This window comes from Sarcophilus harrisii, chromosome 5 (genome assembly GCF_902635505.1).
Source record: "Sarcophilus harrisii chromosome 5, mSarHar1.11, whole genome shotgun sequence".
In the NCBI taxonomy this organism is placed as follows: domain Eukaryota; kingdom Metazoa; phylum Chordata; class Mammalia; order Dasyuromorphia; family Dasyuridae; genus Sarcophilus; species Sarcophilus harrisii.
Window position 1 is genome coordinate 283,398,546 of NC_045430.1, and position 142,467 is coordinate 283,541,012.

At 48.7% G+C, this 142,467-nt stretch overlaps 2 protein-coding genes and 1 long non-coding RNA gene across 3 annotated transcripts; 2 read left to right on the forward strand and 1 right to left on the reverse strand.

Moving 5' to 3' along the window:
- Nucleotides 1–4,747: 4,747 nt before the first annotated feature.
- Nucleotides 4,748–41,651, forward strand: VWDE (von Willebrand factor D and EGF domains). The gene is given in 35 exon segments (XM_031940284.1): nucleotides 4,748–4,813; nucleotides 4,920–5,165; nucleotides 6,291–6,581; nucleotides 9,590–9,853; nucleotides 11,060–11,149; nucleotides 11,488–11,623; nucleotides 13,515–13,732; nucleotides 14,781–14,854; nucleotides 16,437–16,707; nucleotides 18,286–18,494; nucleotides 18,718–19,652; nucleotides 20,164–20,300; nucleotides 22,780–22,935; nucleotides 24,033–24,131; nucleotides 24,296–24,761; nucleotides 24,909–25,159; nucleotides 25,285–25,473; nucleotides 26,092–26,223; nucleotides 26,727–26,865; nucleotides 26,952–27,134; nucleotides 28,023–28,124; nucleotides 28,844–29,232; nucleotides 29,894–30,563; nucleotides 31,583–32,035; nucleotides 32,689–32,784; nucleotides 32,882–32,936; nucleotides 32,938–32,963; nucleotides 33,066–33,078; nucleotides 33,160–33,245; nucleotides 33,741–33,836; nucleotides 35,542–35,637; nucleotides 36,614–36,709; nucleotides 36,825–37,157; nucleotides 37,208–37,452; nucleotides 37,966–41,651. Coding segments are annotated over 35 exon segments (7,677 nt in total). The 3' UTR covers nucleotides 38,335–41,651.
- Nucleotides 41,652–55,721: 14,070 nt separating this feature from the next.
- Nucleotides 55,722–77,660, reverse strand: TMEM106B (transmembrane protein 106B). The gene is made up of 8 exons (XM_031940725.1): nucleotides 77,402–77,660; nucleotides 74,607–74,835; nucleotides 65,143–65,206; nucleotides 62,476–62,635; nucleotides 60,662–60,802; nucleotides 60,309–60,358; nucleotides 59,687–59,740; nucleotides 55,722–57,227 (listed from the first exon to the last, which is right to left on the reverse strand). The coding sequence occupies exons 2-8, from the start codon at nucleotides 74,824–74,826 to the stop codon at nucleotides 57,092–57,094; spliced, it is 825 nt and encodes a 274-aa protein (XP_031796585.1). The 5' UTR covers nucleotides 74,827–74,835; nucleotides 77,402–77,660; the 3' UTR covers nucleotides 55,722–57,091.
- Nucleotides 77,661–134,723: 57,063 nt separating this feature from the next.
- Nucleotides 134,724–138,373, forward strand: LOC116419638. The gene is made up of 3 exons (XR_004229899.1): nucleotides 134,724–135,079; nucleotides 135,462–135,625; nucleotides 136,681–138,373. It is a non-coding gene; the product is annotated as an uncharacterized LOC116419638 (long non-coding RNA).
- The last annotated feature ends 4,094 nt before the right edge of the window (nucleotides 138,374–142,467 follow it).

The following is a 142,467-nucleotide window of genomic DNA, read 5'->3' on the forward strand; positions in this document are numbered from 1 at the left end:
ATGACTTCTTCAGCACAATGGGGGCGATGCTCTCAACCCTGAACGACAACCTCACAAGGGTTGCCATAAGAGAAGGGTTTTGTCCCTTGGCAGGAGGCTGTCCCGGTGGGAGGAAGTCATCCCTTCCCACCCTCTGCACTCTTTGCTCCTCCCAGTCCCAGGACCCTGCAGGGGGACAGTGCTCCCATGTTTAGGGGAAAGCCTATTATATATATAGAAGCAGGTCAGGCCTGATCCACCCCCAGGCCTGGTGGTTCTTGTTCCCTGCATCCCCCAGCCCAGGGGACAACAGGGGAGGGGACAGAAAAGGGGAGGGGGAGAAGTAGGAGGGGAGGGGTTATGAAGCCAGACATCCTGACCCAGGGGGCTGAACCCAGGAGGCTGCTCCCCGGGAGAGAGGAGGAGGGGGAAGTGGTGGGAGGAGAAAAGAGAGAGACACGGGCTGGGACCCGAGCATCTCGAGGCCTCAGCAAACCCCAGCTCAGCTCAGCAGGACCACTGGCCTGGTGGGAAGGCAGGAGAGCAGCTGGGAGCCAGTCCCCCCTGGGGCGCCCGACAGCTTCTCCTCCCCTAGTTTGGCTCCCCAACAACTGCGGGCTTCTGGGTGGTCGCAATGGGTCTGAGGGTCCGAGCTGGAGGCTCCAGGGTGCTCTGGGTGACTGTGATCTGCTTGTGGATGATGGAGCCAGGAGCTATGGGGACAGAGATAGGGAGTCAAGGTAAGAGCGGGTCCGTGGCCTGGAGTCCTGGGGAGTTGAGCGGAGAGGAGGGGTCCAGCCTGGGAAGGTCAGGGTACGAGTTCTCTGGGTGGCTCCGGCGTCCATGGGAGAGGAGGGAAGGGGTCCAGCCAGAGCATCTGTTACGCCGTGTCTTGACATCCCGCCAGTTGTGGCTGGGGGCGGGGTCGTGGCTGTGTGCCCTGGCTTGTGCTTGCCTAGAGCCTGTGCTTTCAGCTCCCGGTTAGGCCAGCCCCGCTCTCCGTGGGGTCCTCTGCAGCAGTCCCAGAAGCACCAGAGGCTCCCAGGCTGTCCCTTCAGTGTGAGCACTTCCACCCGAGATTCACAAGCTTTACAAACCCCACAGTGTATCCTGCTGTTGTCTCTCTAGACTTACTTTGTTAACGATGTGGCTAAAAGTCCCCCGTCATTCTTTGACCTTTTTCTTTCTGGAGATTCTGATCATTAGACCTCATGAGCACAGTCTCTGTTTCTCCATATGCTTGTGCTCAGCAGGAGGGCCTGGGAACATAGACTCTACCAGCTTGGTGACTGTAGGCTAATAACTAGCACGTATATGGGGTTTTAAGGTTTGCCAAGTGCGTTGCATCATTATCCCATTTGACTCTCAGGAGCCCCATTGTCCCCTCGCTGCCAGAGGAGTCCATTCCTTTAAAACAATAAGCAGCTTTGAGCTGGCCTCAGTGTCCCGAGCAGGAAGGACATCTAGTTCTGGGCTCCCTGGCTCCATCTCTGAAGGAAAGACTGCTGAACCAGATCCCCAGGGCGATCAGGAGGGAAGGGTGCCCCCAGATACTCTAAGTGGCTGGGGGACTCTGGTGGGCACTGGGCGGGCCTGCCTTTTGGGCTTTCTTACTGGGTGGGATAGTCTGTTGATACTTGATAGTCTGAAGTTTGGGGGAATCTCCCTATTTTGCAGCTGCTTTGACTTAGAAGAGTCAAAAGAAAAGGAGAAACAGCTGCAATGTGAGTCACTAACTTGAGTCTCACAACAAATTGGTGCATTTTACAGTTGAGGAAACTGAGGGCATATAACAAGCTGCTCCCTCTCTGGGAGGGCAGGTTTCAGGCTCCTTTCACTAACACACCGACCAGGACTTGCTTGTGTTTTCCACCTTCTCAACACCTCAAGGCCTCGAGGGAGAGCTTATGGAGGCGAGCAGTGAGGAGGAGGGAGCCTTTGCTCTCACCTTGCCTCTAACTTTGCCTTTGTCAGCTGGGACACGAGAAAGATGAACTTACTTGTAAGGCACTTAGGGGCTTAGATACTCCTATTTCACATATAAGCACAGGACTGAAATAATTCAGTCTCACCCTGAACTCTTTTCTTAACTGAGGGCTGAAGAAAAGCAATTTTGATGAAAACTTAGTTAATATTGTGATGATGATATTTACCATTTCACAAAAGACCTGTGACCTATCTGTTGGTTCGCAGATAAAGTCACCATGTATGTACTGTATCTCTGTCTGTCTCTGTCTGTGTCTGTCTCTCTCTCTGTCTCTCTCTCTCTCTCTCTCTCTCTCTCTCTCTCTCTCCATCTATCCATGTACTTTCAGTTTTTCCTGAAATTCCAGATTTGGAATTCTTCTGGAAACAAATCCAGAATTCCAAATCTCTCTTTAAGCCTTTTGTCAAAACTTGAGGAACCCTCCTGTGGAGGAGAAAGGAGGTCACCCTAGTAAAAACCTAGTGAGAAGCTCTGAGATAGCTCTAGAATCCCAGAAGGGAAGCTCTGGGGAGGAGACGGGCTGGAGAAGGAAGGCGCTGTCTAGTTCATTTCCTCCTTGTTCTATTTTGTTCCTTGAATCCATTTAGGGAATGGGTGCTGGAAAATCTCCAAGAATGAAGCAGCCAGCCAGTTGGGTCAGGTTAACTTCTGTTAAGTCTACAGCTATTTGTCTTCTTTTAGACACGATTTTGCAGTTGTCGGCTTTTGTAACCACCCTCTTATTGCTTTCAGAATTGCTCTTTTATAGTACCTATGAATTGAGTTTATGCCTTGGGAAGACTGGTGATTAAAGCGGCAATCACAGGCTGCTTTTAATTTCCATTTGTGATGTTCTTTGCATTTCAGTAAACACCTAACTCTTCAGGATCCACTCCTGTCTTGTCCTTGAGAGAATCCAATCTCCAGGAAGGCAAGGACCATGTCTTCCTCTTAATGGTTTTTGTATTTGCACAGTGATATCTGCACGGGGGGCTGAAGGCAATTTTGATTCAAATTTAGTTAATATTTGTAAGGCTGACATTTGCCATCTCTCAGAAGACCGTGACTCCCTTTCTGGTGGTGTCAGATAAAGTCAGGCCGTGTATCTCTTCACATTGCTCGCTATTATTCAATCAGCCCCGGAAAGTTAAGGCGGCACCTTTCCTATCCAGATGTTTGCTCTGTGGAAGAAAATGGCTGAACAATTAAGATATTGTCTCATCTTCGATTCATTTTTATCAACTTAGAATTACAGATTTTTCTTTCTCCAATATCAAATATATTCAAGAAGTGAAGTTCTAAGGGATGCAGATGAATTATTGTCTTCATTTCTTTGGGCGTAACTGAAGAGAAGTCACCAACTCACTGTCTGACGAGTGACTAATGACCAAGTCATGAGTATTTTTCCTACTCAGGAGTTCTTCACTTTTTGTGTGTTCTTATCCTCTTTCTGCCAACCCTTTCAGTCCCTCTTTTAATTTAATTTTTTAAGAATTCATAAAATCTGGAAATTATTTTTTACTCTATAAAATTTGTAATTTTAATTTATAAAGTACATAGGATTAAAAAACAGTCAATTATATTGAAACACGGTTATAAAGATAAAAAGAAAACTGACCAGTAGACCCCAAGTTAAGAATTCCTATTCTATAGCCCAGCTTCTTAAATTGGGGGTTGCAACCCCAGATAAGGTCTTGTAACTAAATGCAGGCATCATGAAATGATGATTTATTATTGGTAAATGTTGGATTTTTATAACTATTTTATCTTCCTGTATAATAGGGGTAACACAAAAACTTTGTGGGTGAAAAGGGATTATGAGTGGAAAAAGTGTAAGAAGCCCTACACTAGAGAGTCCCTAAGGGACATTAATGCCCCGACTACATTTACAATGGAAATGATTTGCTCAAGATTTATTTACAGAAACATTCTTAAATGTCTAGTATATAAAGTCAGCCCCATCTCTGCAATAATCCCAGGGCAGCAGCAGAGAAAGGGGACCCAAGAACAGTTGCTGTCATGCCCAGAAAGATTCTTAGTTAAATTTATCACCTGGCTTGAGGGAAGCAGGACGCTCCCCCCCCCCATAAAAGCTGGCCTTTCCGGAAGTCCATCATGTTTAGATGGGATGAAAGCACTGAGTTTGGAAAGGAAAGATGAGGGGCCACAGTCTCGGGTTTGAGTTGCTTTTACTGGGAGCACATTGAGTAGAGCACTTGGCCTAGAGTCAGGAGATAGTTGCTATTTGTATGACTCTAGGCAAGTCCCCCCCTCCTCCCCCCAGCCCTGTTTATCTCAGTTTCCTCATTTGTTAAATGAGAGTGATAAGAGCACCTGCTTCTGGGGGATCAAATCAGCAACAAAAGCTCAGTGCTCTGCAAGCCTAAGAGCACTCTGAAAATGTTAGTTACTACTCGGATGGATTGTGACCCCCTGTGTCCCATCCCCCCACCCCCAGTCGGGCCATTCCCACCTTCTCTGTCCGTGTCTTTGTTCTCAGGGCTGTCCCAGGCTCCTTCCCCTGCTCTCCTGGTGCTGTGTGACCAACACAGTCCAGCCCACACTCAGCGCCGTGCACACCTCGCACCTCTCTCCGACAGCCTCCTTTCATCTGCTTCTGTCCAATTCTTCCTTGGTGAGACGCTGTAGTGACTCCAAGCTGCCATGTACCTCCTATGGCCCTTTGGGTAGCCCTCATCCTCACTGTTCAGGGCCATGGTTCTCTAGTGCCAAAAGCCACACAGTGCGACAGGCACATTACCAATGATAGAAAAGGGGGCCTTTATTTCAGGGAGAAGCCTGATGTCCGGACTGACCGGCGACTGGCGGGCAGTCCATGAAGCTGGTCCCTCAGTCCCTGTGCCCTGGGTAGTGCCTGAGGATGGGCCGAGAGCTGGAGGAGGGCAGTGGGCTGGCAGACCTTTGGGAAATGGCCCCACACCGTTAATGACCCTGAAGCTTCCCCTGAAACCAGGGCTCCTTCGCCATGTGTCCGGAGGCACACAACAGACTGCGTTTTAAGGGTTCCCCTATATCCCTAGCTCAGGAGTGCTCTCCCGGAGGCCACCAGATCCTGCAGAACCCTCGGAGGAACGTGGCTTTTGATGTCTCGGGAGCGCAGCCGCCCACAGAGCTGATTTGTGACCGCTCCCTCCGCCCAGGGTGGTACCGCTTCCAGCTCTCGGGCAGCCCTGCAGAGATGCCCACCGCCTGTGTGAAGGTACTAGCTCCCTTTCTCTCAGTGGCACAGAAGGGCTCCTGAGGGTTCTTGGGGCCCAGTGAAGCCCTTGGATTTCTTGGGCACAAAGATGGGGCAGGAGGGAAGGGATGAGATGCTGCATGCTAAGCAGGATGGCCAGGAGATTTTTACAGTGGGAGGAGACCATAAACCCAACCCAAGAGTCTCCGCTCTCCTGGGAAATGCCTTCTACTGGGCAAGCGTCCACCGGGGCAATGACGATGGTGGGCTGCTGTTGAACTGTTTCCATCAAGTCTTGGTGACCCCATTTTGGATTTTCTCAGGAAAGATACTGGACTGTGTGTGTGTGTGTGTGTGTGTGTGTGTGTGTGTGTGTTCATTTCCTTCTCCAGCTCATTTGACAGGTGAGGAAACTGAGGTAAACAGGGTGAAGTGACTTGCCAGAGTCACACGGCTAGGAAGTGTCTGAGGCTGGATTTGAACTCGGGAAGGCGAGTCTCCCTGAGCCAGGCCCAGCTCTCTGTCCACTGGGTCACCCAGCTGCCTGTTGCTGAAGCCCAATAATCTGTGACTCGGAAGCCATCAAATCCCATCTCCACATTTCACAGATAGGCAAACTGAGGCACAGAGAATCACATTTTATTGAAGCCCAGAGTGGGATTCTGAGGGAGATCTTTATAGAAGCGACCACATTTCGCCCCATTCCTTTCTTCTCCCTCCCCATCCCCTTCTGCACGAGGTCTCCATTCAGAGAATCAGGGCCATCCCACTGGAGACCTGGAGACCTTAAATTGTGCCTGCAGCTGATTTGGAAGGAACCCCCCTCCCGACTTGGAAGGACTCTCATCCGCAGGTGCACCTGGCTTGGGCCGGCGGGGCCTGGAAGGACACATTAAATGTGCCATTAAGTACAGGATATGCTGCAGTACTTGGGGCGTTTGCTGCCCCCGGCTCCAGGACCCCCAAAGCTGGGGACCCCAGGGGGGCAGTCCTTCCCTCCCCAGCCCCCCCCACCGTGGGGTGCCCCGGCCAGCTCTGCTCCTGCGCCGGGCACCGTGGGAAGGGCAGACCCACTCCGCGACCCCCTTGGGACAATGACCGGAGCGCTTCCCCCCCCTTCACGCCTGGGCCTTTGCTCCTGGACAGGCGGGCCGCTGCGGCACCCAGGTCCCTCTCTGGCTGTCCCTGCGAGGAGGGGAGGCCCCGCCGCTGCCCGGGGAGACCACGCCGCTGACCGCCTGTGCCTCCTGGGACTTCCTGGGGGCCGCCCAGGACTGCTGCCTGTTCCGTGTTCCCGTGACCGTGAGGAACTGCGGCCCCTTCCTAATCTACTTCCTGCAGCCCACCCAGGGCTGCATGGGCTACTGCGCAGAAGGTGAGGGCCCCCAGGCCTGCGGTCAGGGCCGGGAAACGGCCGCAGATGGCCAAGGGGAGCGGGTCCGGCCCTGGGGGGTCCCGGGACCACCATGGGAGCATGGCCGGGGGCCGCGACCCCAAATCCAGCCCGCCCCCCTCACTGATGGGAGAAGGAGCAAGATGTGCGCCCGGGTGCGCACGTGGTGCAAGAGCCCGGGGTCAGATCCGGAGCCCCCAGGGCCGGCAGATGCAGGGGAGGGTTCCCGAGTCCCGGGTGGGGACCGTGCCAGAGAGCCGATCATATGCCGGTGACCTGGGCTCTGACAGGGTCCCCGGCTGGGGTCTGCGACGTCTGTGGCTGGGGTCTGCAGGGTCCCCGGCTGGGCTCTGACAGGGTCCCTGGCTGGGGTCTGAGACCTCTGAGGCACGTTGCCACGTCTCGGATTTCCTTCCTCTGATTTTCCACTGGAGGGATGAATGAGAGGGGGGGGAGTAGGTGGATGGATGGATGGTGGGGGAATGAGGGGATGGATGAAGAGAAAAAAAATCCCCAAATGGTTTTTGATGATGACCTTAATCCAAGACTCTATTTTGCATTCTGAACTGCTCTAATGAAAGTCTGAGCTACTCAAGGTGGACTTTCTTTTGCTAAATTGTCCAGTGCAAAAAGGTTTGTTTTGTAGATTCCAGATTCTGAGGGGTAGGACCCGGCGTTCGATGCCTGGCGGGTTCTGTCCGCAGTCTCCGTGCCCGGGGAGCCGACTGGTTCTGTTTCTATTGCTTGGTTTGGGGGATGGAAAGAATAATTATACAGTAATTTAGAAAATCACTGAAACGCTGCAGAAATGCTCCCTGCGTTTTGCCTTGTCTTATTCCCCGAATTTTCCCAGAGCACATCGTTTGGTCGTCTAACGGGAGCCATCTTGCTACTGGAACATGCTTCCATTTGGTGGCAAATGACTGTGTGGAAAGGAAAGCACTGAGCTGAAAAACCGAAAGCGGCTCCTGTTGAAATGTATTTAAGGGATGTGATTACATTAGAAAGGGAGAATCTTTGAGGTCCTCTCTTATTTTCCTTCTTTTCTGGAATTTTGGACATGTACATTTCTGCATTTCCTGCATTTTTTTTTCTTATGGTCAGGCTTGTAATGTGTGAAAGCACAGAAATCCTTGTATCCCCCTCCAACACTGTGCACCAGCTCAGCTTGCTTTTCTTTTCTTTTTTAAAACTACTTCTTACTTTTTATTTTGAATTCAGATACCAGAATGCAAATGCCCTTTCTTACATACAGGACAACAGAAAAGAGGATGGTTCACATGAAAATACAAGTACATAAAGCTCACTTGTCCTTTTCAAATATAAAGTTCAACCTGTTAACTTTCAATCTGTTCTGCTTGTTCTTCACCTTCTTTCTGGTCATTTCTCTCCATTTTCAAGAGGATGTCTCAGTGACTGATTTTCATTCCCTCCCTCCCTCTCTCCTTTCCTCCCTCCCTCTCCTTCTTTCCCTCTCTCCTTTCCCTTTCTCCTTTCCCTCTCTCCTTCTTTCCCTCTCTCCTCTTCTCTTTCCTCTCCTTCCTTCTCCCTTCCCTTTCTTCTCCTCCCCTCCCCTCTCCTCTCCCTCTCCCCCATTCTCTTTTATCCTCCCTCCTTACTCCATTGGAGGTAACATACACACAGGCACAGACTGAGATGTGATGCATCTGACCCAGGACAGAGAGTTCCCTGTCTGGAATCACCTGGACTCCCTGGAGTTTCCTCCCTCTGGATTGACTTTATCACAGTCTGGGCACATGGTGGGTGTTTAACAAACACTTATTGACCAACAGGGGATGAGCTGAGGGAGCCTTAAGGGACTCTTGTTTCACGTTCTCAAAGCTCCTTTAGTAGACTGAATGAAAACGTCCTTTCAGCTGCTTCCGCCCCACGTGGCCAGCCGGGGCCGAGGAAGCAGAAGTCGGCCGTGTCTGTGAAGGTGTGGACGGCAGCCCGAGCTTGCTCTTGGGCTCGGCCACCTTGACCCTTGGCAGTTGATTTGCCGGACGGTCTGAGGCTTGGGCTCGGTACCCCGAGCCTGGCCCAGAATGCCCGTACTTAGGGATGGCTCAGATCTCCCAGAAGCATGTTTCTTTGGAGCCCATAGGCACGAATCGGTTTTTCCCAATGTTTCACAAATCCGTATGTTTACAACCACCTCTCAATAAGGCCCCTGTTCCTTTTCTTAAATAAAACAAAACGTGAGGCTCCTAGAAACCTCCCAACTCTGGATTCGCTTCTAAATTTGAAACTGTAAAATCCTGCTTCAGTTTCCCGGAGGTAATGAGAGTGCACGCTCCTGTGACCCTGCCACAAAAGACAAGGCCCCACTGTTTCTTAGCATTTCATTAAAAAACTGGCCCCGCTCTTCAAAAGAACAGTTCTTGTAACCCAGCATCCTGGTGAAATAGTGCATCGTGGGCTTGTTCATTAGGAGACTGTTCCCTTGGCGAGCTGTGGAACTGTCATGGTTCACAACTGGGGAGGTTTTATGACTCTGGGCCATCCTTCGGAACAATATCATTGCTCCAGAAGACAGAAGTCACTTTAATGCTCAGTCACTGAACTTCTCATGAATGGAAACAATCAACATGCATTGCCGGTAGTTAACCGTGCTACCGTGGTGCATTGCTATTGCATTGGCATTTGAGAGGAAATCCGTCAAAAAAGAACATTTTCCATCTTGTTGAGGACTAGAAAATGATTTTTGAATTTTCTGAAGGTCTTCTATGGCAATGAATTAGGCTGGCACTTGTTTCCTAGGACCCTCGAGATGTAGGACAATGTTTTCTATTCCCATGTTTTAATTGCATGGAGATAATGTTATTCAGAAAAAGTCCTGTAATTGAGTTAGATCTTGCAGCAGAGTTCCCCCCCCCTATTTCTTTTTCTTTTCTTGTTTTTGTTTATTTGTTTGGCTTTTGTTTGTTTTATTTGTTTTTGTTTTTTGTTTGTTTTTTTGCTGAGGAGTTGGGGTTAAGAGGCTTGCCCAGGGTCACACAGCTGGGAAGTGCTGGTCCTAATTTTTTGAAAGAACCTAAGAAATAATGAGATGTTTCTCCTACTAGGTCCTCCTGCTGTCCCATCACTGCCCTCCCCTCCAGGAGCCCTAAAGGTTGAGCTCAAGTGGATTGCAACCAAGATCTTTCTCCAGTGCACCTTTGAGGGGTCCCCCACAAACGGCTCCCTGGGATTTGTCATTACCTGGTCCAGACTTTCATCAGAAGGATTCAGAGAGGAGCTGAAGAAGGAGATCACAGTCGAAGAGTCTTCTCTCTTAGAACTTGATGGCATAAACCTTAGACTTGGAGACAGGGTAGGTTCGAAGACTGGACTTGTTCCAAATGTAATTTCTTATGTTATTCAAAAGATGGGTCCTTGTCCCCAGCACAGAGAGCGTCTGTAGAGGATGTCATCATTTTGGCATCCACAGCATTTCTAGTCATAAATCTCTTTGAATATGTACAATGGTCAGTATCCACAAAATCCACCTAAAGGTCTTTGTGAATCCTTTTATCTTATGTATTTCAAACATACACACATACATGGTATCACTTCTAATTTTCACACCTTTATTTGAGATGCATTTTATCATGCATTTGCTGACATCTTCTTTTGTTATTCAGTTGGGAAACACTCATGTACTTGGTCAGAAAAGGTTTGATTGGAGGGAAACAATAACTCTCAAATATTGGCTTCTAAGGAACCAGTGGGTTGGATGAGCATTAAAACAATTAAGTATGGTTGTTCATTTTAAGAAAACAAACCTCATTGTTATTTCTTGACCACAAAAGTCAAGATTTTTAAGGGGAAATCCAAGAATGTTCATGACCCCTTTCTTCTCTCAAATAGAGAAATTCTAAATCCGGGAAGTATAGATCATCTCATTCCTGAAGGACCTTTATATTCATGAGAGCTTAAAAAGTAATCTTATGTGTTACCAAAAACACATTTTATTTTTGAAGTTTTACTTAATCTGGGAAATTTTCTTTCTCCCTTCCTTCCTTCCTTCCTTCCTTCCTTCCTTCCTTCCTTCCTTCCTTCCTTCCTTCCTTCCTTTCTGTGGCAATTGGGGTTAAGTGACTTGCCCACAGTCACAAAGCTAGGAAGTGTTAAGTGTCTGAGACCGGATTTGAACTCCGGTCCTCCTGACTTCAGGGCTGGGGCTCTGGGCTGACTGTGCTATCTAGTTGCCCCAATAATGAAGTATTTCTGAAAGTTTCCCTTATGAAATCCATATTATGTTGTTCTTTTAATCCTTTTGTGCTTTTCCTGGAAACTTCCTTGGATTTCCATGAGCAAAGGATTCCTGTCCCTCGATGGCTGTCAGAATCCACTCACAATGTACAAGTGGACTATGAGCTCTTATTTTTAATCTTGTTTTCCCATCTCTTTTCTTGGAATACACCCAAAGATAAATTTGGTCCTGGGACAGTCCTGTGATCATTCTAGAAAGCCAGTGTCCTGGTAGATGAAAAAGTCCTCCAGGATTTTGTTGCCAAGACAATAATTTTTCCTGTAGATTTTCTGTGGCGTGTCTGCCTTTTTCCGGGAGAACCCCGACATACAAAGTGCAGTCATCCAGAGTAAAGAGTTCTTTGCCGGCATTAAGGTACGTGGAGGGTAGAAATCTGAGAGTTGTCAGGAGTGAATGAGGAGGGCTGAGTGAGGAAGGAAAGGGAGAGTGGGAAGTTGGAAGCTTCTGTGAGCTTCTCCTAAGGATGCTGCCTTGGGCGTCGGGAAACCGGAGTTCAAGTTCTGGCATTTGGGTCACCGAACCTTTAGCTCACCTGCTTCACAGTTTCCTCCTCTGTTAATGGAGTAAATAGGAAAAATATTTGGGGCTCCTGCGGGGAAAGAATCGATCACAAGGTAGTAAACGAGCAATGGCTCTGCAGCAGGCACCCTACAGCTTATATTTTCATCATTCCCATTTTCTTCCCACCCCAGCTCCAGCCAGAGGTGAGCACTGTCTCGGAGGACGGGCAGGAGCACCAGCTGAGGTTAGAGAGCACAGTTCCCATTCTTTGTCCTGAACCTGGCCAAGGATGCAAAATCTCCCTGACGTTGAAAACCATTGACCAGGGTAAGAACATTTCATTGGTGGTTGGGTCACAACGTCCCACTTGTGATGTGTTTCCAACAGCCAGAAGTGGACAGTGGTCACTGGGGCAAAACTAAGTGAACTCAAAGGGCTCCTCGCCCCAAATGATGGGGTTCCATGGTGTGACCTCTGGGTACTCCGGGGCAATACCAACATGGCTCTACGCCCTTTAGGGCAGCTCAGTTTCTGTATTGCAGAAATTTGGACTTTTCTGTACCAGGTGATTTTGAAACCCTTGGTAAAAAGGGCACTGGGGGTTCAATCCGGGGATTATATGCCAAGGGCTGGAAGCTGTTTTCTCAGAAGACCCATTTAGGTGATTTTTTTTGTTAAACAATTTTAAGGACTTTTATAATCCAATAGAGACTTAAGTGATCAGAATCAAATGAACAAAATTTGTAATAATACTTTAAACATAAACAACATTTAGAACCATAAGATATAAAAATACAATGGTTTAGGTGATGATTCTTGTAGACTGATAGATTCCAACTCCATGGGTCTTTCTGTAAAGTTAGAGCCTCCTGTTCTACCCACTCCCACGGGGGCTGGCAGGCTGAGAGCACTTCCTGAAGCTCCCTGTGCTCCCCCACACTGCAGCCATTGGAAGGTCAAGGCCCCCCCCAACACTGCTCAAAGTGCTCTCTGTTCGCTTTGACTCTAAAACCTGAAAATGTATTTTTTTTGATAGAAAAGGAATTTTATCCAGAAGAAAGCACGTCTGCGGTTTTAGACGTTCACCTCTGGACTTGGCACAAGGGGGTTGGCAGTGAGCCCTTGCCTGGCATCTCAAGGCTGGGGGGAAGCGGCTGGGGAGAAGCAAAAATGCCCACCAGCCATGAGTGCAAAGTCCTAGTCACAGGTTGGACAATTCCCATGTACCGAGCAGTTCTGGCCCGATGTGAATGCAGAGCACCTCACCCTTGTAGACACTTAGGTGGTACAGTGGATAAAATGGTGGACGTGGGGTCGACAAGTCCCAGGTTCAAAACCTGTCTCAGGTGTTTTCCTGGCTGTGTGAAACTGGAAAAAAAATCACTTAATCTTTGTCAGCCTTGGTTTCCTCATCTGTAAAATGGGAATAATGATAGCATGTACCTCACAGGGTCCTGAGGATCAAAGATCAAAGTACGTTAAGCAAATGTTCAAGTGTTCTAAAAACGTTAGGTGTAGACATAGGCAATGGTGAAAGTGGGCAGGGGAGGTACCTTACCTCTCTCTTCCTTTCATTTTCTCTTAGTCCCTACTTCCAGACATGGGCTTAGCCAGTGAATTTGTCTTCACCTCCAGCACACGATTACAAGCAGATTGTAACTGAATGGACAATGGATGAACTTCCCAAGTCATTCTGATATTGTCTCAGAGCGGATGAGACTTGGGGCTTTTCTGAATGTTCTTTTGTTGCCAGAATCTCCAGAAAGGTTGAGAAAATAAAGAGTCTTGCTGAATATTTTTTATTCCCCACTATAGAATTTTACCCAGGTGTATGGAGAGCTGGAATACATTAGATCATGACTTAGACAGAAAAAGCCTGTTAAAAATGGAGCTGAAGATAAATTCTGAAACAATTTGGAGGTATCAGTTTGTCCACCCATTTTCCTTCATGATATACTCGGTGGGGAAGTTGAGGAAGGTCTGCCGACAATAACCATGAGCAGTCAAGACAAGGAGGCCATTTCTTTAGATGGATCAATTCCAAGGGAACTCCTTGAACAAGCTTTGTGGAGTAAGGTGACCCTCTGGAAAGAACAGAGATGCTTTTCTGCCCCAGATCTGGCCGCTGGTCGGGGGCGCTGACCAAGGTGTTGATCACAGAATTCTTTGCCATGTGCGCATTCCCTTTTTCTCTCCTTTTCCCTCCCCGCTATGACAGGTAATGGACAACAAGGTTTCAATTTGGCTCTTTCTCGTTGTCAAGTGGAACTTCCTGAGACGACATCCTGTGAGAACGGAACTTGTAGCCGGGCGGTCATTTATTTCACAGCCATAATAGACTTTTCACGAGATGGGGACAGAATTTCTGAGATTGCGGTGGAACCCATCGTCAGTGAGAACTTCCTGTGGAGCAGCTACATCCCCGAAAGCATACAGGTGGACATGCAGCCAAGACATCTCTAGAGAGACACTTGTTCTTCTCATAAAACAAACACACATACACAAGGGGAGAAGGGGGGACAGGGAAAAACCAGCACCCATTAGGCAGACCTCGCACCCGCCACTTATACAGGACATGTGGGTCCCTAGTCTGAGCCTGCCTGTTATTCCACAGAGAAGTCTGGGTCCCAGAGAAGGACCACTACCAACATAAGGTGACACTCAGGGTCTCTTAGGATCCAGAGGAAAACACTTCCCCAAGCCATGGCTCCAGATTTCAATATATTTGCATACAGTGACTCACAATATCTCCTTTGAGTTCCTAAATATAGCCATTACTTAACAATATGGGGAAAGAAATAATTGATGATAAAATCACAGATACTCATATATTGAAGCAAACTGCCCTTGTTTTAATATATTTACAATTAGTTGTCAAATTCTCATTTTTGGTCTATAACTAGGTAACTTTGATCCCAAATCATAAAACCATCTTAGTTGCCATATCTGTAGTATATGATAATAACAATGATTTCAATTACTCATATACTGTTAATATATTAAATAGTATGTATTACACATAATCATAATTTAATAATATAGCTAATATCTAAGATTTCTGAAGCACTTTATATAGGTCATATGCATATAGATACATGTCTTAGGGACATGACATAACCTGTCACAGTCAGAAGGGACAGAACTTGCTTGTCCCATAATTCTTAATCAGATTTGACCCTGAAACATTTTTTCAATCATAAAAGTTTCTTTTAAAACCCTGAGCAGGGCTGATTCAGCTACAAATTGGAAGAGATAGCACATTACAGATGCATAAATGTGTATGAATTTAATATGGTTTGTGATTTCCGGTTGAAAAAAGCTGCTTTATTTTCAAATCATTTTCTGTGGTATTTTAGAAGGGATGTGAACAATAAGAATAATAATTCAAACAGAAAATCAATTTTGTGGAGGGTTTTGGATGATTTAGTTTCTCATAAGACAATGAGCAATGACACAATTTGCTTAAAATGTTTTTGCTTTCCAGATCAGAGTAAAGGATCTTCCCACAGCCAGTTGCTATTCGTTTACTGATCCTCACATAATTACACTGGATGGAAGGTAACCTTTTATTTATTTGTTTATTTTTGGCGGATGTGGTGGAGCAGACTGAGTTGTGAAGCTGAGGGGGCCAGCAGAATTGTGTAGTGATTTCATGTGTAGATCCCCTCCCCATCTTTATAAATCACAAAAAACTCAACAGTCAGCGGGGACATATTTAAGGCCACACTAATTTCTTATAGTAGTTGTATCCTTTTAGTTTTCATTTTTTTCCTCTAAAATCTTTATTTGCATTGTCATGAAGCAATGATGAGGTCTGTTTCCCCCGAATGAGAATTCCCACATAAAATTTCACTTACCAGAAAACAATTCTCACTGTGCTGTTGGCCTCCTGCCAGCAGGCCACAAGGAACCAAATGAATGTAATCTCCTGTGCTTTGTACCAGAGGAACGCTATCTACTAGATGTCTTCGGGTTATTGGAATTTTATGCAAGGGTGGGTGATGGGATTGCTTAATGTTCAGAGAACAAAATAGGAAACTCAGCTTCTTCGGTGTTTAAGCAGAACTTTAGAAATCACAGTGCTGACCGTGGTTGGATTTCTTCATAAAAAAGAGTAGTTATTTGCCTTTACAAAGTGAGAGTGAAACTCCATGGGAAGGAAAATGGTCCTAGATTTGAAGTCTCAAGGGCTGGGCACGAACCCAGCCCTGTGGCATCTTGGGCAGGTTCCTTTCATCTCACCAGGGAATGAGGAGACTGCCCTAGATCATCCCAGGGACCTTTGTATTTCTACACTCCATCTTTGCTTGAAATTTCTCAGCTCTCACTTGTCCCAGAGAATGGCTGGGATCCTCAGCCAGGGCTGGGATGCCACAGCAGGCAGGGCACGAGTGCCAGGGATACCACGCTTAGCCCACTCTACAGTTGGCAGCTATAACATGGCCAAATTTCATTGACTGTTAAAGATTCAAAGTGACTAAAATGATCATGTCTGGGTACCTGGATGCGGGACAACTCCAGAAATAGGGATACTCCAAACATTCAAAAGCGCAAAACATGTCTAGAAATGGCACCATACATAAGGACGCTGTTTAATTACCAAAAGCCATTTTTTTTCCTTATCATGATAGTTGTGTGCGTGGATGCTCTCTGTATATGTGTCTGTGCAGGGGAAAACTCTAACAATGCAATGATGTTTTCAGATAAATTTATACAGGGTAGGGTGACTGATTATTTGATATTTATAATCTAGTTTGTGTGTGTGTCTGTGCAGGGAAAATTCTAAATGCAATTACATTTTCAGATAAATTTATACAGCGCAGAGTGACTGATTATTTGCTACTTATAAGTCAACAAGCATTTATTAAGCACCGAGGATATGCCATTTGATGGGGATACAAAGAAAAGCAAAAGACGGTTCTTTCCCTCAACAGGCTTACATTTTAATGGCTATATTACTGATACAAGAATTTGAGCAGAAAGTAGAGATCATGACAACTTCCTAATGTTTTAGAAAGAAATACTAAGACCCAGGGAGGTTAAATAATAATTGAGATTTTCCTCAATCTGAGTAATATCTCCATTAATACTTGAAGATACAACTGTCTTCAGCCTAAACCTTTCTCTTCTTTCATGAAAGACATTACGAGCACTTCAAGACTGGAACTTTTGTGCTCTACAAGAGCGTGTCCCGAGACTTTGAGGTCCACGTTCGCCAGTGGGATTGTGGAAGCCTTCACTACCCAGTGGCTTGTAACTGTGGCTTTGTGGCCAAAGAAGGCGGTGATGTGGTTGCGCTGGACATGTGCAGCGGCCAGCTCCATGAGTCACAGCCCTATCTATCTGTGAAGAGCAGAGACCCCGCCAGCAATGTCAAGATTAAGGAGTCTTACTTAGGAAGAAAAGTCACGGTATGTAGCAGAGGGATTTATTGTGAGGATCTTCTCAAACGACATCCTCATTTTTTGGTATAATCGGTGATTTCATACCCAAAGTCTTTTCTGACTTTAAGATAACATACATCAAAAAATTGTTCTATTGGTCTTCAGTCCAATATCAAGGGCAAAATTAATTCTGCTCTTCAGAAGCATTACTTCGATTTCCTACAGATATTTGTATGCTGGTAAAACTTGAATCAGAAAAAATCAACAACTGCTGTGTTTGAAGTAAAAGAAAGGGCTTCTTGCTAGTGAGGATAGAAAAATGTTGAAATTAGAATCTCATAACTACTATGTAACAGATCAGAATGATATGAGCAGAAGGTTAATTTGGTAAATATTCTTCGATTAGCATTCATAAATATTTTAATTATGGTATAATATTGACACAATATCAGAGGCTTTGATGGGACCATAGTTCCTTCAAAGAAATTCAACTCATTATTTACCTATTAGTTCCTACAATGTGTGAGGCCCTAAAAATTATACAAAGGAAAAGTAGAAATTATTCTTGCCTGCAAAGAGCTTCCAATCTACAGAGACTGACATTCATTATGTTCCTTTTATCCTTTCATTTTGCATGATTCTTTCCCATGTTATTCCATCAATCTAGCAAAAACATACTAGAAGCCTTTCTCTGGCTTTTAAAACCTATTTCCTAGAAGTCATGCCTTCCTGTGTATGAGGCCCTTTCTGATCCCTCTGGCTGTGTCTCCCTGTCCCCAGATTTGTTTTGGACATATATCTTTACCTGTTTGATATTTCCTTCTATAAAATGAAAATTCCTTATGGGCAGAGACTGACTGATTTTGGCTTTTTATCTCTTTAGTCAGCTCAGTGCCTGACACACAATAGGTGTCTAATAAATGCTTGTTGGTCGGTACCAGTGCAATTCTGGGGCTGGCCATCTCTTCCCATTCACCCTTTCAACAGGACCGATGGTCTCCTCCTTCAGTCTTGCATGTGCAGGCAGAGTCTTTTCTTCCCCTTCTTGGGCACAAATCATTGCTAATATACAGCAGCCATCTTACATGCTTCCCATGCAGCTTCTCTCCCTTGCCCGCTGTTCACTTACAATTGTGAGTCATTCTATCTCTTGATTCACAATATTATCCAATATTATCAGGAGATTATTAGTGTGAAATGTGCTTTCACAGCCAGATAGGGAGAGTTATCTTACAGAACGCCGTCATTTTAATGAGGATCAATACTTAAGGAGGCAACTGGGGATCAGTGGAAAGAGGGACCGGGTTTGAGATCAGAGCTCGAGTTTGAGTCTTGACTCGGCCATTGAAACACCAGGTCTTCTTCTTGGCTCCGTCCTCCAGGAGGAAAACAAGAGGCTTGGACTAGATGGCCTTCTGCCTCTAAGCCTGGGATCTGTGCGCTTTCCTTTTAAATGACCCAAAACATGAAAGTGCCTCGTGGCTAAATACGGAGGCAAAAGCAAACCGGACTCCCAAGGGTCACCCTTTATCCATCCCGTGGGCTCCCGTTGATTTTTTCTCTTGCACTTCTCTTACTTGTCTGCTTCCGCTCCTTTGGGTCCAGGTCTTCTTTTCTTCCGGAGCCTTTGTTCGCGCCGATCTCAGTGAATGGGGCATGAGCCTGACGGTCCAGTCTCCCGGCTCGGACTACGGGAGTACCCGGGGGCTCTGTGGCACCTTTGATGGAGACCCGGAGAATGACTTCCATGACCAACGGGGCTCCCCCCTCAAGGAGCGCCCCGATCCCTACCTTGCTTTTATCAGTGAGTGGAGGTAAGGCCAGTTTCTCCCCCATTGAGATGTGTCAGTGAGAATTTGAATAGCGCCAAGCTTTGCACCTCGCGAATGCTCAACCAACGCTTCCTTCTTAGCCTTTAAAGCTCCGGCATACTCTGTGTCGCCCGTCTCTGCACCCCCTGTTGTTCTGCAGGGGACCCATCAATAAACAAAGAGTTTTCATTTTATCCTGTTATCTTGCATTTCTATCCTCCGAAAGGCTCTCCCCGGGAAGGAGTATGTTCGATGAACTCCCGCGTCCTCTGAAATCTCCTGGAAAAATCTCCTACTGCAGCTGTGCGGGAGCCGAGGCCGGCTCGCCGTGGGTCAGTGCTCCGGGCAGTCCCTCCCCGTCGGGGGCCGCTTCGGGCTGCAGGGACGCCGAGCGCGTCAGACGTCCTTCCTTGATACCAGAACTGGACGTTGCGATGGACGCCGACGGGCCGAGCAGAAGCTTCAGGAGGCGTTCGTTGAAAGAAGAAAAACATCCAGGTCCCTTTTTTCCAAGCCAAGAAAAATATGCTCATCTCACAAGAGGGGAGTCGGAAGGGGCCATTGGCCAGAGGAACGGCAGAGGGAAGCCGGCCCCTTTGGAAGCGGGGGACCCCCCTCCCCGAGAAAGGCCGTCGGCCCGCAGCAGGCAGAAGAGAGAGCATCTGCGGGGACATCTCCCTGCCTTTTCTGTCCCCGATCTCGGCCCCGCCGACCTGGAAGGCCTAAGCTACTTTTTCCCCGAGGACCACGCTGCGGACGCCCAGCCAGAGCCTGCGCCCTCGTGGCCCACGCCGTCGGGGCTGACGGAGGCGCGGGTGGGCGAGGTCTGCCGGCAGAGGCTGGCCAACTCCAGCATCGGGAGGGCCTGCGCGGGCTTTCTGGGCGAGAGGCTGGACAGCGCGCTGGCCATGTGCGTGAAGGACGTGCTCCTGAAAGACAACCTGGGCTGGGCGGACGCGGGGCTGGCGCTCCTGGAGAACGAGTGTGAGAGGAGGGTCCTGCAGGAGGGAGCGCACAGCCCTGAAGGCGACGGCCGGGCCCCTGAGGACGTGCTCCTGGCGCTGAGGTGTCCCGGTTTGTGCAGCGGCCGCGGACAGTGCATGGAGTGGGGCTGTGCTTGCTCCCAAGGCTTTAGTTCTTTCGACTGCAGCGTCTGGTCTGGTAAGTGAAGGAGCGGGGGAATCTGCGGCTTTTGTCCTTTGGCATCTTGAGGCCATGTGTATGTGTGCACTTACATGTATGTGTTACATGTGCCAACGCATCTGGCACCGTGGCTGGCATTGGTCAGGATGTGGCCGATGGTCACTCAGGCTGACCGATAGCCCAGCACCCGCCCTCCCTACGGCGTCCCCGGGGGTCGTTGTTTTCCCTCAGCCTCTTGGCTCTGGGCTCTCTCTGCCTGGGAAGGAAGAACATGAAGAGGAGGCTTCTCAGCAGCCACAAAGAACAAAGACGTACCCAGGGAGAACGCCGCCCTGGCGGTGCCCTGGGAGCCCCCTCCAAGTACGATTCTCACCATTTAGCAGATTTTAGGAACCTAAAATGACAAGATCGGCCCCTGTTTTCAATAAAGAATCCACATTGTTTCAGTCAAGCCCCTCAAAGTGTGTTTCTCCCCAGAGTACAGATTTTTAACCTTTCCACCGATGCTTAACATACTTCTTCCCCCAAGACCAGGCCCCGGAAATCACCGAGCTGGAGAACGCTGGCTTGTGTGACATCCAGCTCAGCGGCTGCACCGCGGTGAGAGTTTTTGGCCACGGATTCAGGGAGTCCCGAACCCCTAAATGTGAAGTGACCCCGCAGCAGGTAGGCCGATGACCTCTGGTACAGAGAGCTGAAGAAGTGGCGGGAGGTCTCCTCTTCCCAACTCGCTCTTTCTTCCCCGGGCTGCTAGTGTCCTCCCTCCCCTAGTACATCCGGCGTCTCCCAGTCAAATGTCGGACTGTGTCCTTGGCACTTAACCCAGCGCTGGATAAATGCTGATTGACTGGAAGAGGCGACTCTGGGCTCTCAACAAGACACGTCCAATAACTTCTGAGGTTTCCCCATCTTCCCCGGCTCACCTGATTCCTTGCTCACATCCCATTCCTTTTATAAATTTAAATCTGAGAGGCTGTTGTTTCCAAGGGTGACTTGATCGTTAAGATATTAATGGCTTAACATTGCTCTTACTTATCCATTGAATATATATTCATTGAAGCATGGACAGTTAGGGTTAGAGTTTAATAGAGAAGAGTTAGGTTGGAGTTTTGACCTACACAGCCTTAGAGAACTAAGCCAGCAGTGTTTGGTAAAAGTCCCAAAGTGGTAAAATTTGGTCTACTGCCAGGGAAAAAGAATCCTAAAAAAGCCCGAGCTCTGTCCAAAAATGGGAGGTAGGAAATCTCCAAGTAAGGGCTGGCCGGCCATTTTGGGGGCTGGTCCATTGGTTCCTTTTAAACTGTCTCTGGCTTGGACTAGCTGGTCTGTGAGCTCCATTCTGACATTCTGAAATCATTTTCTCTCTCTCTCTCTCTCTCTCTCTCTCTCTCTCTTTTTTTTTTTTGATTTTTAATTGAATTTATTAAATTCCTTCTGTATTCTTTTTTTTAAATTATTTTATTATTTTTTTATTCAATAACCTTTTATTTACAGGTTTTATGTATGGGTAACTTTACAGCACTGACAACTGCCAAACCTCTTGTTCCAATTTTTCCCCTCTTTCCTCCCACCCCCTCTCCCAGATGGCAGGATGACCAGTAGATGTTAAATATATTAAAATATAAATTAGATACACAATAAGTATACATGACCAAAATGTTATTTTGCTGTACAAAAAGAACCGGACTCTGAAATATTGTACAATTAGCCTGTGAAGGAAATCCAATATGCAGGTGGGCATAAATATACAGATTGGGAATTCAATGTAATGGTTCTTAGTCATCTCCCAGAGTTCTTTCTCTGGGCAGAGCTGGTTCAGTTCATTACTGCTCCATTGGAACTGATTTGGTTGATCTCGTTGCTGAGGATAGCCAGGGCCATCAGAACTGGTCATCATCTAGTATTGTTGTTGAGGTATATAATGATCTCCTGGCACTGCTTGTTTCACTCAGCATCAGTTTGTGTAAGTCTCTCCAGGCCTTTCTGAAATCATCCTGTTGGTCATTTCTGAAATCATTCTCAATGAATCAAGCCAACCCACTGTGTTCCCCATAATAACAATATACAGCAAGAAAGGCTGTTTTTGCACAAAAACAAATAGGTAAATAAATAAGTAAATAAGAACAATAATATTTAGAGACTGTGCCCTTACAGCCTGTGTGAATAAACCCTGAATTTGTTAATTTATGACCATTAGAAGATGGTGATGGAAAGACAGTCGTGTTCACAATGTTAATTTGAGGCAGTGTCCCTCCGGAGAGTGCACATGTCTTAATCTTGGCAGGACCCTCCAAGTGACGGCAGGCGCCATATTAGTGCCTTGTTAAGCCTGAGCCCAGTGGATTGATGCCCTCTGGGAAGGTACGCGAGCACTGATACTTTCTGGCCTCAGATCACTGTCACTGCCTTCCTTCCAGGGAGATTTCTTCCTCTTTTAAGTCCAAGGGAAGTGGAACAAAGAGTGGACATTGGTGTAAGACTGGGATCCCCCAGTCTTGGCTGCAGGACTGCAGCCCAATCCCATGTGCACTGAAAAGGCACGAGGTCTCACCCAGGGTGGTGAAAGGGATTCACTGTCTGCTGCGTTCGTTGTCCAGTCCCATTTCACATGGCTTCAATAATCTGGCGCTTCCACTGTGGCTGTGGTCAACTTTGTGCTAGCTGGATTTTCCTAGTCTTGGGGCGGGGGGAGAAGCTCCAGTGGGACTCAGGTACCCAGCTGTTACTCAGCTGTTCATGGGGGTTTCATCCCTGTGTGTTAACAAAGCTGTTGCCCTAACTCAGTCTTTCGAGATGACTCTGCCCTATGCCTTCATCATCATCAAAGTGCTTCGATAAAAAGTGACCACAAATTACATCAAATCTTGTCAAACTAGAGCAGTCCTTTCCACCGATTAAAGGAGAAAATTGCCACCTCAGCAGTTTTAGAAAGCATCAGATTCCCTGATGTATCAAAATGATTGATTTTTATTTCTTGATATAGATTGGAAAATAAGGTTTTAAATGAATATATATTTCTGGACATAACGTGCCATAACCAATGTAAAATCTTTTCAATTTAACAATTTCATGAAGTAAGAATTGATTCTTGTTGGAATTTTTCCATGACTGAAAAGGAGAAATGCTGTGCTTTCTATTTCTTTAGTATAACGGTAGCCAAGGGATCCCTGGAGCACCCGTATACACAGATGTCGTCTTTCAAAACAGCACAACCGTCACTTGTCGGCTGCCTGCCCATGTCCAGAAGTTACCCACAATGGACCAGTGGGGAGATGGGCCAATTGTAAAATGGCAAGTCAAGGTAAAAAGACAACCACAAGCAAAAAACCAGATTTCTCTTAAGTGAATCTCTGGTAAAACAGAATCCTTGACAAAAAGCTAATCCACATCCATCTTTTTAAAATAAATTTTTTTCCCCAATTACATGTAAAGACAATTGTTAACATTTGCTAAAAAAATTAAGAGTTCTGGGGCAGCTAGGTGGCACAGTGAATAGAGCACTAGTCCTGAAGTCAGGAAGACCTGACTTTTCCTAGCTGTGTGATCCTGGGCAAGTCACTTAACCCCAATTGCCTCAGGGGAAAAAATTAGTTTCAAATTTTATTCTCCCCTCCCACACCCCCCTCCCTGAGACAGTGAGCACTTTGATAAAGGTCCTATGTGTGCAGTCATATAAAACATATCCATATTAGAGATGTTGTGAAAGAAGGCACAGACCCAGAGGGAAAATACCACAGAAAAACTACAGAAACTGAAAACAGCAGCTTCTGTCTGGATCAGTTTTCTCTTTAGAGGCAGAGAAAATGATGGGAGTCCTTGGGGAGGGGCTTGGATCTCGTTTTGGGAAGAATAGCCAAGTCATTCGGAGTTGCTCATCTCACAAGGTTCTGCTCCTGTGTATGCTGATCTCCTGGTTCTGTGCATTTCCCCCTTGCATCAGCTTTTCCTGAGAATATCGTGCTGGCCATTCCGTATCACGTGCTGTTCTCTTACAATCTGTTCTCCTACCACAACTGTTCCAGCCATTCATATTCCCCATTTGGTGGATACACACAAAAAGATGCTGTGAATATTCTTTGGCACAAATAAGGTTTTTTGAAAAGCCCAACGCATTTCTCTGTAAAACAAACCGTGTGTGGTGTTTATTACTGGGTCAGGGGGTATACAAGTTCCGCTGCTTGTGGGGCACAGTCCCCCTGCTCTCCAGGTCAGAGTCCCAGCCCCGCCAAGTGTCAGGGCCTCAGTTTCCCCACACCCCTCCTTTGTTTATCATATTCCTTTCCTGTCATCCTGGCCAGTCTGGCCGGTGGGAGGTGCTACCTCAGAGCTGTTCTCTTGCGCTTCTCTAATCAGTTGTGACTCAGGGCATCGCTTGAGACACAACCGTTCCCCCTCCAGGTTTCTAACGACGGCCTTCGCTTCAGTAACCCCCAGATCCTGACGCTGTATGACGGGGCTTGCCAGACGTGTGACCCCCGGGGGCGCTGCACGTTAAAGGTATTCCCTTCTGTTTGAGCTAATGTTTCTATCCCAGCGGGAAACGTTCGGGCTCCTGTGCCGGGGTCTCCGCTTCCGATCTTGGAATAATGACCCTACAAGGAAAGCCTCGCAAGCTCACAGAGGGGCAGCTTGGTCCATGGTGCTGCTTCCTTCCCCTTCAGGAAAAGCTCTGCCTCGTGGACGGCCGCTGCTACCGGGATGGGGCGCCCAGCCCGACGGGCCCGTGCCGGCTCTGCAGGAGTGACCTCTCCAGATGGACGTGGTCGGTGTCCCCAGGTACGCGCTCCCCACTGCGGGCCTGGCAGCCCAAGCCCAGAGGCCGGGGAGTGGGGACCGGCGACAAGGCCCCGACGTTTAGGGGGCGGCTTCCTGCCTCCGCCGCATCCTGTCCCCTTTTACCTGATGAAAGCAGGACCAGAGGCCCCAGCCCGCGGCTCGTGGCCGGCCGGGGATTTTCCAAGCTGATTTTCCGGGTCGCTAAGCCAGTGCAGGCTAATGGCCGGGCGGGCTCCCTGCGGGGCAAAGCGCCCCTTCCCACCCCCGACCTGGAAGCCAGGGAGCGGGGGTGGGACAGGGCCCGGGCTCCCGCTGCAGCTGGGAGGGCCCGACGCCCTTGGGTGAGGGTGGGTACGCCAAGCTGCCGGACTCCTCTCCTTCCTGCTTCCCAGGGGGGCTGGGGACCCAGGAATAGGGGGACGGCGGGGGGAGAACGGCCGGGGCCCGGGGCAGAGCGGGGAGATTTCCAGCAGTGAGGGGGTGTCCGCTCGGCCGCAGATAACCGGCCCCCCGTGTTCCACGAAGCCCCGCAAAGACTCTGGACGTTTTATGGCGCCAACTTCACGCAGCAGCTGCGGGCCACGGACCCCGAAGGCTCCCCCGTCTCGTACACGCTGCGCGCGGGGCCCCGGGCCGCCGGCGTCTCTCCCGGGGGCGTCCTGCTGTGGAAAGCCCTGTCCTGGGGCGCGCACACGTTCACGGTCGGCGCCGCCGATGACTGCCGCGCCGAGGCCACGGTGACCGTCGAGGTAGGGGGGCCCACTTGGGGGGAGTTTAACAAGAATAGCCCCTCGTGGCCGTGGGTCAGAGCGGCCCCCGCACAACCAGCAGGCCCAGGCCTGAGGGCTGAGCGGCCGTTTCCTTGCTTCCACAGGTGTCCGTGAAGCCCTGCGACTGCCTGAACGGCGGCCGGTGTGTGCCCCGAGGCGGCGGCCCCCGAGGGCGCGGGCCCGGGTTTGAAGGCCCCGCTTGTGAGGCGGCCGGGTGCGAGCCCCGCCCCTGCGGGCCGGGCCCATGCGGAGAAGCCCCCGGCCAGCACGCCTGTGAATGCCCGGCGGGGTGGGCGGGTCAGTGCGGCCCGGCCTGTCTCCAGGAGGGTGGGGGCGCTCAGGGAGCCTACACGGGGAGCCCCAGCTTTGGAAACCTAAGAAGGCTGGAGCGGTGCCGGCCACTGCCCGAACTCCCGCGGGAACCGGGCTCGGGCTCGGGGGGGGGGCCGGGGGGGATGCATAAGGAGGGGTGCGGGGGGAGGGTGCAGTGGGTGGCGCCCCAGGCCTGGAGTCAGCAAGACCTGAGTTCAAATACAGCCTCAGACACTCACGATCGGGCAAATCGCCCGTCTGCTAAATGGGGAAACTCTGAAGAAGGAAACGTGTAGAGGGCGGGACTCTGGGGAAGCCTATTTGAAACAAGGTGCTAATCAGAGGAACTGATGAGACGATGGTTATCTGGCTCAGCAAGGTGAGGAAGAGTTCTCCAGCTCGCTGGGATTGATGTAATCCTACAACAAGGTGCTAACTCGTGGAACTGAGACAACCATTCTCTAGCTTACATGTTCTTAGTACTTAGTGCAGTTCTCCAAGTTGGCACCGGGGATGATGTTCTTATAGAAGAGCCAACAAGGACTGGAGGAGGGACATTCCGTCTCCCACCAGCCTGGTGGCTCTCCCAGGAGACCTAGACCCTTCGGGAGAGCCTCCGGAAAGCCAGCCCCGCCCAGGCGAAGGAGACAAAGATAAAGACCCTTGGCTGGCTGTCTCGTCTCCTTCATTTCTCCACCGAGACCAAGAGCCATTCTGGGGGCCTCCCCATGGTGGGAGATGCAATGTCTCCCCCAGTCCTTGTTGGTCCTTACACACCCTGTCACAGTTACATCACTACAGCGCCCTGAGCATGTGGGAACTAGAGAACCGTGACATCACCACGCTAAGCACTAAGTACTTGTAAACTAGAGAACCATCATCTCAATTCCTCGGAGTCAACACCTTGTTTCAAAGACACTTCCCCAGAGTTCTGGCCCATTACAGAAATGACACCCTGTCCCCCCGCCCCCCAACTCCCCCAGGATCTTTGGCAGGATACAGTATCAGACAGGACTGAGCCACAGCAGACTCCAGGGGGGAGAGTTCTCCCCAGGACCAGGCCAGGAGACTGGCTCCTGCTGAGAAGTATTTCATGCACGCATGAAGAAGCATTATTAAGCACTTACTGTATATAAAGCACTGAGGACACAGGAGAGCAGGCTGGCCCTTGCCAGCAGGCAGAAGCTGTTTCCCCAGATCAATTAGTGCCTCTCACACCTGACCTCTGTGCCAGCCTCTGGACCAGGCTGGAGTTTCCCCAGTCATTCAGCAGGCCCTAACTCATGCCCTGTGCCAGCCTCTGGGCCAGGCTGGAGATTCAAGGGCAGAAGAAGAGGGTCCTTGTGACCCGGCTGTCCATAAATGTAACACAGGTGGAGTGGGATTGGCTGGAAAGGTGGAGGGGGGAGAACCGTCCACTTATTGGCGCTCCCCCTCACCTTTCTCTGTTTCCACCCAGGCTCAAATTGCCAGGAAGACGTGGACGAATGCAGGTCCGGCCCCTGCCTCCCCGGAGGACGCTGCGTCAATGTTTTGGGTTCCTATCGCTGCGACCCGTGCCCTGGAGCCGTCCACGGCGCCGGGCAAGCATGCCAGAGTAAGGAGCTGCCTCCGGATGCCGCTCTGCCCCACGGATGGCTGGGTGCCATTCAGTGATGGTGGGGGCCGGGTGTCTCAGTGGCCAGTGCACTGGGCTGGGATCGGAAGCCCCAACACTGGTTCTGCGAGCGCTTCTCAGCTTGTTACCTTGTCTTAAAGTGAGAAGGACCCAGGAGCGTTGCTTGGAAGTGCACAGAGGTCCTGAGGGTTTTCCTGTTAGGTCCCTGATGTGTCGGGGGTTGAAGGGCCGGAAGCCAGCCCATCCTCCTCCCGCACTGTCCATCCCACAGGCGGATCTCAGCGGAGGGGACGAGACGGCTCCCCTCAGACTTGTCTCGAGACCCCATTTTTCTCACAATGAGCAGCTGGTCTCCGAGCCACCCATCACCTGCAGGTTAAGGCCACGGCTCCTTAGAATGACATTGCAGGCCTCCTGTAATTCTGCCCCAACTCCTGCGCCCATTCTTCTCTCACGGCCCCACGAGGCCTGTGGCTCCGGCCAGCCCGGCACTCTGCTCTCCTTCAGTGCCCCTTTTAATGGTAGAGCAGCAGCCCTCAAGGGGGTGGGCAGAGGCAGGCGGGCGAAAACCTGCCCGGCTGCAGTGCCCCTTCCCTGGGTACTATTACCTGCCTATTACGTGCATCGGGCTTTTCCAGCCCACTGTGTCCTGGGATAAAATCAAGGAGCATTAAAGCCAGCAATGTTCCATTACAAAGTGGGCTGTCCTGTAGAACTTTGCCCAGAGGGGCTCGTTTTCCCATCACAGCCTTCCTGGAGGTTAAGTGCCCCGATCCATCTGGGGGTCCCTCCAGCGGGCTGAGGCTCTCTGTGGTCTAACCAGTGCCCTACCCACCACCTGTGAGCCGTGACCTGGGGCGCACTGGGGCCTGTCCCCTGCATTTTGAGCCCTGACCAACATGTCCCTTGCAGGGGAAACCGTGCTTGGGAGCGAGCTGATTTCCCTCCCCGCAGGCCCCCAGGACTCTGAGGAGAAGGAGGCCGAAGGGACAGAAGCTGGCAGAGGTGCTGCTGGTGAGTTTGGGGATCCCTCTGGGCGAGGCCCCCAGGCCACGATCTGGGCTACCCTGGGGCAAGAAGGCAGCCCCAGGCTTTGCTCCTTCTCTTGATTCTGTTGGAGAAGAGCCTTGGGGGAAAAGAAACTAGCATTTATTAAGTGCCCACTAGTGTCAGGCTGCATTAACTCTTTAGAAGGGCATCTCCTTGGACGCTCACAACAGCCCTGGGAGGGAGCTGCCTTTATCCCCATTTCACACCCAAGGAAACTGAGATAGAGCCGAAGTGCCTGGCTCAGGCTCACGCTGCCAGCGAGTATCTGGGGCTGGATTTGACTCGGGTCCTCCTGACTCCGAGCCCTGCCCTCTATGCCCTGTGCTCCTGAGTTCCCTGAGCAAAGAATGGGAAGATTGGGGGTGACTTTAGAGGAATAGAATTAGGAAGTCACCGGATTAGAGAGTGAGCTGCATTGCCCCATTTTACAGACAGGGGAACTGAGGCCCGGAGAGGGAAGTGACGGCCCGTTGTCACAGAAACAAGCACTTATTAGGGGCCTTTGGTGCACCGGGCTCTGCTCCAACCCGGGCCCTCTGGATCCAGTTCTAGCCCACTTTCTGCTTTCTCTTTCCAAAGCTTCCTTTGGTCTGAGAAGATAAGGGAGCATCTCTTTTCTAGAACTGCTGGCGGTTCCCCTTGGGCCCTGGCTGGGGGAGGAGTGTGGCCCGTGCCGGGGCCAGGGTGGGTCACTGCAGAGGGAGGAAGGGGGGGCAGCGAGGCTCAGTTGAAGCCTGTCAAGCACTTTGAGTTTGCTGGTGTCCCCTTGGACCTGTCGTGTGGGGCGGGAGAAAAGACCGAGGAAGACGCCCGGTGCCGGCTGCTTGATGAACGATCATCGGTGGGAGGCCGGCCCGGGTCTTCTCCTGGCCCCTGGCCGGCTCGCTCCAGTCAGGCCTCGGAGGCAGCTAAGGCAGGACGCCAGGCAGGGGCCGCCCGGGTGACCGAGCAGGAGGCTTATTGCTGCTGGTGGAGAACCCCTGAGCGCCAGCACCAGAGCCCCCTCCAGGAGCCTGCCCCAGCTCTCCAGGACAGACCTGCCCACCGAGACAAACCCCCTGTGCCCAGGAGAGTGTGCTGGGGGGGGGGCACGTGAAGGGGAAGGTCCTCCTGGAGCCAGGAGCCCCCAGAAGAATGAGGGGAAGTCAGACTCACTGGGCCACGGTGGGGGGGCGGGGGGGAGAACGTGGCCTGCCCCGCGTGGCCGTGTGGGGCAGCAGGGGGGGCGTGGGGAGCAGATTGGCCAAGCGCCCCCATGCCTCCGGCACCTTCCTGGGGCTTGCCCGCCTGCCCCCGGGGATGGGGCAACGCAGGGTGTTTGGTTTAGCGTCGCCCTCTCCTCCTACCCACCTCCCCATGACATTTAGTCAGTCCCGTCTGGGACATGTTCAGCTCGGCTGGCCAAGTGCCGGGGCCCATTATGGCTTCCCGTTGTTGTCCTCCATCTCCCCTCCTCTGCCTCCCTGAGGGCTTTGGAGTGAATCCCTGAGAGAATTGAAGTGTTGGGGGAGCACAGGGGAGGGAAAGGGTCCTTCCCAGCCCCAGGCGGGGGAAGCGAGTGACATCAGGGACGCAATGGCGGCTAGAGAGCCGGGGGAGCTGGGGAGGAGCCTGGCTCTGCAGGGGGAAGTCCTGGGCAGGGCCCGTGACAGGCGAGCCCCACCCGGGAGGCCTGTGGCCTGGCCGAGACCCCCAGAGGGATGGTTCCATAACCATGGTTACACGGCCCCCAGGTGAAGGGGACGGAGAGACGTGGGCCCCCCCCCAGCCATGGTTCTCCAGGTGAAGGGGACGGAGAGACGTGGGCCCCCCCCAGCCACGGCCCCGGGCGTGGCTTTAAAGCAGACCCGGTTAGGAAGAAAGCTCGCATAGAAACTGTGTCCAGCGGGCGCCGTTCAACTTCTAAACTCCCAAACGCAGACTTGTTCCCTGAACCCCGCTTTCTGCAGCGGCTGCTCCGGGGAAAGACGAGTGTTCCCCAAGGCGCCACGAGAGGGCGGCTTCCCCCGAGAAATCTCGGGCTCCGCCGCGGCTCCGTCCCCCTGTTCCGCGGAGATCTAAGGCGGAAAGCGCGGCCCGCGGGCCGGGAAACTGAGGCTCGGAGGCTTCGGTCCTTGTCCGGGGCCGGGCCGGGAGGGGAAGGCGGGCTGGGGCCCCGGCCATTTCGGGCCTCCTTCCGCGCCTCCCTCCATCCGCCGCGGCTCCGGGGTTGGACGAGGCTCCGCGCACGGAAGGCGCCGGGGCCCGGGGGCTCTGGGGCTGCCCGGGCCCGGGGGGCTGTGGGCAAGCTCCCGGCCTCGTCTGCGGGGCGGCGGCTGCGGCTCCTCCCGCCCACGGGCCCCAGGAGGCGCTCCCGGCCCTCCCCGGGCCCGCGCACGCCGGGTCCCGCATCGCTTGGGGACGGTCAGCTTTCCTTTCCCCGAGGCAGGTCTTTGAGGGGGCTCATCTCCCCCACGGACGGCCCCCCTCCCCCACGGACGGCTCCCCCTCCCCCACGGACGGCTCCCCTCCCCCACGGACGGCCCCCCCCCCCCACGGGCGGCCCCCCTCCCCACGGACGGCCCCCCCCCCACGGGCGGCCCCCTCCCCCACGGACGGCCCCCCTCCCCACGGACGGCTCCCTCCCCACGGACGGCTCCCTCCCCACGGACGGCTCCCTCCCCACGGGCGGCCCCCCTCCCCACGGACGGCTCCCCCCCCCACGGACGGCCCCCCCTCCCCCACGGGCGGCCCCCCCCCCCCACGGACGGCTCCCCTCCCCCACGGGCGGCTCCCCTCCCCACGGACGGCCCCCCTCCCCCACGGACGGCTCCCCTCCCCCACGGGCGGCTCCCCTCCCCCACGGGCGGCCTCTTCGGAGGGTGGGAGGGGGCGCCTGCCCCTCCAGGCTCTGCCGCATGGAGAAGGGGGGTCGCCGTGCGAGGTGGGGACGCTCGGTTGCGGGCGGAGGGACTGTGCGACGCCTGCAGGCTCGGCGCCGGGCCGGGCGCGGGAGGATGGACTCTCAGGCCGCCGCCGCGGGTGGCGACGTTTCTGGCGCTTTCCTGCTGTGGAGGCCTGAGCCCGTTGCTCCCCCCCAGGGCTTCTCCGCGGCTCCCGGCACACAGCAGGGGCCTAATGAATGCTCTCTGGCTCCAGCCTCAGCGCCAAGCCCGCGGGGCGGCCCCCTCTCGGAAAGGCGGGGAGGCCGCGGGGGGGGGGGGGGGGGGGGGGGGGGACAAGGCGCTGCCGCCGCTGCCCCTCAGCTGGCTCCCCGGGACACCCTGGGCAATTGCCCTGGGCTGGGCCCGGGTCCGGCAGGAACTTTGCCCGCGTTCCGGCTAAGCCGGGTTTCCTTGAATGCCAGGGACGCCCGGGGGGCTCCGCCGGGCCCAGTGACGGGCACCGAGGCCTGTGTGTCGGGGGGCTTCCTGTCATTCCAGGCGGAGCATTCGCGCCCCCTGCGCGGCCCCGGGCGCTCGGCCTCCCCCGCCTCCCGCACGGGCCGCCGCCCCCCGAAGAAGACCCCGCGGCCACCAGCCGCGCCCCCGGGACGTCCCGGCCCCCGCCCCCCGTGGCTGTGGAGGCGGCCCCGCCGGCCGGGACCCCAGCTGCGGGCGGCAGCAGCCCGGGCCCGAGGCGGGGGCCGGCCGAGGATGGCGGCCCAGGCCCTGCCCCAGGGGCCTCCGGGACCCAGCGCAGCCTCCGGCACGAGTCGGGAGCCGGTCCCAGCGCAGTCCCCGCGTCCCCGGCATCGCCCGAGAGGCGCCAGCAGCGGCCCGCCTGCGCCCACTCCCCCTGCTTGCCCGGGGTGCCCTGTGCGCCCGCCCCGGACGGAGGCTCCCGCTGTGGCCGCTGCCCCTCCGGTTACTACGGAGATGGGGCCCGGTGCGAAGGTAGGAGGGCCCGGCCGGGGCTCCGTGAGCGGGGTCTGTGCAGGGACAGGCTGGGGGTGGCCGGGTCTGGAGCCGCGTCCCCTTCTGCATGAGGCTGGGCCCTGGTCTCCCCAGGGGCTCCCTCCCAGCCCCCGGGGCGGGCTCTGGGGATTGCGGCCCTTTCCCATAGGGAGGAAGCGCATTTAAAAGCTACTTTGCTCTCCGGGCTGGGGGCATGTGTCGTTTCTTCTGGTTCAGCATCGGAGGCAGTGGGAGCAGAGGAGGGTCATAGAGGGGGCCGGAAGTGGGGCCCATCCCACCCTTAGCCCTTCCTGGCTGGGGGCCAGGAACCAGCTGCAAATGACTGGTCTTGAACTCGGGCCTCTGAGCCCACATCCCGCCTCGTTCTGCTTTAGCAGAAATGACTGACTAATAAACCCAAAGGGACCGTTTTCCCTTGATAGCAGTCACTTGATGCCCTTTCTACTTTCCTCCTGATTAAGTTAACCAGCCGGGTCCGGGGCTCCTGCCTGGCCCCTGAGCCCGTGACCCCGCTTACCGTAGGGAAACTGGGTCTCAGCAGGAGAGAAGTGAGCCAGGCTCCCGCCGGCCCTCCCCTCCGGCCCCCCCCAGCCAGACTTTTTGGGCCACATCCCCTCCCTTCTGCTCCTCAGCCATCTGCAGGCACCCCTGTGGCAGGGGCATGGAGTGCGTGCGGCCCAACGTCTGCAGGTGCAAGGCCGGCTTCTCTGGCCCCAGCTGCCACACAGGTAAGCGTGGTGGGGGGGGAGGCTGACCCAGTGGGGGGCCCTGACCCAATGGGAGGGAGCACAGTCATCTTTAAATGCTCTCCTCCCTATAACACAGCTCTGTGTTGCCCCGGCTGTAAGAACCATGGCAAGTGCATCAAGCCTGGGGTCTGTGGGCCTTGGGGGAATCACCTGTGAAGGTGGGGTCCACAGCGGGGCGGAGGTCCCTCTGCTCTCTTCCCCTCCCCACCTCCTGCTTTTCTTGTCAGCCATGACCCTCGGGCCTGTCACAGGTCTGCCAGAAGGTCACTGTGGGCCTTGCATCCAAAAAGGCTTGGAAATCCCTGTTACTAACGATTCCCAGTAACCGCCCTCTCCGTCCGCAGCCTCCTGCAGCCCACCCTGCCGGCACGGGGGGTCGTGCTTGGCTCATAATTTCTGCTCCTGTCCCTACGGCTTCGTGGGACCAAGGTGTGAAACAGGTAACAGAGCGCTCCTGACCTCCGCAGCCCATCGTTCCCAGGAAATGTGGAGCGCTGAGTGTTTGCTGTCTGAAGTGAGGGATCATGGGGGCACAGGCAGAGGATCCTTTGAAGGGACCGAGATTTTGGTGTCTTCTCGTCCCTCCCCGATCCCCTTGGAGAAAAGCAAGTCTGAATAGGAACCATCCCCTTCTCGTGTTGGGTTCAGGCAGCTGTAATTTAAGCACAGGCTTTTTCTCAGTGACCCCTGATTTCCCCCCAAAGTTAGTCACCTGGCATTGATTAAGCACCTACTGTGTGCCAGGAACTGCACTAAGCACTGAGGACAAAGAAAGGTAGCCGACGGTCCGGAGCACTTGATGAGTGGCCTGGACCTTGTCTAGCGCCCCTGAGTGTCTGACGGCCCGACCTGAAGCAGGAAGGTCACCCAGCCCTGGGATATAACCCAAGCCCCCGAGCCAGGCGGCTCCCCTACCTGTTACCCTCTCCCTCCAGCGGTCTGCACCAAGCACTGCGAACATGGCGGGCAGTGCCTCGCTCCCGATGTCTGCCAGTGTCAGCGGGGATGGTTCGGCCCCACCTGTGCCACAGGTAAAGCCCAAACCAGCCCATTTCCTGGGATCCTGGGCCTGATGGCAAGGGGGATGACCAAGGACTGAGGCTGAGCCTCTGGTTTCAGATCGGAGGCCAGCCTCATGCCCCTACCTGCCTTCTTCCCTTGCCCTTCCGAAATGTCCGACACCCAAAGGAGCCCATTTTAGAGGAAGCAACAGCAGCTGTGGGGACCAAGACAAGAGAGCAAGACCAAAAGACTGTGCGTGCATGTGTGTGCATGTGTGCACACTCAAGTGTGTATTGCATGTGCATGCATGTGTACACTGCAGGCATCAGTATGTGTGCATGTGTACAGGTGTGTGTTTGTGCTCGGGTGTGCACACTCACGGTGTGTGTGTGTACACTCATGTGTATTGCATGGTCATGCCTGTGTACACTGCAGACATTGGTGTGAGTGTGCATGTGTGCTTGTGTGTGCACACTTGGGTGTGTATATGTGTATGCATGTAGTGTATGTGTGTGTGTGTGCGTGTGTGTGTGTATTTGTGAGTGTGTGTGTCCCATTAGAAAATGGAATAGGAAGAAGTATTTGCAAATTGGCAGTCTTGTGAAGGCTGAGACCAAGGCCCCCAGACAAGGCGTCTGGGCCCCAGGACGCGGACTTCCCTTTCCTTGCCACAGGGAGTCACTTCCGCCTTTCCCGCCCTTCGGGGTGCCCTGTCTGCTTTCTTCCTTGGGCCGCTCCACCTGCTCTTATTCAGCCGCGTCGGGGTTTCCTTGGCAGAGACACTGGAGTGTTTGTCCTCGGCCTTCTCCGGCTCATTTTGCAGATGAGAAACAGGGTGAAGTGACTGGCCAGGGTCCCAGTTAGTGTCTGAGGCCGTATTTGAGCTCAGGGAGATGAGTCTTCCTGATTCTGGGCCCTGCCCGCTGGGCCATCTAGCCACCTCTTCATTAGTGGACATGGGGACGCTCCGTCTCTTTCATGCACAACATGCTTGTCTTTAAGGCTGTTCTTTCCTGGACTGTCTACTGGAAAGAACCGATTACCCAAGATTCCTACAATGTGACTTCCTAGGTCTTCCCTATACTTTTCCTACATTTGGGACATTCGCTTTGCTCTCTACATTTCCCTCGCCCTCCCCTAAAATTTCAGGTTTCACAGATGGCTCAGGGCAGAATGAAAGGGAAGCCTGCCCTGGCTCTTCCACGACATGATTCTACCCCTCAGGGTATCATGTTTTCCTCGATGGCTCTGCCATCTTATTGGTTCGTGTTCACTTTAAGGCCCACTGGGGCTCCGTGACATCCATTACCTCCCGCGGGGGCATTTCTCTGGATATTTCGGTTATCTTTGTTAGGCCCTGGTCATCTCCCCGCTGAAGCTCCTCCTCTCGCTTTCTGCTCCTTTCTCCAATTAAACAAGGTCATTTGGAATTCCAATCCCATCCTCCAAGTTCCTAGTGTAGTGTTAGCTATAAAATTAATGAGCAAACTTCCTCCACCATTATCTAGTTATTTTATTCATGGCTTTTTATGTTCAATAAAGCCAAATTAATGATCAGTTATGGGCTTTACTTGCGGTGAAAATCAAGTATTTCATGGCCTACTATGAGCTCCTTCCGTTCAGTTTTCTTTGTCTTTTTATTTTATGAGCTCCTTCCGTTCAGTTTTCTTTGTCTTTTTATTTTATTTTTTTTTTCCGGGATGGAGCGCTGACCGTCTCCTTCTCTGTTCCCAGCTTTGTGTGAGCCGGTCTGCCTCAATGGCGGAGTCTGCCACAAGCCAAACAGCTGCCTCTGCCCCACTGGATTCTTTGGTTCCAGGTGTCAGAACGGTAACCCGAATTCCTAATTTTTTTTTCTTTTTTTAAAGTGTTGGGTTCAAACACAAGAAATCTGGCAAACGTGAAGAGGACCTCACCTAGATAGGTGGGAGGGCCTTTGACGCAGCTGAGGGAGGCCGGGACGAATTTAATTTTCAGGGAAAACGTGACTGATTTAATTTTCCTGGTTCCTAAGCGGCCCCTCGCCACGCTGAGATTCTGGGATTCTCTCGGCAGCTCCCATGCCCTGCTGCGCTGGAATGAATTTGGAATGGGGCTTATGCTAGCAATTTTTTCACTTAACCGGTTTCTGCCGCCCTCCGCCATACTGAAAATCCCCACTTTCATGGTAGGAGAGCCGAACACTGAAAAGGGAGCTCTTAAGTGACTGATGAAATTTAATTAAAAACTGGATTCTTGGTCTCAAGATATCCATGCAGATTGTGCTGAATTGGAATGGAAATGCAGAGTGAATTTCCCAGCATGAGGTGGGACTTGCAGCGGTTCCTCTGTTTCCGTTTCTGGTTTGGCTCGGAATCTGACCCAGACCAGGATTAGAATTCCAATGACTTTATTTTATTGGAGAAATGAGTCAAAATCAGCTGCGTGGAAAGAACCCTCTCGTTCCTCCCTGCACCCTGCTCTCTGAAGGAGTGATAGGGGATCTGTGCGGATGCTGGAGGGGCTGCTCTCGGTGGGCGCCGCCTTTGCCCCGCTGGGTGTAGGACGCTAGTTACCAGCCCGCGTTTCCAGGCTCCGGGCCCTTTGCATCAAGCTCTCGTTGGCGCCTCGTAGGATCCAGGCGCCTGGGAGACCAAAGGGATCCTCGGCCCCTCGCGGGGAGGAGGAAGCCGATGCAGAGACCGTGGGCGGTGGCCCCTGCCCGGTCCCTCTTGGCTGGAGGCAGGACCCCCTCGCCCGCTGCGGGAAGGCGGCTGATGACGCCTTCCCTGCTCACCATCTGCTCCTTTTCCATTGGCTTCTTTAGCGATCTGCAGCCCTCCCTGTAAAAACGGCGGCCAGTGCGTGAGAAACAACGTGTGCTCCTGCCCCGAGGGCTTCACCGGGCAGAGATGCCAGAAAAGTAAGCCGAGGTGGGGGGGCCCCGGAGTGGGGGGGCCCCGGGGGGAGGGGCCCCCGGGGCGAGGGGGCCCAGGCCCTCGGAACCGCCGGCCACCACGAGCCGCTCTTGCCTTCAGGCATCTGTGACCCCGCCTGCGTGAACGGCGGCAGGTGCGTGCGGCCCAATGTCTGCTCCTGCCCGTCTGGCTGGCGAGGGAGGAGATGCGGCTCAGGTAAGAGCCTCACGGAGACGCCCGGGCCAGTGTCCCCGCCATCTAGTCTAGCGGCTGGGCACCAAATCCTTCCGCTTCTTCCGAGGGGGAGCGAAGCCGCCTGCGGCCTTCACTTCCCGGCCCCGTTGCCAGCGAGCCTCGCTTCCTCTCCCAGCAGTAAGCCAGCTTCCAGGGCGGTGGTAAAATGGGGGCCGGCCCTGGGCTGCCCTTCCCCGCTGTCCCCCGGCGGCTCGGAGGGCTGAGAGTGACCAGCAGGCCCCGCTCCGCGCCGGGGTGTCCCCTCCGAGAGATCGCCCGCCTGCCGTACGCGGCCTGGCGCAGCCGGCACTTTCTGTGTCTGGGCTCCCCAAGCTCGGCCCAGAGGCTGCCGCTAAATGCGGAGCTCCTTCGGAACATCCCCTCCCCTTTCTCCCACGGGCCGGGAACCTTCGTACCTGAGGTTGGGCTCGGGCCGGGCCGCCTGCCAGGGCTCAGAATGCCGAGGCCCAGGCGAGGGCTGGGGTCCCCTGGGGCCGAGTCCGATGTCGGACAGGTGAGGCCCCGCTGTGAGAAGTCCCTGATCCATCCCCAGGCCGGAGTCTCTACCGAGTGCTCCAAGGGCTCCCCGGGGGCGTCACTGAGTCAGGGCGGAGGGGGGGGGGTCACTGAGTCAGGGAGGTGACCCTGAGTGCCGAAGGTGCTGGGGATGAGGAGGCTCCAAAGGAGCCCAAGGACAGACAGCTGGGGCTGCTGTCCAGAGACCGGCCTGACTAAATTCTAAGTCACTCAATAAACAAGTCAGAGCCGGAAATCGAGCAGAGGGAAGGGAACAACGGGTGCTGACTGACACAGCAAGCCTGGCAGGGCATCCCCCCTAAGAGCACCCTCTCAGTGCCGCAGGGAGGACTCAGGGAGGACCGCAGGGAGGACTCAGGGAGGACCGCAGGGAGGACTCAGGGAGGACCGCAGGGAGGACTACAGAGAGGAACCCAGCGGAGACCCCAGGGGGGAATGGCAGCTTATTCAGCCATGCGGGTGGAGCAGTGGAAGGGGTGCTGGATTCTAGGTTGGGGGAGGAGCCTGGGTTCAGACCCAGCACTTGCCTCAGTTTCCCATCTGCCCTCAGATGTGGCTTCCAGACCTAGAGCTAGGAACCTTGACTCCCAAAGGGGGTGAGGAGGGATTCTCTATTGGGGCCCCCGGGCTGGGGCGGCCCGATGTTTCTGCTCGGTGTCCGAGGTCCCCGGTGGGAAGAGCAGGAAGCCTCGCTGGGCGCCCCCCTCCCACAGGGATGACGCAAGAGCCCTGTTTTGCAGCCCTTTGTGATCCCGCGTGTCTGCACGGGGGCCGATGCGTCCTCCCCAACGCCTGCGCCTGCCAGCCCGGCTACGCCGGGGCCCTTTGCGAGAAGAGAGGCCCGGCTACGCGCCTGTGAGGCAGCCCGGGAGGTGGCCCGGGAGCGGAGGCTCCGCCTTAAGGCTACCTCGCCGACCCCCAGGATTTACCGCCCCCAGGAGCTCTCATTTGGAAATGGAGGAAACCCAAGCCCAGGGTCCCAAAGCAGCACGGGGCAGAACTGGGGGCCTCCCCCATGCACTGCCCACTGCACCATCTTTGGGCCCGGCTGGGACGCCTGCCTCCTCCTGCCCTGGCTGGTGGGGGCCAGGCTCCCCCTGAACAATCAGGGGCCCGAAAGTGCGCTTGTTGCCCCTGCGCCCCTCGGGGGACGTCCCACCTGGTCAGACAAGGGCGGAAATGGCCGCCCACGTGGTCTACATGGTCGGAGCGATCTTGTCCGACCTTCAAAGCGGAGGCTCCAGAATTGGGGCAGCCCCGTGGCCCGTGGGCATCCGCCAGCTACCGGGGCAGCTGGGTGAGGCGCCAGGTCCGGAGTCACCAGGGCGAGACATTTGGCCGTCTCAGCCTCAGTTTCCTCGTCTGTAAAATGAGCTGGAGGGGGAAATGGCGAAGGCCTCCCGCATCTCTGCCAAGAAAGCCCCCAGCGGGTCAGAGTTGGGCAGGACTGAAATGACTGAAGAACAAGTCATGATCTTGCCGGGGGAACAGCGGGCGCCCCAAGCCACGCCCTGCTCCCCAGCCTGGATTTCCAGGACCTCCCGCTGCCCGTTACCCCCCACTGGCCCCCCAGAGACACCCGGGCTTCCTCCCTTCTTGGAGAACAGGAGCAGGGGTGGAGCCTGTTGGGGGAGAGGGAGGGGGGGAGGGGGAAGATTCACAGCTAAAACCCCTTTATCCGGGAGCCCGCCCCTACCCCGGACACCAAGGAGGAAATCGGTATTTTTTACATCAAGCATTTTTCGGGCAAAAACCTCCTTGAAGGGCTCCTGCAGACCTTTACCCAGACACCCCACTCAGGCGCCCCAGGCCTTTCCTGGCCTCCAGTGGTGTTCCAGTGGGACAACTCCAGGAGTTTCCCAGACAGTGTCCAGACAAAGCTCTCCCCATGCCCCATTAAAGTGCCCCCACGCCTCTCCGGGAATCGCCCGCTGGCATCTTGCCCCAAAGCAGCTCCCAGGTTCGGCATCTGGAAAGCAAGGAGGGAAGTGACCCAAGCAGAGGCAGGGAGTCCCAGGGAGGCGCTAAAGGGGAGGGAAAGTCCCTAAACTTGAGCCTCGGGACCTCCCCCTGACACATTCTACTCAGGCCTCGGTTTTCCCATTAGGCCAATCCGGTGGTTAGACTGGACGCCCTGTAGGTTCTCAATGGCTTCTCGTTCCCTTGGATTGGGATTTAAACCCAGCTCTTCTGAGCCTCCAGTACCACTGGACAGGGTTTCCAAGAAGGGTTTTGATGAATGTACAAGAATTCTAAATGGTTCTAAATTCCTGAAGATTCCAATTGAAGAATAAACATACAATAAAGCGCCGATCCTCATTCTGGAGAAAACAAGAGCCTTGATAAGCGCCCCCAAAGCAACCGCAAAAACCCCTCTAAGAATAAACATTTCCTGTGAATTAAGGTCACGGCTCCTTCTCCGACTTGCATCCCGGTCTTTGCAGCTTTGATTTCGGAAGCTTGCTGTTGCCAAGCCTGCGATCTAGCCAGCTCCCTGGCAGGCTCTGTGTGCAGCTGGCACTTCTTGCAGTTAAAATGGTCAGAACTGCTGAAAGCCGGGGATGTATTTTGGGAGACTCGAGCAACTGGGGCAAACTTTCCATAACCTTTTTGAAGATCCACAGCGACCTCCCGAGGGGGGCTGGAAAGGTGGCACTTGAGTGGAACCACAGTCCAAGTCAGAAGGTAGTTTGTGTCACAGATTCTATGGAACTAAGGGGGAAAAATAAAATAAAAACCCTTAGAAAAACCCGGGGGTGCGCGGGGGATTGGGGACAACTGCAAGGAGTATAATTAGAGGACTGGTTGACTCAGTGATGTCGTTGCTCAGCTTCATCGAACATGAATTACCTTGTTAAAAAGAAATTTGTGAACTGTTTAAAGTGGTGATGGCTCACAGCAAACACTCTGAGAATGCAAAGCATCAGAGTGAGCGTTTTTATGTCAACAGGATGTTAGTGACAATCAACAGAGAAATAAAGGGATGAGGCACGTGGGATCTTTGGAGAAAGAGTCCCCATGATTCTCCGCCATTCAAGAAGTGGAATAGGCTGCTGCTTCCCTGGAGGGGGAGGGTTCCAGTTCCCTGGAGTTAGTTGTTCTCTCTGCTTTCAGGCATTCTGGGGCTCTGGGCTGGTTCTTAAAAGAATTAAGGTCACATGGTTGAAAATTGCTAATTCACCATTGGGCGGATTCTCCATATCTTTCTGAAGCCAGAATAATACTCTCCCAGTGGCCGGAGGGATCTGTTTCTACCCCCTTGAAACTCAGAATGTTGAGTATAAGTTGTATACGAGCCAGAGGACTCTTGGGGGGCTGGACATCATCAGGGAAGCTCTGTCTCCAACACCCAGAACCGAGTTCCCAAATTTAGGCCCGATGGAGAAAGCTCCCTGCTGGCCCACAGCAGCATGTCATGGGAACCCAAGCTGACTCTGGACATAAAAGGGCTCCTCGCCCCTTGGATGGGAGCTGGGATGACTTCAGAGCTTTTCCTCTGAGACTGTAAATCGGGTGCTTTCGCAGTGAGCACAGTTTATCTGATGTTTTCATCTGTTTTAATGCTGTTCATGGTAACATCATCAATCTCCCAAGAGTGTCATGTCATTTTAAAAACCATGGATTTCCAAAATCAAGCTTTGAGGTTTAATCCAATTTTGTATTCTGAATTTCCTCCCTTTTAACCAGTGTGCTGGAGTTGGGGAGGCCCAAGTTCAAATGTGGCTTCGCTGACTAGCTGTGTGCCTCTCGGGTGATCAAGTCTCTTATTCTATGCCTCAGTTTTTTCATTTGTAAAATGGGGATGATAGCAGCACCTCCTTGTGACATGTCATTCCGTGTCATTCCTCTGGCGCTGTGGCTCTGGGTTGCAGGGGGCCTTGGAGGCTTCCTACCATTTTACAGATGAGTCACAGGCACCAGAGTCACGATTCACATCTAGGACCTGTGAGTCCAAATTTAAATCTCTCATCAGCCTACAGAGCAATTCTGAGTCAAGAAAGGTCAGAAGCATCTGCAAGATCTAATCTTAACTGAAAAGAAATGAGAGAGACTGGGCTTTCTGGGAGACAGCTCTGAGATTCACCCCAGTGTTTCCCCCTAAGCCGAGGCTGGTCTGCTATCATGCCTCCAGTTACCGTGGTTATAATAGTATTTTATTCCCCCCCCCCAGATATATGACAATTCTTAGCATTCATTTTTACAAGATTTTGAATTCCAAATTTTTCTTCCTCCCTCCCTCTCCTCTTCTGAAGATGTACAGCATTTGATCTAGTTTATACACATTCTATCATGTAAAACTTACTTCCATATAAATTACACTTGTGAAAGAAATAACAGATCAAAAGAAAAAAATACAAAAAAGAATGAAGTGGAAAAATATGCTTCAATCTACATTAAGAGTCCATCAGTTCGAATGGATGCCCATCAGTTGGAGAATGGCTGAACAAATTGTGGTACATGAATGTTATGGAATATTATTGTTCAGTAAGAAATGACCAGCAGGATGAATACAGAGAGGCTTGGAGAGACTGACAGGAACTGATGCTGAGGGAAATGAGGAGATCATCATACACGGCAACAACAAGACTATACAATGATCATTTCTGAAGGACATGGCTCTCCTCAACAACGAGATGATTCAAACCAGTTCCAATTGTTCAGTGATGAAGAGAGCCACCTGCACTCAGAGAGAGAACTATGGGAAATGAATATGGACCACGACAGCATTTCCATTCTTTCTGTTTGCTTGCATTTTTGTTTTCCCTCTCAGTTTTTTTTTTACCTTCTTTCTAGATCCGATTTTTCTTGTGCAGCAAGATAACTATATAAATATGTATCCATATATTGTATTTAACAAATACTTTAACATGTATGGGGCTACCTGCCATGTAGGGGAGGGGGTGGGGGGAAGGAAGGGAAAAGTTTTCAACAGAAGGTCAATGTTGAAAAACTACTCATGTATATGTTTTGTAAATAACAATCTATATATAAAAAGAGAGTCCATCAGTTCTTAATCTGGATGTGGATAGCATTTTCCTTTGTGAGTCTTTGTACTTGTCTTGGATCATTATGTTGCTGAGAAGAGCTGAGTCAGCCGATCATCACACAGTTTTGCCGATACCGTGTACAGTGTTTTCCTGGTCCTGCTAATTTCACTTTGCATCAGTTCCTACAAATCTTTCCTGGTTATTCTGAAATCTTCTTATTGCACAATAGTATTGCGCTGCATTCATATCCTACAGCTTGTTCAGCCAGTTGATAGGCATCCCCTCCATATCCAATATTTTGCCACCACAAAAAGGGCTGCTATAAGTATTTTTGCACATGTAGGCCCTTTCTCCTCTTTTATGATTCCTTTGGAATAAGACCTACTAGTGCTATTGTCCGGATAGTTAGTTAGTCTGGGTATAGTTCCAGATTGCTCTCCAGAATGGTGGGATCAGTTCACAACTCCACTAACATGCATCAGTTTCTCAAGCCAGGATTTTAGAAAGACTTTAACTCGGATCACCCACATGCTGATCATTTAAGATCAGAAATATGAGCAAGTCACAAGGGACTCCACCTGCCAAGCTCAGGCTTTGGCCTTTCCTATGTGAGGGCAATAGACCATCAACCGTACCCTTTTCCAGAATATAGTGCCCTCTCCAGGGCCCAGCAAATTCTTTGTTTAAAAACAGTTATTGGGTTAGGAGTGGGCATCTGGAGAATCAGGCTTTTATCAACTTTTTACTCTCAGAAAATGTGAATGATTGTCCTCAGATGGCACCTACCCTTAGGCTTTTTCCAGCTAGTGAACCCTTGGGGAAGAAAGCTCATTAGAAATGTACCTAGAGCACTCCATCTCTTTTACAAACAAAACCTAAGTCACAAGGAAAAGGGGGTCCAGAAAGACTCCCTGGAAAGGGAGGTCTGAAAAAGAGTCGCAGTCCACCTGTCCCGGCCATTGTTCCCAAGGGCTGAGATCCCGATGCTTTGGGTGGGAGTTAGGGAAGAGCTCTGGGCTCCTCATGCCCCAAAGCCTCCATTCCAATCCTGGAGCTTGTCTTGGGAACCCTTCTTTGTCTTTGGGGGACTCTGTGCACCAGGGAGACAGCAAGAAAGGCGACTGATCCAGTCCAGTCCCGGAACCAAAGGACGTGGGCAGGGAGGGGTCTAGGAAGGGATTTGGAAAATACCCTAAGACATTAGCATGCCCCAAGCTCCCCCGGGGCACTTTCACAAAGGACATTTGCACCTTCCACCCCCAGGCACTGAGACTGAGAACTAGAGAAGGTGACCTGGAAAATGTGTGGGTGGGGACAGGCTTCATGAGATGAGATTGAATGAGACCAATGTTTGGGGGCCAACAGCTGGATTTTTTAAACATCACTTCACAAGCACAGCTAGAATTTAGTCTAATGTAGCCCAGCCATTTTTATTTAAATAAATTAGCATTTATGAGGATAGCACCTACTGTGTGCCAGGCACTTTGTGATAAGCACTTTACAATTATCTTATTTGATCCTCAAAACACCCTTGGAGGACAGTGCTATGATTATCCCCATTTTATAGTTGAGGAAACTGAGGCAAGCAGGAGTTGTGTCTGGCTCCAAGCCCCCGCTTTTGTGCCACACTGTGTCCTCTGGTTGCCCCAGAGGGCTCTGGCCTCTTTCAGGCTCACAGCAGAGGAAGAGAACCCTGAGAAGTGTGAGTCCAAAGGCCATTGGCTATGGTGACTCTGCAGGTGGTGACAGACCCCAAGGCCCCATCCCATTTCTATCTCTTGGCAGCCTGGGGGGCACATCTCTACCCTAAGAAACAAATATTGTCTGCTGCCCTTTAATCACAAGGCTATCTCGGAAGCAGGCTCCTTAGGGCTGGGATAAGGATGCTAACAGATTGTTCTTCAGAATGGTGGGATCTCTTCACAGTTCCACGAAGAGTTAATACACTCAAATTTTCCCCGCCCCCTCTGACATTTCTCATTTCTTCTCTTTCCTAACATTTTTAGCAAATCCGTTAGGTGTGAGATAGTATCTCATAGTTGTTTTACTTTTAATTTCTCAAATAATGAATTAGAGCATCTTGATCTGACATTATATAAAGTTTTGATTTTGTCTAAAAATTCTCCATTCATGTCCTTTTACCATTTATCAATTGAGAGGATGTCTCGTATTCTCATAAATTTGACTCATTTTTGAGTCATTTACCTGAGAAATTAAAAGTTTTTTTATTTTTTCAGTTTTTCGATTTCCTCCTAATCTTGGCTGCATTGGTTTTATTTGTGTGAAACTTTTTTAATTTAATGTGATCAAAGCTACCCCTTTGTTTAAAGACAGTTTAAAATTAGGCATCAAGTCTGAAAATTAAGAATAGAATTACTCTGTGAAGTCGATGGAAATACGAAACCGAGTCTTCCTGCTTATCCTGTGGCTCATTACAGAGGGAAATGTGTTGTCATCTCCTCCCTGTCCTGTTTAGTAGTCAAGGACTCCGGGATTGAAAGCAGGGACGGGATGTGGAGGGGCCGGTTTCTGTGCTCCCAAGGGTGTAATCAGGGCATTAACATTCATTCCTCAAAGTCGCCCCTATTCAGCCAAACTGGACAGGTAATCAGTCATGGCTAATGTCATTAACTTGTTCCTCATTATCGGATAATAGGCTTTTCATGTTACTGGGAGAAAATCCCACGGCTTGGGGAAATGACCCTGCATCTTGGCCCTTGGCCACATATCCAGAGGTCAGCTCTCCAAAGGGTTGGAAGCGTCCTTCCCACTCCCAAATCTGAATATTTCCCACAGAAAGCTCTTATTGGCCCCCACTCAAGTGCGCTATTACTTGTGTAACCAGATGTGGTGCGTGCCCGCGTCTCTCAGAAGGACTTTGTGGAACGAGCTTTAGGGGACTGAATTAATAGCACCATGCAATGAATTAATGAACCCTTCATCTTGGTGCAAGAGGCAGGCAGGAGGAGGCAAACTTCATTTTACACCTGTGTGCCCCGATGTGGATTCTGAGCGGCGACTTTCAAGGTCACAGAACCAGCAGATGGCACCGCACCCTGCTCTGCCTTGGCAGAATCTGGTCCCCCAAAGCAGGGCTGATGATGGAAAGGGACGAAGTTTATGGGAGCTCAGCAGCTGCAATCACCGAGCTACCAAGACATTTTTCTGCTGTATTTTATTGATCCGTCTATTTTTACTGAGGGTGAATTTAAAGTTCAGAATCATCACGGCCAAGTTGCCGACCTTCTCTTTGGGACCAAGGGAAGTCATAGAGTGAACCCCATGAGACTGGTTCTGTTTTATGTTCCCCGAGTGACCCTTAGCAAGTCCTTTTTCCTCATAAGGTCCCATGTTCTCCTTCATAAAAGGAGGGCCCCTTTCAGATCCAGACCCTATTTCTAGGTTCTGAGGGCACCCCCTTAGAGCAGCTCTGACAAATCGGGGTAGTCATCGTAGACAAATCCCATGAACTCCAGCCCTCGGTGCAATTATCCCAAGCTGACTCAGGACCCCCTGGTCTGTGTGGTTGCCTCCTGACCCCGCTTGACAACCTTGTTACCATATGTTATCATTATGGCCTTGGTCTAAACAAACATGGCTTCTTACCTTTCCTCTAGCCTTCCATGTCATTTTCTCCTGTCTGCAAGCAAAAAGTGGAGCTACTTTGATCTCATTCCTTGTCCTTTACTCCTTTACATTAAGTGTTAGCAGAATCTGAAATCTCTTCTTTCTTAAATGTCTCCAGTCCATCCGCTTCATCCCCTTGACATCTATTCCCATCTTTTTCCTGATCTCAATCAATCAATCAGCCAGCGAGCCGTCGTGTAACACTTACTGCCCAGTGGCAGCTCTACGCGGAGCACTGAGGATGCAAAGACAAGCACAACCCGTCCCTACTGTTTCAGGGGGGGAAACGACGAGTGAATGACCAGGTTGCTACCGGATACAGTCAGGATAGGGCCAAGTCTAGCGGAGAGGGAGGCCCCAGCAGCAGGGAGGGCCGCTCCACACAGTGGGGTTTGAAGGCGAGAGCCAAGGGTGAGGAAAAGGACGAGAAGAGTGGGGCTAGGGATGCTTGTCTGACCCGGATTTTACTCGTGCCTGCTAGAATATCAGCAGCTCTTCTGCTAGAAGCTGACGGCTTCCTCCCTTCACCTGGACCTCCACATCTGTCCCCATTCCTCTGTCTTCCCAGTGTTTGGGAGTGGGAAGGACCATCCCCTACAGATGAGGAGCTCGAGGGTCCGGGAGCCACTTTGTGCAGGATTATGGATTCTTCCCTCCTTTCCAGTCGCATCACCTGATCTTGCCCAAACTGAACAAGAATGTCTTTTACCCAGTGAGCAGCCGCCCAATCTGCCAGATCCGATCCAAACTGGGAGAGGGGAGCGCCCGCCAGGCTGATGGGTTTCCCGATGGATGTGATTTACCAGCGCACGGTTACTGATGGACTCGTCCTGTCCCCTCTGGTGTCCCAATGGGAATGAAATGTCCCCTTGCTGCTGACCCTGCCTCGGGCCGGGACGGGGGAGGTTCAGCTGTAAATGCCCCAGGGAGCCCCAGGAAAGGGTGAGGTGACTGCCTGCAAGGCTCCTGATCATGGGGAGGTTTTTATGGTTGAAATGAAAAACCTGGGGAAGGTGCCCTTTGCCATGACTATTCAAGCACAACCTCTTCCCCCTTTTTGTGACCGAACTACATTGAGGGAAGAGAAGTTACAAGGTGAGTCCCTTAAAAAGAAACTACACTGGCCACAAGCGGCTGCAGAGAGCACAGGACTGGGACACGTTGAGCTCCGATGGACCCAGGCTGGCCAGGGCTCTGGGAAAGGCTCCGAACTCTCCCTCTCCTCTGTCTTTCCTTTTCTGTGTCTCCTTCCCTCTCCTGGTCTCTTCCTTTCCCCATCTCCCTGGTCGTTGTTTGTCCCTGTCCCGGCCTTCTGCTGGGCTCTGGCTCTCATTATTTTGATTCTAGTTGTAAATCGATCATTTGAGATTCCATTTGACATTTTGTGTTTCAGAATTAGACTGCCCTGGATATGCCCGCTCTGAGTTTAAGCGAGGCTGCCTCTGTTCTCTGTCTGCAGCGCTTCCTTCTGATGACTTTGTCTTTTTTGGACGCTCAGTTTCTTTCCTATCAGATCTAACTCATGGGAGGCTGCAGAACCAAGCCTAATATTAGCTCTACGGGGAGACTTGTGCCTCTTAAAAATTGAGAAAGCCTGACAGTCCTGAACCATCGGATTTAGAGCTAACGGGGACCTCTGAGATCATTTTAGTCCAACATAAGATGAAAATCAAAGATTAATTTTCTGAATGGTAATTTTAAGAACTCTTGTCTTTGATATTCTGTACATGAAAATATTGCTTTTTTTTTTGTAAATAGAATTTCCCCTTGGTGAAAGATTATTCTAATTTGCTCTTACTATTTCTGAAAACATCCCCAAATAAGAAAAGCTTTTAGGAGAAGTACTTGTTTAACCTTGCACAAAGTACTTCCGAATCTGCTTTATATAAATTATAAGTAGAAGCTAGCTCCTTTGACAGATTTATTCCTCTGTACACTGAATTTTCCTTGAAATATAGCCTCACTTTATAATAAGGGTGGGAAAGAAGGAATAAAAATAGAAGCGGAAAAAAAGACAGAGACATATACAGGGAGACAGAGGCAGGCAGGCAGACAGATGCATACATACACACACAAGGTAAGAGTGTCTAAGGCTGACAGCCAAAAGAAACGCTTCAAACAAGTATGGAGTGAACTTCAGAGATTAGGAGAGGTGGGTTTTCTAAGAAAATGTCCTTTCTAAAGTCAGTTTTCTCCAGCATGATGTTGACATCTGGTCAGATGTTGCACCTGATAGTTGCATCTTAAACACCCATTAATGACTTGAGGCCCCAAGCCCAGACAGGGTCCTCAAACAATGACCTAGAAAAAGGTGAATGACCTAGAAAATGACAAAAGAGGGACTCAAGGAAAGCACATGGAGAACAGAGAGAATTCCCCCAAGAATGGCTTTTGCTGCAGAATGAAGTCATGCAATTCCTAATGGACCCTAAAGAATCACTCAAAGGAAATCTGCTATCTAGCACCTACTACACGCCTGTCACTGTGCTACGGGTGTTACAAATATTACTCCTTTGATCCTGGTGACCATTATGAGAAGCAGACACTTTTTAATACCCATTTAATACTGAGAGAGACAGAGAGACAGAGACAGAGAGAGAGACAGAGACAGTGACAGAGAGACAGAGAGAGAGAGAGAGAGACAGAGACAGAGAGAGAGAGAGAGAGACAGTGACAGAGAGACAGAGAGAGAGAGACAGAGAGAGAGACAGAGATGAGAGAACCACCAGTAGGTGGAGCAGTCAGAGCATACACAGCTTTAAGCTTATACGGGTGTGCTTTGTGGCACCCAAAACAACTCTAAGAGTAACATCAAAGATCACAAAACAACTACAATATGTAACAAACAGTCACAAAACAACACTAGTAACACCAAAGATCACCAAACAGCAGCAACACCAGAGAGCACTGGTCACAATTGACCAGAACAGACACAATAATAAAAAAGCTTGAACTATTGCCAGAAATACCAGACTGTGTCAGAGACACCCTGTGAGGACACACGTTGGGAAAATGTGCCCAGACCCTTGCTCAATTGGGGGGGGGGGAGAGGCTAAAAATGCAGTCTAACAGCTAGAACAAGTTCTGCTCATGGCTCCTTGGGGAAGAAGAATGAGCCCTGGGGTGTGATTTTGACACACCAAGAGGTTATGAACATTGGGAAATACGGGTACTGTTAACATAGACACATGGATGCAATTTTCCTTTCACAAAGTCAGTGATAACGAGCTGCTGGGACCGCTGAGCAGGGATTACCCAATGAAACAGTGTTGGGAAAGCGTTCATTTTGAGATTAGGACCTGAAGGATTGAAGCGGCCGCAGCGGGGACTTTCCTCAGCAGGAGGAGTTGGAGAAGGGTCCCGGGTTCTGGACAGCTCCAGCTCTAGGCCAGAAGGCTGGTCATCAGACAGATGATTTATTTGGGGCACAACGTGTTACTGAACAGTTGCAAGGGGAAGTGCAAACAGCAGAGGGGGCATGAATTCACAGATCCTTAAAAGGGACGTTGACTAAATAATTCCTCTTTGGTGGTTTGCTTGGTTTTTATTTCTTTCTCATGTTTTTCCCCCCTTTGACCTGATTTTTCTTGCTCAGCATGACAAATATGGAAACATATTTATAAGAATTGCACATGTTTAACCTCTCTCAGATCACTTGCTGATTTGGGGAGGAGGGAGGGAGGGAGAGAAGGAGAAAAATTTGGAAAACAAGGTTTTGCAAAAGTAAATGTTGAAAACTATCTTTGCATGTATTTAAAAAAATAAAAAGATAAAAATAAAAATTAAAAATAAAATACCAGTAAAGAAAAAAATGAGAAAAAAGATATATTGGCTAATAAATCGAGAACTGTTGGAATGGTGAGTCTTGGAACAGTCACGAGAGGATGGATGTTGTATTAGGAGAGACGTCCCATGAAGTGCCCCGTGCTCTGCCCTCTGCGAGGGGCTCTTTGGGATTTTTATCGGTGAAGCGGGCAAGGGCAGAGGAAATGGGTTTATCAGATTTAAAGATGATGAAAAGCTGAGGGGCTGCTACCGTTAGGGAGGAGAGCAAACGTGGTTGATGGCAGTCAGGGTCCAACTTATCTTAGAATACTAGACTGAGTGTAAGATGAAACTAAAGGCAGATTTAGTCTCTTCCAGTCCCCAAAAGACTTTATTAGGAAAAGCAGGGCTTGGGGTAAGTGGTAGTTCCAACGGACTCTTCCTTGGACAGACCAGTTCTCAGTGGGAGAGTCCTAAGATGGAAAATGTGCGGGGAAGGTGATAACGGTGGAAGAAGGCTGGGGAGTCATTCCAAATGAAGGCTGACCGAAAGAAATGGGGTCATTCACAGGAGCAAAAGTAGATAGACACAAGAATCTGAAGGTGTACAAGATGTGTAGATAGGTGCAAGATACAGGGGACCCCCTCTGCTTTGCCCAGAGATCTGGAGGTGTGATGGGCACAAATGACGGGCATGTCAGCATGACACAGGGGAGCCCTTGCCACCACAGCTCACCAGAAGGGGAATGGGCTGGAGGAGACTTTTTCTGTTATGAATTGGACTAAATAACCACTGAGGGCTTTGGAGTTGACAGCTCTAAGTCATGACAGATTTCTGGTTGATTAGACTTTCTAAGACTGGTGCAGCCATCCTCCCTCCCCCTCCCCTCTTCTCCTTTCCCTTCCTCCCAGTTCCCATGCCGGGAACCAACGTGCCTCTTACAGAAATGCTCGATGGTGCCCCTTATTCTGATGCTTTACCTTCTCTCCCCTATTTCCCCTTCAGCTCTCCGAATTCTGTCATCCCCTTACAAGGGAAGGCCCTGACTCAGGGCATTGTGGGGAGCCTGGCTTAGAGCCAGAGAAGACCCAGCGGGATCATCTGGGGCAAGTCCACTGTGGTGGGTAGTTCTCCAGGATGTTATACACATGAGGTAGGGCTAGGTGTTGGGGTACAAAGGCAGCTACTAGACCACCCCTGATTTCTAGGAGCTTGAAGTCCAACAAGGAAGACCTGAGACAAATGCCTCTGGGGCATTGTGGCTCGGAGCCCCTGATTTTGGGGAGCTCTTTTCGTCCACAGCCCCCTTTGATCTCTCCCTTCTTGGCCCTAACTCAGCCCTGTTGACTTCTCCCTCCTTTCTCTTCTTGCTCACGCCTCCTGAGCTGCTAGTTCTTTCCAGCTATTTGGGGGACTATGGGTTAGGGCTGGGGAAGGTGATCCCCTTGTTAGTGCTCCTCCTTCCTCTCCAGGACTCCAGGAACTGATTTGACTTCATTTTCTGGATCAACCACCATAACAAGAGCTGCCAGAGAAGCTAATTTCACCTCCTCTTAAGTGTAACAGGATTTGGAGATGACATAAATTCTCTTAATGGAATACTGGAAAATATAGAAAAACAGTCTGAATACAAAATGTAGATGCATGATGGCAATGAAAGGGATACAGAGAACTCGGAACATGTGGATTCTCTGCTTGGATCCAGGGACTGGCCCTGGGACACCGGGAGATCAAAGGAACCCTTGAACTAGAATCCCACCAGAGAAGGTGGATGGAGAAGGTAACATGTTGGGAAGCAGTATTTCTAATCAAGATGAAGCAGGACAATCACATCACACACGTGGCCTCTGATATCAGCTTTGTAAGGACACACATAACATGAGAGAGAATTCTTAACTGGGTACAGAACAACTAAAATTTATGGATTCTCTTTTTCCTTTTGGTACATCCAAAGTTTTATTTCATAATCACTCTAATCAGTAATAATCTAATAAGTATATAGAGCTATTTGATTGACAGAAGCGATTTTCAAACAATTAAAATTGGTAACGGAAGATTAAAAACACACAGCACAGTAAATTATTAATGAACTTTAAGCAGGTTGTTTATCAACACAGATTGCCTGATACCATAGAATTTTGATCATTTCTATATCCAATAGTGATGACTAATTCTAGGCTGCCAAAGACATATAAAATATATTTTAAGTAAAAATCTGTAGTCTTCCCCAGCAGAATCCAGATATCTTTGAATATTATTATTGTTATTGGTATTATTTATAATTCACTTTAGTGATTGAGGAACCACATAAAAATGTTTTCATATAAAGTCCTGGCTAAGAATTTTAAGGCTGGGAGATCCACACAGCCGTAGGTTATCTGGTTCTAGTGAACTCAAAAGGCATATTCGAACACAGTCTGACAGGAAGAAATTTTATTTTTCATGCTCAGTTAACAAATTTATTACAGATTTTAGTTTGACACACATGGTTACAAGAGCAACGGTTACAACTTTTAATTACAAAAATAGTTATTATACTTTTCTCGTTTTTATTAAGTGCCATCTGCATATTGATTAGATGAATTGCAACAATAGTTAAGCTCACACACAAATGCTCCTCTTGAAAAGCTTAGTGTGCCAATAATATTCTCTATGAATGTTAATAAAGCCAAATGCCCAACCCACACCCAAGTTCTAGAGTCTGTTTTTCACCCGCCATGAAAGACTAGAACCTGACTAGCATTGTTCTCCCCAACTAGAGAAGTTACTGAGCAGATTGAGTCCAGCACAGAGGATGCACTGAAGTTTGTTTGTTAGTTGTGTTAAATAAATAATAATTACTGAATTATTACTAAATAATAATTGTATTAAATAAATAAGAATCTTAAGTCTACCTCTGAAAGGTTGTACATAAGGCATATTCCCTAATTTATAAGATTTTATAATCCAAATGGGTCACAAAAAACCAAATTGCCACATCCAAAAAAAATCCATCATTTAGAATCCACTGTGTTCAACTACTTAAGCAATAACCAAAGTTTGAACTCACCCTAAGGATCTCCCAGTGACAGGAGAGAGACAATATCTCCCAGACTTGGAGGTTCTTCACAGTTCTGGGGAAGAGTTTTGGACTCGGATCATCTACATGGCAGTAAATCGTATCGTCTGGAGGCCATTGGCCCAATTCGCATCCTTTTTTTGTTCTTTTACTAAAATATGCTGGAAATTTAGTTCTTAAACACATTTCAATTAATGTTATACAAAGAAGGTCACAATTTCCCTTCTTAGAAGTTATATTTTACTATGAAAAGCTTACCAGATACTTTCTGCATTCATTTATAACAGTCCTGAAACGAATGAGCTCCATCAAGGTCTCCTAGAGAAAGAGACCGAGTCATTGTCTTGAAGGTTTGCGATAAACAGGAAGCACAGAAGGACAAAGCAGGACGCTGCCCGACAACCTCCACAAGTGTAAACCACTTGGCAAAGGGCCCAGGAAGGGGCTTCTGCCTTTCCTACTAAAAAACTTTATCACTCGGGGAAATGTCATCTAAGAGAGCACTAAAGTTTCAAGAATCAGCCAGGAGGGCGGAGGCTGAAAAAATCTTTGAGCTTTGTGCTCTTGGTGCACACACAAAAGGGGAACCGACTCAGTCTCTGCGGAATGAAATTTGACGAAAAGGAAAACAAGAAACTTATAAAATCTAATGTTCATCCGGGACCCAGAATGTCAATTTTTAAAATTTGCAAATACATTTTAAATGCTAAAAACACGGAAGGGTCTTGAAATAATTTTAAACAATCCTTCCGATAATTTAGAAACATTTTTCTTCAAATCAAACTTGCTTCAAGAATAATAACATTTTAGATTCCGTAACAGTATTTAGGAAAAGGAAATGAAAGTAACAAATTATCTAGTGAGTTTCTCTGGATAAAAGAACTCTAAGCAAAGAACGTGTTGCCTCTGTGAAGCTAAGTACTGCAGTAGTACAAAGAAATAGACGTTAACTTAATAGTCTGGCGATAACCTATTTGCGCACAATCTAAAATCCTAATAGTTGATTCATTTTACATATAAAAGACTAAATATTTTAAAATGTAATAAATATTATAAAGATGAACACTACGAAGATATTTTAAAGTTTTCCTTCCAAAAACACATATTTTAAACTGGAAAAAGGCAAAACAAAAACATTTGACATGGACAGATTTTGAAAATCTTTTTTCTTTAATCAAGTTACAATGTTTTTAAAATATGAAAAGCTCTACCGGTCATGGAACTTCCAAGGAGCTTGGGATGCGCACTGAAAGTACCTCCGACTCCCCCCGGACCTATTATCGGGACTCCGTAAGGACGGACAAGCGCCTCTCAAAGCCAAGCTTCCAGAGCTTGGGGAAGTTTCACGGACGCTCCTCCCCGTGCTCTGGGATCTGAATGTAATTCCACAGACTAAAGGGGCCACTGCTGACCTGAGACGGAATCTCAGGGTGAAATTCATGTTTATTTCCAGAACTAACTTTTCTGAAGAAGAAAAGAACCTGTAACTTTACCCTTTCTCATCAAAATGGCAAAGCCTTTGCCCCGGGGGTCCCGCTGCGCTGAGGTGGGGGGGGGGGGGGTTAGGTGAGAGACCACCCTCCCGGGGGTGTCCCGCGGGCACCGGCCTCGTGACCGGGCTCCCTGAGCTCCCTGCCCGGCCCCCCTCGGGAGGGAGGGGCTGCGCGCTCTGGCCGGCGCCTCTGTCCCCGAAGGACCCTGCCCCGGCCGGAAGGGGCCGCTCGGGGGGCCAGGAGCCTCGCTTGCGGCCGGGGAAGGGCCTAACAGCCATTTTCTGCTGCCATGATGACCAATGCCGGGCCTTCTCTCACGTCACTTCCTCTCCCCCTTCAGGCCCGTTTGGAAGCTCCCCTGACGCTTCCTCGGAGGCGCGGGAAGCCTCACTCAGGAGGGGATGACTGGAGACGCAAACGGTAAATGAGCACAGATGCGCGCCCGACGCCGCGGTCCCGGGGAACCGCAGATCTAGGTCGGTCACAGAGCGGAAACTCCCGCCTTTCCCCAAAGCCTCCGAAAGCCATTGCTAAGCCCGGCCGGGAGTCCGCCGCACCCGCCCCTTGTGAGGAGGAGGAAACCCAGCTTGGGACCGTGGCTAGTTGTGGCCACTAGTGAGTGTGAGACCGGGGGGGGGGGGGGGGGGGGGGGGGGGGGGGGGGGGGGGGGGGAGAGGAAAGGCCGGAGGCCCTGGGCAGGCCCGGGCAGCCGTGGGCTCTGAGGTCACTTCTGACAAAGGGAACCAGCGAGAGAAGGGACCCAGGCACCCTCCCGCTTCCGGTCGTTCCCCGGGAACCTCAAGGGCAAGCCTGGACCTGCCGCGGCCCGGATTCACGTCCTCCTCCCTCCCTCCGAGTCCCGCCTAAGCCCAGTTTCCTCATCCTTCAGAGGGGGCGCAGCGCCCCGGGTGCCATCGCAGGGGTCACCGTGAGGTTCCCCTATGGAAGTAAATGATGCACGGAAGTAAAGAAAGGGCTTTGCAAAAGCAGAGTTATCACACCACCAGTGCCTGTGACTCTCCGTGTGAGGCCGGGAACCTCCCCGAATTCTCTGGGGGCCGAGAATCCTGAAAAATAAGTCACGGAATCAGTCAGTTGCAGAAAGCACGCCAGGGTCTGCTCATGGTCCCACAGCCCGCGGCCGGGCCTGGCAGTCCATGATCCCCGGTGGGTGCCAGGAAGGGTCTCCTTTGGGAGAAGTCTGAAAATGCCGGGATAAGATTCCTATAGATCTGTGTTTGTGGGAGCAAGAGAAGAGGGATCGAGGTGGGCTCAGAGTAGGGAGCAGAAAAGGAAAGAGATCCAACAGCCACATTAGCTCAAACACAATTTGTTTTGTAATTATTTTTAAAACACAAAAGACTGATTCCAATTATTTAATAATACGCAGAATCCCTTAATGTGTCTTGGCCACAGTGAGTTTTTTTCTGTTACACAACAGGTCCCAGGGGCCCTTGAGGTCAACACGTGAGGAGGAGCAAGGGTGTTTCTGAAGCCTTCCCATGAATGGGACTGATGCCCACGGAATAGAGCAGGGCGCCTTTCCTCGCTTTCCCCCCATGTTATCCCCATTTCACAGATGTCCAATGACAGCGTAACAACAGAGGTCTTGGATTTGTATCACAAGTGACGTCAGAATTGGCTGACGCCGTCCTTCACTGAGAATCAAACTGTACTTCCAATAAAACTATAGCTCCATTATTTACAGCCTAGTTCAGGGACCTATTGATTATATCAATGGGTGAAGATCACACAAATCCTGCAAAATCTCAACTAAACATGGGAAAAGACACTGATGAGCTGATTATTCATCCTAGAGACCACAGAGAACTTTAGATTAAGAATTTTGCAAAATTCATTTTGTTTTTTTACAAATCTGTTAGAGCATCAACCAGCTTGACATAATATAATATATGAAAAGCTAAAAAATGAACGTTTTCACACTTCCCAATTCAGGAATGAAAAGAATGCCGGCCCGGAGGCCAGAGAATCTGGGTCCGGCTCCTGCCTAGGTGAGGGGGTCGGGCTAGGTCATGTGCACTGTCCCTTTCTGACCCCCTTCCAGGGTCTCTGGAGTTCCTTCCATGTGAAACAGAGATAAAACCCCCCAGTCCCCTAATAAGAATGTTTTAAATGGCAGGCTCGTGGCTTTACATTGATTTGGGATGAGATGCTTGAATTTAAAATGTTCAGAAACACCAGTCTCCGTGTACCACTCCCAAGCTGCCAGCTTGACTGTCCTAGAGCCAAAGTCTCTCAGACTTTATAACTGAGCCCTTCTGGGGAAGTTTCAGGTAGAGCCAAGCAGGGTCTCAGAGGAGCTTGACCAGAAATCAGCAGGGGCCCAGCCTAAACACCAACTCCCCTCCTTATGGTCACGACTGGGCCAAGGATGTCTCCGAGACTCAGCCGGTTCCTCTGCGAGATGGGGATGAAGACTCCTGCGCAATGACTGTGCGGGGCGGTCGGGACAACCAATGGACACAAACAATATCTATGGGAAGCGCCTGGCAAGCCCTAGAGCACTACGTTAATGTCGGCTATGAATATAAATACAACACCACAATAGAGGAGAAGTTTCAGGAAGAGCGCTCCTACATGTTTTTAACTGTACCCCTAAGACAGGTCTGCCCGTGGCGGGTGACACGGGCTGAGCGCGGCCGCGAGCATCCCTCCTGCCGTGTCTACTGGGGCGGCTGCACGTTCAGGTACTCCGACTGGCCCAGGTGATAGGTAGTGTTTCTTCCACAGTCGACATACTGGTAGCGCTCTTGGGAGATCTGCTCAGAGTGCCCGAAGTAGGTGGTTGTCACAGTCACCCTTTCAAAAGAAAAGCAAGTGTGAGGCAGGAAAGCACATGGCCCGTATCGGGCACTTACCCAGAGAGGAAACTGGGAACCATCCCACTCAAAGCCCTGGGGCTGGTGGCCAACAAGGCGTGCTCTCCACAAAAAGGGATCAACAGAGCAGCCACTGAGCCAACACGGCCCCCTGAACCAACATGGCCCGCTGAGCCAACATGGCCCGCTGAACCAACACGGCCCCCTGATTCAACACGGCCCAATGAGCCAACAGGGTCCGATGAGTCAACACAGCCCCCTGAGCCAACATGGCCCGCTGAACCAACACGGCCTGCTGAGCCAACATGGCCCATAGAACCAACATGGCCTGTTGAACCAACACAGCCTGCTGAACCAACATGGCCCACAGAACCAACATGCCCCACTGAGTCAACACAGCCCAATGAGCTAATATAGCCCCGCTGAGCCAACAAAGCTTGCTGAGCCAACATGGCCCGTTGCACCAACACGGCCTGCAGAACCAATACAACCCGATGAGCCAACACATACCAATGAGCCAACATGGCCCACTGAACCAACACAGCCCCCTGAATCAACATGGCCCAATGAACCAACAGGGTCCGATGAGTCAACACAGCCCCCTGAGCCAACATGGCCCCCTGAACCAGCATGGCCCGCTGAGCCAACATGGCCCCCTGAACCAACATGGCCCACTGAGCCAACAGGGTCCGATGAGCCAACACGGGCCCCTGAGCCAATATGGTTTTAACCTTGCATATTGATGTGGATTTTTGGCAATTCTTCCCAAACCTATTTTTAAATGTATTTAATGACTAATACTTATTTATTTTATAATTCAAGGTTCACTCCAATTTCAAAGACCAAAAGCCTGGGGGAAAAACCAGAAATATCAAATAAAGGTCAACATCCTGAATCCAAAAGGGGTGTCAAGGTCTACTGAGGCGTTCCCCAGCTTACAAGTGGGATATCACAGTAGAAGTGCAGGGTCGAGAGGTGGGAGGGACCCCAGTGGCTTCCAGTACAGCCTTCCTACAGCATCCCCAGCAAGTGGTCAGCAAGCCAAGGAGAGAAATCCTTACATTTTGGGGCAACTCTTAACTACTGGGAAGTTTTTGCCAGAGTCTAATATTAGCAAATTTATGTCACAAATAGATAACAAATTCTATCCACAGTCCCTAGTTCTGCTTTCTGGGGCCAACCAGAATAGGCCCATTTTCCTTCCAAACATATGTCTTCCAACCCTGAGGAATCCCCTCATCTCTGCCCCAAGGCCTCTCCTTCAGGCCAGAGAATCCTGTTGGGGCACAGACTCCACTCGGGGCCTGCCACCATCTTGGCTGCCAAGCTCAACCCTGGGAGGTCAGAACTGGCCATTTATGGCTGTTTAGATCAATTCTCAAGAGAAACACGTGGAGGGAAGGTCCTGAGGTTCAGGCACAGAAAGCTCGCTTAATTACAGAATGTAGTTAGAATGTATCACATTTGCAATTCCCAAACCCCAGAACAAACCATCCTGTTTCTACATTTCCCACATGAAAGGAAGGCAGGTTGTGCTCTCCCTGCCATTTGCTGCCCTGTGACCTTGGCCTACAAAGAACTCTCAGAAATCCCACCCCTCTCTTACTGTTAACAGTTCAGTTATCTGGGACTCTTGCCACCTCTTGGCAATTCCATTTCCTGCTGCTTTAAGACTCGGTAGACAGAGAACTCCACCTCGTGTTTATACTCTCATACAGATTCCCAACACAGAAAATGAAAAGCTTGTTTCTATCAATTCAATTCTTCTCTCACTTAATATTCCGTCTCTTTGAGCTCCTTATCAAAAAAGGAATGGAGACAGTGAATTCAGCTCCCTAAAGCTGGGAGATTACTAACTTGTTTCTTTCCCTGCGCCTTTGGCTGAACACTTATTCTTCTTGTCCTTTTCTATGGTAAAGGCAGGCACCTCAGAGACACAAGAGCCATTCTGGCCACATCCCACATAATGCGATGTGTCCTTATCCCTGTCATCGACCTCTGATGTTCTACTGTCATTTCTCTGATCCCTTCTTTAACTCGATTGGGGCTCAGGAGATTATTTCCCGTTTCCACAGAATACATGTCACCTTCATGAGCCCTCTCTGAGAGATCTGGGTTCCTCCTTGTGGCTTAGGAAGGGTTAATGAGCCAGGATGGCTCCCAAAGCACAAGGCCTTGGGCCGCACAGGGGCCTGCATCGCTCTGTGTTGTGGAAGTCCCACAAAGTGGGGCCCGACCCCCAGGATCGTGGCCTGTCTGAGCCAAGTGAGGCTGAGAGTCATCCTAGCTGCCTCCTGACCACCAGACTGGTCAGGATGCACAGGGAGGGTCCTAAAACCCAAGGAAGACGCAGGGGAGCCATATAGGACTAAAAGGACTAGCCAGTGACAGAGGGAACGGGAAGGATCCGCAAGCCATCACCCAAGCCGGGACACTTACTGCATCATGACCACGATGTTGTGGACCTTGATGGAGGGCAGCGTGCAGAAGTCACTGTGGAAGAAGAATACATGAAGGAAAAGGTATCAGTGAAAGGAGTTCCTGTGGGCCCTCCTCTCCCTCTGGGGCCCTCTCACCCTAGGGGGGTGCACGTGCAGGGGCCGTCACCAAGCTGCCCTCCCGCAGGGGCCTTTGTCATCTGAACGCTTTGATGGGTCAGTCCTCCAAAGAAATTGGATGCACACCGAAATCTCAAACTGCCTCTGGGAACGGCTTTCATCTTTCTTAAAAAAAAAACAGCCGGAGCTGGGATGTCACCATTGGGGGACTTTCTGGTCTGAAAACCCCCACATCCATGGAGATGGGCTCGCCTAGCACGGAGGACTCTGGACTCCAAGCAGGGCCCCCTCTCTGGGGTGGGCTAAACTACTCGGGGCTTTCCCACCACCCTGTGTCACCGAGCAATCTGGTGGGCAGTTAACAAAAAGCAAATTCAAGCTTGTAATGCGACAGATGAGAACTCTAAAATAAAATTCTGAAGACAAAAATATCGTATAGGAATGAGAGCAAGGTTAGTTTAAAGTATGTTCACATTATTAACTTTAAAAAAATCCACACTTACTACATATAGCTCATTTCGTCTACTATAATGGTAGGAACTGTGTAATCAATCTGAAAGATAAAAAAGGAATTTAAAAAAGTATTAAAATGAGGGTAAGTATAAAAAGGATAATTTCCCAAATTCTTAGAGCCAAAACACCCCATCTCTATGTGTTCAATTCCATGATACCCATTCCCCTTCTTTTTAAAATATATATGATACATATTTGTTTGCAATAAAGAATAACTAAAAGAAGCTATTAGAGAAATTTAAAACTAAGTCTTTTAAAGAGTCTGATACACTGTGATATAGTAAAAAAATCAAATTAGGAATTACTTATATTACATATAAATTTAACAAAGTTTCATTCTCACCTGTTTCATATCCAGTGGTCCAATATTGGTAATATTATTCAATCGTGCTTTTCCAATAACAGTTTTTGAAAACTGGACTTGTGCTGTGATGTTTGCAACTTCCACAGAATAATAGTTGTTGTTTGTTATATTTAGTGTGTTCTGCAAAGACAAGGAAGAAAATTTAATCGTCTCAAACTGGCCTCTAAAATTCATTCATTAATGAGAAGAACCAAGAGAACATCGTACACAGTAACAATAAGATTATCTGATGATCAAGTCTGATGGACATAGCTCTTTTCAACAATGAGATGATTCAGGTCAATTCCCATAGACTTGTGATGGAGAGAACCATCTGCACCCAGAGAGAGGACTGTGAGGATTGAGTATGGATCACAACAGAGTATTTTCACCTTTTTGTTGTTGTTTGCTTGCTTGTTTTTTTCTTATTTGTTTTTCCTTTTTGATCTGATTTTTCTTGTGTAGCATGATAAATGTGGAAATATGTATAAAAGGATTGTACGGTGTTTGACATATATCAGATTACTTGCTATCTAAGGGAAGAGTTTGTAAGGATAAATGTTGAAAACTATTTCTGTATATATTTTGAAAATAAAAAGCTATTATTTAAAAACATTAAAAAGTGCCTTTGTAAAATACTCTATTCCAGGGGAGTTCGGGAAAGATCACCCATGGATGCTGCCATCCAGAAGCTGATGATCTAGGTTTCCAGCTACAAGGAAAATGGAGAGCAGGAATCCCCAAGAGGCTAAATAAGGTTATTCGTGATGGCGCCATTTGTATGAAGCAACAAGATATATCTGTAAATGGTGCCCAACAATGTGCTCTGGCTCCATACATAGAGATGAATCCACATAAAAGGTGATCTTCAAGATGGCTGGAAGGCAGCGTGGAGCAGTCACATGAACAAGAGCCCAGGCTCTTCAACTTAATACCTGTGAGAGCTTGGACAACTGGCAGCCTCTCCACAAAAGGGGCTGGTAGTCCTGAATGGCTTTCAACAAGTCTCCTCTGATCCATTTTCCAAACCGCCATCAAACCATCTGATCAGGTCACCCTGCTCCTTATGAAGCTACCCTGGCTCCCTGTTGGTAAGTGCAAAGTTCTGTGAAAGCCTTCACGTGCTGTCTGCAACTTTTCAGACTGATCAATTGATCAGTAATTATTAAGAGCCACCATATATTTATGCAAAGCGCTAAGGATTTAATTAGAGAGAATGTTATATTTAACAGGGCAGACAGCAAGGATAGAAACATAAACAAATTCAAGTGTATACCTATAGATATAAGTAATCAGTCACGCCAGAAACATTTATTAAGCACCTGCTGTGTGCCAGGCACTGCGCTACACACTGAGGTCATGGAAAGAGGCAGAAAACAGTCCCTTCCCTTAAGGAGATCACTATCTAAAGGTGAACTACAAGCAAACAGATATAGAAATACAAGATATACAGTAAGGATAAGTAAAAATTAACTGAGAGAGAAGGTACTAAAGTAAGAGACTAAGAGGCTTCCTGGACAAGGGGAGATATTAGAAAGTCAGGATATCGGTGGTCAGTTGAGGAAGGAGAGCATTCCTGAGGAGGGGGCAGCCAAGGGGAAGGCTGGGAGGGGAGGGACCCCGTGTCTGTCAGGGGCTCTCGGAGGGGGCTGGATAGGAATGGCAGCCTTCCTGACCCGAGCCCTACCTCCCGGGGCCTGAGGCTGCCCTGCCCTAACCCAATGAGACTCCTGGGAAAACTGGTGGGAATACACACCCATCGAAGCAAATGTTTTTTAAGCAAAGTGAGGGATTCAGCGAGGGTCCGCACTCACCGTGATATTCAAGTAGATGACGCGCTTGTTTTCGTCGTAGCTGACGTACGCGGATTTCACCCCGATGTATTTCACATCAATGGATCGGGGAAACAAGAAGAAAACGGCCAGCCCAGAAAGCAGCAGACACAAGAACACAGACGCCATCACGTAGAGCTTTCTGGAATCACAAAGAAAGGGCAATTTAGACCCGAGGCCTGCCACGGACCGGCTGCAAAGCCTGCCCCAAGCACTCATGGACCCACATCCATTTTTCTCACGTTCTAATCTTTTTAACCCAATCTGTGATTTCACTGGAACAACAAAATTCCAATTAGAGCTGGACTCTCCAGTGCGGATGGGCGGGGCCGAGGGGCCGGAGGCTCTTGGGATCCCAGAGCCAGGCTCTCCCTTCTCCTTGATGCTCGGCTCCTCTCACCTCCTCTGCCCACTGCAAAACAGACTCGGGGCCATTTTCTGCTCGCTCTAAATATTCATAATCAATTTGATCCCGAGTTTAGCATGGGATAAAATTAAATGCTCAACTCGTAAGAGATTTCAATTTTTTAAATGGCTTCTTGATTAATGTACAAATGTACAGTAAATAGTTTAAGAGTTAATAATAAAAAAAAGAATGCTCAAGTACACTTTATTAAAGCATTTAAGGGAAATATAACTTATGCCTAGTGAATAAATATTGCTGTGCCTAGTTATTTCACAAATAACCTTCCCCACTGAAATGAGATTATCCTTTCCTAGCATCTTAAACAGATTAAAATTTAACATTATACATTGTATGTGACCCTTAGGGAGGACGAGTGACTTGTCACTAGCTAAGAGTATGAATGACCCAGGATCTAGCCATCTGAATCAGTGGTACACTAAATTACAAATCTGGACCCCCAACCTCTCTGAAACCCCCCCATTAAATGCAGCATCCTCTGCTGTAGTAGCCAACACAGGCTGTCGTTCAGTTTTATGCTGTAATCTTTGAAGATCTGTCGTTGAGTGGTTTGCTTTTCTTTCAACTGGCCTGGAGGAGCAGTCGTCTCACAGCTTTAATCAGTGAACGCCACCCTTTGGTAATCACACCCCCCCTAGTAAGAACTTGGAAGGCCGCTACTAACGACCATTAATGTTCATGTGTTCATAAATCTGACATAAGAGTCCTAGGTGTCAACAATTGCATAAAGTAATAAGTGTCAAATAAAAGCAGAAACTAAAAAGGATGTGAAAGGGGTGAAAGAGGATTTCAGCATCACTACAAAGCAGCCCCTGGAGCTCACTGATCAGGACGTGGGCCAGGCAGCTCAGGTAGCCTGCTGCAGGGAGGCCAGGAGGAGGCTGGGAGACCAGGGGGAGGCCAGGAGGAGGCCGGGAGGCCCAGAGGAGGCTGGAAGGCCCGGGAGAAGCTGGAAGACCGGGAGGCCGGGAAGTCAGGGGAGGGCCCGGGCAGCAGTGCGGGCGAGAGGTGGTGGGGTCTGATCTCTGCAGCCATAGGAAGGGAGGAAAGTCCAAGAGGAGAGGCTGACATATGCCAGATGACCAGATGTGTGAGGTGGGGGAGTGGATAGCACCTAGGCTGGAACCTTGGCTCACCAGAGGGGGGACTTAGAGAAGCTCAGGAGGGGCCGGGTTTGGGGGTAAAGATGGCGACATGGGAACAGAGACAAGAATCACAACTGCTCTAGAGCAGCCACAGCCCAGGGACTCAGGGGGGAGCAGTGATGGAGATAACTAAACTGGCCACAAGGCAACCACCTCCCATCCCCCGCCCCGCTGCCCTCAACCTGTTTGGGACCCACAAGGTCACCCATAGCTAATGAGAATCGAAACCCACATTTACGGAGGAGTGAGAAGGGAAGGGGGTGGAGACTGTCCTTGGGATTTCCACCTGTCTGGTTAAAGTTCAACATGTGGGGAAACCTCCCAGCCATGAAAGACAGCTGGGGTTCAGGGCAGAGAGCCCCAAGGGCAGAGCCACAGTGGGACCACAGGGCCTTGCACAATGCGTTTGCTCCTCAGGAGTCCCCAGGGACTCCAGAGAGAGGAAGGAGGGGGAACCCTGGCCCTGAGAACGGCTCGGCCTTCCCAGGACTTCTGGCAGGGAAGGAGCTGGGATGACATCAGGGCTCTCGGCCTCCAGGAAGGAGGCTAAAGGTCCCGGAGGAGAAGTCGATCTTCCCCAGAAAGCAGAGCTCACAACTGGTTCATGAACTTGCTCTGGGTCAAAACAAGCTATAATCAAATGAATCAACATTTGCAGGACTCAGCACTCGGCCCCCAGCTGCTGCTGAGAGATACTAACCCCATGGGCGCAGATGCATTGTCACAGGTACTATGAGGTTTTACTTGATAGGTGTTCAACAAATGTGACCAGAATTATTAAAATAGAGACCTGGGGCAGTTTTTTGGTGTTTTTCCCACACACTCACGGGGGTCCTGCGCCCCCAGCCCCTTCCAACATCAAGGGATTACCCAACATATGTGCACAAAGCCTGGCAGGGCCCGAAATTCGTACAATGTGCGTACCCTAAGGTAATCCCACCCCCAGAGCTTCCTACTAAGCTCTACACACCCTAATAGCAGGAACCATCATACTTTTCTGAGACACAATTTCAGCCAGAGCAATTTTTCCCGCAAACATAGAAAGCTTGCAAATATTTCTTTTCTTCAGTAACTACTTACGTTCTTCTTGGCCTTAGTCTCTGATCACTATACGGAATCAATGCCACGAGCTGATTTTCCTGGCCTATAAATAAAGATAAGAAACACTTTAAAAATAAGCTTAAATGGCTAAACAGAAACAGTAAAACACCACTGCAATGCTGGGTTGGGACGGACCCAGGAAATCCCATTTTAACGGCTAACAGCCTGCTACGTGTTACAAGTTACAAGTTACATGAAGACCCATCACCGTGATTCCGCGGCAATGAAAATAAGTGAGCAAAGGTTAAGTAAGGGTTTCTGCAACGGGGTCTTACTCTAAAATATCATAAAAAATTATCAAGAACTCAGATTTGTGCCATCAAGAAGATATTTTCCCAAATAAACAAATGAAATGGAAAATATCTACTTTTCTATTAAGCATGTGAAAATATTATATGAAACTTACAATTTTTAGATTCTCAAAAGACGCTCAAATAATAAGCCAAAAGGGAATCGGCCTTCTACATCAGGGATCCCTTGGGCAGGGAGGGGAATCCGTCTGACGACAATATTTTAAATGCACACGATATAATGGAGGACTGCCGAAGACAACAGGTATACTGAAATATGATTTCTGCCTAAGAAGCCCTGTTTTACACCATCTCCCTGCCCAGGATTCTCCTCTGCTTCTCTCTAAGGCCCACCTTGGCCACCTCCAGTTCCTGCAACATGCCAATGATCAGATTTATCTTTGTGGATTGCCACTTGTATAATCAACAGCAGCTTTCATGGCTTATGTCATATAGAGAAAACATGTTTACAATCTATCTCCCATCTCACATCTACAGGATCTTCCCCTTTGCCCCAACTGATGGAGACGGACACCCCCTGCTTTCTGCACTTATCACCTGGAGTTTCCTCCCTTGAAACAGCTGACCAGATGATAGACATCTCACAGACTCAGGGGGCAGGTCCTCTGTTAGCTTTTCCCTCACTGGCCCTGAGATCACTGTGTAAAGTCTGCCTGATTCCCCTTCTGACCTCTCGCAGTTAAACTGATCCCTGCTCAGTGAGACCTTTAGCAACTTTGCCTTTTTTACCTGATTCCATCTTGTTTCCCACTAATGAACTGTAAGCTCCCTGAAGCTTACCTGCTTACATCTTGTAAACATCTCCCAATAAGAAGGTCCACAACCAGATGTATTTTCTGTCCCTCCAATGCTTCCCCTTCTGAACTCCCTTCTTATTTTCAGGGTATCACCGCTTCCCAGCCCGTGTCCTGCCTGACCCCTCACTCTCTCACCCCTATGTCCACTCCGGTGTCATTCTGCCTTTGGAGCCCATTCGAGTCTATCCCCGGAGCCCTCTGGTGGATTTCCTATCCAAAATTCTCTCTCCCCCTCCCTGCCCAAGGGATCCCTGCCATCATGATGCAAGTTGTGTCCCCCTTGACTTTTGGGGGGGAACTCTGAAACTCTCCTCCGACAGAGACCTGCCCTTCAGGGTGGTTAAATGGTTTCATTCGGTTGGAACCTGGGGACTAACTGCACCCTCTATTGAGTTGAGGAATAGCCTGGGACTGCTCCCAGTAGCTGGAACTTAAGTGGTCCCATTCAGTTAGAGATCTGGGAGATATTCCTACTGAGTGGCTTGAAACTCCAGGCTAAGTCCTCTCTTTTCAACTGGAAATCTGGGCCTGGGGCATTGACAACAATGAGGGATTCTCATTCAATTTTGAATGGAAGCCCGAGCCTCAGACTGATGAAAAGGACAATTCTGAACCCCAAATCTCTGCAGAAGTCCAAAGCAGGGTTATACCTTGCCAAGGAACCCCTTGGCCCAGCTGCTGCCAGGACTCTTGCCCGCTGTCAAGAGACCCTCTTCTCAGTGATAACCTTTTGTTATTTCTCTGACAGGACCTTGCCACTGAGGAGTCTGTGTCCTAGCTAGCTGGCTTCTCAGAGCCAATAAAAATCTCCTTTCTTGCCACATTTGGATTTCAGGTTTGTTAATTCTTTCACGTTGGACCTGCGCCGACCAGAGGGGATTCTCGCATCAACTCTCTACCACCAGAACCGCATCAATCAGGCTCTGCCCCCTTGTCCTCCCCTACCTCGGTCCCTGGGCCCAGGGGGTCTCCGAACCCTGCTGGCCTGTGCCTGCCCCCGCCACAAGCCCTGGCCTTTCCCACCAATTTTTCCTGACCTTCACTCCTTCAGAAAACCAGCGCTGGGAAAGTGGACATGGGACCCCCAAGCCTGCCACAGGCTGGCCTTGGTTCTGCTTTTTCCTGGATTGGGAATAAAAGGTCAGGCCTGGGAGGATGAGTAATGAGCATGTGGGTGTGCAGTGGTCATGTGTAAATCAAGGCCCCTGGGAGTGAAAGCAGGAAGTGACCAAGGCCTGAGATGTCAGGCCCAGGAGGTTCCACACTCCCCTCCCAAGTTACCCCAACTTCTTTAGACAAGCCTGGGAGGGGGGCACAAACAAGGTCCTCTCACCCCCACCCAGGGCCAGCCCTCGCCCTGGCCGTCCCCTCCTCCCACTCCAGCGGGGCCCTCTGTCCCCCTGCTTGCGCTTGGTGGGGGGCCAAGGGAGGCCGGAGGAGAGATATGCCCAAAGCTGGGGCACCTTTTGGAGCGGCCCTTTCTATCTGAGACCATTTCCAGGGAGAACTCGGCAGTCCTTCCTGGGGTGGGGGGCAGGCAGCCCTCGGACCTGGGCACTTCCAGCGATTTGTGGCGGAGAGAGCCATCGACATCCAGGGGGAAAACTGTGGAGGCTGAGTGTGGATCGGAGCCCAGGACCTTCACCTTGTTGTTGTTTTGTTTTCCCCTTTTGATCAGATTTTTCTTGGGCAGGGTGGTGAATATGGAAATGTTTACAAGAGTCCCAGGTGTTTAACCTACAATGGATGTAAACTGTGTCATCTTTGGGGGAAGGGTGGTTTTGAGGCTCTGGGAGGGGCCCCACCCTCCTAGGGAAACTCCCTACAGTTCAATTGGAGATCTTGGGGGGGGGGCGGGGGGGAGGAGGGGGGCCATAATCACTGCCCTCTGTTGAATCTCCCCTTAATCTCCCCAGCCCCCAACCTCAGCCTCCCGCCTCAGAAGGCTAATAAAAGACAAGGCTGAACCCCGAATCTTGGCTAATGCCCTTCTGGACTTAGCCTGCTGGGGCCTTCTCAGTGTAAACCCATCTCAGGAAATTACCCTAATAGGATTTTGCCCACTAAGCATCGGATTGCTTGGGGAGGAGGGGAAGGGAGGGAGAAAAATTTGGAACATAAGGTTTTGCAAAGGTCAATGGAGAAAACTCGTTCTGCCTGTATTTGGAAAACTAAAATACTATGTGAAAAAAAGTCTCTCGTTTGCCAGGCTAGGGGACGGCGGGCCGCGCCCCAGCAGTGGTGCCCTGGCCACTGGCCGGGAGAGGCACTTGGCCAAGGAGGAGGAGGCAAACGGCTTCTTTCTGGGAGCAGGGATGGTGGCTTCCTCTGGCCGCCCACCTTCCAGCCTCCGGAGACAAAATCCAGGGGGACGCCAAGGTTTGGGGGCAACCATTCCGTCTCGGAGCTTGGCAACACAGAAAGGAGGGAAAGCCGGGTGTGGTTGGACACATGTCCCAGAGGGATGGGAAGCTCCCAGAATGAAGTGAAAAGGCACAAATAATGTTAATGAGGAAGAAAGGAATGCAGCCACAGGGAACTCAAATGGGTTTTCTGGTCTAGGGCACACTGCTGTGCTGTACCGAGTTAAAAGCTGGCAGAGAGATTTCCTCAGGACAGTCGTTGGATGCACATTAAAGAAGTGCCTAAAATGTCCACAACCCAGAGACAAGACCTGAATGTGAGATTGGCCCAAAGACATCCAAGACAACCAATCACCGTGGCTTTAGCAAGCACGCAGAAGGGACTGGGCAGGAAAAGGCAAACAAAACAGACCCAACACTCATGATTGAGCAATCAGTTTTCAACCCCACAACCTTTGCCAGGCAAAGGGCTTTAAATGGCAAACAGAGGAAAGAGGAATCGGAAAAGGTCCCGGATTTGCCAATATATTCACAGCAGGAATTTTACGAGCTAGAAATTACGCAGTCACTTTATATTCTGGGGAATGGTTAAAACCCCCTGGAGTACGGAGTGGGACGGAACAATGTAGAAGCCAGGAGCCCTCTCCTCCAAAAAGCTCCTATTCCTGTTAAGGGAATCACCCTCTGGGTCCCTGGTATTAGGGAGACCCTCAATGCCGCCCCCACTCCCCACAGCAGCTCAGTCAGAAAATGCGACATTTCTGTACCTGAGCACCTGCACCTCCATTTTTCTGTTCTCACACTCACTCACACACTCTCACACACAATCCTATATATACATACACACACACTCACACACACAGTCACACACACTTATACTTCACTCACACTTATATAAATACACACACACAATCACACACACTCATACACACTCATACTCACACACACAGTCACACACGCTTATACTTCACTCACACTCACACTTACATAAACACACACACACACAATCACACACACACACACACACTTCACACTCATGCTCACTCTTGCTCCTGCCACTGAAGATCACATTCTCTTTGCCCTCATCTGGAGCCTGAGGTCTTCCCCTCAGGTTACAGAGCTCAGCCATTGGGAACCCCCTTTTCCTCCTGCCCCGTTTGGGGTTTTGCATTGAGCACCCCACAATCAGCCACTCTGGTTAGGACCTGTGGCCCTCCCTTCCCACAGGAACACCAGGTCACACAAACCTTTCTGCTCCCCAGAACAAGATCTGTGACCCAGAACCCCAGACTCCCCAATTATTTTACATTCTTGCAGGAAGGGGAGCCTAGGTGAGCAGACTTCCCTCTGAAAGGCCAAAGGCAGCGTTTTATTTCCTGTCCTGAAGTGTGCCTCCTGAATCTCCATTAAATGGATGTTCCAGAAATTCCAGAAGTTGGCCAGTCCCTGCCCCAAGGAGTTTTCTTTCTACAAAGGGGAAGCTGGCAGAGGAGGGCTAAGTAAGAGCAGAGAACAAAAGATTCTTTTCAAATCTCAGGCCCCCCACCCCATGATAAAAGTCAGTCCCTGCCCAAGGAGCTTACATTCTTCTGGGGGAAGATCAACTCCACCCTTGATTATTCTTTGATGTCCCTGTGGATTAAGTTTCATTTGTCTAATTTCATTTTGGTAACTGTGGAAGCCAAATGCCCATCCAGTTCTCACAGTTCCTTCTCTGCTTTTTTTTTTTTTTTTTAAATTATTTTCACATCTTTTCTAACCCCTTGACTTGGCTAATTTTTTTACATCCCACTTCATAAAAGTCTACTAGCCTCTACACCGCTCTCCTTACAGGCTGGATAATTAATATCCAAGTTCTCTGCTAATTCTTCTGACAGGGCTGTACTAGGTGTGACTTACTTCCAGTTGTAACATGTTCTTCCTTTTCCTGCCCATGACCCTTCCGAGTCATTCTGAGGAGGTTAGTGGTAGTGAGTGGTGTGAGAACTGGGCCCAATGAGAAAGAATTCACAAACCCAAAAAGTCTGGCACAGAGAAGCCAGCTTTGCCTGAAGACAGACTTCTTAGTGGCAAGGTCCTGTTAGGAAAATGGCAAAGGTTAACACTGAGAAGAGAATATCTTCACAGTGGGCAAAGGTCCTGGCAGGAAGCCTTGCCAAGAAGAGAGCATATTCCTGTTTCGGACTTCTGCAGAGATCTGGGGTTCAGAGTTGTCTTTTATTAGCCGTCTGAAGCTTGGGCTTCAAAGAGATTACTTATCTTGGGGTTTCCGCCACTCTATAGGACTATCAGGCCAAGATCTCCAACTGAATGAGACCACTTAACTTGGGGAGGGCATTGTTTGGGAAGGTATGCTTTTCCCAGGGGAGAGCCTGAGACCCCGACTCTCCCTTCTTTTACACATTAAAGGGGACACAGTTTCAGGCTCATCCCCATCAATTCCATTTTCCTGTGCCATTCTGCCATTCCTTCCACTGCCTCTCTGGTGTAACTTATCCAATAATATTTACTTGCTAGAGCAGGAAGGACCCAAATCCAGAACTAGATTTCTAGTCCTGAATTCATCTAGACTTAATTCTTCCTGATTCAGTCTTACTTTCCGCATCGAGTCAGACCCTGAAGTGGCTCAGCCCAGCTGTCTGCTTCTGGTCCTTTGGAGGTGAATTGCTCAAAGCCCAGAGGAAAACAGACCTGAGGGAACTGGGGCGGGGGGGGGGGGGGGGGGGGGGCTTGGAGCAGAGCCTTCCTGGGAGGTGCTTGTCCCTTCCCTGACACACCTTCTTCTGTACACAGCTAGTCAGGTGCCATCTCTCTCAATAGAGACTACAGGATACCCCAAGAACAATATTCAGAAAGGGGGGATCCCATAGAATAACAGGCATTCACAAAAGCCTTCCTTAACAGGCCTCGCTACCTGCCAAAAGCAGGATACTGAAATGAGATGAACCAGACTTCTGCATGAGGCATATGGGTAAAGCCTCTCTGCAGGTTTATTTCCCTAGATAAATAAACCTTCTTTTTCCAGGATCTGTTGTAGGACGGCCTGGGAGAGACCAATGGAGATTGGCCAGTAGCTTTTCATATACATTATTCAAAAGAAAACATGTTTGTGCCACAGGACACATTATACAAACAAATGTTTTTCCCACATTAGCAACAAACAAATAAAGTTGATTTTCCCATTGATTTAAGAAAATATTCCATAAGTTACATCCCTCCAAGAAAACTTAAATACACTAAAATCCTCTTCTCTAAACCATATTAAAGATGTTTCAGCTTTAGTTTCAATGATCGAGAACAGAAAGGTCCCACAGACAGTTGTACCAATTATCCCAAACCTGTGAGGACCTTGTTTCATACAGACACACACATCTAACAACAGACAGACGCCTGGATCAAATACTCATTTAGTTAATTATAAGATATAACGACTATATATTTTTAGACTGAAAACAGCAAGATATTATATACCTGGGCTGTGCTTCTGGCTTCCATTGGCCACTTATTCTAATCATAGAAATTTGCTATAAGAGGAGAAAGCAGTGGCCTGATTACAACAGCCGACAATCCCACCTTCGGCCTGCTCGGGAACCTGTTTGACTAACTTCTCGGTGTTTCTCCCAAACGGTGGGTTACTAACTTCATTCAGATAATCATTTCCAAAGTCAAAACTCAAAACAGCATCAGGGAAGCTGCCAAGAGATTTTGTCTGGAACAAGTTTCACTAATCTGAGGTTTTAGACCCTAAAGTGTCTGTTCCACGTGCCTGCGGAGCAGAGCCAGAACCAGACGCAGGAGGTTCTGGTCCGATAAAGCTAAGATCACACTGGCTGTCATCTTTTTTCAACTCTGAGACCGGGTTCTAAATAACCATTTCCAGTTCATCAGAAATCTAACAAACTTCGCTTAGAAGGACCTTGCACTTGCTAAGCTGGAACCTTTGGGTCCCAAATGACTTTGCCTTAAAACAAACACAGGTTTGAAAAATAAAGAGCACACATTCAGTTATTAACGCCTGAACACAAGCAATTAATCTAAATGGGGGGGGGCAGAGATGGGGGGGAGCTCCAGTAAATGGGTTTGTTTTCTCACTTCTGGGAGCAGCTGGGCCCAGTGGGGAAGGGCCTTCACCTTTCCGGGCTGGGATCACACACATAACTCATAGTTTTCAATCCTTAATTTCAGACTAATGACGAAAAATCCCAGTCAAAGACCTTCAGAAACCTAGAGGGGGAGAGACTGGAACTCTACGCCCAGAACCCAGCTTGGTCTAAACTGGCCAAGCCCACAAAGCAGGGGATGAGCCCCCTCCTTGGCCTCTCCAGCCCCACCTCAGAGTCCCGAGGCAGGCAGGGAAAAGAGATGGCTCAGCTCCACGGTCCCCACTCTGGCGAGTGGGTCCAGTCTGAGAGCCAGGTTCTGCCAGACTCCTGAGACCCCCCTTCGGCAGAGGTCTCAGTGGTCTCGGCCTGTCATGGCCTGTCAGCAATCCCAGTCACGGCCCTCAGGCTAAAATCTCCCTAAAAATCCTCTCATAGATTGCCTCCCAGTGCCGCCCAGTTTGGGTCAGCCCCACCCGCTGCGGCACTCTGCTTCTTGGGTCTTCTCCCCTTCCCCAACTTCCAACCCCTTTTCTCCCCTCACAGCTAATGAACTCTTTGGGGTACTGAGTCCCTTGGGATTGAGCTGCTAGCTATGGGTGCTCCTCACCCTCACAGGGGGCTCCTTGTCTCTGGGCACAGGGTAAGTTCCACTAGGAGTGCGCCCTCTCCATCACTAGCTAGGAAAGCCCCTTTCTGGGCTCCCTGCTCTATCCCATATTTGCCATTCCTGGTGTCTCGCTCCGCTTTGTCTGTAACACTCCCTAAATAAATCCACCATTTGTCAAAGATAATGACCACGTGACCGAATCCCAACTTGTGGTGCCCGCCATCATCTGGTGTCCACGTCACCTATGTCATTTTGGGCCCTCAGACCACATCATTTGGTGCCAGCCCAACATCCCACCCTCTCTGTGCCCAGAGCTAACAACATTTTAGAGCGTAGCTCATAATTTTTGCACTAGTTCCCTTGCTGATCCTGGAGCCATCAGTGGATCCATTTACAACACGGTCCTGGGACCTCGGACGGCCTGTGTGGGGGGGAAGTCCAGCCACGAGACCCTGAAAACCAGCTGCCGTGTCTCCCGTTTGTAAGGAACCAGGTCTCTGACCAAGAACTCCGGACTCACGGACAGAGGCAGCAAAGGTCTGCTTTAGTTCTGGCAGGAAGGGGCGCCGGGGGGAGCAGACACCCCTTTGGAGCCTCTGCTTTCCTCCCCTGACTCCCCGTTAGTTGGGTGTTCCAGAACTTACACAACATCAATCTCCAGCCCTCATTACACAGCCAGTCCCTGCCCTGAGGAGCTTCCATCCCAGAAGGGGGAAGCAAGCAGGGTGGAGGGCCGAGGGCAGAGAACCAAGGAGGGTTCAAATCTCAGGCTCCCGGCCCTGCTGACAAAAGTCAGCCCCTGCCCTTCTGGGGGAAGAGGAACACCCCCTTGACGACTCCTTGATGTCCTGGTAGGTTCCAGTTTTCTAGTTTAAGTTTCGTTTTCTTGATTAAACATTGCTAACTGTGGGAACCAAGTAAGTGCCCATCCATCCCCCTCCCCCAATGGAAGTGCTCCCTCCCCAAGTGACCCCCTCTAACTATTGAGGAAAGCAGGAGTTCTCTTCTCCTTCTGGCTGGGGGGGCCTGGCACCCCGACAGCGCTTGGGAGACGGACCTGGGCCAGCGCGCCCCATCACCAGGGCCTGGCCCAGAGCCGGGCCCACGGCCAGCGGTGACCACCTGGAAAGCTCGGGGGCCTTTCTGGCTGTTGTCCGAAGGCTCGCCAGCCCGGGGCGGACGGGGGGCTCAGGCTTCCCCGGAAAGTCCGCGTGGGCGGTCCGTTTTGGGGCAGGGGAGAGAAAAACCAGGCAACGACTTACCCCGGGGAATCCTTCCTGTCCCCTGACAAGTGGGGCAAGTGACGCTGTCTCTGCCGGTGAATTCCACGTACGGGAACTGGGAGACGTCCCCATTCCTGGCGTCTTCATTGTGGTTTTCGGAATGAATTAAGCCGTTCCTCATGTTATCGGAGGACGTCATCCCGTCATAACCATCTTCTTTACACGAAGGCAAAGGCAGGTGAGAAAAGGACTTCCCCATGGCCGACACCTGCAAAGCACAAACACCGTTTGGGGGAAGGAACGCTCTCCAAGGGAAATGCTAAGTTATTGCTGTAACTGTAACAAATCAATACACAGAGACTATCACCTTCCCCTTTAAGGATGTCGGCCAATTATTCTAACATTCAAGGTCTGGCATGCCAAAATACTATGAAAATATGGCTTTCGGGGAAGGGGGTGGAGGAAGGAGGGGAAAGTGGAACACAAGGTTTTGCAATGATTACTGTTGAAAAATTATCCATGTGTGTATATATATATATGTATGTATATATCTATACCTTTATTTATTTATTTATTTTTTGCTGAGACAATTGGGGTTGAGGGACTTGCCCAGGGTCCCACAGCCAGGAAGTGTTAAGTGTCTGAGACCATTTGAACTCGGGTCCTCCTGACTTCGGGGCTGGTGCTCTATCCACTGCACCTCCCAGCTGCCCCATGGATACGTTTCGAAAATTAAAAAGCTTCAATAAAAAATATGGGTTTTCACCATGTTTACGGTTTTCAGCAGAGAGAGGCAGGACAGTTCTGTGGATACCGGGTCAAGCTCTGAATCAGGAAGACCTGGGGGTTCGGACCTGCCCTCGGCCCCCACCGACTGGCCTCCTGCTCTCCTGTCTGTGCCCCAGGAAGCGAAGGCTGCGACCCGAGGCGTGTCTGCACCACTAGAGAGGGAGATGGTGCTTCCTCACTGCGCATTCTCCCGCCCCACAGAATCGGGGGGTCAGACGACCCCCACTTCCTCCCCGGCTCTCCTCCTGTCCCAGAGGGAGCCCCGTGGCTCCCTGGGACGGCGGCCAAACTCTCGCCCCTTCACAAGCTCCGCTCTGCAGGTCTGTGGGTGGGGATCGATAACGTGACGGCCTCGCAGCTGCCGGGCCAGCCCCAGAACCGTCCAAACCTCAGCTGGCCCCGGGCTAAGCAAATGGCAGGCAGGGTCTCATGGGACCCCCCCCCCCAAACCGGGGGAAGCTCCCTTCACATTCGGGGGGACTGAGGCACGCAGACTTAGAGACTGAATCATGGCTAGCAAGTGTCTCAGGTGGGTCTTTTTAATTGTTTCATCTTTTTCTGGCTAGGTGCAGTAACCTTTTAAACACACATTTCTTTATGAATCGAGTTGGAAGAGGAAAACGAGAACAAAAGGGAAAAGCCAAAGGAGGAAAAAAGCAAGAATAAAAGGAAGAAGGGAGCGTAGGCCGTGCTGATTCCCGGGCGTCTGCTCGGTTCTTTCGGTGGAAGAGGCGCTTTGGGCCTCCTGGGACCGCCTCGGCCGCTGGAGGCGGGGGAGAAGGAGCCTTTCGCCGCCCCACAGTGTTTGCTGTCCCCGGGACGAGGGACTCCTGGTTCTGGGCTCAGATCAGTTCATGCCTTTCCAGAACCAGCTTCCGGAACATGCGGGCGCTGCTCAGCCGTCCCCGACGGGCGGCATCTCCCCGGCTCCTTGCCCCACGTCTCTGCAGCCCCTCTGGGGCCTCTCTGGGACCGGGCCCAGCAGGGGCGCTGCGGTGGGAGGGCGGGCGGCTCACGCCCCCCCAGAAGTGTCACCCTTCTCCCGGGCTGCAGCTGAGGGGTCCTCCCCGCGCCAGGCCCGGCTCGGGGGCGCTTCCGGGAGAAGCTGCTTTCTTCTTCTGATACAGAGTCAGCCCCTCTGGGGTTCTCGCTGCCCTGGGACTCCCGGATCTGCCCCCCGCGAGCAGCCGGGGGCCGGGGACCCGCGGGGGAAGCTGCCCAGGCTCCCCTCGGAGGAACCGCCCCTCACAGTTTCTTCCCCGCTGCCACGGGGCGCACCCCACGAACCCCGGGAAACCCCGCTCCCGGCAGCGCCGAGACCCCCGCCACTGCCACGCAGCTCGTCCGCTTCCGGGGGCGCGGGGAGGCCCATCCCCCTCGGACCCCTTCCTGGCCCCGCAGGGAACCCCCCCACAGGAGCCCAACCTCCCCTGGCCCTGAGGCCCCAGAGACTGAGGGACGAGGGGGAGGTGGGAGACCCCAGACCCCAACCCCAAACACAGCCGGGCGCCCCCCAGAGGGTCCTTCTTGGCTCCCCCAGCCCCCGTCTACACCGGCGTCTACACTTTCCACAGCCACTCACTTCCCTCTCGGGCCAAAGCCAAAGGTGGCCGCGGTCCTGACTGACAGCTCCTTCTCGGGGCTCCCCCCCCCCCCCCCCCCCCCCCCCCCCCCCCCCCCCCCCCCCCCGTGAGGGCCCCATCTCCCCCCCACCCCGACCCTCCTCACTGGCCCGGGAAGGAGCAGAACAGCTGGGGGGGGGCAGTCTGCTGCCCCTCCCCCTCCGGCACCCCTGGGGCCGGCCCCGCCTCCACTTCTCTCCCTTCTGGCAAAGCCCCCTCCTCCAGGAGGCCTTCCTGGGCCTCCCCCTCCTTCCTCCCCCCCCCCCCTCCTCTCCCCCGCGGGCTGGGAGGCTCCGCCCCAGAGCGGGGGCCCCGCGGACGCAGTCCCGGCGGCCCGCAGTCCCGGGAGCCCGCAGTCCCGGCGCAGAGGCCGCAGGCGCCCGCCCTCCCCCCGCCCCCGCCGCCTCCCGGCGCCCCCCTCACCTGGATGGGCCCCGGCCCGGTCCCGCTGGGCCCCGGCGCTCGCAGGCTCCGCCGCTGGCTCGGCTGTCAGGCGCTGCCCGCACTGCGCCTGCGCGGGGGGAGGTGGTTCCGGGAGGGCGGGGGGCGACGCGAGCTAGAGAAGGGCCCGGGCGCGCGCCCCGCCGGGAGGCCGCTGTTTACACCGGGAGAGGCGGCGCGCAGGCACCTGCGACATCGTCCCTCCCCGCCCGGGCTTCTCTCGGAGCCGGCATCAGTTGTGGGTCTGCGCATGCGTCTGAACCCGCCGGCCGGGATTCCGGGACCATTTTCCTCAGGTCATCCTCGTTCCCGCATGCGCACACGCCGGCCCTGCCCTCCCCCTCCCCTCCCCCCGCCTTCCGGTTTGTCCTCGGCCCTGGGCTGCGGAGGGAGGGCGCCGAACTATCGGCCCTTCGCACCTCGCTCCTTCTGGGCGGGGAGGGCCTGGTCCCAGATACCCCGGGCGCTGGCTCCGGGGCTTAGCGCCGGGCGGCTCTGTGCCCGCGCGCGGGGGCCGCCGACTCCCCTCCCGGGCCCGTCAGGCAGCTGCCCCCCGCCCCCGCCCGGCTCAGCCAGCCTGGCTCTTGTGCGCTCGGGCCGGGCCCTCCCCTCCCCTCCCCCTCCCCCGGCTCTCCCCTCCCCCCCATCCCTCGGCGGAGCGGGAGTGGAGCCACGTGACTCCCCCTCGGTCCCCGCCTCCTCCCTCTCCTTTCCATCGCTTCCTGGCCCGGGAGCCCCGAGACTGCCCCGACGAGCCTTCTGGGAATAAGGACGGGGCCCATCTACGCCCGCGGGCTCCGGGCTTCCCCGGGAGGCTGGGCCTATGCCGGGACATAAATCAGAAGCCCCTCCATTCCCCCCCCCCGGAGGGCTCCTTCCTCTGCCTCCCACAAGAGCTTGTTCACCCCTCCCACGCACGGGCCTGGAGGGATGGAGCCTGACGGGGACCTCGCGGCGTGCCCTGCCCCCACCCTTTGCCCGAAGACTCAGCGAGGGCGCCCCCACCTGGGCACTTTTATTTTCTCCCCCGGCCCGAGGTTCCGCCCCCGCCCTCTGCAGCCAAGGAGAAAAAGCGGCCCCTTTCTCCGGGGCCTCGAACGCCCGAGGACGCGGCCGGGTCTCGGGCAGCCCGGCCCCTCCGGAGGCGGGACGGGGGCGGCCGGGCACCAGGGAACAAGCCGCTCCTCCAGACCGAAGCGTGTCTCGGGACAACGGGGCTGAGCGTCCCTGTGCCGGGAGCTGCCCCGCTCTGGGAGGCGGCGGGCGTTCCGTGAGGTCCTGGGCCCCGCCTGCTTCCCAGGCCAGCCCAGCCCGGGGCGGAGCAGCCTCCGCGGGGGCTTATCCGCGTGAACGCGCGGTCCGGGGCCCCCTTCCCCAACAGCGCGCCTTCCTGCGGCCCGCGCTCTTCGGGGATCTGCGATTGAGCGGGCGGGCGGGCGAGCGGGCGGGCGGGCAGGCGAGCGGGCGGGCAGGCGGGCGGGCAGGGCAGAAGCGCGGGCGGGCCGGCGAGCGGGCGGGCGGGCGAGCGGGCCGAGCCTGTGCTCGAAGCGCGGCGTGCGCCCGGACGGGACTGAAGGCCTCGCACTCCCGGCCAGGAGAGAAGGACAAAGATGAGCGACCCTTGTGCAGAACAAAACAAAGATTCTGGAGCAGGGAGCTCCTGTACGGGGAGGGAGGAGAGCCGCGGGGGCTTGAAACAGCGGATGCTTGTGGGCAGGCCAGGACCCAAGCGCGGGGCGGGCGAGGAGCCGCAGGTAAGGCAGGGACTCCCGAGGAAGGAAGGAAGGGCCATTCTGGAGTGAGAGGCTGGCGCGGAGGGACGCAGGCTGGGCCCCTGCAGAGAAGCAGGCAGCTCCCGGCGGTTGTGGTGGCCTTGCCTGCCTCACACACAGGCCGAGATCCGGCCCGAGCTGTGGCTCCTGGACTTGCTGGAACGTTGCTCCGGCGCGGCTTCCGTCCTGCTTCGTTCCTGAGCCCGGCCCTGGAAGAGAGGAGGCGCTGAGTCAGCAAGGCCCGCTGGCCCGTTAATGATGTGGTCCTAGCTTCCATGGCCTATCTCCGGCAAAAACCACAGCAGAGTGACGTCGGATCCCGTGACACAGGGCAGAGGCCGGAGCCCCAAACCATCTCCCAAGCAGAGGTCCAGCTTATCTCCCGGGCTTTCCCACGGCTGCGAGGAATCTCTGAGGAGCCCAAGGGAAGCCTAACTGCAAACACAGCTTGTTGCCAAAATTAGATCCGCCATCGGACTTCAAGGGAGCCAGGAAAGGAAAAGCATCCCCCCAGAACAGCCTGTTAATTACCATGCCACACGTAGCCAGGAGCTGTTGCAGAAGCGCTGTTTAGACTTGGCACTAGGTCATTTGGGGCCGTTTAGTGAAAAAGTAGGAGGGAGGGCATGACCTTGATGAGACTCACTGGGAAAGAGTATTCAGCTAATTACTCACATCAGGACCATTAGACTAGTTAATGATTGTTCTTTTACAAAAGAAAATCCCGGCTCCCGAAATGCTCAGCACCGGTGTGTTCCAGAGGGAAGGGGACGGCCAGCCCTCCACTGCTATGGAGACAGTAAGAGACAACTGAAGGGCGAATTCTTGTCTGTGACTAACGTACCCTGCGCTGGCTGGCTCTCAGCGGCCGGCAAAATCCCCTTCTCACAGTGACCACGTGAGCCTGCTCGGAGCATTAGCCCCTTTTTCCGGGTGACAAAACTGAAGTACAGAGTTCTTGCACACTTACTGATAAATAGGCAGCAGGATTCAAATCTCAAAAATTTGATCCCTCCCTTCCCCCCTCCCTCCCTCGCTCCCTCCCTTCCTTCCTTGTAGGAAGTCTCTCTGACTTATTTTCCCCACCACTACCCCCTACCCCCACTACAATTCCTTATATTTTTCTGGAAATCAGTCTGTGCTCAACATTTCCCATCCAGACCAAGTGTGTTAGTAATGGATACAAAGTAATAGCAGAACCGGCAGTGCCTCTGGCAGAGTCTTCCTCAGATCCCCTGCCACGCAGCCTTGACCCAGCCCTTCTGGTTCTCCTTCCCTGGCAAGCCCTCAGCTTGCCCCCACGGCATGACCTCAGTCTCTGGAACGCAGGCTCAGCCCCGGACTGGCCACTAGCTTCCTCCCCAGTTCCGATGATGTCACCCCCACCCCCAAGGTGTCTCCTCTCTAGGATCTAGGTCTCCGAGGCTCAGAGTCAGAACCACTGCCGCCCTTTCTGGGCCTGTGCCCCTGTAGCCAGGGGCAGAGTCCTCCTTCCCAGTCCCAGAGCCAAGACTAATGACGGGCCCACCCATAGAAGGATGACCAGAGAGGACGGGTTATTTTGGGACGTTCCCAGGACAGGCAGGGGAGTCAGGATGACCTTTTCTTCCAGCAGCAGCCAGATCAATTTGAGAGTATTCTTAGAGGAAGTGGGGGGCAAGGGCGGGAAGCACGGGCAAAGAGCCAGACCAAAGAAGACAGGAAGATGGCAGGGGCAGCCAGGGATGGAGCTTACACTCATGCCCTTCCTCATCCCAACTGCAGGGGTCCCTGGGGAGGAACCCCAAATCCCCTATGGGGGACTCTCAGAGGTCCTGATGGCTGGGGTGCAGACCCAGTCACATTAGTTCTCTTGGCTGCCTTCCCAGGAGAATTGTGGCCACTCAGACACCTAAATGTGGTTCCGACGGATTGCTGTCTACCCACAATTCCCTGTCTTGGCTTTGTGAAGTTGATTTTTTTGAGCCCAAGCATATGTCTTTAGAGAATCCATTTTAAGTTTTAGATTATCCTTAGCTCAGTTCTAGCCAGTTAATATCTTTTTTGTTGTTGTTGTTGCTGACTCTTTTGCAGTGTGTTTGCTTTTCTTTCCAGCTCTGCATCATCTGTGTATTTTATAAACCTCCCATCAATGTAAGTCACTGATGACAGTGTTTGAAAATGGAACAGCAAGTCCCCAGGGCCGGCCACTAACCCTTGGGGGCACCTGTCCCAGGTGACTGATCCCAAATGGCCGACCTTTGGGTCCAGCCATCATCGATTTGTACACTTGCTGCAAGAATAGCAGTGGTTATTTGATCCCACGCTTTGTTCAATTTTAGGCCAGCCACATCCTCGGCCTTCTCCTGACTTTCAGGTATTACACAGGTAATGGAGCTGGTCCAGAATGACCTGTTCTGGATAGAGCCGGGATATCACAGCTTCCTTTTCTCGAACCCGCCCATCTAATAATACATTATGGAATCTTACCACCTTTGGAGACTCACTAAGTGGACACTCACCAACTTCACACCCGTTTTGAACAATTAGTCATCGGCCTTTTCCTTTCTTGGGGCCTCTTTTCCCATTTGTGATCTTCGAAAGGTCACAGATAGATATTCAGCCTAAATATTATTTTAAAATACAAGCAACTACTATGTGCCAGGAACTGCCCTGGGAATACAAAAAGAGGTGAAAGACAATCCCCTCAGGGAGCTTACAATCTAATGGGAATAGTGCTGTCAAATTTCTTTCACAATTCCTTCTTACTTGCCATTTCTTCTCTCTCGATTTTTCCCATTTCAGTCTTTTCTCTTCCCCCAAGAAAACGTCTCACACCAAACCTGGACCTGGATTGCTTCAGGGCTCAGTTTAATGACCTCAAGTCATTAAAAGAAAGAAAGTCCTGGGTGACATTGTTTTTGTTGAATTACTTTCCCTTTCCTGCTTGAAGTTTATTCTTTGTTTCCCCCATCCCACAGTCCTGTTGCAGCAGTGAGCCCTGAGATTGTCTTTCCAGTCACTGCTTTGGGAAACACACCTAATTAAATCTCAGGAAAGCGGGAGAGCTGCCGCCCAATTCGTTGACGATGTGCTTGTTGAAACACATATTTAATGTTCCCCATCTCTAAGACTCGGGATTTCTTGTTAGATTGTTTTAGGGCATGATAGATGCGCTGCCATGATGCTTTAATTCTCTTCTCCAGAGATTCCCAGCATTAGCAGTGTTTTCACTTATGACTATCTGTGTGGCGAGGATCCTGCATGCACAAAGCATCCACATCTCTTTCCCAGTCCAGGAGTCCACACACAACTGGGACTTCTCTGGTTATTTATATCCCTAGTAACACTTGCATTCGGGCTGCCTTCGATGTCCTGCTCAGACCCTGGCTTCTCCAACAGTTGATCTGATAGAGAATCACAGAATCTCAGAGTGAGAAGGGATCCCAGAATCCATTGAAGCTTTTCTTTACATGACCTTCAGCAGGCCTGTATGTAAAAACAGCGGGTCCTCCAGCCTTGCTTGGTTGTCTGGGGGTTGTCGGGCAGGGTCCCATTAACACGACGTCCCCATGCAGCCCATTCCACTCTGAAAAGCTCTCCATGGTCACAGATATTTCCCTACATGAAGATTAAATTTCCCTGCTCCTCTGAACCGACTATCTGGACCTCTGATGGCAAATATCAAATCTTTGCCCCGTCATAAACCTTCTACTATTTAAAGATAGCGTTGAGCAAGACTCTTTTCCCCAACATACACCTCGTTGCTCCCTCTCAGATGCTGTTCAGCTCAACAACGTCCTTCCTAAAACGTCACCCTAAAATTGCATCCAGCACTTCCATCCAGCACCTACTGTGTGCCAAGGGCTGCAGGAAGTGTTACCTATTGGCACCTTCATGCAGAAAAAGAGGTGCCAGGTCTTCCGTGAGAGGAGCCCTGGCTCTGCCCACAAGACCCATGGGAAGCTCTCCTCCCCTTCTGGGAGCCCCCGTTTCCTGATTGTAAAATGAGAGGATTCCTTCTCTTTGTGGAGGATCTTGGGATCCTGTGGTAAGAGACGGGGACGGTTCCCGATGTTCCTTCCAGTCCTAAATCTATGATCCTTTTGCACTGTATGCAGCTGAGAGCAGAAACAGGCCTTTTAGAGAATAGTTCTTTATGCTGTTCTCTTGCACTTTTGAAATGAATGTTTTGAAGGCAAGTTTAGGGTCAAGACCCCTTAATCGTGTGACTTTATGCTTTATTAGAGACTATCTAATGTTCTAACCTGCCGAAACATTTTGTTTCTGTTAGCTTGAGGCCATTTGCACACTTCCCAAACGTGCCCTTTGTATCTTTAGCAAAGAAATTTGTAAGAATGTCAGAGAGCACGGGGCCACGCACAAATCTCATGGCATTTCCCAGGAGACCTCGTTCCAAGGGGATGTTCATGCATGGATGATCACTTTGGGGGTCTGGCCATTCACCCAGGACCTAATGCACATTACTCTATAATGGTCTGGGCTGCCCCTCCTCACCTTGTCCACATTAAAATGTGAGGGCAGAATACTTGGCCCAAGAACACCATGGACTTTGTGAAAAGCTTTGCTAAAATCTAGGTCAGTTCTAGCTACTTCCCTCCCCCCAACTGCCAGTCTAGTTTCATTTTCCTCTCACAGCAATGGTACAAGAACTCTCATTCATAAAGGCAAGTAGATGTACAGTGGTTCTGGGGTTGCTGGTCTGAGAGAGAATAATGGGGCATTGTGATTAACTGACTGGCCCACAGTCACTCACAGCCACGATAGTTCAGAAGCAAGACCTGAAGAAGGAACCGGTATTTCTGAGGCCATCCCTCTACCCAGTGCACCACACTACTTCTTTCGGGGTGGTAGCCAAAAGGCCAGAAGATTCATCTCCTATGACCCTTTTTGGAGTAGCTATGTGATCATCTCTCCCTGGAGTCTATTTTAGAATTTGGTGAGTGATGAAGTCAGGGTCACAGGGATCTTGTTTTCAACTTTGGCCCATTTTTTTTTTTTAAATCCAGATAATGGGAAAAGACCTTCCCTTGAACTCCAGGATCTCTCCCATTCTTCAGACTCTTTCCAAAGTCCCTGAAAATGATCACATACTACACAGAAATATGGGGGATTAAGAGCAATGGCCTTGAAAACTGCAAGGAAGGGGCAGTGGCGAGGGGAGAGCAATAAGCTTTTATCTGATACTTACTATATGCTCAGCTTGGGGTCCACCTGCCCCCCTCCTCTCACCTGTGGCTCCAAGAAGCTGCAGCAGCCAACGGGCCAGTAAAACCATCTCAGCAGACATGCTACTACAGATTGAGAGTATCCAACAGGACTCCGGTCCATCAGTGAGTTGGGGGTCTCTACCCCGAGCATGTGAAAACTTTCCACATGGGATGGTGGGTGAGAGCTGGGAGCACATAGAACTTGGTCAGACGTGGAGGACGCCGAGGGCTCCACTGCATCCTGAGTCTTTGCCATTGGGCCAGACTTGGGTCCTCCCCTGGACTTCAGGGGCTGGAGGAGAGTGAGACTGAGAATTCACGCAGCTCTGCCTTCACAAACAAGTCCAGACCCGACCCTGCCGCTGGTCCTCGTCGAAAGGAGGGCTGAAAAGCGACTATGTGCCAATCACCAGCTAAGAGCTTTTCAAATATCTCATTTTATTCTCACAACATCCTTGGGAGGTAGGTGTTGTTCCCCATTTTACAGATCAGGAAACTGAGGCAACTTGTCCAGGGTCCCACAACTAATAAGTGTCTGTGGGTGGATTTGGACTCGGGTCCTCCTGACTCTTGGAGCCCAGCTGTGCTGCGGCCAGTAGTTGTCTTGATTGTATTTCCATTTTCTCACCAGTTTTAAATAGTCCTGAACATCAGTGCTCTGGGAGCTGATCTTCAGTCTCATCTCCAGGAAACTTCATCTGCCGTGGCCAGCAGGAGCCCCTCTTCAAAAATCCTAGGGGGTCAATCAGTGCTCCGTGCCTGCCTAGTGGGCTCTTTGATTCTGCACCTTAGGATGCCCTTGGCTTCCTGGGCTGGTTTGCCCTGTGGGTCATGCGTTGGCACTTAGCCTCTGGCCTTTCCCTGAAAATTTTAAATCTGTTCCGCCCAAATCTGTCTGGATGGGCTGCCTTAGGTCCGGATCTTCTCTCCTTTATCATAAGCTGGACAAGGAGGGGCCCCTTCCCACCATTCTTTCTCCTCTGACTGTCTCTTCTTTCTTGTGAGGGAGAACCACATCCCCCTTCATACCTTCCTTTCCCTATTGACAGGTGAGCGGTCATTCAGGCAAGCCAAGCAAGTGGGCACGCGCACGCGCACACACACACACACACAGACACTGAGAGACAGAGACAGATGAAGAGTCCCAGCAGGTAGTTTCAGGTAGCAGTGTCCAGGTGCCCTTTAGAGTTTGCAGAGCACTTTGCCTGAGATGTCTCATTTCATTCCGACATCAAGTGTATGAATTAGGTGCCAATATTGTTCCTATTACATAGATGATGAAACGGAGGCTGGGGATGGTCCGGGGCTACTCAGCCAGGAAGTCTTCCCAATTCCAAGTCTCGACTTCCCCCCTCTCCCTCAGAGACCAGGAGAATGAGGCCCTGTGCCCAAAGGTGGCCGGCCCCTGGTCATGGAAGAGCCCAGCTCTTCCTGCTTCCACGATCCATGCTCTGTCTCCTGTACAATCATCTGTTTCTTCATCTTTCTGTCAGATTCAGATACAGACTATAACAAGGTTATCATTCCCTTCATGGTTCTTCGATGAAATGCTCCCTCTTCTCCTCCTGGATTTCCTACAACTCAATTTTAAAAACAAACACAAACTCAGCCATCTCTTTTCTTTAAAGGCCACAGAAATTTAAAAGTGATCTGGGAAGTCACTCCTAGCATGCTTTGCATGGACTCTGACACGTTGCTACATTTCTTTAAGCCTGAGGGATCCCGCAGCCACCGCTTCTGATCTGAGCTTCAACCTTTTTGCCTTCCTGATATCGCTTCTCGCTCTCCTTTCTTCTCCCAATGCCCTCGACTGCATCCACTTTGGCCATATTCCGGGACACCTTTTTCATTGTCAACTTTTTTCTCGTAAGCCCCATCTGTATCCAGAAAGAGAACTATAGGTCAGGTCTCTCTCTGTGTGTCATTTCATGGATGATGTCAGGGGGGTGAGAAGGAGGGACATGTCTCCCTCCTCACACAGCTACCCCAGATGATAGGAGGTCTCCTCCCCCCCCCCCCCAGCCCTGGCTTTTCTTCCCACCTTGTAAATCTGGGACGTTCACTAAAAGACACGAAACAAGGTGTGGTTGCCGGCTCCTGGGACAGGTACAACCCTCCCAGACACCAATGTCATTTCCAGGTTGGACAGAACAGACTGAACTTGCCCCCACCCCATCTGTCCCGAGGTGGGCGGGAGCAGCCCCACAAGCGGCCTGGGGGGGCACGCACGGGTCTGGCCTTGCATGTTCTCCAGTAATTCTCTGTGACTCCCAGGAGATGACATCAGTCAGTCATTTAAGAAGCATTTGTACGTGCTTCGTGTTCCAGACAGTACGGAGTGGCGGGGAGACAGAAAAGGGAAATGGGTCCCCGCCCTCCCCAAGTCTGCACTCTGGTTTGGGACACTCTGGTTTGGGACACTCCGAGATAAATGGAGAATGGAGAAGAGTGTGAGTGTGTGTGACTCTGTGTGTGTGTGTGTGTGTGTGTGTCTGTGTGTGGAGGGGTGGCTCTAGCTGCCAGAGGGATGAGGAAAGGCTTCTTGCAGAAGGAGGTGCTGGAGCAGAGTCTTCAGAAGTCGGGGAGTCCACGTCCAGCCTTCCTCCTTGCTCTTCCTCCAGAAGAGCAGCTTCCAGCTGGGGTCCGCGCCCCTCCCACTGTCACTGCCTCCCGTGGCCCCCAGGACATGGCCCCCCGTGCAGGAGCTGCTGGGGGGACCTCCACTTTGTCCTTTGCAGGAAGCACAGGCATCGTTGGCTACATCCCAAGCCTGGGGCCACAGCAGGAAGTTTCCCTCTCCCTTGGCCTACGAGTCCTGCTGGCCTCCGGCTTCCCCAAAGTCAGACCCATCTCCCCATAACTCATGTCTTGTCTCACTGAGATGTCCACACGACAAGGAATCGAGTGACCTCGGCTTCCCACAGGACCGGCCCGATAACCTTCCCCATTCCCTGATTGTTTGCACAGAGGGGAGGGCGACTAAGACAAGGCCAAGTAGAATGCGTCATTTGAAGCCCCCAAATGCTCTTCCTGTAGGATTCACGATTCCTAGTTCTCTTGCTGTCCCCATGCTTCAGGGCTGAGTTTTACTGTGTCTCCCCACCTCAAGAAGACAGTCATTTCCATGAGTGAGGAAGGAGTTGCCTGTCCACCTGGTGACCTGACACATACAGAAGGTGCTGAGACAAGAAACTCTAGAATAACCAAAGAGCATCGGGCAACCCTTCCCCAGCTCAGAGTATCTCCCCCCAAAGTCCACCATTCAGAGCTTAATTTGGACCAATAAGCTTTACTTTAAAAATCCTAGATAACCCTAGGCCTAAAGAATAGAATATATTTAATTTGAACCATTTACAGACTGAAAATGATGGAGAAGGTTGATGACACACACACAAAAAGTGGAAAACGCTGATAAAAGACAATAGGATTCATTAACAAAAATTCTATTTAAGGCTAATTAAGGAAGTAGGGCTTCCTGTTTTATGTTCCTCTTGACATAGTCAGAAGGTCATTGAACAAGATTATTTCTGTTCTAGCTTTCAAGGACTCGTCTGGTTTTTACACACACGGGAGACATTTTGTTACTTAGAGCAGTATTTTTCACTACCAATTGAAAGGCTTTTTATGGGCTCTTGTATCCCCTATACCTTGAGCATCATCTGAAGGGGAAGCAGCAGGCTCAAACCCATTACCAAGTAATCACCATGTGAGAATTGGGATATCATTAGATTGGGATGGGACCAGATGAAAAGAGGGATTATGTAGCAGGAGAACAGAGTAACTGATGAACAGCCCATCTGTGCCGTTGCTATTCTCCAAGTTAAGCATCTGAAAGAAGGATCCAGCACCTTGGGAACTCCCAGTGAGGGGGATTTCAGGGACACGTGAACAGCAGCCACTCGGGATGAAACAAGTGAATAGGTTGTGATGAGGACCACTGAGGGGAGTCCACAGCTCAGGAAAGCATCTTTAGAGATCGGCTGGGAATTAGATTTTTAGTCAAAGCTTTTCTCTGTCGTTGCTGCCCCTACGGGATAAGAATTGCACGGCAAGGTCACTTCAGGTATGTTGTCACCTACCTAGAATTACCAGCCACCACAATCACCTTGGACAGGAACCTGATGGGATGCTGGGTATCCTGGACTCAGGTGAGTCAGGTGGTAGGTGGTGGGAAGGAAGATGGAGACCAGTGTCTACAATGGGTCACAACCCAGCATTTGCTTCCAGAAGGTCCATGGAAGGAGAGAAAAGAAGGAAATTGTCCTTCAACCTCAATAAAAAAGCAGTTTAACAGGCACTTTGTGTTTCTTGAATTGCTTTGAATCTATGTCTGAAGGCAAGGAATAATTCCAGGAAAGGAAGACAAAGAAGTGAGCTGCAAGCAAGTGCCATCGTTCCAAAGAGGGAAGGATTCAAGGACAGGCAGAACAAGAGAACATAACAGAATGGAACTGCTGGGGCCTTGCCTTCATGAGGAAAAGCTAGAGCACCTTGTGGTGGGGGTGCTTCCTCCCCTGCCCTCTCCATTTCTACCACTGGAGACCATCAATGCTCTTTGTTCTTCCTATCCCACGACCAGCTTCATTCTCTTCCTCTCTCCCCTGCCTTTGCCCCCAGTAGCCGTGTCGCCCTATGGCCCCCAAAGATCAGTCATGCAGTGGGTCTCAGTTGGTGAGAAGCTAGAGGGCCAATTTCTTCCCACTCTAAAGCCTGTGACCCAACCTCGGGCTGAATCCCAAACACGAACTCCATCCACAATTCTCTTTTGGAAGGTCTGGAAGGAGAGGGAGCTCGCACCTCTGAATTTTGGGGGAAGTTGAACCTCCACCCAGCTTTCACCCATTGCTCCTGATTCTCGAGGGGGACAACAAAACAACCTTCTCCTGATTTAACCAGACATCTTCCAGATCTTTGAAGACAGCAGCCATATCCTTGGCAAGGGAGGGAGGAGCAGGGAGCCACCAGAACCTGATGGAAATGGACTGGACCTGGGATTGGACTGGTACGGGAACTCGTACCAAGGCAGGTGCACACCATCTCTGCAATGGACAATCTTAGAGCAGGGGCTCTTACTGGGATAGGCAAGTGTGGATACTTGCTTGTGCGTGCAAGTGATGGATCCCTTTGGCAGTAAGTCTGCGAGCCTAGGGACCCCTTCTCAGAACGATGTTTACTAATGCATAGACTAAAATACACAATGTTACAAATGAAATCAATTGTGGGAAAAATTAAGAACCCCTCAGAGGCTAATTGATGCATTCTGGGTCCCACAGCCAGGGCGTCTTGGAGTCACAACTTGAGCCTCCAGAGAGGAGCCTGACTATTAATTTTCATTATTATCCAGAGAGATATGAAATCCAGGCTCCAGGAAGTCCGGAGTCAGGCCCTGTGCCTAGTGGTATCAGGCCGAAAGGATTAGAACCAGGGCAGAGGGCTTCAGAAAACTTTCCGAGGAATGTGGGCCAACAACTCCAGCACCAACAGGCAGAGCCTTGATCCACCTTTGGAGGAACAAACAAGAGGATCTGGCAGCAAGAGCAGTTTGGCCTTGAGACAGGCACTCCTGAAGGTCTGATAGCCACCCTTCCTGGCAAAGACCTTGAGCCACTTCAGCCTGTGGCTCGCCAGGGAAGGGAGTGGGGAGTAGGGCATTGAACAAGGCGGTTGCAGAGGGGAAGGGGGTCTCTTGGCAGTTTCTTCAGAGTTTGGATCGGGTGATAAAGAACATTCTGCATCAGGCCCAGAGGGCTGACGGGAAGGGGACTTGGAGGAGCTGATGGACTTGATGGGTTGGTTTGTGGGCAGGAGAGGAGGGCCCAGAGTTGGAGGAGGGGGTTTGAGAAAGACCTTGGCTTCCATGTGGTGTGCAGTGCCCTAGGGTGCTGCAGGGCTGCTGATGGCCGGGCTGGCAATCAGGCTGGGCTGGCAGGGCAAGCTCTAGTTCCTCCCAGCTCCTCCATTTCTGCAATTCAGTTTTGCCAGTCTGGATAAATGTCTCCTGGTATTCTCCTGCAGAGAGATGAAGAAAAGGTTCTGCTGGCCCACTAGTCTCTGGGTTATGGAAACCCAAGATGGGCCAGGCCCACCCATGTCACAGGGTCTGCCCTGGGCCTGGCAGAGTGAGGGGTACCTAGGTGCCAAGAGAGATAGGACAAATGGACAAGCATGTGGCACAAGGAAAAGCTGCCACTGACCAGCACATGCTCTCAGGAAGGCTCCATTGTTAATCCTAGAGGTGGCCAGAGCTGCCGATGTGAATAAACAGCTGAGAGGACGGGGATAGAACAGCAGCTACAAGAGAGCATTACTCAGCAGCTTATTTCATTTTAAGAAACACTTATTAAGTGCCTACTGCCTGCACACCACGTGCTAGGGGCTGCGTCCAAAGACAACATGGAAACCAGAAGTTCCTGTCCTGGGAGTTGTAGCTCTTGGGCCACTTCCTTCATCTAAGTCACTGTGGGTAATTCCTGGCAACCTCCTGCCAGCCCCCTTTGCCTGGCACACTTCTCCGAGGGCCATGCCCATATCGGACCCCTCTGTGATCTGTAGCTTTCCTTTATCTCCAGGACCTTGGACAACTGTTCCTGCATTTGGGGGCCTCTGATTCTTGGAGACCATCCTGTTCCAGGAGCCAACATAGAGCATCCTGGGGGACTTGTGTGTACTGAGAAGGCAAGTGTGGAACTGTCGGAATTGCTGCATAATCTTCAAAGGGAATGGCAATCTCTCTCTTCCTCTTCTTCTGTGCCACGCTCACCTGGCAATTTGGTTGAGGAGACAGAATGCTGTGTCTGGAGGCAGGAAAACTGTAGCTGAGTCTCTCCTCAGATACTTTGACCACGGCAAATTATTTAACTGCTCAAAGCCTCAGTTTTGTCTTCTAAGAAATGGGGATAGCAATACCTCTACTAGCAATAGGAAAATGCTGTGTAAACTTTTAACCATTGAAGATACTTCTTCATGGTCTGTTCATATACAGTAATTATGGGCTATACAGCTATTTATACAAATTGTTCAGTCACAATCTTTTTCAAGACTGGATCTCGTTGAAGGAAACCCCTGGCTAGGCCGGGCTCAATCATGATGGCACCATCCACAGCAGAAATATTCAGAGGACCTCACCATCTAGCTAGTTCTCTCTCTTTCTCTTGGATTCTGTTCAGGATATTTTCTGTGACAGGAGGTGAACCCTTTTCTGGGATTTGGAGCTAGCTGTTTTGTTCCTCAGGCAACACAGATGCTTTGAGGCTACTTGAACAAGATCATCTCAGTGGCTACCTCTATCTCACAATCCTGTAGGATCTCAAGATGTATGTGGGAATCAGCTCGGTTTAAATCCTCTTTTGTTATTAACTAACAGTTTCCTCTTACCCGTTCTACTTTCCAACAGTTGTGAGTCTGTAAAGGAAGATGGGAGCTGCTGTAGAATAGCATCTCCTGAATCTTGGCTCTTTGTCTTATCTTCACCAAAGATCCTGTCAACATTGGCCCTTATGGACCATTGTATTTGGTATTTGAGAGAGAAGAGAGCATGATAGGGGCTGATTGTAAATTTTACATTCCTTATTTTTGTTGGTTTATTAATAAATTGCTCATGACCGTTTTTATTATCTTGCTTTCTCTCCATCTTGTCAAATATATCCCTTGGTGCTTTTATGTTGCCTTTAATAGAGATTTCCTTGTTATTTAATATTTTGTTCAGCGACATATTCTACCCGACTTTATCTTCCTAAGTTTCATTTCTTCTTGCTCCTTTGTATATTGCATCTGTTGGAATCAATGGTGAAATTAGATCACCTAAGGAATCCTGGAAAATCTGTTCCACTTTCCACTTATTTATTTTCTTCTTTCATTTTTATTTTTTAATGTTTTGGGGGTGACCAGTCTTAGGTGAGTTTACCAGATTGTGGTAAAGAAGAATTTGTCATTGTATCATCATTGCTGTTGTCTCGTTTTAAAAAATATTTCATTTTTATTTATTAATGTTTTGGGGGTGACCAGTCTTAGGTGACTTTATCAGATTATGGTAAAGAAGAATTTGTCGTTGTATTATCATTGCTGTTGTTTCATTTTTAAAATACAGGTGTCTGTTAAGCAAATAACAGTAATAATAGATTATCGAATTCTGACAATCTGATAATGATGAAGAGAATATTTATGATGATAGGAGATTGGTAAATGAATAATTATCCCTATTTGTCCTCAGACTTCATTTATAAACAAAAGCATTTTAAAAGTGCTCATTTGGAGATGAATAGGGAAGTCAGTTAGAAACATATTTAATTCTGCTATGTATTCCGGCTTTTATTTTCATTAACATTATTAAAAATTAATGAATTACACAGATGCTCTTATTTAATTTGCTGGTAGATTAACTTGACATATCCATTATTATCAGCCTCAAGATAACAATTCTCACTCTCTTCTCACTAATGGTTGAGGATATGTCACCGAAAACTTGACAAGCAATGCTCTCAGTCACAAACACACCAAGGGAAAAAAAGGCTAAGGGAACCTTGGGATGAACTCTGGCACAGATTAAATAAATCACTGGAAAGGTTGACTTGAATCACACAAGTCTGTTGAGTTTCTGTGCCTCATAGAGAGCAGAACGACTCACCTCCAACCTGGAGAGCCCCCCAGAAGCCACCGGTTCTTAAGAGATCTGGCGCTGATTTTTTCCTACGCCATTTTGACTACATTTACAAAACTTATTGTTTTCCCCCATACCTTCCTGCCACAGCCAAGTATTTGATTGAAGTGTAGCCTTCAGTGCTGGCTTAGATGTGTCCTGACTTAAACATGCTAAAGCGTGCGACAGAAGCTGACACATTCGGCAATAAACTTCTGCGTGATTAATTCCGTAAATGGCACAGTGCAGCACGCCGTCTTGACACCCAGGTTGAATGGGCGCCAGCATCAGGAATCAGGGAAAGCAGAAGATGGTACCACAGAAGTCAGACCTCCACTCGCTGGCGTGGCCTCCCCTGCGGGGTGTTGGTGGAAATGACTGGCTCTGGATGACTGGGTCCTCATTGTTTGATTATCAGCAAGCCCGGCTCCATGTGAGCTTCCCAGGGTACCATCTTCTCCTCTGAATGCTCTGCTGAGTTCTCAGGGCTTCCCATATCCTCTCCTGCCTCAGGGGGTTAGCCTGGGATGAGTTCCCTTCCCCTTTCTTCTAATTCAGCTCAATGAAACTCAACTCCAGTCAATACAAAGTATGGAGGGAAGTTGAAAGAGCCATTGTTCAAAATGCACCCGAAGAAAAAGTGGAGACAGACTCCTGGGGAGGGGTGCAGCTGGGAGGGGGCACTGGCAGGATTGGGTCCCACAGAGAGTGAGCCATCAGGAGTGTGGCAGCAGGAGGAGCATGAGCTGGTGTTCCAGCTCTCCCAGCATGGACCCTGCTCCCATGTGCTCTGCAGGTCCATCTCCACCCAGATTCCCAATACAATTCCCCCTGCTGAGCTCAGAGAGTCCATGCCCAAGACAGGCTATTCAAGCTGGCTTTCCCAGAAGGCATTCCTACTTATGTTCACTTTTCTGGATGTTTCTATTTTGTCCTCCTTGTATCTGTAAACTGATGAACATGCTGCCATTGGTCGCTGCTCCTGGTGGACATTAGGGGAACTCCAGATCTCCCCATCTTTGCAGCTTCACCAGACCATCACTCAGCTCTGGTATGGCCCTTTATCCCTTCCTACGTAGTTCCCCTCTCACCCAGGCCCAAGGGCCTGCCTCCTCAAGATGCTTTCAGACCTGGGAATTCCATACTCGGATCTGCTGAGACTTCCTGCCAATCCCAAAACATTTCTTAGGTGACCCCTCTAAGGCCTCCACTGCTCCCACATTGATTAGGGACATGTTCAAACCTAATTTACACCTACAATTGAATGATTGATTCCACTGAGAAATCTGGGGCTCCCTTCTATATTTAAATGGGATGCAATCCCACACAGAACCCCAACCACAATGTATGATATGGGGGAGGGCAACCGGAGAGTCATTCAATATTAGTGGTAGTTAATTCTATGGAAGAAACTTCTCGTTTTGATGTGAAAGCTTCTCAGATAATGAAGATCATTAAGATAATGACTATAAGAGAGATAAATGAGCCAATACACATACATTTTTGCTTGTGATTTCATTGGTGACATCTTCCTCTACCCATGTATATTGCCTTTTTCTCTGCAACGGAGAGTATTTGAGTGGAGTCTCAAGCCTTGTGGAGTTAAGGAACTTGTCCTGGATCACCTGGTAAAGTGCGACAGAAGTGACAGGCTGTGTCATGTACATGTGCACACATACAGATGTATATAGATAATATTTATGTGCTTAGGTATATGTATCATTTTCTGATCCTTATGCCATGTTGTTCTAAAGTATATATTTTAATTTGTAATATTAATTTAGGTGCATTGAGTTACAGAGCATTCACTTATATCTCTACAATCTGCATTAAAAGGGGAAAAAGACTATGCTGAGATAAAGACATAAAAACCTTTAATTAAAGTGTTAAGTTAAAAGTAAAGGAAGGGCCCTGTTTTCTCCCCCATGTATGTGTTGCTAATTTTTTTTTATAATTTATAATGAGAATTATGCATACATTATCCTTAAATATTCAGTGTTGAGTGGAATGTTTTAATTTATTAATCTGTCATTCATCAGAGAGCTAATTAGGATGCCAAGAGAAAGTGTAAAATTCTCATGTCACAGATGAATTTGTTGCTTCCACCTCATTATGCCTGATGGCAAAGCCATTCAAACTAACAGAATCATTCAGCTGTTAACCCTATTTCTATGAATTTCTGAAGGATTTTGCAATGATCCCTTTTCACCCAAAATCTCTGGGCTCCCAGCCCCCTTTTCTGGATCACTCTTCCTTTCTCTTTACATTGTTGGCAAAGCGCTTGATTTTTGTCTTTTTTTAAGGGGGGGGATGTAGCACACCCCTTTTCTTCCCTACCATGTTTGTTTGAGAAAACAAAGGACAAAGGATAAAGTTCATGTGCTTGGGGGATATTGGATGATTGGAAATATTCTTCTTCCTGTAAACAAAAAACCAAACTGAACAATTAAAGAGTCAGTGTGGCTTCATCAGTGTCCCCAAGTGAAGGCTACTCAAGGGGCCGGCAGAGTGTCTGCTGGAAAATAATATTTTCCTTGAGGTTGGGATAAGGGCAAGGGAAAAAGATCTCATGTCTGCCTGTCCCAGACCCTGCAAAACCTTTCTTTTCCTGTGTTATTTACAAGAACAGATCTCAAAATCTGAAATCGTTCTAGAAAGAAACTTTTAGGCCATTTGGTAGAAGAAGGCAGTGGGAAAGGAGCTACGGCTTCCTCCATTCCAGGTTCTGGAAGGTTTAAGTTATTTGTGATTTAGACAAGGGTTCCCACACGTGAGCCACAGCACGTGCCCAGAGGAGAGCCCGAAAGCAAGGTAGGTGGAGATAGAGGAGGTAGGTGGTCATCCCAAGCAAGAAAGCCTTGGGTGGATTCTGGGTCTGGGGAGTGGGAAATGCCTCCCAGAGTCACAGGGTCCGGCACTATTCTGAGTGTGAACAACCTTCAGTCGCCTAAGGCTGGATCTAAACAGCATCAGAATTGAGCAGTATAATGAATCATTCCCCCCACACCTGATTAGAGTCTGTTCAGAATGCCAAGGACAGTTTAGTTGTTCACCCAAGCTGCTGATGGTCTCTGTGTGGAATATAGTGCCCGCCCTGTGCCAGACACCGAGCAGGGCACCCTGCCTGTGCCTGACACACATACTCATTGCGCTCTCCCGTGCACTCTATTTCCATAAGTGGGGGTTTTAGCCCTGGGATCGCCTGGCAGCTTCCTCCCTCTGATGGGAGCCCTAAGCTAACTTCTTCTCAGGAAGGAGCCCATCCTGCTCCATTGTCCATTTGAATCGGGCGAGTTAAGGTAGCCAGCATGTGAACCCTCTCAACTGTCATGACACATAAAAAGGAATCCAGTTCTCTCGGACTGCCTGGTGAGCATCTTTAAGGTAACCATGATGGGAACCCAGGTTCTCCCAGACAACTATGACGAAAACCCGGGCTTTCCCAGGTTTCTTGTTACCATCTGTAAGACAGTCCCGACATTTCAACGCACACCCTCGTCATGCTCAAGATCCTGTCGTTATTTTCCCCTCTTCCCTCTGAGCTATCAAAATCATCCCTTTCCAAAAGCATGTCTGCAAAATCACCTCGTACCTTGGGCCCTGCCTGTTGAACTAGGAACTGCTCTCCCGACCCTCATCGCCTCAGATGCCAAAGGGAACACAGAGAGACGTGGCTGGTGACTGGGGAATCTCTACACTAACTGTGGAGCATCCGAGCACCAAGAGAATCGGGCTCACCTCCTTTCTGAGTCCTCCCATGGACAAGCCCCAGCATTAGGGGCCCCTCCTCCAGGCTCATCTATCTGTCGGCCTGAGAAAGAGGCCAGAGGGCCTCGTGGGTCCCGACTCGTTCAGAATCAGGACAAAGAGGCTCTCCCAGGCCGTGTCACAGACTAGCATGTGGCCCAATGGTATCCTTTCTATTAAAGTCACAACTTTATGGATAGGTTAAGAGTTTAAGTTCTGAGTATATGTGAGAGACGGAGAGAGACAGACCCGGAGACAGAGAGGCAGAAACAGAGAGGCAGACAGACAGATGGAGAGACAGAGTCAGAGGCAAACAGAGAGAAGGAGAGAAGGGGAGGGAGAGAAAGAGGGAAAGAGGGAGGGAGGAGGGAAAGAGAAAAAGAGAGTCAGAAACAGACAGAGGCAGAGAGGCAGACAGAGATGGAGAGACAGAGATAGAGTCAGAGGCAAAGAGAGAGGGAGGGAGAGAAAGAGGGAAAGAGGGAGGGAAAGAGAAAGAGACAGAGATAGAAACAGAGACAGGAAGACAGAGATGGAGAGATAGAGACAAACAGATAGAGGGGGTGAAGGGAAAAGAGGGAGGGGAAGAAGAGCGAGAGAAAGAGAGAGTCAGAAACAGAGACTGACAGAGAGAGGGGGAGGGGAAGATAGTGGAGGAGGGAGAGGGAGATAGAGAGAGCACGAGCTCTGTTTTTCCTCAAATCAAAATGATCTGTTCTTTCCTCTGTCTTTGCTAAGTGCTCTGAGCTAAGCACCAGGGATTCTCCTGCAGCTTTTACTAGAAAGAGGAAGAGTTGCAGAGGGGTGAGTGGGGAGAGTGGAAGGGGCCTGGCCTGGGGCTGGGGTGGGTGGAGAAGTCCAGAATATAACCTAGTGAAGAAATGATGACTGGTCTGGGGTCCCTCAAATAAAGGTTCAAAGATCCACCAAGTCAGAGAGAGGGGCCTGGGGTCGAGGTTCTCTACTCCCAATAGATCAATTCCAGGGCTGAGGTGGATCTCTACCAATGAACAGGCTTCTGGGGAGGATGAAGTCAGTGCTACAGGCTAGCGAGAAATGAAGCTCAATTGTCGTCTCTTTCAGGACAGGAGCCATTTCTTCTTTAATGAAGGCGTCCCACCAAGTCTAAGCCGGGACCTTGCTCTTGATAAATGTTGGTTGAATTGAGCTGAGCGGATTCTCCTGCAGAAGTAGTTTCTCCTTTCTGTCCTCCTCCTCTTCCACAAGCGCCCATCATCCTGTTCAGAAGGGACTCCAGGGATTATCCCGTCTGTGATAAGGAAAGTCTTCATTCTGCTTCTTCTTGATGGGCTCTGGTTTGTGAAAGGGCTTCCTCCCAAGTGTTACCCAAACTAAGGCAGTCCCTCCAGATAGACATAGAGTCAGAGACAGAGAGAGAGAGAGAGGGAGGGAGGGAAGGATGGAGGGAAAGCGCCACGGTCTGGCCACGGCGAGGGGAGAGCAGGGCCAGCCCCAGGACCTCGGCTGAGGCCGCACGGCCTTTGGCATCTGGCGCAACCTTGGTGCATTCTTCTGGAGCTCACAGTCTCCTAAGCGCTCCCCCATTTCATGGCCACCATTGCTTACCCACAACTTCCAATCTAGTCCCTGTGATTGGGGGGAAGAAGGACAGTTGCTAACTGCCGAGGGTGACCCTGTTCCTGTCAAAAGTCAGGCCTGGACACTGAGTCCTGCTGGGACTTTTGCTCAGCTGGGGGGCTAAGGATGGTCGTGCTCCCCACACACAGAATCAGAGCTCCAAAGGCAGCTTCTTCTGGAGTTTGGTCAAGGAAAGACTCCCAGATGTTCAGAGTTCCACCGATTCCCATCTCTTGCTAATATCGGGGCCCTGCCAGGCTTGGGAAAGCATGGTTCTGGTTGGCATGTGGTTGTTTTGTGGGGGAGGGAGAGGAAGCAAGTCTGAATAAGGCTCAGAACTGGACAAATCACCGGGGTCTTTAACTCAAGGGATTGTAGGCGGAAAAGGAATGTTCTTCAGACCAGAACCTATGTTACCAAAGACATGTCTAGAACATGACTTTTATTACAGTTAGAGGACACCAGAAAATAGGGATCTTTGTTTCCTTTTTACCCCCAGAGCCTGATTTATAATAGGGGCTTAATACATGCTTATTTCTTGGTTATGAAAACATATGGTGTCTCTTGATTTGAAATCATTGTCAGTTCAGAAAAGCATTGCACTGGATTTTCCTCCTCTCAGTTGTATGGCTACAAGCAATAGAGGGCTACGGAACCTGGAGAACCCATGGTGATGGAGGGGCACAGGGTGGGTGTGAGCAGTGCACAACTCCTTTCCAGGGGAGAAGGAGAACTGAGATGCTGTGCGAGGGCTGTCGGAAGAGAGAGATGTCGGAAGGAGAGATGTCTCCTGGCAATGGAGGAGGCTCCTTCATGAACTGAGAGTGAAGGATAACTGAAGGACCAGCCTTACACTACGATGTCACCTTGGTAAGGCCCGTAGCTCTAGGCTGAGTGTACCCCTCCCTTGGTGGAGTATAGGAAGCACAGAGCAGAGTCACCTTTCTTCCTCCCTTCCTCCTTCCCTTTTCTTCCTTCCTTCCTTCCTTCCTTCCTTCCTTCCTTCCTTCCTTCCTTCCTTCCTTCCTTCCTTCCTTCCTTCCTTCCTCTTTTCTTTGCTGAGGCAATTGGGGTTAAGTGACTTGCCCAGGGTCACAAGCTAGAAAGTGTTATGAAGCCAAATTTGAACTCAGGTCCTCCTGACTTCAGGGCTGGTGCTCTATCCCCTGAGCCACCTACCTGCCCTGCTTGTTCCTTTTTAAAGAGAGAACGACTTTGATAAATGCAAGCTCCTTCAGGAACTAATGCAGATATATCTTTTTTATTTTATTAAAGCTTTTCCCAAGGGGTACAGTGCCCTCTGGCCAACCAGTCAGGGTAATTTTTCAACATTGACCCTTGCGCAAAACCTTCTGCTCTAAATTTTCCCTTCAAATATATCTTTTTGAAAGAAAAACATAGCACCATCACAGTGATGAATAGAGAAAGAGAAAAAGATGAGAAGACAAACAGCAAATCTGAGACACCTGCGAGGCCATGTCCAAGCCTTCTGCCTACATTCTGCCCTTTCCTCAGCCTCTTTCTCACTACAAGTGGGACTATTGTCCTTGGGCCCCGAGGACCTTCCTGATGCATCTGATTTGTTCTACCTGTTCTTTTTTCTAATTTTTTGCTTTTCACTAGTTGTTATCTTCCTCTGTTAAAATGTAAGCTCTTTGGAGGCAGGGGCCATCTTGTTCATTTGTGTTAGCTTAGCTTTGAACCAGTCAGAGAATTTTTAACTGGGGATCATCCAGTCCTATCTGTCCATTTTACAGATGGTAAAGCTGTATCCCAGAGAAGGAATGCGTTTACCCAGAGTAGCTCAGTGGTAAATGAGATGGAATTAAAAGGAAAAGGGGTGTCAGAAAAAATGAAGCCTCGTCCTCATTGTCTCCAGTACACTAACGATGGATACCGATGCTTCTTCATCTACCCCCACTCCCCGTTGATGCTGTTCTTTCATTTTTCTCTGAAAAAGTAAATGACCAAAAAGTGTTGGGGAGAATGATGGGATCGCTGTTTTTCATCCATGCAAAGCTTCTGAATTACAAACAGGAGTGTTGAAATTTGAAGGCGACATTGAGATGGGTGTCCTTCCCTTCGATCCCTTGTGACAGAAGACTCCTTCCTCGCCAGTGCCTCTGTGCCAAACGACACCACTTTGCCTCTGATGTCCCCGGTGTTACCCTGTCATTTAGTCCTACTGGAAGGCTCTTTATCCAATTTCACAGATGATAGCTTCTAGTTTGTAAACCATTGGTTGTCAATTAAGAGAAATCAACCATAACTAACCCGTTTGCTTCTCTAATTAATCTCGATATAGCCTAATCCCTATTTGGTGAAGTGGTCTGCATCAAAGAACAGATGATTTATTCCAGATCATATCCTTGAAGCACAGATAATCAATTTTTGCTCTCTTTATATTCACCTGGAAAAAGAGCAAGAAGAAAATGAAATGATGACTTCCACTACACGCTCCATCCTCTCTCAGATTATAGGCTACAGAACCGGAATTCTAACTTCTTTACCTTCTTCTATGGCATTGCTAGAGTAGGTGCTGAAGCCTTTCGTTTTATCATTTAACCTTTATTGAATCTGCAACAGTGGAAAAGTACTGAAGACTCTTTCCATGTTTGTCAATGAGGGCACTAGCAGAATCCGGTATTTGGCTGGAGAGAAATGTGCTTTTAAGAGATTCTTTTGGTCTATTCTCTGAAAAGAAGCAGGAAAAAAAGAAGAAAAAAGAAGGAAAGAAGGAAAAAGGGAAGGAAAGAAGGGAAGGACAAAAGAACACAAGAAGAAAAGAGGAAAGGGATGGAGGAAGATAGGAAGAAAGGAAGGAAAAAAGAAGAAAAGAAAGGAGGGAGAGAAAAGAAGCAAAGAAGGGAGATGAAATGAAAAAGAAACAAGGGAAAGAGAGAAGAATGTACGATATGATTTCCCCTCACAGTATTTTAACCTCTGCTCAAACCAAATCTTTGAAATCATCTTATTCATGTCATTATTTCTACTCACTTCAGAAAATCATTTTACCTTTTTTTTTGGGGGGGGGGGCTGAGGCAATTGGTGTTAAGTGACTTGCCCAGGGTCACACAGCTAGGAAGTGTTAAGTGTCTGAGGCCAGATTGGAACTCAGGTCCTCCTGACTTCAGGGCTTGTGCTCTATCCACTGCACCACCGAGCTGCCTCCTTGGAGAAGCATTTTAAGAAAACTACAGAGAAACTGACCTAATTAGAAGCAGGACAACCCGGTTCTCTGAGGAGAGACGATAAATAGTCTTCTGGAGTAGCTCATGGAAGCCCCAATGTGCATTTCTTGGATTGAATGAAAGTTATAGATGTAAAACCTCCTTGGCCAAAATGGCTTAGAGAATTTAGTCTGTGGACAAAAACCCAATCCAATCCAAGCCACGCCAAGTCAATCCAGTCAACATTTACTAAATCCCTACAATGTGCCAGGACCTGTGCCTGGGTGTATAATTAATAAAAAGAAAGACAGTCGCTGCCCTCATCGTGCTCACATCCCAGAGGGAAGACAGCTTACAACAGCAGGACTGGTGGAGCTTGGAAATGGGACAGCAAGGGATACCCAGTCCTGGTTCTCTGGGATTGAAACTAGACAAGGAAGCAGATGCAGAGCGGGATGCCCCGAGTCTTTTTTCCGCTCTCCATGAAGGAAGGCATTGGGAGGAGAGGGGTACAGTGCCCTCTGGCCCACCATTCAGCGGGAGGGAGAGGCTGAAGAAAGGAATTAATCAAGGGTTGAGTTAGAGTCATGGTTAGAAGTCATGATCTTATCCCGGAAGGGACATCTTATTTTGTGAAGGGCAGGACAACAGATGCAAAATGTACATTCCAACTATCAACTAAATCTGAGGCTTCCTTGAGAGAGAGACAGAGACAGAGACAGAGACAGAGAGACAGAGAAAAACAGAAAGACACAGAGAGAGACAGAGAGAGAGAGAGAGAGAGAGAGAGAGAGAGAGAGAGAGAGAGAGAGAGTGTCCAGAGGGAGGGACCAAGCACTCTGCTCTGCTCTGCCCTGGCCAAATGCCTGTGGATGCCGAGATCTGGGAGGATCACGGACAAGGAGAAGCAGCGTGCTCTGGATTTAGAATGAGCAGAGTTGTTATTGAGTTATTTAAGTTGTGTCCAATTCTCTATGACCCCATTTGGGGTTTTCTTGGCAAAAATAATGGAGTGGTTTTCAATTCCTTCTCCAGCTCCTTTTACAGATGAGGAAATTGAGTAAAGAAGGGTTAAGTGACCTGCCCAAGGTCACACAATTAGTATCTGAGACATTTTTAAACTCAGGTCTCCCTGACCTCACAGCTGGCACTCCTTCCACTGTGCTACCTGGAGGCTTAGGAATTAGAAAAGGCCTGTACTTAAATACCACCTCTTGGACCTTATTCAGTAATTGTAGACGGGTTCCTTAATCTCTCTGTACCTCATCTTCTTCATCTGTCAAATAGGCACAGTATCCCTTGTTGTATCTACCCAGAAGTATGCTGGAGAAGAGCCCCACCAGCTGTTGAGAGCCACTTGTCAAATTTTCAACCTGATCCATTTACATTTCAGAAATGGGCAAATGCTACATAGAAGAGCTTGGTTATTTTGGGTGATTAAACTTTAGAAAGAGATGGATAAAAGTTTACCAATGTAGATAAAACTCTAAAGTATGTTATACGTGTATTCTGATTTCAGGGAGATGGTTGTCAAATGCTTATATAGAACTAGATAAGAAATGTAAAGTATTTTGCAAATCTTCTATCAATTCCTAGTCCTCTTTGCACACATCCAGTGGAATATGGCCAGGATGGGGAAGGTTTGGGAGAGTGTGCCATGTGAGGATAAATGGAAAGACCTGGTGTTGGTTAGCCTGGAAAAGAGAACCGTTGGGAACCATGATAGTTGTCTTCTGGTACTTAAAAGGGGAATTATGTGGAAAAGAGAACAAACTTGCAGCTGACCACAGAGAACAAAGCTCCCAACGTATTAATGCCTGAGATAGAAAGATATTTACTTAATGTCAAGAAACAGCTCCAAAATATTACAGTGGCCACCGAGTAGAACAGGATACCTGAGGAGTTAGTGGATTACCTGCCAATGGAACTTTTCAGATCATTCTCATGATAAGCATTTGCAAAAATATTACCATGAAAAAAATTTTGCTTTAAGCAGTAATGACTGTTGTGGAAGATGAGGAAGAAAAGAAATGTTATGAGGAACTTGGCAAGAACATCCAAATTAAATCAACATTCTTATAAATAATGATTTCAAAGCAAAAATAAGCAGAGGAAAAAATGACATAAGTAGTTTGGAAAATCTCATTTAGAAGTGTAGTATAAAAAGGAGCAAAATCTTATAACATATATCATCATATCTCAAGGTTCATATCACCATCTTTTCTTCAGGAAAACAATCAGTAGGTGTTATGCATAGTGAGAACTCAATAGGATCACTAAAAAAATTTATTACATAGAAATGACTGTATACTAAGGTAAGAGTAATTTATTTTAAAATAAATTGAGCAATGAAACTATCAACTTGTTAAAGTAGAAAAATCATAATAAATGCTGAATTAGATGAAAAAGTGAAAATAAGAATATCAGACATGCAATGCTACTCCACATTTACCTATTTAAGCAATCTGCTGATACCAAAAAAATGGGAAATGGATAAAAGAATGGACATCAATTCAGAATATTACCAGTTCTTTTTTTAAATTAAATTTTATTTTAATAGTATTTCATATTTTCAAACACATGAAAAGATAGTTTTCAACATTAATCTTTGCAAAACCTTGTGTTCCAATTTTTTCTCCCTCTCCTCCTCCCTCCCCCCTCTCCAAGAGAACAAGCAATCTGATATAGGTTAAACGTGCAATTCTTTTAAACATTTTCCTATTCATCATACTATGGAAAAAAATCAGATCAAAAGGGAAAAAAACCACAAGGGGAAAAAAAACCAAGCAAGGAAACAACAACAAGGTAAAACAGTATGTTTCAATCCATATTCAGCTTCCATAGATCTGTTTCTGGATGTGGATGGTTCTTTCCATCACAAGTCTATTGGAATTATCTTGAATCACCTCATTTTTGAAAATAGCCAAGTTCGTCAGGGTTGATCATCACTCAGTCTTGTTATTAAGTACGATGTTCTCTGGGTTCTGCTCACTTCACTCAGTATCAGTTTGTGTAAGTTTTCCCAGCCTTTCTGAAATCAGCCTGTTTATCTTTTCTTATAGGATGATAGTATTCCACCTGGCAGGTAGACTCTCTTGTTCTCCTAATATGCTTATCATATCACTTTCTGTCTAAATCATGAACCTATTTTGGCTTTATCTTAGTATAGGGTGTTAGATGTTGATTTCCAGCTTTCCCTATAATTTTTGTAGAATAGTGAAGTTCTTATCCCAGAAACTGGAATTTTGGGGTTTATCAAACACTAGATTATTATAGCCATTGACTATTGTGTTTTGTGAACCTAACCTATTCCACTGATCCACTCTTCTATTTCTTAGAGAATACTGAATGGTTTTACTGATCTTTGTTTTATAATATAGTTTTATGTCTGGTACAGCTAAGCCAGCTTCACTTGCATTTTTTCCCATTAATTCCCTTGAAATTCTTGACCTTTTGTTCTTCCAGATGAATTTTGTTATTATTTTTTCTAGCTTTATAATTTCTTAGCAGTTTAATTGGCATGACACTGTATAAGAAGATGTAGGTAGAATTGTCATTTTTATTATATTAGCTTGATCTACCCATGAGCTCTTGATATTCTTCCAATTGTTTAGATCTAACTTTATTTATGTGAAAAGTGTTTTGTAATTGTGTTCATAAAGTTCCTAGCTTTGTCTTGGCAGTTGGACAACGAATTTATTTTATCTACAATTTTATCTACAATTATTTTAAGTGGGATTTCTCTTTCTAACTCTTACTCTTGGACTTTATTGATAATGTATAGAAATGCTGCTGATTTATATGGGTTTATTTTATATACTGCAACTTTGCGAAAGTTGTTAATTGTTTCTAGTAGTTTTTTCATTGATTCTCTAGGATTCTCTAAATATATCATTATATCATTTGCAAAGAGTGATAATTTTGTTTCCTCATTACCTACTCTAAATCCTTCAATTTCTTTTCCTTCTCTTATTGCTAAAACTAACATTTCTAGTACAATACTGAGTAGTAGTGGTGACAGTGAACAACCTTGTTTCACCTTTGATCTTATTGGGAATACTTCTAGCTTATCCTCATTACATATAATGCTTGTTGATGGTTTTAAAGAGATGCTGCTTATCATTTTAAGGGAGACTCAATTTGTTCCTATGTTCTTTAGTGTTTTTAATAGGAATATGTGTTTTATTTTGTCAATTTTTTTTCTGAATCTATTAAGATAATCATATGATTTCTGTTAGTTTGGTTATTAATATAGTCAAGTATGCTGATAGTTTCCTGATATTAATATTACTAGTTTTAGAAAAATTTAACCAAGATAAATCAACCATAATAAGAAGGAGACCAAAACACCTTATAGACCATATCAACCAATAAATATCTGGTCTTCTTGACAGATAAATAGATATGGCAGCCAATGATGATACCAGTTTAAGAATAAATAAACTCATTTGCAAAATTTCATGGAGAAGGATGTAAAAATTTTGTGGCATATTGTTTCATCGAACAACAAGTAACAATGAAAGAGGAGTAACAAAGCTATAGAAAGCTTGAGCAAGAAATTCAAATAAGTCACACCATCCCCAAGAACATTAAGGATGAATATGATGGAAAATATCAACCAGATGAAAAATCACATTTAATATATTAAAAAGTTAGTGAAACCTTACTGAACTTAAAAAAAAACCCTCTATTTTTTCCCACTGATAAGAGTAGAACCATTAAATTTTGACTCCTGCAGGAACACTAAATCAAGTTTATACTGAAAATCTTAATCTAGTCTTCATAATTTTACATTTCTAAATAAACTTTATGAAATCTAGATTCATATAAAGTCACTTGAATAAAATCTGATATAGGATCATCTAAGCTTTCATAAATGGCTTTCTAATGCAGATCGCATCTTTATTACCACATATTTGACTGGAAGATATCAAGAATGAGAAATTCTACTGTAGTTATTGTTTGTTGACTACAAGAAAAGCCTTTGATGTAATTGAGCAAAATGTTTTCTTACAAATTCTCCCCCATAAAGTGTCACCTATGTGATTAAAAGCACAAAGATTCCTTGAATAATAAAACAACAGCGATACCTTTGATTAGCTCTGATGATTAATAACAAGTGAGACAAAAGTGAGATGAAAGTAACATCAAAGATGCTTGGGATGGAGTGGAAATGGAAGAGTGGGTTGGACTAGGTGGCAGTAAGGTCCCATCTAGCTCTAAATTTATGCTAATATAATATGTCAAATGAGAAAATTCCTGAGATGGTTGAAGCTAATTAGGAAAGGCTTCTTTTTTAAGGAGTCTTTAATAGGTAGGGAGGGATTGGGCTTGATAGCGAACTGGATAACTCAAACAGTATGAGAAAAGTCATATAGAGAAAGCCCATGCTGTAGATGGGAGATAATAAAGAAAATGATCTGATGAGACTATGAGATCAGGTTAGATGGTGTGGGGGAGAGTTGGTTTGTAGGGTCTAGAATCCTCATGTGAAGAGTTTAGATTTGACTTTGAAGGTCTAACTTTTCTGTCTCATGGTGCCATTGGATGAAAAACTTATAGGCAGTATAATTTGAGTTTGATTCCTGTCTCAGATACCCTCCCCGCTGAATGTAATGTAAAATTTTAGAGAAGAGTAAGGGCAGTTACGGTTCTACTGCCCTTTGCCATAGCCAATGAACCTCTGGCCCCTTGGGCTCATTCTGAGGACCCCATTCTAGGAGGACATTTCTTAGGGAAAGTGATTGTGAAGGCTTGTGAAGGGCCTGGAGAACATGTTATAAATGCATCTAGTGATGTTTAATCTAGAGAAGATAAGGTTGGGGAGGAAGAGAGGAGGTATAATACAGACTTTTACACAATGGATGAGGATATAGACTTGGTCTTCTTGGCTGTAGAATATAGAACTAGGATCGAAGAACTGAAGTTGCAGTAGATTTGCTTAAGGAAATATGTCCCAACAATTATAGCTCTCTGAAATGGTTTGCCTTGAAAGGTTGGAAGTTCCCCTTCCCTGGACATCTTTGAGGAGCTGCTAAATGGCCATTTGCCAGGAATGTTATAAAACGAACCCTTAGTGGGTCTGATTCTAGCCAGTTCCTTCATTAGATTCTCAGAGGACCCGGTCTCCAGTCCTCTCACCATCATGGAAGCCCACACCAGAAGGTCAGTCCCTCAGGAAGCATTTATTAAGCATCTGCTCTGTGCCAGGCACTGTGCCAAGTCCTGAGTATGCAAAGAAAGGCAAAAGACAATGAGCTCAGTGAGCTTAGAATCTCATATGTCAATGCTTGTCACTGTTCTTCCTAAAATACGGTTCCCTACCTATAGAAAGTGCCTTCAATTTGGTCTCATCAAGGCAAGACAGGGGGATTCTCCCCTCCCTTGTTCTGGATACTGGGCCAGGCTTGGTTCAGCTCAGCAGGAAAGAGCCCAGCTTTGCCTTATCCTACTCCAGATCTTTCCATAGATCATCTTCTTTTACTAGGAGATGATGATCCTGATGCAAGCCCTTCCCCTTCTACTCATCATTCCCATTTCCCTATGCTACTTTGGATTCTTTTTGTCACCTTGGCTCTATTCTTCCAAAAGAAAAAATATGTATATGTATGTATATATATATAAATATATATGAAGAATATGTGCGTATGTGTATATATATGTATATAAATGGTTCCATGTCTTAAAGGATATTAAGCACAATTTATTTAACCTTTTCATGATCACCTAATTCCATTTACCAATATTATGACAATATGACTGCTCATCATCTTTTCCACTCTTTTGGAATCTTCTCTTCTTTGAAATTCTTTTGAAAATTGGTTTTTAGTACCTTTAATATTGTGTCATTTCCAGTCTGGATTTAGTTTATGTGTATTTATTTGGGTCTAGTTTCTACTTTCAATTCCACCTTAGGTGCCATGGGCCCTTACTCACATGGCACATTGAGCCCCAATATTGAGGGCCCAAATCAGTGGTTCTAATATCGTTGCTGATGAGATAGGATTGTTATGGAAATATCATTAGATCTGAGTATTCATTTTTATCCTTTTGGAAGGTTCTCCTTAATGACTAAAATTAACTCTCTTCAAGCTTGTTTTAATCGAAAAATCAAGTCGATTTTTTCTATCTTGCAAAATATTGCTCATCCTTGTGTTTCATACTCTGCCTTGGAAATGTTTCTGAATAAAGTAGTCCTCTAAGAAGGAGTTACAAATTTTAATTTTAGACGTATGCTGCTCTTGATGGCAATTCTCTGTCCTGGCAAAGAACTGAAGGGTTTAATGGCCAGTGCAATTATGGGGCTTTTTTTGGTGCTACTCATTGTGATAGCCATTGTAATATATTAGTTCAAGCTCTCCAAGAAATGGAGATACTCATTATCTTTCTTCTTTTTCATTCCCCATTTTCCCAGACTAAAGGTTGGAGATGTTTTTAAGAGGTTCAAAAGTTAGGGATGTCATAATGGCCTACAGTAACTTATCTTGGTCCTTCATTTGAGACTGTTGTGGCTTTTGACCTTTACTATGACTAGTTAATGATCTGAACACAGACCATTGATTCTGAAATTTCTTCCACAATAACCCATTAAGATACATTCAATTGCTTTTTTATGGGGCAGAGACAGGGGAAAAGGTTGAGCTAGCTTGCCTCCTTTAGCCACTTGCCTCCAATTTTTCTTGAAAAAAGCACTCATGCTCTGCAGGTACAAGGCTTCAGAATAGATTGTTACTCTCTGCTTCTTTCATTTCTATATCTTGCAGCACTTTTCTTGAATTAGATTTGAGAGATCTATCTTTGCTTTGAAGTCATTGCTCATCACAGGTAATTGGAATATACTGCCAAGTTCATCTTAGAATTTCCTTTCTGAAATATTCTCTGCCACAGAGAACAAGGCGTGTACTTGGAGTGGTCACCTTTATGGTGGTCTGTTTGCTTATGTCCATCGCAGGTTCTGGGATGGCTCACCCTCTATCCAGGAAAGAATTGTTTTCTTTGATTTTGGGCGACTCCTGCTCCTCTCTTCACCTTTCCAAGGATCCTTACTTTTACCTGTAATTTAAAATGTATTCTAATGTCATTTATTGCAAGAATGTCACTAGGCTAACAAGCTTCTTGCCACGTTGGCCACCAGGTGGTGAATTTGGGTCCATAGTGGTTTATGAATCCATACAAATACTTGGTCCTGATCATGTCTCTTCCATTTCTGAAAGGAAGTTCACCAAATGCCAAGAAAGGGGAAGAGAATAAATCTACTCTCTGAGAAATGTGATACAGGCATTTTGTTGTTGACAATCTTAATTGTGATCTGCACCCACAACCGATGAAGTTGGGGAGATCAACCTTTTTTTTTATTTCTTGGACCTCTTTATTGGGCTGATCAGTGCTATGGACTCCTTTTCAGGGGCCGGTTTTAAATGCATAAAGCTCAGTACCCAAGATTATAAAGGGAACCAATTATATTGCCACACAATTTAAAAAATAAAGCCCAAGCCAAAGCAAATCCATGGACTCCAGGTTAAGAAATCCTATGTCTTAAACGATCTCTAGACATCAATAATGGAACAGATTGTAATAATTATGACAACATCTCTCTCTTGACTGCCTTCCCCCCCCCCTTCCCCCAGCTGAGGCGCTCAGTTCTCCCTTATCCTGTGTCCATATCGCCCATTCATTCCCCAACTCTTTCCCTCTTGCCTAACACCACCATGGCTTCAGGGAAATGGAGCCAGGGCTTGGGCGCTTAATCTTTCCTGCACCATAAACCATGCTGGGAGTCTGGTGAATCCTATAAACTAATAATACAAATACAAAAAAACATTTATATAGCATCTCTGCGCCAGGCACTTTACAAATAATTTCTCATTTGATTCTCACAACTCCCCAAGGAGCAGATGATTTTATAACCCCTTCTTAAGTTATTTGTCCAAGGTCACATAGCTAGCACCTGTCTGAGTCTAGATCTTCCAGATTGGAAGCCCAGTACTCTCTGTACTACATCACCTTGCTGCCTCCCAAGTGCTGATTCTGGAGTCAGGGAGATCTGGGTTTAAATTCAGCCCCAGATATTTACTAGATGGGTGGTCTTGAACAGATCACTTAACCTCTGTCCACTTCAGTCTCCCAATCTGTAAAATGGGAATGCTAACAGCACTCACCAGATCCTGGGACTATTGTGAGGATCAAAGAAAATAATAATTTTAAAGCATTTAACACCGTGCCTAGCACATAGTAGGCACTTAATAAATGATCTTCCCATTTCAAAAAAAAATTAATAGGTAGCATAAAATACACAGGATTTCTTCCTGAAATGTATACAGACCTTGGAGGGTCTATGAACCTCAAGTCAAGAACCCCAAATTCTATCCAATGTTCTAAATCATGGCCAGACTGAAAATTCCATTAGCTCTCCATCTTTCAAAAGCAGCTTAGCTCCCGAGACGGCAGCCTGGCTAGTCCAATATAAACCGGCTCAGTCTGTCACCAGGACCAAGCCAATATACAGAGAGCACATTCATCCAGAAACAAATGGGAAAAGATGTTAGATGAGCAAGGTAGATGTAAATCAATTTTTAAACAATTAGCATCTAATGTTATTTTCAATTTGACCATGATTGGGAACATCGATCCATAGGAAATCATTGTCTGTTCAGTATAATGGGAGTTGTCATGATTTTTTCTTGCTATAAAACATGGCAGGAGAAACCAGAAGTTTAGAAATCACTTGTCAGGGAAGATGGATCAGGGCGCACTCCCTTGAGGAGGCCTGATGGGGAAGACAAATAAGTCTGCCCCAGATCACTCCCTCAGAGAGAAGGATTCTGGGACCTAAAGGAAAAATCAGCTTCGGCGAGGAGCGATGTCAGTTATGGGGATGGCTGAGAAGATGAGCTGCTTCCAGGGCCACGAGGCACCAAGCTGTGAAATAGGATCCAACAACCAGGCAGACGTTGAATCTACATGAAAACTGCATCATTTATGGTCAGACCCAGTGAGCCCCAGACCCCCAGCAAGCCAGAGTTCTTCCTGAGTCTGAGGGGTGACAGATTAGCCGAGGAGCCGGGCGAGGGCAGGCTGAGCTTACTCTCCTTCCCTCGCTCCTTTTATTAAGGAAAGGAATCACAACCTAGCCACCATCCCCTTTCTGCCCCTCCTTCCCGGTTCTACTCTCGATTGCTTTCCTGATGTGAAAAAGTTCCATGGAGTCCGTTTGCCGGAAAGCATCCTCTGCTTCTATCCCGTTCAGTTCCATTTAATTCAACTCAGTTGAATCCAATTTAATTCAGTTGAACAAAAACTTAGTAAAGAGTCTATTCCTGCTCCCAAGAAGATTCAGCACAAGCCAGTGAATATAAGATAATGCCATGAGGGAAAAGACACTCAATACTAAGGTAATCCAGGAAGGCTGCCTAGAGGAGGCAGTTCCTCAGAGGAGCTTGGAGAAAGCCAAGGATGACTTGGTTTAACCATTCCTATTTCCCCAGGGAGATAAGCAATGAACTACTTAAAAGGATTCTGAGCCACCAAAGATCTCAAAGGTACTCTAGTCTGAGTCTTTGTTTTTTACAAAGGGGGAAAATGAGTCCTGAAGAGCCAGGATGATTTTTGCAAACTTGTCAAGGAAGAGAACAGTGCGCAGAATGGGGATTGGGACTTGGATTCTCAGCCTGGACGAGACACAGAAGATGTCCCCGTGGCTCCTCACAGCGAAGCCAGTCTTGCACTGGCTCTGTCCATGTTCATCTCTCCAGTGGCTCTTGTTTCATGTGGAGTCCCCTTTCATGAACTTTGCTCTCCCGGGGCTTTCTTCTGATTTACAATTTATGTTATGCAGATTCTGTGTGTTCCCAGATGATTACATCATTTTCCCTGATAAAAGGTAAGTTCCTTGAGGGCAGGGGTTGTTTCCTTTTTATCCTTGCATCCACAGCATAATCATGGTAACAACATTTCTTATGCACGTATAGTGTGCCAGGTACTGTGACTGCACAGTGACTGGCACAAAATGGTCCCGAGTAAATGCTTGTTGACTGATTGATTTATGTGAATGACTATCAAAGCATTTAGACTAAAAGCCAGTGAAAGGATTTTAAGAAGAGAGGTTGGATGTTTTCTCCCCAAGTGAATTTGGGCTTTTTGCTTCCATCCAAACCTGTTTTGTGATTTTAGGGGAGAAAAGCCTCTAGACAATCTTATCCTGATTCCTTCCTCCAGACTCCATTTTTCAGGCCAAACCTTTCCAGTGGCTTTTCTCATAAACAGCATTTTCTTGTAGTTGAGCACCATCATTGTGGTTCAAAAAGCCAATTGGACACTTTCTTTCAGGTGGGCTACTAACCATCTTGCCTTGAGACAAATTTCAGTAGCTGCTCAACTAGGTTAGATGCAGCCCTTTGACTCTGAGGTGAAAGGCCAGGATTCAATGATCAATCATTTGAGTTCCTCTGGTCCCTCAGTTTTTCCCAAAGGAGGTGGGGTGGGAGTGGGATGAGGGGGGAAATTCTGAGAAATGAGACTGGCGCGCTCTTACACCGAGTAAGCAAAATGCCATATTGCAGGAAATATGGGATTCACACAAGCCGGTACTTTTTAGGGTAACATATGGAATTGTGTGAGAAAAATATGCCACAGACCAATTTCTGCTAATTTCTTGGAACCATTCGTGAGGAAAGTCATTGCAGAGCCCTGGGTACTTCTAGTGTGTGATCGTCAATGGTGATGTGATGGATGGACCGGCTCCAAGGGGATCAGCACAGATCGACAAATCTGGTCTCTGTTCCTTACAAGCATGGATTTAACACAGACTTTTAACCCTCTGATAACTTCCTGTATGCTCACACACACACCACTATTTATTTTCTTCCTTTTAAAGACACAGAACTGCAACGGACCTCTGGTCTATTTTATCACTGTAGTCATTCTTTATATCAGCAAGATGGCAACCCAACCACGCCCCTCACCCGATGGGATTCTGGTCCTTGTGCTCCCACAAGTTCTCCCCAGAGAACTTTCCCAAAGCCCCAGAGGCAGCTGTCTTTATTTACCCGTAGGGCAGCTTAAAAGGTCTAATTGAGAGTCCAATGTAATGGGAAGCAGCTTTTGAATGATTATTTAATGCTTTTTGGCGTGAGGTGGAAGGATGATTCAAATTGGTTCTCGAAGTGGAATAAGGAAGAAATAGTCCAGGAGAAGCTTGTAATTTAAGCGATATCTAAATGACCACCAAGAATCTACGGTGCACCTGGGAGGAGATCTCCAAGTTGGGCCTGAGGGCCTCTCGTTTGAAGACCTAGTTAAGCTTCTGGCTTGTGTGACTCTGGACTGGTCACATCCCCCCTCTTATTAGGGGTCCTTCTTATTAAAGAGGAAGCTGTATTGGGTGATTTGTTTTAGGATCCCCTTCTCCTCGAAACATAGGGTCTTAGAAATAGAGGCTCCCCTCCTTTAGGAGCTCTCGGTTGGACAAGCACTCTGCCTTTAGGCAGCTCACCATCTGCATGACAGGAATGGGAAATATGAGATAGGGTTGGGAGAGCACAGAAAGGGGTTTTAATAATTAATGATGGAAAAGACAGCGGAACTCCCAAGCACCCAGGAAAAACAGTGCCTCATGAGCTTTGCCCTTAGCTAACAGGCTAAAGTCGAGGAGGGATTTAGCGCCTTAAAAAGGAAGTGGGGCCTGAAGGGAGAGACACCGTAAGACATAGCGGGGTTAGGAGAGCCACCACATGGCATGGGGAAGGGGCAAGGGCAAAAGACACCCCAAGGCAGAGTAGCTGGAGGACTCTCACCCAAAGGGCTTCAGCCACAACGGCCGGGACCAGGTCCATCAATGTTAACTACGCCTGGCTCTCCCTCATCAAGGCACTGCCTTTTTTTGACTTGGGTTTGTGTGCCCAGTGCTTGGCGCACAGTAAATACCTTCCCTCCTCCGCTTTCCTCCTTTCACTTTCCTTTCTTTACAGGGTTCAAAGTCTACGTTGCCCCCCACCCCCCAGGCCAGGTCTTCGTTCAGCTTTCAGTTAGCAAAGACAGCCACAGGCCCTCTTATCCAGTGCAGAGGTTTGTCAAGAAGTCATTCCCACAAGGGGCCGTAGGACAGGGGTCTTGGTTCCGTTCACGAAGGCTCCATCGGTGTCCCCAGTGCCGGCAATAGAAGGGGCTTCCATTACACTTCCGTGCACAGGAGAGAAAATGTGAAAAGCAGGGGCCGTCTTCTGCTAGGATGGAAGCTCATAAAATCCTCTCATCAGGGACAATACACAGAAGCAAAAATCAAAATAAAAAAGTCTTTCCTTAAACCACAACGGGGAAAACGCCCTCCTGAAGCCGGCCATCCTCTAGTGATAAGGCTGCGCTTTGGGATCCCCAGAGGGAGCGCATTTGTGCGCGCTGCCGCCTGTCAGGTTCCGGAGGGCCCGCGGGGACAGGTGACGTCTTTCAGGAGCCCCTTCCTCAGGCAGAGCTGAGAGCCCAGAAGGGATGGCGCGGAGTGGAAGGGCAGAGGGCAGAAAACGGGCGTCCCCCTACCCGCCTGAGCAGCATTTCCTTTTGTGAAGGGTCACGGCCCCCGATGGTCTGAGCACCCCTGGGCTGTTCCCGTTCTCCCTAACGGCGTGGGTGGGGAGAGCCTCGTGACCCAGAATAGAAACAGGGGTGGTCACTGCTCTTCTCAGCGGGAAGGACAATCCCGGCAGCGGCCGTGACCAGGCGGAGCGGCTCTCCTGAAGCCCACGGGGGCTGCCACGGCCAGTGCAGCACAGACTGCCTCTGCCTCTTCCACATTAAACCGGGGCCCGGGCTGCCCTCGGTGACTGCAATAAACGCCTGGGCCCTCCCCAGGGCGGGGGAGAGAATGGCAGCGGAGAAGCCCCCAGGAACCCGCTAATGCGCAGCAGCGCAGCTCCCCAGGGGCTCCCCAGAGCCGGGCGTCCCGTACTGTCAGAGACAGAGCTGCCCGAAGGGAGGGAGCGGAAAACCCTCGTTTCTGATGAAATGGGTGTGAAGGGAAACGAGGCAAATTCTCACCTGTCAAGGGCAGTTTGCACGTGGCCCCCACGGAAAGGCCGGGGTCCCCTCAGCGCCTCTGACTCTGCCTTCGCGGAATCAGAGGTGGGGGCGGCTGGAGCACTGGCCCGGAAGGAGCCCTGGTTATGAGTCTAGAATGCGGTCCCCGGGTGGCGGGAAGTACTTTCTCTCTCCTTAGAAGTGTCAGGGCCCGGACATGCCAGCTGATTCTGGTTGTCAGCGAGGAAAGACCAGGAGGTCACAGCCCAGAAGCAAAAGGATTTCCACTTATGGCCGCTAAGCCCCTCATCCACAATGAGTGAAAACAACAATGACTCATCTTGATCTTAGAAAGGGAAACAAAGTCTTCCTCTATTGCCTTTTCTGCTTTTTAGCCTTCGGCTACATCCTCTGGGGCCACGGACTCAACAGAGACAAAATATTTGGCCAAAGATAAATAAGGTCATTCCCTCTTGCTCCTGGCCCTTAGGTTGCTCTAGCAAATTTGATTTTTAAAACCTCATCTTCTATGCATACAACCAGGGCTGGGATGATAAATGTCACTAATGGCTTTTTTTTTTTTTTTGGATGGGGGGTAGTGGGGATGAGGATGTGCTTACACCACTTTAAAGTTTAATCAGCTTTATTAACATTTTCTCCATTATCTTTTTTAGAAACAAATGAAACACTAAATCAAATTATGACTTATAGTGTTTGCTGATTTCTGATATGTTAACTCTCAGACTGATTTAACAACCGGCTCCCACGAGTTGGTGCAATCTGACTGCAGTGATCCCTTACCAATCCTCTTTTCTTCTCCTAAGACTTTATAAGTTTAGCCCATCTCACTGCCAAACTTTCTGGCCCTGATTCCAAGAGAGCTTCATGTGGTTTTATGAGTATCCTGCCCAAATCAAGCTTCTAATCCTGCAAGAGATTCCTTTGGGTCCATGAAAGTGATGAGGTCCTGAATGGTGAGTGTGGCTGACAGAGAGAAGGGTCTGATAGAGATCAGTTTAGCTTCCTAGGCCCATCCCAGTCAGAAATCCAAGAGGCCCATCCTTTGTGAAGATCTCAAGGAGCCCAGCCATGTCCTTTCAGAAATCCTAGTCACATCCCTGAGGTTAAATTTTCCTGATAAATTTATTTAAGCCATTTTTCGAAGCCATTGTGGCTGAACCCCTTTGGGTCAGTCCACCAGACACTCTTCCTCTTGGGATTTTTTGCCCCCCCCCATGCCACGTGATATTTCCTTTTTTAATTAAAGCTTTTTATTTTCAAAATACATACATGAATAATTTTCAACATTCTCCCTTACAAAACCTTGTGTCCAATTTTTCCCTCCCTTTTCCCCCACCCTCTCCCCTAGACATCAAGTGATCCAATATATGTTAAACCTATATAATTCTTCTATACATATTTTCACAAATATCTTGCTGCACAAGAAAAATGAGATCCAAAAAAGAAAAAAATGAGAAAGAAAACAAAAAGCAAGCAAACAACAACAAAAAGAGTGAGGATGCTATGTTGTGATTCACACTCAGTCCCCACAGTCCTCTCTCTGGGTGCAGACGGCTCTCTCCATCACAAGACCATTGGAACTGGCCTGAATCAACTCATTGTTGATGAGAGCCACATCAATTGGAACTGATCATCTTGTTGTGTGTGTGTTGTGTGTGTGTGTGTTGTGTGTGTTTGTTCAGTTTATAAAGAGTCTATTAACCCCACTCTGCTTCTCAACCCCACTTTTTCTCCTTATAGCTAACTCCTTAGGGGTGCTGAGTCCCTTTTAGGATTTAGCCTGCCAACTAAGGGCATGGTAACCTTATGGGGTGTTCCCTTTGTACTGGATAATTATGAGTTCCACTAAGGAACTTATCTTTTATATGCTCTCCCACTCTATTTCATATTTATCCTCGTGTCTATTGTACCTTTTATTTTGTCTGTGATCTCCTTCTAAATAGATCTATCTTCTGCCAAAGAGAATGGCCATTGTGAATTCTTCACGTGACAGAACCCCAACATTTGGTACTTCTCCTAAAGCACATCCCCTGGTGCCCCATCATTTGCTGCATCAGCCACAGCAAAAGGATCTTCTGGTTCTGTCCCTGCATGGAGAACAGCTGGAGAAGAGCATGATTTGGCTACCATATATGGCAGAGCTTTTTTACTGAGATGCACTTCCATGATCATCAGAAACTCTGAAGCTGTGCAGAAAACTGGGCAATAGAAATTTTGTCAGCAACAGTAACTTGACTTGGTAGCAGGGAAAAAAAAATCCCCATTTATATGTTAGAATTTATATGTTAGAATATGCAATGGTGAGCCAGGGCCAGGCAGATGGTCAGGTGGATGCTGTTGTAACTTATGCGTTGTCTCGGAAAATGAGGGCAGCAAAATGCTGTAGAACTGCATCCAAGGTCCTTGAAGACCCACAGTTTTACTGGGATCTTTACAAGCTTTCGTGAGTCAGAGAGTCATCACCTGATGTTCAGCCTTGTCTGCTGGATGGGCCTCTACACACTCCCCACTCCATGCTCCTCCACTACCCACTCTGCCACAGCCTCTACACCTTGGCCTCCTGATCCTATCCTTGTCTGGTAGCTGTAAGTGCAGAAGAATACTTGTAGCTTACACAAAACTCGCCAAGAGCTTTCCTCACTAAGACCCAGTGATCCTGGTGGTACAAGGATCAGCCTGCTCATTTTGCAGATGCAGCTCAGGAGGTTTGTGGCTTGCCTAAGGAGACTTAGCCACTAAGTATGAGGGCTGTCACTGGAACCTCCTGAACCCAAGTCCAAACCCATAATCTCTGCCTCTCTGCGGAGAAGAGGGAAGCATCATCATCAGTCCCGTGGAATTAAGAATTCTAGGTCCGGGTTTAGCACCGGGCTGTGAGGCTGTCTCAGCCATTTGCCCCAAATGTGCAGAATATAGACTCCTGGAGGAGCAGCAAAGAGAAAATACTTTAATTTTGCTCAGCTGGGGTACTGAGAGCTAAGCTTCTCGCCTGCAGCGTGCCTCAGAAATTGTCAGAAGCATATTTATTTATTTAACGCTTCCATTTTATTTTAAAACTCTTGCCCATTAGACACGATAAAGAGAAAGGAAAGCTTTTTTTCCACCTCAAAGAAGGAAAAGAATATTACTTATCCCCCAAGAACATCAAGGTTCTCCAATATTCCCTAGCCTCCTGATTCTGTCAGTGTGGGAACAGCTGGCTCTAAGGCAGGCTGATTAGCCCCTTCTAAAGCACAGAAATCTTTAGGCAATCATGACTTTTAGCAAATTCCCATAAGCAGACCTAAGCGATGGGCAGGTGGAGGTAGCCACGGCAGTGACTGAGTTTCAGTTTATAAAGTTTCTGAGTCTGCATCAGTCCCGGTCTGTGAAATCATAAACACTGCTTTATCTTGCCAAGAAGGAAGTCTTTCTGCATGAACGCACTTCGTTATCTCATTATTAGACCAGTAAAACTTTATTGATTCAGATAGGCAGAAAAGGAATGAAAAAAGAATGTACTAGAGCCTCAGAGATCATAGTTCTGAACAGAAAAGAGCCTCAGGAGCCTCTAGAACAAAGTCCCATATTGGAGACGGGGAAACCGAGGCTCACAGGAGTGAGGCACTTTTCCCTCTGTCACACTGTCAGTTGTTGATAGAGCTAGGATTTGAACATGGGCTCTCTGACTTCAAAGTCAGGTCTCCTTCCCTTTCCATGTCGTCCTCACAAGCAAATGAGGAGACTGGATCGTTTTTGAATCTGATACTCACTATCAGTTCTATGGAGGAGAAAAGATCAGTGGGTTCAGCCCCGCAAGGCTTAGGCAAGGACATGGAGGCCCACACCCTCCCTTTCTGAGACACTTCCGGTGGCTTGGGGAGAAAGGTTCTAGGGCTGGGCCGGGTCAGTGAACCCTGGAAGTAGAGCAGGCAGGCTTGGCCTGGGCACAGTGCCCAAGCAGTTTTGGGCACCCCGGGAAAGAGAAACCAGTAAGGCAGTCAGTGGAGGGATCTCTTTCTAATCTGCTCTTTGGGGGGCCCTAGCTTATTTCCCTCTGGATGTCAGCCTGCTTGGCAAGGGGACAAAGCAGCACACACAAGTCTGGGACGGCCTCCTTTGCTTTTGCTCTTTAGATGTGTAGGGAGTCCATAAGAGCCAGAAGACCTGGCCAGCTTCAGGGTGGGGTAGCCCCCCCACCCTGCATCTGGAGTGAGGAGCAGCAGGAGCAAACCCCAGAACTGGCAGAGAACCCCAGAACAGCAGGGGCTTCTGGGTGGTGAGATTCTCCCCAGACCCCACCATTCCCCAACCGTGGCTCTAGTTAAAGGGACACCCCCTCAGTGGCTGCCCTCAAACAATAAATTCTGTGTCCTCATTAGAAGGTGAAATCAGTGCTCACCGCAAGGAGGTCACGGCATGGAGCTGGTTCAGGCTGTCAGGATCCCAGGGTGTGTCCTTGACATCTGTGGGAAATCACGTTCTGCGCAGTAGGGCAGACCTTCTCGTGGCCAGTCAGACGGAGGGTCTCTGGGAACAAAGAGACAAAATCAGGAAATCTCAGGATCTCAGCACTGGAAGGAACCCAGACCCGATCCAGTCCAGACAAATGAATGCCTTCATAGCCCTTCTACTAAAAGAATGGAAGCTCTCCAGGCAGGAGTCCCCCAGAGAGCCCATGTGCTCTTGGCCACGGCTCCAATGGCCAGAGCACCTTATTCCCAACGTCAGGAGCAGCCCTCCCCTGATGTTTTCTACCCACCACGTTCTCTGTATTCCAGGCACACTGAATTTCTCAATGCCCTCTAGCCCAGATGCAGAGAGGGCAAGTAGAAAGAGCCCTGCTCTGGACTTAGGGGAACTGAATTCAAATCCCAGCTATGACTCTTATGGCCAGGTCACCAATGGGGCAGAGACTGCTGTTCTCTGCCTAGGTCACATCACAGCTGTGGGAGGGACACCAGCTCAGTCTCATCTGGGACAGGACAGTGTCCAAAGGGGGTGCCTGGGACAGTGAGGGACATAGTCTGCACCCCACAAAGATCACGGGGAGTTGTTTCCTGGGGAGGGCAGAGGGCAACCGGTGAACCCAGCTGCAGTGTCCGTTTTCCTGGGCTGCACATGACTGAAGTCCTAGGCTGGGTCTGTAGGTCAGAGCCAGGGCTAACTGCACAGAAGCAAGCTTGGGTCAGGGATGGGAGTGCGGAACGCCCAGACAGGGAAGCTGTCCAAAGGGAAAGAGCTGCCTTGGGACCCAGCAGGCTCTCCAGTCTTGGAGGGTCTCAGCAGGGAGTCTTGCTCAGGAGTGGGCTCTACCACTTGGCTTCGGAGATCCCTTCCAGCCCTGCCTTTTGGGGTTCCAGCTGGAAAGGATCTTTCCCTCTCAGACCTCAGCCAGCACCTTGGGGCTCCCACATGGGCTCCGTGTCCCGTTTCCTGTCAGGCAGACCTCTAAATGTGTTAGGCGCTTTGCACCCCATTCTAGGGTATAAAGCCCAGAAAGCAGGGACTGAGCCTGGTTTATCTCTGCCTCTGTGCCAGCATGGGGCACACATCTCTGCAAGCAGCAGGCAGACAGTTCATGTGTTTGTTTAATTGTCCTGATCCACTCCAACATGGTTGGAATGTTTGCAAAATGTGCACGTCTTCGCCTCTGCTTTCCAAGTCAGATGTAAAAACAAGGCTTTCCGTGCTTTATAATGTTAGCATTTCGATACTGGTCAGCACAGAAGAATCCTTTTTTTAATGACCTCCTCAGTGTCCTTCCCTTCTCTCTCCATACTCTGGGTTGTACAGTGTGTTTCTTACTAAGTCCTGGCCTGAGGATGCTTTAAAATTGTGTTATTGGATGAAAGACAAAAAGCAAAGCTTTGAATTGTCAGCAAAGGGTGGACCCTTCCAGTTTGTGCGGAGGAGTTTTGTGCTACGTCCGCCTTCTTTTCCCAGTAGACAATGGGCATGATTTGGGAGGGATGGGGCTGTTGAGATGGAGGTAGGGCATGAAACATTTCACGGACTTATATGTCGCCGAGAGATAAGAAGATTCCAGTTTCCTGTCGTCTGTTACCACGTGGTATAACTCAGGGCTTCCTCAGCTTTGTCCACTCTTTGCCCAGGAAATTGTTACATGATTCCAGGTAAATAAGTATATAAAATAGCAGCTCAAACATTTACTGATAATAAATCATACTTTCATAACCCCCACATTCAGTTATGAGTCACCACGTGAAGTCACAAACCACAGTTTAAGAAGCTGGGGTATAGGGGGGAGGATGCTGGACTTGAGTTGGGGAGAACTGGATTCAAATCCTGCTTCAGAGTCTGTCTGTGTGACCTTGGACAAATCACTAAGTTCCTCATGCCTTAGTTTCCTCCTTTGCAAAATGAGATGGTTGAACTCAATGGTTTCCTAGTTCTAGACCTTCTAGCTCTAGATCTATGAATCTGTGACCTTATCAAATCCTAATGGACCATGTCCAATGAAGGTATCATTGATTCTTAACTAATGTGGATCATCTATGTTGCCTGCAAGATTAACTTGTTAATCAATCAACAGACATTTATTGTGTGCCAGGCACTGTGCTAGGGATACACAGAAAAGCAAAAGTTGTCCCTTCCCTCAAGGAGCTTATACTCTAATGAGAGACAAGAGGTAAATAAATAGGCTTAATCTAGATACAAAGTAGACCGAAGGTAACCTCAGAGAAGGTGCTGAGTTCTGAAGGAAGCCAGGAGTCCTAAGAGACAGAGGATGAGGGACATGGGAGACAGATCGATGCTTGGATGTGGGAGATGGACTATTATGTGTGAATCAGCCCGTGTGTCTGGCTTGGAGCACGTGGAGAAGAAGGGAATGTGTAAGATGTCTGGAAACAGGAAAGAGCCGTGGTGAGAAGCTTGGAGGCCAAATGGAGCCAGTTATGCTACTACATCTTTGAGATGAGTGGGAACCACCGAGTCAGTGGCGAATCTTCAAAGAAAAAACAGGATCATTTTGAACAGTCTTTGAACCTGTTGAGATTCTGCTCTGAATAATCACAGGGACTAGAGTCTGGGGTATTTAAGTAAGAGGCTAAAAACCTAGGAGAGAGGAACAATTTTCTTATTTTCTTTTCTTTTTTTTTTTTTTTAGTAAAGCTTTTTATTTACAAAGCACATGCATGGATAATTTTTCCAACATTGACCCTTGAAAAACTTTTTATTCCAAATTTTCCCCTCCTCCCCTCCACCCCCTCCCCTAGCTGGCAGGTAGGAGAGGAACAATTTTCAAAAGAAAAAACAAACTTTCATAAACCAGAAGAAAGAATTTTCTAAATTATTCATTATTATTAATGATGGAAACCCCAATTCAAACAACTCAGAGCTTTCATTTCACTCCTATATGAATGACAGTAGCAACAACAATAATGACAATGATTTATATAGTATTTTAAGGCTGACAAAGTTACCTTTTGGTGATGTTATTTAATGTCAATGTTACACTTTATATGATATTCATAAACACCTGGGAGTAGGCGTGATTACTACCTCCTTTTACAGATGAGGAAACTGAGGCTGAGAAGTGTTGAGAAATTTTCTAGACTAATACAGCTGGGAAGTATCCGAGGCAGGATTCACATGCAAGATGGATTGTAGATGGACAAGACTAGAGGGGAGGAAACCAGTGTCAGAGCTGTTGCCAAAAGAAGGGAGGAAGACTAATACTTAAAATGGGACTTTGGAGGTGGGAAGGACACCTTCCAATTGTAGAACTGGCTGACAGTGGAAACTGGTTGTCTGTGGATGGTTAGAAAGAAGGGCAGTCTAGGGACAGTGCGGGCGCTTTGGGTTTGGAGCACTGGCAGAAGATACTGCCCTCCTCAGAGGACAGAAATGAGGAGGGGCAGGTTTCTGAGGTGAGAAACAAGTCCAGATTGGGAAGCAGTGTACCAAATCCCAGCCCCACTAAAGTTATTCTTGCTTAGAAGGGGGATTTCACCATCACCATGCTATTTATGTAGCACTTTTAAGGTTTGCAAAGCACTTTATAAAAATTATCTCATTTGATCCTTGGGAGGGAGGTATTGTCTTATTCATATTTTACAGGAGAGGAAATAAGTCAGATAAAAGGTTGACTAGCTTGCCCAGGGTTACACAGCGGGTAGGTGTCCAAGGCTGAATTGTACTTCAAGTCTTTCTGGCTCCAAGCTCAGGGTTCCTTCTGCTTGGTGACCAGCTGCCTCAATCGAGTAAAGGAGTTCATAATCTCCCAATACAAATGCTACCCATGACTCTCCTGGCAGGCTGCCTTAACTGTAGCATAAAATTGTTATCTTAGCAGATACCTTCCTTTCCTACCTGGGGACTGCTGGTCCATAGCACCTGTCATAAATCCATCTTAAATGTTTTATCAACTCTGTACTGTAATGTTGGGAGGATTTATCTCTATTTGACATGTTTAGGGCTTTTCAGTTGGAGATTTAAAAATAAAATTCTAGTGATTTGCTCCCAGCATTTATATTTATATCCCAGTACCTTAATATCCTAATAACACAGAGGAGGAATGCTCACTCTTAGGCTTTTAAATCATCTCTCTTCTATTACAGACAAATAATGCAATAAGAGAAAAAGTGGAGACATTTCCTATTTCCTGGTGTATCTAACTTTCTAAGCAGTATTTTTCATGTTTTTCAGTCAAACGTCTTCTGGGCCAGCACTTACTTAGCTCTGCCCTATCCAATGGCCGCCCAAAGTGGCCCATGCTTGGATTTCTCGTGGAGTTGATCCCTTTTGGCAATGGAAGTTCTGGGATTGAGGTCGGTCAGGCCACTTTCCAAGGTAGATTTCTTGGAGGCAAATGGGCAACATTCTGTATAGATTACAGATCCATGCAGATATCAAAACTTAAAGGACAGATCGACAGGAAAGTTCTATTCTTCCTACTACCTTGGCAACATCCAAGTCTCATTTCTGCTTTGGAAGATGATCCGGCAGCTAAATCACACTGTAGGGGGATGAAAATGTAAGGGGAGAACTGGGAGCCTCACTTATCTATCTTCCAGGGTTGTTTTGGGAGTAAAATGTAATACTATTTATAAAGGGCATTGTATACCTTAGGTATTTGTTTTACTTTATTATTTACATATATATATATTTTTTTTCTTAGCATCTTCTTGGTGTGTCAATCCTAAATAACCTTAAAAATGTCCAGCCATTTACTAATAAGAGAAGACCCCTTTTCTATATAACGATAATGATGATAATGATCGCTAGCATTTATATAGTGTTTTAAGATTTACAGAAGGCTTTATAACATCATATCATCACATCCTCACAACAAACCTGTGAAATAGATGCAATTATTATTATTATTACTTTACAGAGGAGGGAAACAGAGATTAAGTGACTTGCCCAGTGTCACATTGCTAGGAAGTATATGGAGCTGGATTGGAACTCCTGGCTCTGGGTCTAACCCTCTACCAGTTTCACTACCTAGCTGCCTCTAATCAAACCCACAGTTATAATAAAAATGAACTAACCATTTGAGTTTGGACTTAGAGGTCAATGGGGAAAATATTGTCAAGCCCTTCAAAGTCCTTCCTGATCTCTTTGGTATATAGAGATCTCATGACCCTATCATAAATTTCTAAAGATTCTAAGCTATTAACTTAAAATCCAAGATATTTTTAAAGAGTTCAACACTGAGAAACGCTACTGGAACAAAGCACCCCACCCACGGACTTCTACATCTGGAGCCGTGGAGTCTGGCCCAGGTGCAATCCTGTGAGCACCTTACCTCCAAGGAGAAGGCTCAGCTTCCTTTCCTCATCCTCCACAGCTTCCCCTCCCCTACCCCCATGTCTTAGGGACACAATCTGGAAAGCTTGGGTTGTTTCTCATCTCCAGAACCTTGCCCCCAAATAGAGGGCTAGGAAGGTGCTCCATTTCCAGAATGAATTCAGTATAAGACCACATTTTTTCCCAACACCCCCCAAAAATGATAAAAGGCACAGAGACTCAGCCCAGCCCAGCACAGGTCAATGATGATCTAACAGGGACTAGCTTCGGGCGGCTCCGTGGCTCACAGGTAGAATGCTAAACTTGGAGACTGTGGGCTTGGATTCAAATCCCATCTTGGAATATCAGAGACAGAATCTGAAGCCAAATCTCTAATTTCAGACATTGAGCTTTCTGTCACATTTGTTCTTGTCCCTTCATGTCACAAGTGAGGAAAATGAGATCCCCACTAGTCCTTGTGTTTTATAAAAAAGTGCAGACTAAGCAACAAAGCCGGGAGAGCATCCATGTTACTGCAGATGACGTTTAGATTTCTTGTTCTTCTCATTTCATGATCAAAGGAAAGGAAACCTGTTCATGCATTTGTTTCTTTGAAAGTACTGCTGTATCTGAACGACAGCCCAGAGAAACTGAAAAAAGGCGAAAAGCTGTTCTTCTTTCAGGAACCACTTACCCCATGGCTTCATCTTAACCCACGGACACCAGCGTGTGTGTGTGTGTGTGTGTGTGTGTGTGTGTAGCTGTGTAAGAGAACCTGGAGACCTCCAGTCCTATCCCCTTACTGGAGCTCACACTGTTAGCTCTTTTCCACTGTAATTTTACCTTCTCTTCAATCTGAGCCCAGAGTCAGCTCCAGTCTATCTTCCACACTCAAATCTCCTGCACTGTGCATCTTCTTGACAAAACTCAGCCTGGGATCATTCCCACCGTCTGCTTCCTCCTTCCTGACTCATGAGTGACTAATATGGTTCAAAGACATCTCCCAGCATGATGACTGGATTTGGGGACAGAAAACAAGCCCAAAGATCCATTTGAGTGGGTGGATATACACACATTAATTTGCATATGCATGTGTCTACATAATATCAACGAATATGTGATTTTATTTCGTATAAAATAAGGGAATGGGAGGCAGAGGTCCCTCAGGTCTCCTCCAACACTAGCAATAGTTTCTTCCTTATTTCTTTCCAAAACTTAGAAGACAAAACCATTGACTTTTTCTCATAAGAGATGCCACTGAGACTGGAATTTGCAAAAACATTCCAACTTTGACAGATTTCCTTGATGTTTTCATTTAATCATTCATGAAACCTCTGCTAGTGTGGAATATGTAAACATGCAAAACTTCAGTTATGCTTTAGATAAAAGACAAAATTCTGGCAAGAGGAGCTTCCTCGACTCTCTAATCTTGGCACCTCTTACTTAGATAAGTCAAGTAGAAGAATATAATTAACTGACTAATAATTAATTAATCCTCAGAAGTGAAAGTCTTGAGCAAACAATTGTCCTCTGTGAGTCAAGTAATTGAATTTTCTCAAATCTTTAGATCTCTTGCTTCAAAAAATGGAGAAAATGAAAAAGAATCCATAATCATTAAATGTGATGACATTTCTTTGCATTTTTTCTCATTTGGAGGAGGATTTCGAAAAGCATTATTCTCTGTGTGTAGTTTCTGCAAACTCTGCCTAAGGGAAGGTTTACAAAATAGCTTGTGGGCCAGGCACAGATAAGTACTTTTGCACTTTTAATGACATCTCAAGGCAAAAGGCCTGGCCAATATGAATTTGTTTTGCTTCTATAATCTCATCTTTCTTGAAGACTGAGTTTTATCTTTATAAAATCTTACAACCAGCTATGAATTGCACACATTTATATAGCAGATACACAACTGCTTCATATACATTATCTCCATTGATCCCTCCAATGACCTCTAAAGCCAGAAGTTATGTCCATTTCACAGATAATGAAAGTGAGGCTGAAAGGAGTTATGTGAGTTGTCCAAATAACACAGTTAGTGACTTGTTTGAGGCAGGCTTTGAGCTGGTGTTTTTCTGACTTCAAGTCAGTATTCTATTTACTACAAGACCCACCTGCTATCTCTATGTCCCAATTTTATCAGGGCCCATGGGAGACTTGCCTGCTAGCATATCTCAGTAACCTGGCACCTCAATAAAGTAGTTTATCACATGGTTTCTAGGATCCAGAGCATTGCTAACTAGCAGCCTCATGAACCTAAACAAGTCATTGGCTGTTCTTGAGGGCCAATTTGCTCCTCTGGAAAGGAGACTTTCAGAAGTTCTGGATCACAAAGCTTGTCTCATCTAGCCTACTCAGTACATGGCCATTAGAGCTTTTGCTTAAAGACCTCCAGTGAGGGGAGCCCCAGAGTTCCTTGGGTACCTCAGAGCCAGGCACATAGGAGGTGCTTCAGGAACACATGCTCAGCGGCCCAATGAGGAACTCTAATTATTGAGAGGCTTTCCTTTCTTAGAATTCAGATGCAGGTTTGCAGCTTTCACTCATTTCTCTCAGTTCTCTGCCTCTGACATTTATGAGTTGTGTGTCCCCTCTGGGGCTAGTCTCTCTTTCACATTAATTTATCCTCTTTCTCCTCTGCCCTCCCCCTCCCCAAGCCTTTTCTACTCCAGATTAAATCTCCCCAGTTCCTTCCATACATCCTCATGGGGGCTGGAGTCCAGGCTATTTACTTTCTGGCTGACCCTCCTTCGGGTACTGACCAGCTTAAATATACACTTTCTAAATGTGTGACCTAGAACACAATATTCTAGACACAGTCTGACTTTGGGGAAGGAAAACAGCTTATCCCCTCTTTTCATCTGGCCCCCATATTTCTGTTCTTATGGAAGAAGGAGCAGCTTGGAGGAGACCCAGATCCCCCTGGACATCACAGTAGTAGCCCTAAACGTTTTGTGTCCCTTGGCTCCTCTGTTCTTGAACATCCCAAGGGATATGCAGCAGAGATTCCCAGGGAGCGCACCTGGGTCCCAGCAGACTTTAAAATAACATCCCAGTCCCTGCAATGTTTTATTAGTTTTTCAGGACTCGCCAGGGCATGAAGTCCGGGCAATCAGCCTTCACTGCTTGTCTTATGGAAATCTTGTCTCGCTAGAGTAGTGACTGCTGAGAACCTGACACACGCAGGCTGGGGTCAATATATCAAGTATAACACATGCTCCTATCAAGCCTCACAGACAGTTGGGGCATTTTGGGAGAAAAGGACAGGAATGGAGGAGACGACCTGCTAGGTGGTCCCTAAGTCCCACCACTCTCTCATGTAACCCAAGTACAAGCTTCCCTGGTCTTTAAGCTTCATGCCAGGGGATTGTTTTGATCTGGACAGACTCTCTCTGGGCTGGACTAGTCAGATGATTGATAATGAGGTTCATTTGGGCAATGGGAACAGTAAGTGAGCTCCTCAGTCTGTGGAAATGCAGCGTCCCCATTCAAACTCTTCTCTCCCCATCTTGAGGAGGAGTTCAACCTTCCCTCCTCTCAGCCAGCCAGGTCCGACTTTGAAAGAGAGCCTTTATCAAATAAAGCTTGTGGAGTTCCATTTAATTTCATTTCATTTAAAACACTTCCGTTGAAGGCTTGCCTTTGAATCTCAGGAATTTTAGGAGCTCGACTTCCTTCCTTCTGCTCTTTATTTCCTCTGAGAGATCTTCATTCATTGCAGCTTCTGCCCCTTAAAACAGCTGTGCAAACGACACATAACCTTGGTCAGAAAAGAAGGCACCTGAAGGAGGGGATTCTAAGATGGGCCCAGCTTTCCTGATGCCAGAACCCTGGGCAGCCGGTTTCAGTCCTTCAGCCCCAGACTCCCAGCAGGCCTTGGGGGCTAGTGAGTCCAGGCCCAACCTGACAAGAGTTGCCTCTATGCCGTTGCTGATCAGGGGTCAGTCAGTGAGAAGGGGAGACTTCTTCCTCTCTCCCTTCCACGCCTGGGTAGCAATCACGCTACAAAGTTTTGCTGACTTTATAACATCAAAAACTGAACATCGTCTTCACAACTTCAGCAAATGAGTCCTTGATGAATGAAAGTAAAAGTCAATCAAAAAGCATATATTAAGTGTACTATACTAAGCACTCGGGAGACATGGAAAGGCACAACATAGTCCCTCCCCTTGAGAGCTCACAGTCTAGGGAGTAGACAATGTGCAAACAAGTGGCAAACTCTGGAGAGGATGAACTGGAAGACTGACAGGGAGACGACATGAGAATCAAGGAGGATCAGAATAGGCTTTTTGCAGAAAGGGGAATTATAGCTGGGATGCGGAGCAAGCAAGGGGAAGTAGGAGACCAGGACCAAGGCTTCCCGACGTGGGGAATGGCCAGAGAGGATCCCTAGGGTTTGGGGCTGGAGTCTTGTGGGAGGGAAGAGCCACTGTGCTAAGCAATGGGTGCTCCAAGGAGCCGTCCCTGCCTCAGGGACCTTGCTTTCTAATGGGGAGTGTCCAGAGCTTGTCAGTCCCATCCTGTGGACCTTGGACAGCAGCCAGGCAAAGACAAGGGATCCATTTCCATTGGTAATGGCTGTTCCATCGGCCCAAGCCAGGGACTTTGGGAGGGAGAACTTGCTGGTTTTGCGTTCATGAGCTGGGGCTGCTGGGAGGCAAGGGCTGACTTCCTGGAGGATGACTCCCGGGGCAAAGCCGGGCAGCTGGGCTGGAGGAGGGGGCCCAGGGTCCTGTGGGAGGTGGGGGGGATGTTGGCAGGGATGTCGGCTCCCTCTCTTCAGACACTGCCCCCTGGATGGTGGCTGTGGAAGCTGGGCAAGGGGCAGGCCTGGGGGATGCAGGGAGATGCTGCTGCTTTCTGGGCTCTTGGGGAGCAGTCACGGGTGACTTCTTCAGGCTCAGGCCGACCGCAGCTTCTGCAAGATGGGAATTGGAGGCTCGTGTGCACGGGGATGAAAGCGGGGCAGCAGCCAGACATGAACTGGGCTGGGGAGGGGAAGAGCAGGGGACAAAGGGGTGAAGGGGTGGCAATGTGCACAGTGGCCACCAGAGGGCAGCAAAGGCCCAGGGACAGCAGCAGCCCCAAGAACCAACGGTGGGCATGGATGCCGGAGACTCCCCTGGTGGGGCAGCCCGTCCCTCTTGCCATTTCCCCCATGGCAAGGAAGGAGTCTGGGCCTGTCTCAGTAGAACTCACAGCACAGGGAACACATGCTGTCTTGAACCTGGGTTCAAGAGATGGTGTCCGAAGCTCTGGATTCAAATCCTGACCCTGCCAGTTATGGGACAGGAAAGGCCCTCCACCCTTCTGGGCTCCAGTTTCTGCCTCCGAACAAGAAGCTCTCTGAGGAGGTTCCTAGCTCTTCCCCCCAGGTCTGCAATTGGGGGGATGCAGTCAGAGGAGCACTACTGGAATCAGCCTGGGGAGGCTCTTAGAAGCCACCAGTTCAGAATCCTTGTCTCAAATCCACAGCAGACAGAGGCCGACCAGAGCAGCAAAATCTGCATAAGCAACTGAAAGTGAGCTGGTGCGGTAGGGGCGGATGCCAGGGAGCGGCCTGGCCGCTAAAGTGTCCTCAGAAAACCTGCCTCCACATTCCGAGTCTAGGGGGTGATGTTGTCCAGCACCCCTTGCTGATCTCACCATGTTTGAGTTATTAAACCCAATCCTGTATGTTGGAGGGGGCTCACTGGCACAGCAGAAAACACCCACAGGCTGGTGGGAAAAAAAGAGTCGCTGTGAGGCCGAGGGTCTCAAAATCTGGATTCAAATTCTGATTGGGCCACTTAGTAACTGGGGGACTGGACAAATCATTACCCCTTACATCCTCACCTATTTCTCAGCTATAAATGAAGCTCTTCTGATCTCCTTGTTATGGCAGTTGGATCACCCAGGCTAAACTCTGTGAAATCCTAATGCACATCTCTGTTATTTCTCCTGGCTCTGGCCCATTTTTTTTTCAACCTTTGGTAACTTAAGAGACTGCTCAGGAGAATTTTAGGAGTTGCCCATTGTACCTCGCTCTCACTCTTATTCTTATTTCCTTTTTGTTCTAATGAGTTGGAGCCCTGACTTAACAGACAATGGAGTTTTTTTTTTATCAGTAACAAACCATTTTCTATTTATTACAAGACAATTTGTTTTTGGATTTTTTTTTTGAGACATTCTGGAGGCTTGCCCCCTCCGGTACTTTCTATTCCTTTTCTTGAAAAAAGCATATTCATGATCTCTGGCATAAGATTGCGACATCATTTACCAGCCTTTAGTTTCTCTTCCTTATTGGGGCTTGTTGGCCCTTCCTAATTGCTTCTCAATTGGTTCCTGACTTCCTATTTCCCAATGCATTTCTCAGTGTCCTCATTTCTCCCCACACTTACAGCTAAAACACTGAATTCTAGAATGACTGAGTTTGGATCAGCTCGGGAAGTTCTGAGCTGGGTTTCTCCACATCTTCATCCTTTGGAATAGTTGTTAGATCCAAAGCTGTGATGCTTTCCATTGTGATCTTAGAAATATTTATCATGAGCATGAGATAAGAAATGATCAAATGTTCCAGGAAGTGGTGTTTCTTGTTGCTTTTGTGGGTACACACTCAAATGACTTCTAGTAGTTCCTTTCACCTATCCAAGAACCTTGGGCTATCTTTCCATTTAGCTGAACTGTTCTCCTTTCTTCTTAGGCCGCTGTAAGGTGTGATGGATAGTGTGGAACATGGAGGCAGGAAGACCTGACTATAAATATCACCTCAATTCATTAGATGAGTCAGTTGGCCTCTGTCCATTGTTGTTTCCTCACCTACCTCATAGGACTATTATGAGGATCCAAAGAAAACGCTGGTAAAGCCCTTTGCAAAACTTGCTTATATCTATAGCCATTTCTATCTTTCTCTCTGTCTGTCTGCCTGCCTGCATAGGATGGTGATTTTTGTTTATACTGGGAATGGCAAGAGAGTTAGAATTTAAGGTCCTCCACTTTTATTTCCAATATTAATCACTAGACTAGGATCTTCAGCTAAGTTAAAATTTACAGATGGTCCCAAAACTGGCATCCTCTGGGCCCCTGGTTTGGTGACACTGCCACTACCAAAGGACAGGGACCAAGTAGGACTAGAGGCTATAGCTACTGGACAAATAATTCTTGTGCAACTTTTCAGTTTCTGAGCATCAAGCGTCCGTACTCTATTTAGCCGGTACATGTTTAGAAAGCCAACTCAGCCATACTCAAAGCTTTTATTTGCATGGTTGAACCCATCAGAGCTTGTGATCTGTTTATGTGGCCTTTGACAGCCTGTGTTTATCCCCAATTCCCTCCACTCTATGATGAGAAGCTAGTGGCCTTTGAGAATTTTTCTTACTTCCAGGAAAAATGAGAAACAGAGAAACATTAACAAATCACTCTTTGGTTTCTTTAAAAAGCAAGTCCTGATCTTCAAATTTAGTTCCTGTACAAAAGTTTACAACATATCTAAGAAGCTTAGGAATCCTGATAGGGATTATGAGTTCAATGTGTAGCTGATAGCACAGGCTTTAAGCAGAGCACACTTTGGGGGCATTTTCCATATTGATCCCAAGCTTCCATCTGGTTTTTACTGGCTCTCCTATCCTTGACTCTTTCCAGTTCTGGGTATCCATTCTGGTCCCTGTTCCCATCTGGCTTCTCCAGGGTAACAACCTGCCCTCGGTTGCCAGATTTCTGCCTCGGTGAGTCCCATTGGCACAATGCCCACTCCAGCCCACCCTCTCTGATTCATTAGTCTGGTCTAAGCTTACTTCCTTTGACTACATTTGTTTCTAGCTCTCTTTCTATTACAAGCATGGAATAGCTGTTCTGTCTTTGCTTTGGGATCTCCTGACATAAACCCTTGCCACTTCAATGAGATGCTGACTTGCCTCTCTTTGGGGCATGAGGAAGGTCAAATCAGACCCATAATAACTAATACTTTTATAGCAATTTAAAGTTTACCAACCTTGACTTTTGAGGAGGCTGACAGCTTGGCAGGGGTAATATCAATACACTCATTTGACAGGTGAGAAAATAGGCAAAGATTAGAAGAACCCAAGCCTGTGGCTACTTAGCTAGAAAGTGACTGAGGGAGGAGCCAAATTCTCCTCACCCTCCAGTCCCCTGGCTTTCAAAGAGCCCGAAGCTGTGGGTTACAGAGTCAGACACACCTGAAAGACTGAGCAATAACACCTCATCACTCGGCATTTATTTTGCACATCCCATATTAACTTCTCCATGAACATGGTATGTGCCCCCAAAAGAATGTAAGCTCCTTAAGGGCAGAGATTTCCTCTCATTTGTGTACAAATCTCCAGCCTGGCACGAGTAGGCTCCTACTAGTTAAATGCTTAATGATTGATTGATGAACCTCAGGGGCTCTGAGGATGAGCCTCTTCTTTCTGAAGGGTCTGATGAATGCTGTATCAAAAACCCCCTGTTCCTATGCCAAAGGACTATCAAACTGTGCATACCCTTTTATCCAGCACTGTCTCTAATTGAGTCTGTATCCCTGCACATCATAAAAGAGGGAAAAGGACCCATACGTGCCAAAATGTTTGTGGCAGCCCTTTTGTAGTGGCAAGGAACTGGAAACTGAGTGGCTGCCCATCAGCTGGAGGATGGCTGAATAAGTTGTGGTCTATGAATGTTATGGGATGTTAATGTTCTATCAGAAATGATAAGCAGACCAATTTCAGAAAAGCCTGGAAAGATACATGAACTGATGTGGACTGAGCAGAACCAGAATAATATTGTACACAGTAACAGCAAGACTGTGTGGTGATTACTGTGACAGGCTTAGCTCCTCTCAGCAAGGCAGTGATCCAAGACAGTGCCAATAGACTTGGAATGGAAAATGCCATCCACATCCAGACAAGAGAACTATGGAGACTGGATGTGGAATGGAGCGTACTAGTTTCACGTTTTTTCCTTTCTCGTATTTTTTCCTGTTTGTTCTGATTTTTCTTTCACAATATGACAAATATGGAACTATGTTTTGTACACGTCTAATCTATATCAGATCACTTGCTGTATTAGAGGGAAGGGAGGGAAGGGGGAAAATCTTAGTCTTATAAAAATGAATGCTGAAAATTTTCTTTACATGTAAGTGGAAAAAAGAAAATACTCTTAAGCAAAGAAGGAAAGAAAGAAAAGAAATCCCTTGTTCCTAATTGTCTGTTCAATCAATCAACAAGTATTTACAATGTCCCTACTTTGTGGGTTCTGGAGGTGCAAATACCAAGAATGAAATGTTATCGCCTCACAAGGAGATCACAGTGTCAGGAGGGAGACTGCACAGTATCTAAATATAGAGAATAAATACTAATAAATGGTTGGACATGGTGTAGTTTGAGAGGGAGGACATTGCAGGGGGCGGGGATCATCATATAAAAGATGCTGTTTGAACTGCAGTGGGAAGAAAGAAAGAACCGGAATCAGCAGAGAGACTGAGGAAATGTATTCTGGGCAAGACAAAGGCCCCCAAGAGAGGTGATGGAGAGGAGAAGAGCAGAGCGAGCTCTTTGAGTGAAATCCAACAGAGTGAAAAGGGGTATTGTGTCCAATAAGGCTGGAAAGGCAGGTTGGAGGCAGCTTGTGGAGGGCTTTCAAAGCTAACAGGGCTTTTAAATTTGCTCCTCTCAGAGCCAGGAAGTCAGTGGAGTTTCCCAAGGATTAGAATCATATCATCGAATTGATGTTTTAGGAAAATCTCTTTGTCAGAAGCATGAGGATGGGCATGAAGGAAATGAGACACACTTGAGGTAAGGAGACCAGTGAGGGACTGTGTCTGTAATCTAAAGATGTGATGAGGGTCTGAACTAAGGAGGAGCTGCTCGAGCAAAGGAGAAGCAGAAGACAGATGTACAAGTGGCACATTTGGCGATCCATTGCCTTTTCCATTTGATTCAGCCTTCTTGCGGGGTTGTGTTTTCACTGGCTGAGTGGGCTAGGATGAGCTGACTGGATTTTCTTCAGGATTTAAAATGATTTCACTATTGGCTTTGTGACTTACTTTCCCCAGCAGCCACATGAGCCTCAGAGCCTGACTTTGGGCTTCTGGAGACTTTGCAGTTTTTGCCCTTTTCCTGGCATCTCCTAATATTCCTCATCTTATCGGGACTTGACTTTGCTTTCACCCCGCAGGATCTCCGTCGAGTGTTGGTCTGGTTGAGAAATGAAGGCAGAATGCTACGGTGTGCTCAGGAGGCGATGCAGCAAGGCCCCCAGTTGGGTACCTGCAGCTGAATGTGGGGCCGGGTTCTCCCTGCGATGCAAGGTTGGTGCCTTCTGGCTAAAAGCTGGGCAAGGTGAGCAGCAGACTTAACGCGTCCCAGAGAAGAAGCATCCCCTAGCTATAGGACCACTGCTCAGCCTTAGAAAGTCCTCAGACAGCACGCAAGCTCAGCCAGGGGAAGGGAGACAGGGAGTAGGAACAGGGTGGACATCTTCGGTGTTTGGAGAGCTCTGATGGGAAAGGGGAGTCAGTTGTGTTCCGCTCAGCCTCAGAGAGGGGTGTTACAGAGAGGGCTTTAGATAAGCTTCCTAACAATAACTGCCCTGAAGGGTGAGTGTGGCCTGGGGGGGGTATCTCCTCTCCTCACTGTCAGTTCTTGAGCACAATCTGTGTGACTGCTTGTCAGGGATGTTCCAGAGGGGATTCCTGGTCTCCAAGATCCCTTTTAACCCTCCATTTCTCCTCATGATTTGGAATATTTTTGGCAAAGCAGGGATCCTTGCCCACGGCGAGCCCAGCTCTCCTTTGACTTTGCCAGACTTTCACATCCCTTTGTCATCTCTGCTTGGTGACATTGATTGGCAGCATGACCGGGGATCCGGCTCCCTTTGACTGGCTTTCGGCTGACTCTTGCCCTCTCTAGCCCTGAGCCCTGGGCAGGCCCTGACTTACCTACTAGGAGTCTTTCTCTGCAAGCCCCGCGGTTAAAGCATCTCCAATTGCTCAGCAGCTGAGCTCTGCTCCTTGAGGATTAAAAGGGGAAATAGTATGCAGATTCTGGGACAAGCGAGATTCGGAATCCTCTCGGTTTTATCCACGGAGCAGTCCCCAAAAGGGTAGGGGGGGAGGAGGGGAGCTGCAGGCTCCACAGAGTCCTTGCAGGAAAGCTTCACTTCCATAGAGACAAAGTGACAGCAGTTGGGGCAGAGCCCTCTGCACATGTCCGCAGGCAACAGGGTGAAAGTGAAAAACCTTGGGAGAGGGGAATGAATTGTTTTGTCTGCATGAGGCTAATTGAGCAGTTGAATTTCTTACTTTCTGGGAGTTTGACTGGTTGACACAGCTGGAGATGAGGGCTATAGTCCTTGTAATGGCTGAATTGTATGTTCCTGTTTCCCTGATTTGAAGGAGACCAGTGATCTAAAGCTGGGCAGCTTGACAGAGAAGCCTAGTGGCCCTCACCGAATGGCGAATGGCGGAGTTCACTTGTGGGTTTCTTAAGGGAAGATTGTCGTTAAATGCAGGTCAGCCTGAGCTCCCCTGAATCGTGGGACTGGCCCCTCGTCTGATGCCCGCCCTGTATGAACTAAGGAAGATCCTCTAGCACCCTTCCCAAGCTGAAGGAGGAGCCCAAAGGCGCCCGCGACTCCCTTCTGGGGAGAATAACCTGGCGTCTCCCTCGCCACAGATCAAAGGGTCTCTGCCCATCAGCAGCCAGTCCGCCGGAAATCCGGAAGAAACAATGTCTCAGCGGCAGAGATACTTTGTATCCAAACAGGAAAGCGACAAAGAACAGCGGTCACTATCACAGAAGCCGCTCGCTGCCTGCAGTCCCGGCTCTCGTCCTCTGATCCCAAACCAAAACACGCGCTTGGCGCATTTCGATTGTTATTGGAGGGAGCTCTCTCCTGAAATTCTTCTCTGGGGCAGCGCGATCAGGGTCCCAGAAGTACACCCGAGTGGCCCGGGTCATCTTGTTTGTGAATTTGGGTAATTTCTGGCTTTTGCCGAGTTCCTTTTCAGTGTAAATATCCCTGAACTTCGCTCTTCAAGGATCTACAGAATTAAAGTGTAATCAGAATCGCGATGGTTTCCGAGAATTAAAAAAATAGAGCCAATCTCTTCTCTTTAGCGTGTGGAGGGGCCGGGCAAAGTGTTGGTGGGGCCAGAGGTGCATTTCCCAGGCCCCTCTGTAGTATTTCGAGGTTCCTGCACTTTTCCGAAAGGGCTCTGGTTATGTGCAGTGACTCCTGGCTCCCTCTTCAGGGCTGCTCTCTCATGGTCTAGTCTCCTGAGTCATGTTCCTTCCCTTCACATCTCCTCCCCCCTAATTTTTTTTTCAGTTTTTCCAATGAAATAAGCAGAAAATTTGTAGGGAAATAGGGAACCATTGTTGGGCAAGGTTGTCTATGCATATGTGTGCAAATATATATATATGTGTGTGTGTGTGTGTGTGTGTGTGTTCCCTCCTCCCTCCCTGAATTATCTTCTAACCATTTTTCTCTGGCAGGTCCTGGGGCTGCCTCCTGGTGGGTTACCTTGGCAACCCCAGGTGCCTGTCAAGCTTTAGAATATCCCCAGACTGCAGCAAGGATCCCACCATTTGCATACACCCCAGTGATCTGGCACTGGGTTAAAAAAAAATAGTAGACCCTGCCATCCTCACTCAGGGAGTGAGCTTACTTTGGGAGGGAGCCACAGACCCAGGGGTAGCTGGAATGCGACCTCAGGATGTGCCTGCCCCTCCTTCTTCCCTCTCTCTGGATGCAGGAGACACGGCCTCCCAGTCTAACAAAGCCATGGAGCCTAGTCTGCCACATTTGACAGGCGTCCACCGACTCCTCATGGAGAAACCCAGAGCTTCCCCACCACGAGCAGGCTGCTGACAGCCCTGCCCAGCTACTCTCGGATGGACTTTTGACATGTCATCAATGCTGGGTGACAAGCATGACTCCAAATTAATCAATTAATTAAGTCTGCTTGCCCAAATCACACCAACTTTGATCAAATTTACCCAGAAAAATTTTCCTGTGGCTTCTGAAGGGAGATTTTATCAAGTCTTAAAAACAAATAAAGAATGAACTTGTTTTTTTTAATCTCACTACCTTTGTTTCTATATCTGTCTTTTAAACAACAAAACCATCAACAACAACAATAATAGCTAGTATTTATATACCACAGCCGTATATCAGGCATTGGGCTAAGTGCCTTACAAATAGTAACTAACTTCATCTTCAGATCATCTCTCATATTCATTTTACAGTTGAGGAAACTGAGGTGAACTTGTCCAAGGTCAAATAGCTAGCAAATGAATGAGCCTGAATTTGAAATTAGGTCTTCCTAACTGCAAGTCCAGCACTTTATCCACTGGAACAACCAGCTGCCTGTCTCCCTCTCCCTATTTTGCCCCTCATTCTGGAGGAAAAGGGAGGAAGAAAGAAGGGAAGGGAGAAAGGAGGGAAGCAGGGAGGAATGGAGGGAGTGAGGTGAGAGAGATAAAGAAAGAGAGAGAACGAGACAGAAACAGAAACAGAGAAAGAGACAGAGGAATCTGTGTTCTTCTTTCCTTCTCTCCCTCTTTCTTTTCATTGTCATTCAATGCTAGACCTTTGAGGCTTTTAGCTAATGAGACACAGCAAGAAAATGAGTTGGATAAGAGACATGAAATTAGCAGCATGTTTCCAAACTCTGAGTTTCTATTGATTTTGTTATTGTTATCATTAAGGAAAATAAACAGGGCCATGGGTGTGAGATATGAGGAACACCAATTGAGAGGAGGGAGATTGTCTAGGAATCTGGTGGCAGCCCCCATTGTGTCTGGGCTCTATGCTGACTTCCTGAATGAGATTAGAAGAGAAAATATTTGGAGGGTGAGTTCTGGGACTGGTCTCTTGGACCTTCCTTCCCCACTGACCTTGAACTGGTCTTCCCAAGGACAGGTCCAATGTTTTGTCCACAGCCCCAGCAGTCATCATTCCCCAATGGGCCTTCTCTTCTGACAGATCAGGCCCAGCTCAGAACACTATTTCACAAGATTCTCTTGCCACATTTTACTCTCAGCTTCACCCTTCACTCTCCAGTCTTTATTGCCTTTCCCCTAGCCCTAGTTTAGTACAGCTCAGTGAGATTGCATTTATTTCCATCTACGTGCAAAGCACTTTGATTAGCAAGGATTTTTTAAAATGAAATTATGCAGGACATCAAAAAATGTAAATGAATCTGGGATGAACCACACAGATATGTAAGCACATACTGAATATATATATATGTGTGTATGCATGTGTATGTATATATATTCACACACATATATCACAAACACTGTGTGTGTGTACATATATACATGTGAACAAGACCTTGAAGGCATCTGTGACAGAAGGAAACCTTAGGAGTTAGATTGGCCAGGGATTTGGCTCCCATGGGTGATAGCAATCTGCAGGGAAGAGAACAGAATGAAACTTCCCAAACTGCTTCCAAATAAGGCCTGCTTCTCTGAGCAAACATCTTCCTCTGGATAAGAAGCAAAGAGCTGAGAGGAAAGTTTATTATTCTGTGGTAAATTCTCAGGAGTCAAGTTCCTGGGCATCTCCTTGAAGGAAAAAGAGGTTTACAAGGCAGGGGCCATGCAGGGCAGCTTTGACTCCCACTTGACCAGAGTTAATCTACCACTTTTATGCACTTGCATATTTGGAAAATGTACAATTCTTTTGATGATCTTTTCTATCCATTTCCTTACATATAATGCAATCAATCTGGACATCTCCTGGGAGCCTATTTTTCATTCTGGCATGAGGAGAAGAAAAAAGAAACTGTCACAGCAGCAAGTAAATGATCATCTCCATTTCTTTCTTTCTTTCTATTTATTTATTTATAATACACATTGCTTTATGAATCATGTTGGGAAAGAAAAATCAGGACAAGAGGGAAAAAAACATGGGAGAGGGGAAAAAAACAGAAAAAAGAAGTGAATATGGCATGAATTGAATTACATTCAGTTCTTTTTCTGGATGCAGATGGCATTTTCTGTCCAAAGTCTATTGGGATTGCCTTGGATCCTTGACCACTGAGAAGAACCAAGTCTTTCATAGTTGATCATCATACATTCTTGCTGTTACCGTGTACAATGTATTCCTGGTTCTGCTTATTTCACTCAGCATCAGTTCATGTAGATATTCTCGAGTCTTTCTAAAACCAGCTTGTTCATCTTTTTTTTTTAATAGAACAATAATATTCCATTACATCCATAAACCACAACTTATTCAGCCATTCCCCAACTGATGGGGATCTATTCATTTTCTAATTCTTTGTTAGCACAAAAGGGCTGCCACAAACATTTTTACACATGTGGCATATGATTTCCTTGGGATACAGACCCAGTAATGGCACTGCTGGGTCAGAGAGTATGCATGGTTTGATAGCCGTTTGAGCATAATTCCATGATCATCTCCATTTCTAAAAAAATCTGTGCCAAGAGCCTTGGGAGGCAGAGGACAAGTCTGGCCCCCAAGCTTGAGATGTCCCTCTTACTCCATCCTGTGCACCACTGACACAGGGGAGTCTGTAATAGAGATGTGGTCCCAAGACCACTGACAGCATGATTTAGAAAAAGATGACAAACTCTTTTCTTTCATCAATATCTATGTCTATCTGTTTCTACCTCTCTCTTTTCTCATGCACACATTTAAGTGCTCTGTCTCTCATTCCATTTGTCTGTATCTCTATCTCTGTCTCTCCTCTTTTGATTTCTCTCTCTTCTTTCTCCCTCTTTCCTCCTTTCTATCTCTCCCTCTCAACTGCCCCTTCCCCTTTCTCTTTCACTCATTGTTTCTCTCATATTTATTTCCTGTCTCCCACTCAGTTTTTGTTTCTGTCTTGCTCTGCCTCCATAGGTAGTTAACAAGCATCTATTAAGCACTTACTACATGTCAAGAACTGTGTTAAGCCCTGGAAATAAAGAGAAAGACCAAAGTAGTTCCTATCCTTGAGGAGCTCACATTGTAATGGGGAAAACAAGTTGCAAACAATTTGCAAATGACTTAAGTAAATTCTGTGGAGGGGAAATTGGGGGTAATCTTAGAGGAAAGATTCCTGGGGGAGTGGGGGAGGGGAGACAAGAGCACCAGGATTTGAGCTGAGTCCTGAAGGCCTCTGGGGAAAGCGGGAGGTGGAGGTGAGGAGAATGAGCTTTCCAGGAATGGAAGGCATCCTGTGAAAAGGCATCAAGTGGAGAGGTACATTGCTATTCCAGATGAACAGTAGTGGGCCAATGTAGCTCAGGAGTGAAAGCAAGAAGGGAAGTGGGACTAGGAAAGAAGGAAGGAGCCACGTTGTGAAGGGATTTGTAGACCAAAAAGAGGAGCTCATATTTGATTCTGCAGGTAAGATGGAACCAGTGGTTTGACTTCAAACCTGAAGCTTTTGGAAGCTTCAACCTGAGCTTTTGGAAGATCACTTTGACAACTGAGTGAAGGAATGGGAAGAGTTTTGACCAGGATAACCACGTTAGCAAGCTCTTGAAATAGTTGAGGTGAGGGTGATGAAGCCCCTCATCTTCTACCTTCCCCTTTGGTAGGGTAAGAGGTGAAAGGAAGGTTGAAATGTTTTGATGTGGTGAGGAGTCAAGGAGGACACTGAGCTTTCAGGCCTGGGTGACTCGGAGGATGAGTGGCAGTGTCCCTGAGAGTAATAGTGAAAATGAGAGGAGACTGTTGGGGAAAAGATCAGGAGCGCTGTTTTAGACATGCTGGATTTATGATGATTGTGAGCTATTCTCCCCAAGGGGTACAAGAAGCTGTGGAGAGTCAATGCTGGAGGTTAGGAGAAAGGTTAGGGCTGCATGAATAGACCTGAGAGTTATGGCATAGAGATAACTGAATGCATGAGGTGGATGGAAGAGGCCTAGTTTTTCTGGCTCATCCCTTTGGGCTGAGTCTCTTTCTTTGTCTATGCATTTATCTGCCTCAGTATAAGTCTCCCACAGACTCAGGTAGAGTCCCTTATTTGAGTAAAGCAAAGGGATTGAAAAGCCCCCATCTCTGGGCTCTCAGAGACCACTTTGTGGATTTCTGTTCTTCTATTTTCCACCAGGACATCTTTGCCTGCGGCCTGCCTCCTCTCCCTTAGTTTTAGAGCCTGCTCTTCCCCATTGTCAAGGACCTCTCTCCTCCCACTGTCAAGGACCCCTCCCCTCCCTTTCCC

Coding starts and splice junctions, on each gene's coding strand:
- TMEM106B (XM_031940725.1), bottom strand. CDS start 74,826: ATGGGGAAGTCCTTTTCTCACCTGCCTTTGCCTTCGTGTAAAGAAGAT. Junction 62,636..65,142: donor AGACTAAGGCCAAGAAGAAC/GTAAGTAGTTAC, acceptor TTGTGATTCCAG/AAAGCTCTACGTGATGGCGT. Junction 60,803..62,475: donor TCATCTACTTGAATATCACG/GTGAGTGCGGAC, acceptor TTGTCTTTGCAG/AACACACTAAATATAACAAA.